Source organism: Pholis gunnellus, assembly GCF_910591455.1.
Source record: "Pholis gunnellus genome assembly, chromosome: 7".
NCBI lineage: Eukaryota > Metazoa > Chordata > Actinopteri > Perciformes > Pholidae > Pholis > Pholis gunnellus.
The window spans coordinates 22,781,750-22,903,645 of NC_136533.1; the positions used below are offsets into that span (position 1 = coordinate 22,781,750).

The following is a 121,896-nucleotide window of genomic DNA, read 5'->3' on the forward strand; positions in this document are numbered from 1 at the left end:
ATCACGGATGTATGAATAAAACTGGATACTGTGTTCCCAGACGCCACCTCATTAGTTCCAATGTAAGTTGCTAACTGGGTACAAAGGTTTTTCTGGGTCCCAAAGGCATTGGGCCAATAGAGCAGGCCCTCCTGACTGCATGCATTCATTTAACTATGTTCTTCACTGCTGTCAGAACATATTTTTGGGTTTACTTGCCTCCTTTTTGAGTTTTGTGTTGTGATGTTCAGATCTTAGCGTGGGCAGAAAAGAAAAGCCAGACGATACAAATGTTACTAAAATGATTTAAGAATCAACTCCCCGTCTGTCCCCTCCTACCTCTCCTGTCCTCTCATCCTTCCCCTCTTAAACCTCTTCCCCTGTCCTCCTTTTTACGTTCAGCTCCTCCCTGCAGCCGCCCCTGTTGCTGTTGTTGTCCTTGTCCTTCTGTCTGCCAGTGTGTGGGAGAGCTAAACCAATTCCAGCCCAGATTACAGTAATAAAATCACTGCGAGGCTGGGGATTAAGGTTTAGGCCTCTAAACACACTGATAGTAGAGAGAGGGGGGTGGAGGAGGGTGAGGGAGGGATGAGAGAGAGAGAGAGAAAGAGAGAGAGAGAGAAAGAGAGAGAGAGAGAGAGAAAGAAGGTGAGCAGGTGACCCAGAGGACAGGAGAGGCAATGTACAGTTAGTGGGATTTCCTGACCACAACAGAGTGATTAGGATTTAGAGAAGTTAGTAACGCACATAAATCCATGACATCCTCTGAACAGAGTGAACAAGAGCTAAAAGGCGCTGACACAAACGTGGATAACGGTTACTGGGTTCACATAATTATCACATAATAATCTAAAAAATTAGAGTATTGTTGAAATTATGTACAAGTATGAGGTATATAGGTCTTATAGGTCTTATAGGTCTTAATTCAACATTTAACTCGTTTAATTTACGTTACGTTTTTTGATGCATCACTCACTCTTCTGGTCCATGTGTACTGTGTTTTGTTTTTTTAATAAACATAACCAAGTCATTTTGGTGGGGGGTTTTTCAATTCACGTTAATCACGTTTAAAACTGGGAATGTAATTCAGGAGAAATGATGTTTCCCTCTGCACTTCAATTAAATGCATTATTGTATGAGAAGGTAATATTGTAGGAGATGGGATTGAATATTCAAATGGAGAACACACTTGGGTCAGTCTCTCATTCTGAGGCATTAACAATGTTGCACTTATCAATACACACAAATAGTGACGGATTGTTGTGTGAAGGATTACAAAAATGAGAGCTCAAACCCTGCTTAATTACTCACCTCCACACACCTGGCCAATCACTGCGTGAAATGGGCGAGCTTGTTGAATTTTCGTTTCACAAAGTTACAAAAAATAGTTTGTCACAGTAGCCCCTTCCTTCTGATTTCGTAAAAGAAAGGGAGGGTGGGGGGGTGATGGAGAACTCGTCTACAGCAGAAAATCAAAAGGTACATTTGCAGTTTTTAAAACTGCATTAACTCATTTTTTAAGCCGCTTTGGGGCAACAGCAACAAGTTAACATTTTAATTTGTTCAGCTTTTAAGTTAATATAATAACACCGTAAATAGCACAATTAGTAAAAAATATGCATTTGGCAAAACATGCTAGCAAACTGTTACTAATTTATACACGATAGACAAAGTTATCATTCATTTGAAGTCTTCAGTTGGTGGAACCCAAAACAGAGAATCCTTGGAGCTCTGTTTTTGGTCTCCACCAACTCCTGAGGGAAATATCTAGCTCTGAAGCAGCTAAATGCTAAGCTAGCAAGCTAGCAACCAACTCTGTTCCTCTGCCATGTGGTGCTGATCGGGTACTGGACAGTAGGTTTACCAGGTGTCTCTGCTGGAAAAGCTGCCTGTTGCTGATGGCAGCGATGAGAGCGAACCAAATCAGTACAGCTGTGGGTCGTAAAAACCAAAATGAGAAGAAAGAAACTCTGTATCGCTCTGTAACGCTGAAGACTGATCAGATAATGACCGGCCAGTGCTAAATGTTAGTTCAAATGTTCTTTTTCCATTTAGGAAGTCTTGTCCAGCAGCGCGTTGTATTTGCTGACCGTCTGGTCTGTCTGAACAATGAGTGACATCTCCAAGCAACCAATCAGGAAGCTCCTCTGGGTGGTCAATAATTGTGCCTTGGAATTGTGCACCTGAGGATCAGAATGACTGAATCACCAACCTTTGTGTTATTACTTTCATTCTTTTTTTGCACAAACTGTGGTTTCCATCCACTGGTCAAAGGGGAACCTCGTTGGGTTACCATAGTTTAGTTCCCTTTGACATCATCATCCATGATCCGAGAGTGACTCAGTTCTTCTCCATACAGACTTTATTAATAACAAGCCTGACAACAGCTTCAGAAATAGCTAGAAACGTCCTCCTTTCTTGACATAACGTACCAGTAAGTTTCTCTCACACACACACTCACGACTGACGTGTCTCTGACAATTACGCACTATAGGTGCCCCCCCCCCCACGTCAGAAGCGCACCCAAAAAACCTTCTCCTTAGTTATTTATAAAATCTTTTCTTGTCCCGGAGTTAAAATAAAAAAGGGGGTCGCAGAAATAAAAAAAAAAGGGGTGGGGGGGTAGTGAACGAGAGGAAGGCAGCCTAATTCTCATCCATCTCTCCCTCTCCTCTATTATTCATCAGCCTCCTCTCATCCCTCGCTCAACATGCTGATGGAGGATAAAATAGGTCAGAGGGAGAGGATGGTGCTGGCAACAGTGACTGATGTCTTCCCTGACACGACGCGCACTCGTCCCCTCCTTTTCCCAGCCTTCCCTCTCTTCCCCTCTCCCCTTTTCCCTCCCCTGCCGTCAGCCCATCTTCTTCACTCTCTCTCTCTCTCTCTCTCTCTACCTCCTCCCCTCACCTCCCCCTCTCATCGCTCGAAGATCCCTGAACGCTGTCGTTCAGGGGCACATCGAACCATGATATCATCACTATGAATCAGTTATAGGCAACTTGACCCGAATGATGGAACAGAGGACCAGTTTAAAGCGTCACAGTTAAATCAGAGGGAACTACAGAAATGCCAGTTCATGGTTTTATTTTCAGCTTTACTGCTTTGGGCTACTTTTCCATATACTTTCTGCTCAAACCTCCAATAAAACTTCCAATTTCAGGTGGGGCTTTATTCACAACCCACTTCAGGTGTACAAGTAGAATGACATCGCCTCTCTGTGTTGATTTGTTTAGCTCTAACACACTTGGTGTTGCTTGCACATCCCCTCAATATTTGCAAGTTGCTGAAGCAGTTGTTCATAAGCGCTCGACCTGCTGTGACTGGCTGCACTGACAAAGATGTCCACCAGATGGAGGCAAACCCAATCTAGAAATACATATGCACATGGTACATTATACATATTGGATTATTTTCAAACATATTTGGGAAATGTATCATTGTTGGATATCAGATTTTCAGTTGCGTCTTCACTTTGAATGACCTCACCCCGGTAGGCCTCTTGTAGAAGGAAACAACGTTTGGATGCATGAGAACAAAGTTACTACCACTGGGCCTTGAAGCTGCACTAGTCAATATCATCATACCCACGATGGTCAAATGACTGGTGTGTAACTGTAAACAAACCTAAAGAGAGTTAAAACCCAACCGTGCAGTTCATCAATTGCAGCCAAAGTTAGCAGCTAGCTGGTGGACATACAGACCGAGCTAACAGCAGAGTGAATACTGGACTTACATGAGTCCAAATGAATGTGTGAACAGGCAGCTGTTACACCATAATAATATGACAACGTTGTGTTTGCAGCCTGTTGTGCTGCCACCAAGCGGACAAAAGAAAGAAGAAAAAGCAGGTTTGCGTCTCGACAACCTGCAGCTTGTAGCTGGTTTGTTACACGGCTCTCTGCACTTCTGAGGACATCTGAGAAAGCTCGCAGGGCAAAACCACCGCTGTGACATCACCGATTGGATCGTAAACAGCAAGAGAAGGAAGCTGCAGACAACACTCGACAGATTCTATATGTAAGAACCGTGTCATTGAGAAGCTGTGCGACTTAGCGGTGTGTTCAAACTCCAACTCCTCACAAAACCAAAAACCAATTTGATTTCAATACTTAATAATAATAATACAATACCTGCACTAAGATGTGGTTCCAAGTATCTGAAGACTAATGTTTGCTTTACATTTGCTTCACCACAGAGAGCAGCGCTATAGTTCAAAAATGTCAAAGGGATATTTCTCATCGTAGTTGAAGTGGGGTTGATTGGGGTGTGTGGATGGAGGAAGCAGCAAAACCTATTTTAGACAACAACAAAAAAAAATCTATATCAATTTAAGTGTGCGCTAGGGAATTGAAGCCATTGTATCAATCTGTGTTCCCTTCAAAACCACAAGACTCCATTAAGAAAAACAGTATTTTTACCTCCCAAGACACCTGCTGGTCTACGGCTGTGTTCTGTGAGGTAAGAATTACTGGTTACTAAAGGACTGTCTGACGGCAAGGTAAAGCAGTTACAAAACTCTATATATAGTGTACATAGCTATATATATATATATATATATATATATATATATAGCTGATACTGCTTTCTGTAGGTGGTGCACAGCAGTGCATGCTTTGCTCCTGACCGTGTGCTGACTACCATCTTCTGTATGTAAAACACAGACTATGGATAAGTAACACATAAAACCCAACTTTAAAAAAGAATCTGAACTATCCCTTTAATGTTACCATCTAATATAAGTTATGAGTTATTTTATTCAACATGAATGAAACCACAATCTTCAATGTAATGTAGCGATAAATTCACAAACAGGAAACAGTCCATGTATTAACATTTTATTTGATCAGTGGGAGAAAACTAAATGTTTTCGTTTTCAGTTTTTAACCTGATTAAAAAAAATCAATTTGCATTACTGAATATTTGCAGCACAGTTCAAAAGGACATGTTTTAAAAAAGGTAACTTTAAGACACTATTTTACACACACACACACACACTTTGGCGTATCCCACTATTGGTCTTCAAAGAAGACTTTGGCCATGGCGAGGGCAACCTTGGCGACCTTCTTGTCCTTGGCGTCGGGGCCCATGTTGGTCCGTGCCAGTCCGATCCAGTACTGCTCTGAGCGGGTCTGGTAGTCCGTCACCGTCTCTCCCTCCTGCACTGCGGGGTGCTCCTCTTCATCTGGAAACACACACGTTTAGAGAGGTTAAATACGTTGGTAACATGTTGTTTTTTAATCCTGGTTAAATTTACTTGAGCTTGTAGCTGGTTTCTTGCCAAATCAAACATCTTTAAAAAAGGAGCCAATCTGCTCCAAATCTCCCAATATACAACTCTCATTAAGACATAACGGTCAGTTTTCTGGTCACTACAAGTACTACTGTGTGTAGTACTGTGTTTTTCTGGCTCGGGAGGAGCTTTGTCAAATCTGAGAAAAATAACCCATTAATGAGGAATATTTCACCCACAAGATGACCATTTGTTTAAATATTGGACAATAACTCCCCGTGTGTTACCTTGTGTTCTTAGAGGAAACGTTGCCTCCAGAACGGAAAAATGAAAATAAAGAAAACAGAAAAAAAAACTCTTGATGAATTGAAGTAAATGGGGGACATCTGTGCACTTGCACATAATCAGTGTCACGCTTGTGTAGCCGCGTCACTCGAACGTGCAAATGCACGTGTTTTAAACGGTCGGCTGTATTAACGGATGTTCTGATGCAGTTAAACTTCGATTCATCGAGACTTTTCACCGTTTTTTGGGGATTCTCCGTTCACCGTGCAGGCATGCAAGAAAAACAAAGTTTTCTTTAAGGCGACACCGGTGAGCAAGCGATGAACAAATAGTAGTTTTGTGGGTGAAGTATTCCTTTGAGGTTATCACAGATTTGGTTTTACAGAAAATCTACGTTGCAAACCGGACCTGGGGCGTGGAGGAATGAAGAAGTGGACTTTCACTGGGCAAAAAAGAACCACTTTGATTCAGACTGAAACGTCTCAATAACTTTTGGATGGACTGCACTGCAGAGTTGTACTGACATTCATGGTCCCCAGAGGATTAATTCTACTTTGGTCATCACAGCTTTTCATCTACCGTCGTCGTCGTCAGGTCAGAATAACCCAGTACTTGATGACATTAGCATCAGCCTCAGCTGTTGACCGCTCATAACTAAAAGTTAGCACGCTAACACGGTACACTAAGATGGTTTACGTTATACGCACATCAGCATGTTGGTGTTGTCACTGTGATTGTGTCGGTATTGTATATTGGCATTTGGCTTTGAGCATCACTGTATTTGTATTTGCAATGAGCTGATAACAGACAATATACCGATGTGGACAATTAAGACTGAAGATGTTGGTTTCTATTGAAATCTACATTTAGCATCTAGAGTCACCCATTGACACCATATCAGCTTTCATAGAGGAGATGCTTCCTCATGTGTTTGTGAGGTTAGTTTACCTTATATAAAAGGTATTTTATTATTATATTATACCTTAATTATCAAGCATCCTGATCTGCATACTGTACTTGTTGCTCGTTATAAATAGCAAGAAGGGAAAAATAAAGACAAAGATAATTATAAGACAGCGAAAGAGAGGAATAATCCCTTGCCATCCTCATCCTCCTCTTCGGACTCCTCCTCCTCCTCCTCCCCTTCTGCTCCTTCTGCTCCTTCTGCTCCTTCTGCTCCTTTTGCCTCCTCCTTCTCCTTCTCCTCCTCCTCCTCATCATCTTCCTCATCTTCCTCTGACTCAGACTCCTCCAGCCACTCCTGTGTCTCTGTGGAGAAAATGAAAAAACATCATAAATCTAAATGAAAGCTCACAGAGTTCCCTGCCGTCGTATCATCCTCCAGCTCTATATATTCAAACAAGACCAATCAGCACACTGGCTGCTTTAGAGCTGACGGCGAATACATTTTCATATCATATGTTTTAATCTACGTGTGTTATTTCACTCTTGACATGTCTTTTTTTTTTTTCACTCACTTGGGTCCATTTCCACCAGAACCTCCCACTGGTCCATCTTGTTGAGGTCCAGAGAGTAGAAGTCGTTCAGGGTGAACTGGCGGTCACCGACCTCGAACATCCCTCCGTACAGGAAAAGCTTTCCCTGACGCACCGTTGCCATGGCGCTGGACCTCGCGCAGGGCTCCACCAGGGGGGCCGAGGCTGAACCTGAAGAGGTACAAACAAAACAAAGCGTTTGATTCTCCAACCTATCGATATTTTCTCACATCTTAAATGTGTTTAGTGTGCAAGTGTAATCTTGCCATCGTCCTCCTCCTCCTCTTCTTCCTCCTCATCCTCCTCCTCCTCCTGAGCTCCAGGGATCACTTCCTTGATGGTCATCACTGTGCCGTCCTCAGTGACAATCTCCTTGATGACCTCAGTGGGTCCTTGCGGTGCCCCCTCCTCCTCCTCCTTCCCGTCTGCTCCCTCCCCCTCTGCTCCACCCTTCTTCCCCCGTCTCCGTTTCTTCTTCTCCGACTTGTTTCCCTGGAAACAAAAGGATAAGTAAGTGGAAGCATCGACACCCTGCAGTTGACCCGCAGCTCCGTTAAGAGGGGATGGTTCCAATCAGTAGTGAGGATTAATCCATTAATCCATTATCAAGAAATGGTTGGCTATTCATATTTATGTGGATCCAGGCCGCAGCTCTCATTCATTTGAACGAGGCCGGTCTGGTGGGGATGCCACCGGAGGAGGCTCCATCATCCGGCAAAAATGAGTTCCACCGGGCTCAAATTTTGCTGCAACGCGACATCATACGGTGACGCCCCGCGTTGGCCGATCACGTACATGCACGAGCACATTCCTAGTAGATTACTCTGTACCATTTCTACTGTTAACCTTGTAATCGGTGCAACGTAAGGTCACCGGTTTGAAGCTTCATTTTGTTTATTTGCATGTCTATTTGTTCAGTTTGAAGCCAGTATTTCTGTCCTGTTGCAGATAAAGAGCAGGCTACATGTTAGACATGGGTTACGTACTATATTATTTGTAGAATTAGACTCCAGTGGTGGTTGCATGTTTCAGACTTGTGTGGTACAAACATTCCCAATAACTCCAGAGCGTTTTAAAGTCCAAAAGTAGATATTTTTTTAAGTTGATGTGATCATTTGAATTTGTATCTAACGAAATATAGATGAAATATTGTATATCACATCCTTTCATCCACACACTGATCCAGCTGCTCCTTGTGTCTTACCCTGAGCAGGCCGGGGAACCAGCGGCTCTTCACCATGTCATACAGGTAGAGGTCGTTGTAGAAGTCGCCCTCCAGCGTCTCCTCCTCTTCCTCGTCGCAAACCCCACCGAACAGCACCGCCCGCCCCGCCGGGCCCGCCGCCCCCGAGAAACCAGAGCGGGGAGTGGGCTTGTTCCCAGAGGGGCTCACCCTGGACCACGACCACTTCTCTGCAGGACGGGGGGGGGGGGGTGGGGGGGGGGGGGAATCAGTGAAAGATCAGCGAACAAGCAAAGAAGCTGAATGATTTAGATTGTTTCGGTACCTTAAGTGTTTGTGTACCTTGGCCTTCTTTACCCTCTCGCTTGAGAAGGAACATGTCGGAGTGGATGGTCCCCTTCTCTACGTCCTTCTTGACTCGCTAAATAGAAACGCACACAATCAGGCAGACCACATCACGAAACGTAATGTCTTATCAATACGGGGCAGAGCCACACGCGCGCACACACACACACACACACACACACACACACACACACACACACACACACACACACACACACACACACACACACACACACACACACACACACACACACCACTTTGGAGTATCCCCCGTAGATGACGACGCCCATGCCGTCGGGCGTGGAGGTCATCTGAGAGGCGGAGCGCGGGGAGGGGGCGGAGCCTGATGGAGCGAGGCGGGACCAGGAGAAGGTGTCCAGGGAGAAGGAGTAGACGTCATTGTAGTAGATAAAATCCCTGCAGGCGGAGGAGAGGAACGGGCTGAAACTAAATCACAACTTTGATACATTTAAGAGCTTGAGGACTGTCGACTTTATCGCATATTGTGAAGAGATTGCCGATTAGATGTCAGTCTCAAAATAAAAAATGTAAACTCAACCAAAACAAAAAATCAAATGGATTCTCTGGCTCTGTTAACATAAATTGCACTTAAATAAATAAGAGTCTTTTGGCAGAAGGGGATAAAGAGTGAATAATTCATTCCTTCACAGAGAACTTCCTGCCAATCACTTTGTTTGTTTACAAAAACACATTCGATTAGATATAAGCACTATATATAACATATATATAACATATATATATATATGTTATATATATATATATATGTTATATATATATATATAACATATATATAACATATATATAACATATATATATATATATGTTATATATATATATATGTTATATATATAACATATATATAACATATATATATATATGTTATATATATATATATAACATATATATAACATATATATATATATATGTTATATATATAACATATATATAACATATATATATATATATGTTATATATATATATATATAACATATATATAACATATATATATATATGTTATATATATATATATGTTATATATATAACATATATATAACATATATATATATATATATATAACATATATATAGAACATGCCGCTCTCATTCAGCTCAAACCCAAAATATCCCAACAGCAGAGCTGTGAGAGACGAGCCGAAAATATAAAAATATTGAGCTCATGTCCAGATATTGTACGATAAGTACAGTAGATGAGAATTCTATGCTCATTCACAGAATCACAACTTATTACATGTTGATGTGTTTACCAGAAGAGATGAAACTGATCTCTATGAGTCTGTTTGTGGAATGAACGGGGTTTACAATAAGCCGTCTCCACTCACCCATCAACGGGCATGAAGGAAGTGGTGATGTAATGGAACACGTTACCTGTCCTCCGCCCACTCCGTTACAGACACACTGTCCTCGTTTGATCACTCGGTAACGTTCCGCCTACCTGTTGCTCTCGTGGAAACCTCCAAACACCAGCAGCTGTTTCTTGCTGAGGACCATGCGGTGGCCGCTGCGACCCGCTGGACCACCAGTCGCCCTGGGGAGAAAAAAAACAACCTGAAATCACTTCGGATCGCTGATGCCTGCAAAGTGAAACATCCACAACACAGTGTGGGACTTTTTAAATCGAGCTTCTGATTTCATGAAGCTGTTTTTATTACCTAAGCAATCAACTCATCTATCTACTGATAAGACTTACATTACAGAATAGAATGAACTCATTAAGATGAAATAGAATTGCTGGTCACCCTCAGTTCATTCTGCCGATCATTACTCCCATTTACGCCCCCCCCCCCCGTTCATCCTCACGTCTTGTTTGTACGGCCCTCTGCACTCACTTGATGTTCTCCCACGTGTGCGTGGCCAGGTGCAGCACCCAGAGGTCCTTGTAGTGGTAGAACTGCTCCCCGTTTGGAGAGGCGAACTCTCCCCCAAACACCCAGAGCTGACCCCCACCCTGGGGAACTACCACCGCCTGAGGGGGAGGAAGGCGGGAGGGAGAAAAGGAGGGGAGGGAGAGGGGTGCATGAACAGAGCGAGATAAAGAGGTTTGACGTCCTCAGATTGAATTAGTTGTCTTGCAACATAATGGCCGTGATGATGTTGCCGATAAGTTTCCTCAACTGCCGTCTGCCCTCTTGTGGTTTAATCGGAGAATCGCATCAAATAAAGGACTTCAAATAGTGTTGCGGTGGATAAAGTATATCAGTCAACACGTCTCTGCTCACGTGGAAGTAACTAAAACTGTTGCTGAGAATCAGATAAGACACAATAAAGCTGAGGGACAGGCAGCGAGCACCACGGGAGGATCTGGGATCCTCGTACCTGGTGAGAGCAGCGAGGCGGAGGAGGGTTGGGGATGTCCGATTTCACCCAGCTGTTCTTCTTGATGCTGTAGAAAAACAGATCGTTGTACAGGTACGTCTGCAATAAAAACAAAAAAAGCGGGTTTTAGATGAGGATTTATTAATAATATTGGCAAATTGCAAAGCATGCGAGTTTCCTGCTCATCCAAGAGGATTTTCCGCTACCTTCTTTCCGTTGAAGAATTCTCCTCCAAACACGATGAGTTCATCTTTCTCCGGATGGGCTGAAAGAGACGCACTCGATCTGAAAAAAACACAAAAAGACATCAGAGACCTGAAGGGCTCGGTTTCAAACGGAGTCAGCTCTGTTGGCCCGGCGCCGGTGCGATTAGTTTGTGGGGTGAAAGCGGTCAATGGAACCAACCACAAGATTTTGTGACAGCAGCTTTTAGCCTCTAAACAAAAAAACGAATAATTAAAGGCTACAAGTCAATCAGTGTGCTCCAGTTCCTTCGTCCCTCTGGATGGTAAACATCATAACTGCTAAACATCAGTATTTTAGCATAACAACACCGCCAATGTTCCCAGGGCGTGTGTGTGTGTGTGTGTGTGTGTGTGCGTGTCACTTGATATAAACTAACAGCAAGTGATGGACGATTAAAACGCAGTATGAATGGAAAGAATATGTTCAGCCAATGTGAAAATATAGACGTCAACAGTCGAGACTGTACATGCGAGACAAGTGGTCCCGATGGGGACACCGTGAAGTTGAACTTGAGGGCGAGTGGTGCAGTCCTTCACCTCGCTGATGGAGGTGGACATGTTGTCTCTACTACTTGGGTCTTCTTTGAATCCAGATTCTGAAACTCAGCAATCAGAGCCTCCAAATCCTCCTGGAGACAGAGAAGGATGGAAAGTAATGAGAACAAAACCGGATAGATGTAAAGAAAAAAAAAGATATTAGAGATATGTTGTGGGTCCTAGTAATATTGCTCGTTAATATTAGTTGCTAGTCCTAATAAGAAACAGTTTTGTTACCTGCCACTAATTTAGACTGTAGTTAGCATTTGTGGTAAACTATGCAGTTAGTTAGCAGACCTGAGCTAACGCTAGCTAACATCATTTTCACAATATATTAGCATTATTATTTGTACAAAGCTATTGGCGCAGCGTCTTTGTTTCATATACAGAGTACACATATTAACGTAGTGTTAATAGTTTAGCCCATATTAACGTTACCTCCTCTCGTTTGGACCTCTTTGAAACTTTCTTCTCCATCTTGGCAGCTGTCTTCTCCGCTCCCTTCACCTTCTTTTCTTTCTTGCCTTTTTTGCCCATGACTGACAGATGTTGTTATATTTCGGGGGGTTGTGTCTCTTGTGTACAATGAGCTCGGTGTCACGTGGAAATCCAAACAAACTCGCATGGTGAGTGCCGATGCCTTTCCTCTGGCAAGTGACATTCACTTCCTGCAACAGACTTAAGCTCAGTGTGGACGCGTAACAGCGCCCTCTAGCGTGGCGGAGGACACTGTGTGGCCTCAGCAAAAAACACTCAAAAATATTCTCTGAATGCTCAAAAGGGGTAAAATGTATTCATATTTATGGTGTAAAAAAAAACCTGATAAAGTGACCGCTATGGTGCCCTTCCAGTAGAGAAAATAATTGCCATTGTTGAGCGTCTGAGCCTGCAATATAGTAGCTGGCTAAGTAATTAAATACTCTTCAATGTCAGTGAGTGGCATTAGGTAGCCCAATAAGACAGTTGAATTAAATGATGGGAGAGGTTGCGGTGACAAGATGAACAGCGATGGAGAAATATTTGAAAATGAAAAATGCAGACTCTGAACTGGGCCCTGAACAACAAAACTAAAACCAGAGAGAGACTGAGAGCTGTTGAGGAAGAGCTTCATGTGCCTTTCTTCAGTTTCTGCCAGGATATCAGCGTTCATCTAAACAGGCCCAGGTTTCACACTGAGTAAGAATCAACAAATTGAGAGACAATTTTGGTTGTGAGTGTGACGTGTAAAAATGTACCGCGGCTCAGGAAAGGTTGAAAAACGCTGCTCTAGGGGGCTAAGTATAAAACGTGAAAGAAAACATAGGGCGAAGCAGATCATGTTAAAATGTGTACTAAAGTTGAGGTGAATATTTTACTTAGATAATAGTATTCCCTTGATGTGATCCGTACAAAGTATATGTATGCATATTTTTTTCACATTCATGTGAGTATGAATGTGTATGTTTTTAGGGACAGATTAAAGCAGTAGAGAGGCCCGGGACGAGAAAATGCATTGGTCCCTATTGACCCAAATTACAAAGTAAGGTGATGATAATGATTAGGACGACAACAACAATGATTGGCGGTAGCATTTACACACTCCGTGTTACCTCTGTCTGCATGTTTGAATACACGTGCCCTTTTAACTTCAGTGTGTGTGGAATGTCACAGAGAGAAACCACAAGTGCTATAATAAGCATGGAAAGTATCTTGACACCTTTATATGGCATTTGTTTGTCATAACCCCTCTGGGCAGGCCCTGCAGGCCCACAGCAGCAGTGATCTCTCCTGTAAACTAAAGCTGCAACGTTAAACAATATTAATTCTCTGCTATAATGTGATGCTTCGATGGCTGAAAGTCAGGTAATCTCTTTTTCTCAAAGATGGCTTAAACACCGTGGATGACGGTGCTTATTATAAACAGAAGATACAAGTTGTGTGTTGCTTTGATCATTCAAAACCTTAACAGTTAACTTAAACTGCAGCATTACAATAGCGCATCAAACTTCCGGGGCGCATTGTGTTAATCTCCTTTGATAATGAGAGGTTTAGAAATATTTGAGTGCCTGACACTCAAATAGATAAAATGTCCAATTAAAGCGATGCCTCAGTTATTGGTAGCGATATCTGGAGGGAGGCTCTCTTTACAGATATATATTGCCAACCGCAGAATTTAATTTGGCAGTCAAATGATCAAACAAGATAGCTTGCTTTACTGTATATTGCTTTCACCATATCAGTGCCTCATCTACGCCTCCCGCTCCTTTTGAATGGATCGGCCCTCACTGGTTAAATGGAGGTCTTATCCTTCATCTAATTATTTCATATCTGTTCACGGTTATTAAAAATGGAGGAGACGATGTTTAGAAATGACCTACGAATTCATCAAGGCCAGTTTCTGCTGTCTGCTCTTTTCCAACCATCTGTCAGCATATTGTGATATTCATTTTCCTTCCCAGCATCTACAAACACTCACAAAAGCTCAGACACGCATGTTCAAACACATCAACTGACTACACACACACACACACACACACACACACACACACACACACACACACACACAAACTGCACATGACTGCTATGCCCACAACTCACTCCTGACTGCTAACCTTTGGTGCTTTTCTGAGGCGACCCAGGGTATGTACCACTGTGTGTGTGTGTGTGTGTGTGTGTGTGTGTGTGTGTGTGTGTGTGTGTGTGTGTGTGTGTGTGTGTGTGTGTGTGTGTGTTGGTACAGATTATGTCAAGCAAATGATTGGCATGATGAACAACAAAATCCCATCGTAGCCTATATGTGTGTTCCAAATAAGAAAAGCCCTCTCGTTCCTGGGAGCCAGACACACTAAAACATTTCGTTGGAGTCATGTGGGGATCCATGAGACAGGGGCCCATGAGCAATGTTGGTTCCCAGATGATAGTTCTAGTGACCAGTCTGCAGACTTACTGATATATGAAAGATGCATTTCCATGCCCTACAGGCAAATATGGGGCACAGAAGCCCTTTGATGTATTAAACTGGTGTAGTTATGCAGATCAGCAGACATTGTGAATACAAGCTTCTGATGGCTAAAGATGCCATGCTAGAAACAATTAGCTTATATTGACGTAACATGACAAGACTTGACTTAAATTGACATGACTTGACAACTTGAATCAGTTTGTTGATTTCATTTGTCGTGACTTGAATTGATTTGGCTGGTTTTGTGGTTCTTCGGCTTGACTAGACAGTCGAGTCTCTGAATTGACATGACATGGGTTGACTAGTTTTGATTTGAAATGATTTGGCTTTGCATGGAATTACCTAGTTTGACTTGACTGGATCTGATTCAAGTCGATTGAAGATAATAATTTAACTTGACTTGACAATGCAGGTCAGTGAGCGAAAACATGGACATCTTCTCTGAACAAATGTTGTTTACTCCGGTGAAGACGGAAGAACAGATGGCTGGCTTACACCTGTGCCCCTCTGCATCAATACACACACACGCACAAATGCTTTTGTGACTCAGCATCCTTGCGTCAATACTGCCCTCAGCACCGTGCCGTTTGCCTGTTAGCCTGAACGTCTGGTCGTGACTGACGCTGAGGGGAGAGAATAAAGGACCGAGAAGATGAGATGAGATGAGCAGAGATGTTGACACCGGAAAAGAGAAATTACCGAGGCTGTGATTATCAAGGTTTTGGAAACAGATGCTGTTGCTACACACACACGAACGAGAGAGCAGGAATACACACACAATTTGTGGACCATCGTGGAAAACTGACATCGTGCTTCTGTTGTTCAGAAACAAAGAAACCAGTCTTCATGCTCAATTGAACTTTTTCAAAATTCAAGTAAACAAAGTGTTGCCCCAACATCAATTAAATCCTTGATTAAACATAATTCCGAGCCCCCAGTGTTAACCATCCTTTTCTGTTGTGTCATCACCGTGAGATTTTGTACGGCATGTGTCTTAGATTTGCTTTAAGACTGGAGCAGTCGATGAGCTCTTACGTTGCTAAATGCTCTTATTTGCTTTGTTGTGTAAGAAAGCGATGGGAAACAACTTGGCTCTGTCCAAAGTGATCAAAATGTTCTTATCGACAACTTTAAAGCTCACCAATCTATAGGCTACATCTCATTTGTTGAATCTATACACAAACAGAAATGTAAAAATGGAGTAACTATTTCTAGATGGCCAACCTGGCGCAAAAAACGTACTGAAGCTGAAGTGTTGAGCAGATAGATCAACGGTTAGATTTAGAGGCGTACCTTTTTAACTTTGGAGAGAGCCAAGCTGTTGAGAGCCAAGTTGTTCATCCCTGCTTCCAGGTTTTATGCTAAGCTAGGCTAACCTCCTTCAGGCTCCAGCTACGTACTTAAAGGTGCAATGTGTAGGGTTTTGCAGCATCTAGCGGTGAGGTTGCAGATTGCTACCAATTGGAACTTCTTCCGTGTGCCAAGCGTGTGGGTGAGCTACGGTGGCCGATGGGAAAACACAAAGAGATGCATGTCCCTATGTAGAGCCAGTGTTTGGTTTGTCCATTGTGCGCTACTGCAGGATCATGGTGGCCGGCCCCGTGAGGAGGACCCTCTCCAAATGTACAGATAAACGTCTAATTCTAAGGTAACAAAAACATGAGGTTTCTTCGTCTCAGGTCATTATACTAAGGCTTCTTACCAATATTATATTCCATTTCTGCCAATAGACCTCCCTAAATGCTACAAGTTGGTCCTTTAATGCATGAAACGTGTTGCGATCTCAGACTAAGCGAGAAAGCTATTAATTGTATTGATGTCTGTGTATTGATGGCAGTCTCAGCCATGTCATCTTTACAGTTTCCCTCACAATGTTTGCTTTTTATTCTTTCATTTCACTCGTCTTCTCCTTTACTAATCTAACTTTTTTTTCCTTCTCAAACCTCCTGACCAGATTATTCTATTACTATTCTTCTCATTTTCTACTCTAAGTGCAAAGTGACTTTACACACAGCAATGTAAGAATAGTGCAAATTAGAATAGTAATAGCAAAATAGCTCTGAATGTTTTAATTAAAATTATGAAAGTAGCATGAAATAATAGAATCTATTTGTGTAGAATATGTACTGACCATGAAAACAAATTTGCCTCATAATTTCCACAAATTTTATAAAAATCAAGTCAGCAGCAAGACAAATACAAACAGAATGCAGAGGTGCTGTGTGTGCGCGTGTGTGTGTGTGTGTGTGTGTGTGTGTGTGTGTGTGTGTTTTCACGTCTTCATCCTCTGTGCTCCTTTAAACCTCACAAACAATAGAGAAAGACAAGCACAAGTAAACAGGGGCCGGTTGATCCCAGTGCACCACCCAGTGTGTGTCAGTGTCTTTGTGTGAGCCTCTATGCTCATGTGTACTCGGTATGTCCCAAGGAGCATGTAAATACTGCTACCTGTGTGTGTGTGTGTGTGTGTGTGTGTGTGTGTGTGTGTGTGTGTGTGTGTGTGTGTGTGTGTGTGTGTGTGTGTGTGTGTGTGTGTGTGTTTGTGTGTTAATGTAGGGAAGTGAAAATCAGAGCTCACACCTGTCTCTGTCCCCTGTCGTGAGGATATCGACTGTTTGTTGTTCTGTGGTCAGGTTTCCTCTCACACAGCCTTTATCTGCAGCACCACGGTGGGAAAAAGAAGAAATAGTTGAAGTTACTATGAGAAACTTTGAACTCGTTATGAAACAGTCTTCATGTTATACTGATGCCTCTATATGACCTTCATAAGTAAGAAAGACCATCAGCGAGAAGATTGGATATTTCTATGTAGTTATTCTTCTATTGTCATCGATGCCAACTGGCTGGATTCCAAGCAAAATCAGACCTTCAGACCCAGATCCGGCTTTGCTCCGCTCCCGGCAACAGCGTCTCCTCCTCTGACCAGGAGCAGAGCGTCACCTCGCTGCTCCGTCGGTCCCCGCTGGAAGCCGACACCGACACCCCGCCGTCTTGCTGGGCCATATTGCTGGGCCCACTAGAGAGAAAGGAGGCATGGGAGAACCAGGACTAAGCGGGCCACACTGTCTCGCCCCGCTATTGTAAAATTAGAGGTTTTCTAAGGGGACTCTGGTGCCTGAGAAACACTACCGCTTTTGTCCACAGGGACCGCCAAAATCAACACAATATGAAAGTTATCGACTGAACATGACACGATCAGCAAACTTAAAATAGTTCAAAAACAATAGTAGCATTTTTTTTAAACACTACTTATTATTATTATGTATATTGTGAGAAACATGTGTGGATCTGAAGGTCCGTTCTGTGTTGAGCCAGATAAATAGCCATGTGTGTCCTCTGCAGGTCTCTGAGGAATGACTCAATGTTTACTCATTTCACACAAAAGGTGTCTTACATTTACACAGCTTAATTTACCTGATCTCTCTTACAGCTTGTTAAAGAGCGAGCTTTTACATGAGTTTTAGGCGTTGGCTGTTTTACTCTGATTATAGAGAAGGCTTGTGAGTGAGAGGAAGTTCCATTTGTCAATGTCCTGTCTCCAAGGCCAAATATCCCTGTTTAACAAAAAGTGGATCTTTCTTCATTATTTCTTGTGGATGGATGAAAAAGTATGAAGCAGTGGGTCAACAGTCCTGCAGCATACGTTGGCCTTCGTCTAATTCACAACTAGATCGACTGTTGGGTTGTGCAGCAGAGGTTTCATTAATCTACTCACCCTGAAGAAGAGGCCATTCTTCACAGCATCGGTGACCCCATTGGCAGTTTGTTCTATGTTTATAGTAAGCACATGATGCTCACATGCAACTAAAAAAATGTTCCTAGAAAAGGGCATTGCCCACCACGGCACCAGAAGCCTTTAGACGTCACGGTCTTCTCTAAACCTCTTTGTCTTCTCTGCACTCCTCATATGTCTGAACTAAACCCCTCTGATCCATATTTTATTTCATTTTTTTGCTTCATATCATGATAAATGTGTTTTACTGACCAGAAAAGAAATGTAAACCGTGTGGAATATTGATAAAGAGCGCTCTGATATGTTCTGCATTCATTTCACCGATACAAACAAGAAAATGCTTGTTGTTTACCCTTGTTGTTTATCTGTGTAAACAATCAAAAGATTTTCCATGTACACTAAGGAAAAAAAATAATTCGAATAAAGATGATTTATTATCGTGCACAAGCTGTAAATTGCCAATGCAGCTCAGCCTTGGTCCAACAAACATGTGATTAGCTTGGTGTGGATGATCTGGTCGGCTTTTAAACACACAACGGTCTCAGCATACATACACAGTGAATTACTTCTCTTGGTAAGCTGTGACTCAGTGAGGAATGTCGTAACATCGGTGAGCTGTCAGGATGCCATTCGTTTTTACGCTGCGGCCTGTTGGGTCGCGCCCGCTCACTCTCACCTGCCAGAAACCCACCTTAAAGTTCATTACACAAAAACAGTAGAGCGTGTGGTCGCTGGGGAGATAATCATGATTGTAAGTCCTGGTTTGGAATAGAAAACAAACTGGTTTCCATCAGACGTGCCAAACCAGACAACCGTCAGTCACCCGTGGTCTAGTGCGTATCGCAGTTCAACATCGGCGGCGCTGGAGTTTAAGGGCTCAGATACGTAACAAAGGTATTGAAATCAAACCACCATTCTGTAAGATGTTTTGAACTACTGGACAAAGGATATCACAGGATCAATTGTAAAACATCCCCACAGCTAAGGATGTCCTGGAAACATCTGCAGCACAAGTTCATTGAAGTTCCACAGCTTGTTTTCTTTGTAATGAAAGGGAAGGCATTCCTCTTTGTTACACCCATCAAAGAACCAATACAACTGCAGGCCTGTGTCTACGGATTCAACTCAATCCAAGATTGGTTGAGAAAAACAAAGTGATGAATTTTTATGGCATTCTCTCAGAATGTGTTGATAAAAAAAAAGAGGAATCCAGATGTTGATATCCACGTTTTATCTCCTATCAACAAAGAATATATAACAAACAATGTAAGTTAAATAATCCAATAACCACTCAAGCCTAGATCCATGAAAAAAGAAACCCAGTTAATTCCAAAATAATGAGTGTTGCATTGTTGGCAGTCAAACAAAACACCCACACACACACATGGAGCAGGTGTCAGTCGTGCTCACACGTGCATTTCTTCTGAGGGAAACCCTGTCTGCTGGCTCTCCACCCTGAGAAAAGACAGGAACTTCAGGCCTCTCTGTGAAACATCACAGCAACCTGCAGCAGCCTCCACTACACTGCAATTTCCTAAAACACTCTTTCAGAGTAAGACTGTGGCTGTTATGTAGTCTCAAACGTTTGCGCTCCCAAGTCAAGTGCCAAGTCTCTTACGTTGGGTCATAATGTGCTCCTCACCAAATGTAATGCCACTTTAACATCAGAGTAGCTATATAGTAAATTAGCAAAAATCATGAATGCCTGATAAAATTGGAAGGAGACATACATTTCTACATAAGAACCTGTGGAGCTAACATTAGCAGAGCACCATAGCACGTCATTCACTAGCGCTTCCACTTCTAAGTTGCGCTCGAGGTGAATGTTTACACACGCTGCTATTGCTGTTAATGATTGTTAACAGTGAATAAAGACCTACCCGGCTATACAGGAACAGTGTTGTTCCTTAAGTTTATTGTCTTCTGTCTCGATCGCCAGGTGATGTGGTGGTTCACTTTAGCTTCTACTTTATCTTTTTAACCTGTTGTCTCTGCTGAATACGTTTGACATCCTTCATATATCTTTCAAATGCATATTGTAGTCGACTCTCACTAAAAGAAAACACTAATTCGTTTACCCAGATAATACTTCTTCAGGGAGTGCAGTTAGTGACCGTGTGGGCTCCATGGTAACATAGCTCTGACAGCTTGACTGATTAGCAGAGGGGGTGCAGGGCTTAGCGAAGGGTCACTAGAAATCTCCAGAATCGCTACTAAATAGTCTGGAAATGGCCGAATAGAAAGAACGGATCACAAACAGTGATGCTGAAACTGTGGACTTTGTCCAAGTACAAGTGCAGAAACCGTGTTAGTCTATGATGAAGTTGCGTCTTTGTGTTGTCCGAGGTTCAGCCTTCCTGTCCTCATACCTTAACTTTACCATGAGGCTGTAAAACTGACCTCGGATCAGTCACCCGCTTCCAGCCCATGCTCTGAATACTTGAGAGGATTAGTTTGTTTGCTTCTATGAACATTCATCAGCTGTGTGTAATGTTTACCTCAGCAACCAACCTAACAGGGTCCTGCTGATCAATGCGTTAAAAAAGGACTCGAAATGTGGAGTGGGGATTTGGGAATGTATTTACTTTAAAAAGATGTGAGAGAAAAGCAGTTTGGTTTTATTCTGGTTCTGTCTTGATTTTTATTCTCCGGGATAAAAACACAAAATACAAAGTACATACAAAGACAGAGAGGAAAGAAAGATAAAAACACCATATCAAGCTCTCATCACAGTTTTAGTCCGGTTTGAAAGCGATTGACTTCACAGCATCACTTCAAATGGTAAGTCAACAGTTAATTTGATCTGAAACTACAAAAGCAGCCGTTGCACAAGTTAAAAGTTACTTTTACAAGTTTTTAAAATGATCATGTTGTACTACAAAACTCATGATGGATGTGGAACAAGCAGTGTTTAGGCAGAAACCACAGTGCCATAGGGCTACAGGAAAATGTCCCTGTCACAATCTGCGCAGTACAAGCTCCGAGGCCTTGGCATCACACATCCATTCAGTTACAACCTACAAGTGGGAGCAGTAATGGGATGCAGGAATTTGCGACTGCCTGCGAGTCTTTGATGGATGCTGAAGTACCCGAGAATCAGCACTTTGCTACCAGAAAAGGAGGAGTGTGAGAAGAGCATATGAAGGCAGAGTAAGGCTCTTGAAGAAGAACAGAGAAGCACTTAGCAGACACACAGCATAGTGTGGTGGGGGGTGGGGGGGGGGGACAATCTAACCCCTGGCTTCCTCGCTCTACCACAGTTCAAGCACGCATCCTTCCCGTCTGTGCTGTGGCAGCTACAGAGCTGGATTAGAGGCAGTTCAACACAGGTACAAAGGCAACATAGTAACAGCTGTACACCTGTATACTAGTGTTACGTCTGCACACTGCAAAAAGAGGGGGAAAAACATTGATTTGAAACTTTCACAAGAGCCATAAATTACAACTACATCGTACTGTTTGTGGCTGAAGTCATGTCTGAAACCTCTTCCTTCCTCTTGTTCTCAGCCTACTCCTTTTTTTTTTTTTTACATATTTATTGCAGTAGTCACTCTAGGGCTGGATAGGCGTGGTAACGTTACACCCGCCAACGTCAAATAGAATTAAAAATAAAAGACAAACATTGCAGACATTTAGGGGAAGGACAATGAAGCCGTTTCTCCAGAAGCCAGTCAAAGCAAACCGCTGGAGGCACAAATCAAAGGTTGCAGGACTCAACATGCCGAAATGAGTGAAATTGCACCTCTAATTAACGTTTCAGTACGACGGGTTATCTTTGGCACAGCTGAAGTTCCATTAAATGGAGAGTAAGAGTAGGCCCCCTTATTGCTTCAACTCCCTTTCCCTGTGGCGAAGCTTTTGGCGAAAGCAATTACGCTTTGAACCGTCACAATGTAGGTCATCTCATCTCTATATTGTGCAGCGTGCGTCTAGACTGTCCACTAAAAGTTACACCAGCGGTGACAATAAATCCCACGGCGCTCCCACGACATGTGGAATACCTAATATATAGATTTTTCAAAGTAAAATGTACACTGGAGGTACATTTTATTATACTGGTGAGTCCTTAATGATTTTATTGAATTTGTTAAATCAATAAAGAAGTATTTTTTAATTTTTACACTCAATGTAAGAATCTCGATATTAATATGTCTAACAATTGGTGCCGTCATTGTAATTTCCTACTTAAATAAAGTTCGTAGTATAAAGTATTCACCTTCATCTTCCTCAAACCTGTATTCTCCTTTCTGTACACTTGGGGGCAGCACAACTAGCTGTAAGCAAAACACTGCCATACGGTATGTATAAACAGCTTGTGAAGAATTGCCTATTTCAACATAAAGCGGATACAACACCAGCATTCATTTGGACTCCCATTTCTGGCCACCTGAATACTACTTTCAGTTCCGTTCAAACATCTGGCTTTTGAGCTGAAAAACATTCCACCACGTTCACCAGCTGGTTGCTAACTTTTATCAGTCGTTTTCCCCTCGCTGAAAACAAGGATGAGGTGGACTAAAACGGTAAATTTGCGGGACATGAAGCCAAATTAATGAGCTAAAAGATGACACAACACTCTGTTGAGTTTTCTGTGGGTTGGTCACTGGTCACATTACACATCATTGTTTATATTACAATATTGTCAAGAGCAGCTTTAACTAAAAATAAAAAAGTCAAAACCATCACCAAGTTGTGTATTTTTGTGGGGTGGTTATAATAGTGATTTAGCCCCATTTATTAAAAATAAAAGAGAACAAATGAGACCAAAACAAAAGTGGAAAAAAACCTCAACATTTATTTTTAAAGCACTTTGCATAAAATGCCCAGTAAACAAATTAGAGGGACTAATAACAATAAACAACAACCTAGAAATAAATAAATACACTTTCTACAGTCCTATTCAGGGTTAGTTCACCCATCTGCTTTGTGCGATGGCTGGAGTGTTAGAAAGGCCCTACCTCATACATATACATATTGACCCCTCCCGCATCCACCGCCGCCGTAGAGACGGCAACAACTACAGCCGCCGCGCTGTTAGACAGCGCTGCCATCTCGGCCCGTTGCCAGGAGGAGGGTCGACGTTAATATAACAATACTAACTTTAAAACAAAATGTTTAACTGTCGCTGTGTGTTTGGAAAAGTAAAAAGAAAACATTTGAATGAAAAATAAAAAACTGTTCCTACCGTTATCTGACACTGTGCTCCTATTGTACTTAAAAACGCACACCCACATAGAACTAAATGTGACGGGACATTACAGAGGACGTACATGTTGAAGAGTGAAACGTTTATATGTGAAGAGCATTGAGTCTCTTTCTGCCGCTCTGCTCTGTAACGGCTTTATGACAGTGTGTCGTCCGAAACATTGTCCCACAGTGTGATGACGTATTTAATGACGCTCTGCGAGCCGGGCTCAGCTCGCTGAGAGATATTGATCCCCGACTGAGATCGCTGACCCAGAAAATAAAAACAAACAGGAAAATAGCCCATACATTGAATTTAGACACACTTTTCAATGATGGTCCTCATACAAATTCCCCATGCTAGTGTCTTCAGCTCCGTCACACTACTGATCGCATGATGATTTAAAGAGAAATTTAAACTCTAAAACACAGGAATCCTGTGAAGAGACATCAGTCGACTGGTCTGCAATGCTTTAGAGACGTAATGCAAACAGGCTTTGAAGAAAAACATGGCTGAGCAGAAAGGTTTAAGTCCTATCTGTAGTTTTTCCTCCTTTCTCTGGGGGATTCAGTTAGCTGTAAAAAAAAAAAAAAAGAGAAAACAAAAAAACATCTCTAACACGCCATGGTCTTCAATCAACTTCACTCTCTTCCTTTAGCAGCATCGTCCACTTTAAAACCACGCTGGGCGACAAAAACCAACACAGACTCAACAGACAAGACGCTGAGTATTCTCGGGCATTTAAACCGACCGACCGACCGCACAAGGCTCTCCACTAAAAGCGCTTAAGGATTGTAACGACTGCGGGACCAAAGGTTTCCAGTGCTTCGTGAATATCTGATATCTTTTAACTTCAACTTTTTGCTTAAAAAGGAAGAAATTGGCTACCAGGAGATTAAAAGTGTATTCTTGCAGGATTCAAAAATAAATAAAAACAACTTTTTAGACTTGAGAGACACGGCTGTTTGCAGCCTCTGACTCAGCGACAAATACTGCCACAGCCAACGGTAACGCCTTCATACATTTGCCACCTAAGGCACAACTTGCTAAACACAACATTTTTCAGATGAGGGATGATACTTTACATGAACTTATTCACAACCAACAAAAAAACAACAGTAAAATAAAAAATAAAACATAAAACAGTTCATAGAAATGCATCGCAAAAAAAGAACGCATTACGACCTACAAAGGATAGTTAGTAACTAAAAAGTGTCCATAAGAAAGAAAAGAAAAGCGGTTGAAGAGCTGAAGAGCACTTAGTAGCTTCAGTTGCCTGCATGTTTCTGTCTTCATCAGGTCCTTATCAGCACCCTGCAGACTGGGTGTGTGTGTGTGTGTGTGTGTGTGTGTGTGTGTGTGGTGTGTGTGTGTGTGTGTGTGTGTGTGTGTGTGTGTGTGTGTGTGTGTGTGTGAGAGAGGGGGGGGGGGGGGGGGGGGTCAAGCTTCATCAGCTGTGACATCAGAACACAGAGGTCACCATTTGTGCAGCCCGATATACTGTAAAGGCCTCTTAGGTCGCCTGCGGCACCACCTCCATCACCTTCTGACACAAGGCCGTGGTCGAGACTGTAAAACACACACACACAGAGTGGTGATTAAACACAATGTCACGTGAAGTTCTCCCGAAACTCAAGCGGTGCGAGAGGACGGCGTCGTACTCACAGATTCCGTGCAGCATCCACTTGGGTTTGTTCTGCCAACGCACGCCGATAAAGTAGACGGGAATTCCCGTCGCAATGATGCCGAAGCCGATCGCGCACTCCACTGGGGTCTTCCAGATGGAGACGATGATGAGGAAGAGGCAGGCGAGCACAAAGCTCAAGGGCAGCAGAATATTCACCTGCAGGGAAAAGAGATGGGGGGGGGGGGGACATTAAAACACTTTACCCTGAAGAGCAAACATTGGTAAATTATTGAATATCTTTTGCATCGTGGCTACGAGTCTGAGACTATTTTTTCTTTACGCTTAGGGTTTTTAAACAGAATCTCTAAAAAGGTTCCACCAATCGCCTTTCTTACAGTTATTTTCTTAAAGTTATTTTCCTAAAGTTGGAGCATCTTTAGCTTCTGCACTGTGACGTAAGCGGAAGGGAGTATTTGAGTGGTGTACAGTTACAGGAGGGATGTACAATGATATCTTAGATAATAGCGTGTTCCCAAACAACACCACAACAATAGTGGGAAAAGGACCTTTTCTGTGTCGCCATGACAATGCCCATCGCAAGCACAAAGCCAGGTCCATAAAGACTGTCTTCTGAGTTTGGTGTGGAAGAAGTTGACCTCAGCCACAATAAATCCATCCATTTGGATGAACTGCAGCGCCGACTGTGAGCCAGGCCTCATTGCCCATCAGTGTTGGACTTCACTAATGCTCCTGTAGCCGAATTAGGGGGGGGGGGGGATTCCTACAGTTAGGTCCCTATGGGTTGTTATAGCAGCAGATTAATGGCCGCCAACAACCACTAATGAGCGGTATATTCAAGTGACCACACGCTTTAGGCCATGTAGACTGACCGTGAACTTAAGGTGGCGTGCATCTACCGGGTTGCCGATGAACGGTATCCGTTGACCAAAAGAGGTAGTAAAAGTAACTGCGTGATTCTCTGCTTCAGATGTGTTGAACAGCAGGAATGTGACAAGACAAAGAAAGGAGAAAGAAATAGAGTGGGAGTGAAAGAGAGGGATGGAGGTCAGTGGAGACAGTGCCACCACTGTCTCCTCTCTCTCTCTCTCTCTCTCTCTCTCTCTCTCTCTCTCTCTCTCTCTCTCTCTCTCTCTCTCTCTCTCTCTCTCTCTCTCTCTCTCTCTCTCTCTCTCTCTCTCTCTCTCTCTCTCTCTCTCTCTCTCTCTCTCTCTCTCTCTCTCTCTCTCTCTCTCTCTCTCTCTCTCTCTCTCTCTCTCTCTCACATAGAGGCCAATAGATCTATCTGCCTCTTTTACTTCACTGCCCTGACAGACTGAAACACAACATTGTGCAAGCGGATGGATGAGCAGAGTCATGGCAGCCATCAAGCTCTAGGGATGCCCACACACACATATCCATGTGCTCTTATCTTTGTGAGGACCCCATAACTCCTTCACTAGCCTCTTAGCCTGACCATCACAACTAAATGCCTGCCCACAACCCTTATCTAAACCTTATTCTAACCTGAATCTTAAAACCAAGTCTTAACCCTCGAACAGGCCAAAATGTCCTCACTTTCCTAAACTGTCCTCACTTTGTGGTTAAAAAGTTGTTGGTCCCCACTATGTAGCAAGTACACGCATACACACACACACACACACACACACACACACACACACAGCATCGCACGCTGGCATACAACTTGCATGCAAACAAAGTGCAACAATGGCACAATGGTGCTCTGTGTTTTACAGAGTCCTGCAGCAACTAGACTAGTCAGGAGGCATGGTGCGCTTCCTTTTACACACACAACTACCCAGCAGGCCTCGACACCAGCTGACAAGCATCCAGCGTCTGTTCTGTCCTTTAATCTGCAATCAGTCTCTATTCATCCGAGCTCTGCTGAATGGATCTTTTTCTCATTGCGTGAGACAAAGAAGAAACACTTCCTGCTGCCAAAGCTAACTCAAGCGGGAGTTGATGGCGACAAAAACCAAGTGAGACTCATGTCCACACGTCTCCGACTGTCTTGTCCGTGCCCCTTTTTATCAAGTTTGCTTCACCTTGATCGGCCGCTCCATCTCCGGCTTCTTATAGCGGAGCCACATCATCCCGACGATTGCCAAGGCGATGCAGAGCCAGTTGAAGAAGCTGAAGAAGTTTATGACGGAGAAGATGTCGTTTGAGAAGGCGTAGAGCAGCGTCATCAGGCACTGGAGGGAACGAGAGAGAAGCGATTGGGTGTGAGAACCAACAGTCCTTTGTTTCCGTTAAAACATTGCTGTTGCTTTATATCTAAACAGATCCAACAGCAGCATTATCCTAATACTTCATTACTGTAAATCAGCGCAGTTCCCTTCTGATTTAAAGGCTGAAAAAAAAAAAAGACGTCTGTGTTTTAGCGTACTGTGAATTAGAAAATAGGAGGACATACAGTGAATATAAGTGAGGGCAGCGGGGTCAGCAGGGTGGGGTGGATCATTGACAGCAGACTGGGCAGGTGACCCTCCCGGGAACCCACGAAGAACAACCTGAGAGGGGAGGAAGGACATGGATGCCGAGTATGAACACATACCTTTTTGAGCTCTCACCATTTCTACAAAAATGTATAGATAGTAGGGCTGCACGATTATGGCCAAAATCATAATCACGATTATTTTGATCAATATTGAGATCACCATTATTTATCACCATTATTCATTAATTTTAGGGACAACATCTTTTTATTGCACTTTCACGTTTAAATGAACAAGAACACTGCTTCCACTTCCATTGTTGTGCTACATTCTGGCTAATGTACAAATCTTTGCATCAGACGGTCCTTATCACAGTGCATCTCGTAGAAGGAAAATATAAACTTGTTTTGAGGCTGCCGCGCGGGTGCGCGCATGACACCTCCCACCTCGTTGTCCCCCTGGTGGTCGGCTGACTGTTAGTTGAGGAAGCGCTTGATTTGATATGTAGCAGAGCATTTTAAACGTCAATATCGCTGACGATCATGCTCATTCAATTGTGGCAGCCAAAATCGTGATCGCGATTAAAATTCGATTAATTGTGCAGCCCTAATAGACAGTCTCCATGTACTTATTTGTTTCTGGGTTCTTCTTTTCGTGTGCGTGCGTGCGTGTGCGTGTGCTTTTTTTACCTGGATGATGTGAACAGGGAGCCGTTGACTGATCCGAAGCAGGACAGGCCTACAAACACAGGGATGATCCACGCCATCGGACCCAAGTGGCTGTTACCAAAATCCTGCAGGACAAACACACACACATTATAGATGACCATAATAAGTCACGTTGAGTAGCCAGTCCCACCAGGAAGTGGAGCAGCATCGACAATGGCTTCACACAGTTTCTTCATTTGTGCAATCGACTCCTGTTTAATAAAATAAATTGCTCTTCTGTGTTCATACTCGGACAGAAGAGGGTTAAATAAACGCTATGGTGGCGTTCTGTGTTTTTCCCTCAAAGGGCAGCAGTGTGAAGACGGCTTTCTATTGGTCACCAAAGTTTAACACACACACACACACACACACACACACACACACACACACACACACACACACACACACACACACACACACACACACACACACACACACACACACATATATTATACAACTATAGCATATCCAGAGGGAAGCCAAAGAGCTGCACTGTTGGATTATCAGACAGTATACCCTGCTATGTACATGTTGAGATATATACATATTCTACTACACTTATCCGTATTATATTATTTTTATATTTGACATTCTATTTCATGGTATCCTATGTTTATATTGCTTTACTATACCATAGTGTTTACTATACCATAGTGCAGATTGTTTTGCATTATACTCATATTAGATCTCTATATTAATACAGACAAACACTAGGCACCATTACTTAATCATATCATCAGGCTGGTGTACACTGCTAATATAATATCAGATCAAACAACTAACACTTTACCTTGCTATTTTGTCTCCATATGCTCTTGTATATTATTTCTATCTTCTTATTTTTTAATATATATAAACCTCTTTTTAATTTCTGTCTTTTACTTTCTCTGTTTGTCTTTGTGCTGCTACAACAACCGAATTTCCCCGGTGTGGCTCAATAAACTTATCTAATCCTGTGATTAGATACCACCCCAACAGCAAAAATGTATTGACAATATTTGGCGCCTTTCACACGAAAAATAAAATTGTGTGTGTGTGTGTGTGTGTGTGTGTGTGTGTGTGTGTGTATATGTGTGTGCACTCACCACGGCCACGGCCTCTGAGGCAAGCATCTGCTCGGGGGAGAGGGTGGTGAAGTAGGCCAGGTTGGTCAGAACGTACACGACCGTCACTACAGGCAGAGAGATGATGATGGCGCGGGGAAGGTTTCTGAGGAAGACACACATACACACACACACACACACACACATTTTTATTACAGACGATCGATCGCTCCCCATGTAAACAAGTCCGTATTTTATCATGAAACGAGTACAAGTCGCTCGTCAACACTCACTTGAAAGGCTCAATCATCTCCTCGGTGACCAAATTCAAGTAGTTCCTGTGAGCAGAAGAGACAGAAACATTGTATGTAGCGAAACAGATACAATGCACACTGTATAAAAAAACTGCTCTGTATTAATCTGACTTAACGCAAGAACATTTTACTTTATTAGGACTTTTTTTAAGGTGAAAGGGATGACAGTGACACACTGACTTTATTGATCCCCAGGGGAAGTAAATTCACAATCTAGTTTCATTCTACAATCAACAATACAAGGAAGCAGGCTGGGGGACAATTCAATATTATGAGATCATAAGAACTGTTTTATCTGGATGATAACACGATATCATGGTATTGATTTACAGAATGTCGCAATCCAAAGTAATGATCCATGGTGTTCGTTTCCATCCTTCCACCATGAGGGGTCACGACCTCAGCAGGGCAAACATTTGAATTCGCCTGATCCTAAAGAGCAGAGTGGACAGTGAGTGACACAGGTAGGTCGACGCGTGAACTCACCAGCCACCGTAAGCAAACAGGCCGCTGTAGAGCGCCATTCCCAATCTGCCAAACTCATATTTGGACCCCTCAAAGGAATTTTCTGGAAGGAGACGGTCTACGCCACCTGGAGAAAGAAACGAGGAGAAAGAAGTGGGTTAGGACCAAAAGAAATGTAATCCACCCGTCTGCATTATTGCACTACCGCAGGCGAGTTTACCAGTCAGTCTGGACAACCCCAAAAAGCGGAACAATAAATGAAATAAACCTGCGGGTGCCCAACATGCATCACAAAGCCTCGGCTTAAATCTGTCTCGGTATGTGGATCAGGGAGCGACTCCAGAATGTGACGGAGTGATGGGCTGAGACGGTCAATAAGTGACCCAGGCAGTGGAATCGACCCACGGCATTGCAGGACAGACGGAGGAAAGCTTTGTTGACTTGCTCGAGGGCAGGGCAGCAGTCATCGAGGGATGAGAGGGTATTACTATCCAACTTCAATTTATCAGCGGGTTTTTTTCCGGATTTATGACATTTTGGAAACAGCCCCATCTCCTCTGAACTCCAGATTTGCTGCCGGCCACATTCCGGACAGAGCAGCTCCCCACAACGCGCGCACACACATTCTCAGACACAGCGACGGTTGCTAAACCAACAGCCTGGGGCAGTGTTGGTAAATGGGAGGGTTAGCTCTAAGCCGCCGTGTAGCGTGGGAAGCGCCCGATTACCGCGCACTCCGTTTGACTAACTGCCCGATGTGCGCCCTGAGGTCCCGTTGCCGAGCCTGGTCAGCGCTGCTCTACATACCAGCCTGACAGTGGAGCTGTGCCGGGGGTCTCTGGGTCCTGGTCTGCACCCTTTCTAAGCTCGTGTCAATAACTGAGGTAGTTTCAACTCGTTCAATGAAGCATTAAAAGAGGTTTCAATCAGTTGGGTTGAAGTCATTTAATTGAGGAGTCTTCAAAAGCCAGATTGGTGCGAGGTGCTGGGTGTCCGCTGATAATCCAAGCCAACATCCAACATTTTCATTATACAGCTAGAAAAGTCCACTCAGTAGAGTGCAGTCGAGATGGAGGCGAGGGTAACAAAAGCGTGGATTTATTTATCTCTTATGGCTCCAAACTTTAGTGGATTATAACATATCGGGTATGGAATTAATCTGCAGATGCTCTGGTTAAAAATGATCGATAGATTATTTATGAGCCACGAAAAAGGCCACCATGTGGCCTGCAACAGACATGGTAAGGCTGGGTCAATGATAGTATAAAAACTGTTAAAAAATATATTTTTTGTTGTGAATCACCGCAGCCACTAGAGATCCTTGAGCATACAGTCATAACTGAGTACAACAAATATCCGGCTGATGGGTCAAATAGTGTGCGAGATTAGCTGTGGACAGACGCGCGCACGCACAACCTCTTACACCTCTCTGAGATAGTTATATGAATCAAAGAACTGAAGACAACTGAAAATGTAGAAGCTGGAACCAATGAATGTTTGGCATTATCAAATGAATGAATGAAAAATGTATATTAATTATTATGGTGAGAAAAGAACATTAAATCAACAGTTGACCTAAATACAAACCCAACTAAAATTCATATGATTAAAGAAAATACATAAAAGCTGAGCTGAGCACAGATTACAACTATTAGGGGCACAGCCAGTATACTGCCTACAGCTGACCTCACATCAGCGAGGCTTGAGCTCAGAGGAACGCCTTATTTGTTCCTAACCTTTACAGCTTGATATTGTGCTCATGTCTGAATCATCACGGACTTACTTTTATGAGTGGAAGACTCATTAAGAGTTGCATAGTAAAGAATTTGTGGCAGACAAACAAACATGTCCTCCAACAACCCAATCCAACAACCCTGTGTGTTAATTCTACTCTTGCACTGCAATTTACGGGTTTATTCCTTCTTCTGTTGCTCCCAGATCACGTTCCACAACACTGGTCTGGGAAACACTCAGCCGGTCACATGATACCAGTGCCAGGCAGTGAAAGTGAGACACACACGGAATAAAATATGCATGCAGAACACACACACACACACACGCACACACACGCACGCACGCACGGTGCAGATGTACCAACAAAGACTGAATGAGAGAAAACCTGATTCCTATCACTAGAGAATTTAAATTAGGTCTGGTTTAATAATGGGGACAAGAAGAATTGAATCACTTCGAGTCAATTTACATTCAAAAAGTAAAATGACTGTTTACTTAAATTTAAGCTGGGCTAGCCGTTGCCAAATGCTTCAAGTCTTTATGCTAAGCTAGGCTAATAAGCGCGTGGCTCTCGCGTCCTACTTATCGCAGAGAGTGGTGCCGATCTTCTCATCTAACTCCCTGAAAGAAAACTGGATTCCTGAACTGCTTTTTTTATTTTAACAATCCCTTTTCTTTTTCTAATGATCCCAACGTCATTAGGTCCCCCCCCCCCCCCCCCCCCATCATCCAATCTGATGAACTGAGAGACGGCTTTTGTGTTGACTGAAGTACAACACTTTACCAACTGCAGTCACCATTATCTGCACACAAAAACAACAGGTGCAGCGCTACTTGAGATGTCAGCTAAGCCGATATCGTTAATTTAAACTGTACCATTAACTTTTAGCATTCTGTGGTTGTCTTGCAAGAAAAAAACAGATGAAAAAATGCAAACTGCAAAAATTAAGTGTTTTCAACATAATAAAGCAGTGCGGTGTGTGTTTTCAACATGTTGAACAGCACTGTTGGTAGTTTTTGGGGGCTTTTCCAGCAAATTGGTGCACGAGAGGAGGAACGAAATGAGAAAATAGCTAAGGCACACACAAAACTCTCTTATTTTTTTAATCTTCATGTCATCTGATTGTTCCAACGGCACGGGGCTAAGTGGTGAGCAAGAGTGGCGTGAAAACCCTGCTTTGTTCCATGAACGCATCATAACAACGGCTTGTGCATCCGCAATCCTCGGTCTTCCGGTGTCCTCTTCTTTAATGATGATGCTGGCATGGAGGGTTACGTCCTGCTAGGAGGCCGTTGGCTGTAGTCTTTGTGTGTGCGTGTGTGTTCAAGTACAACTTTTTGGCCAAGGCACACGCTGCTAGATCTTTGATATCTATCGAGTTTGCTTTCGGTTCAAAGAGACCGTGGATCAGGTTAAGGACAACAAGAAGGTGAGAATCAAATCCCCCCCATCACAGAATTTTGCAGGTGGCCTGAAGAAACCATAAAGTAAATCCCATGTAAGTTTACTGGTCAACAATAGATCCGCCTCTGTGAGTGTTTGCCTTGCAGAGGCTTTACTGTCGCTAATCAGATCACACCGTCCTCTAATCCGAGACGCCAGCAGAGTCTGACCTTATGAGCCTCAGAGCTCAACGAACACACACAAACAACATCACCATAACGACAAGACAGCACCCATTAATTAAATTCCCCCACCTCTCCAAATGATGCACTTATTTCAGAAATACAATGCCGAGTAAACAGCCTGTATTATGTGTTGCTTTCTGAATCAGATGGCTTGGTTAAACAATAAACGTGCACTCTTAAAACACCTATAAATCACTCAATAACCTCCCCTTCCAACAGCCAGTGAGGGCCGCAGCGAAGACGCCCCGTCGTAGTGATTCTGTGTATGTAATCGCAGCCACGCGCTCCGTCTTTGTCTGGATCTAGGCAATCCGAGGTGTCTCCGATAAACAGTTATTAGAGGCGCTGTGATGAAAAGGGCTGCTGTTAAAAAGATTTAGGAATTGCGCGGGGGCTAAACACGGGCAACAAAAGGACGAGAGTTACAAGAGTGGAATTACTCTTCACACTGCAGCTGCACACCTGAGCGGCTATTAGACGGGCAGGGTTTGCATTGTGTTCACGTGGATTGAGGGCGACTCAAAGATTGAGTTAATTTCCTGTATTTGGAAAGTGTCCCAAGCACAGGACTTCACTTTTTAAAAACGCGATAAACCTGCCAGTCATGAGAGAACGTCTACAGCTACTGACATGATGTACATTTGTAATGGTGTGTTGTCTTACGAGTATTACATGTACCTCCTTGGCTGAAGACATTGTTCCACTGAGGTGGACAATAAAGTCAATCTATCCAACTTCATAAGTTGCTCTTTTTTCCATGTTTTTTTTTTTAAGCTTACCCAAAGTAGAAGAGAGGACCTGCTGTGATGTCCCAAAACACTTTTACAGAAATCCTTTTTTGTTTTTTTGAACGGCACAATGCTCCATACATGTGTAGCAGCAGGTTTAACTTGTATCTGTGATCCCTGAACCCTCTGCTGCTGATCTCTGCCAGTGAACAACCCACATACTGTACCTCTTCCACTCTCTCCGTATAAAACCTCTCTCTCTCTCTCTCTCTCTCTCCCTCTCTTTCACACCTACCGTTGCCTCTCTCTGGCCTCCTCCCTCAGCTCCATCTCTTTCTGATCCACTTGTGAACAATTCCAGACAGTGTTGAGGGCCTGTTTGCCCACCAGTCAGCTGATCCGAGACCTGTGACCTATGACCTACGCACAAACATCCCACTGTGTGCGTGTGTGTGTTTGCGATGAAGGACTAAACTTTGATCGGACTTTTCAATCATCTACAATCTACAACTATTGTCTGGATTTGTTTGATCCTGGTGACATAATGAGGGCAGCATCACGTTCCAGCAACAAGGTAAAAGTTGGTCATGGCTGTTTCGAAGCCTTTGAGTTTGGCATTTTGGCCGTTGCCGTCTTGTTTGGAGTCAGAAGTGACCATATTTGGACGAGCATGTGGAGCTGGGGAGGGATACGTTGGCTACGCCTCTATCCTGAGTGACAGGTCTCCAAAAGCAAGCCCCGCCCTAAAGCACACTCTTCCTTTTTACTAAATGAACATCATGCTGTTTTGAAGAAGACTTGAAACAATGTTACTGAGGTAATAAATCAAGTGAGAAGTAGGGTCACTTTCTCATAGACTTTTATACAATCAGACTTCTTTTTGCAACCAGAGGCGTCGCCCCCTGATGGCCATTAGAGAGAATGTAAAGTTAAGGCTTCAGGTTTAAGGTTCACTTTTCAGACCCGGAGGCTACGTCCAATTCTTTTTTTCAGTCAAATGACCATATCATGCTAAAAATAATAAGATTCTGTTTCTAAATTGTATTCAGCACTTTTTTGTTATTTTAGCTAATTTCAGCTAATGTTCTAGATGGTTTTAGATGCTTTAACCTCTAACTCCAACTGCAACACCATACCTACAGTTATTTAAAGTGAGAAAACTGCTGATTTTGAAAGCCAGCTAGGGTCAATGGCAGGTGTCAGGCCAAAGGGTGAGGAGGTCAAAGGTGAGCTCAGGGCTCCAGACGGAGGAAACACACAGCTGAGCTCCACAAGCACCCCTCAGTCTCTGAGACCTCCACGTCACTGTAAACTCAGTGACGTTTCACCTTTGTTGCTCAAAGAGAGATGCCTTTTGAGAGAAAAAAAATATATATTTTTGCGACTGAACTACTCTGACAAAACAAACTCCAACTACTAATCTACAACACTATTTGCTTTGTGATTATATTCAATCTCGCGTCTCACGCCGACTCATTCACCTTCAACAAACGGACTTGTTGACTTCCCCTTTACCGGGTTTTCCCCGCACCCCCGTTTTCTATATACGCCTCTGCGGACGGCTTCACCACGGACAGGAAGAGAGCCAGCACAACGGGGCTTGGCAGCAAAAAGACACGCAGCAGGGGGGATGCAAGCCTGCAGGTACCTGGTAAAAAAGTATGTTTTTGGGACTGGATAGGCAGCAGACAGGCATTATGCCATCTTCAATATTCAAGACAACAAGTAATAATAGTCTAGAATCTATGACATGGACCCAATAAACCCCCAAAGTCTTGGTTCTTTCCTCTAGAAGGCAGAGTTTGATTTCCTGAGCTCACTTCCTGTCTGCGATAGTCATAACACTATACCTTCTTGAAAAAAAACCAACCAACCTTCAATGGTCTGTTGACTACAAGCGAATGGGACACAAGTCCCTCCTAGGGTCGCACGGACTGTTTGAGTGTTTGCGTGACTCGGACGTCTTGCAGCCAATAAATAGATTTCCAATGAAAGGAGCCGAGTTCTGCTCGAGAGCCATTGTCCGGTCTCCGTGCCGTCCTCTCGTCTTTGGCTACACTTCACAACATCCTGTGGCCTTAATGAGGCTTCGGGCCCGACTCCGGGGAGCTAAACACCGGCTACTCCGCGTCCACTCCAGATGTACTTTGGTCAGAAGGGTTGGAAATTAGCCACCAGCCAAATGCGGATTGGGTAGATTTTGGAATCCGCCAGCCAAAGTGGCAGGTGGACAAAACAAAGTTCATTTCAAACACACTGCAGGAATTTGATCAGATATAGTCTCAGACGCGGCGCAACACAAATTAAAATATAGGTTTTTGAGCAATTGTGTTTTGCGTATGAGATTACGGTTGTCTCGGTCAAATTACCTTCACAGAAACACATTGCAAACTCAAAAAGAAATCTGACAGATTTTTCTGTAAGCTTGAAATAAATGCCTTCAATTAACTAATGTCAGTTCAGTATTCCCGATCAGAGCATGAGAATGTCTGTCGATGTCAGTGAAGGAAATGAGACTATATAGAATTAGACTTGCGTAAGCCAAATTAACCACTTCCTGTTTCAAGTCGCGAGGCACAGACGGCATAGTTAACCATGGTATGCTCCCTCCCTGGAAGGGGCTTACAAATCTACAAATTGTCACTCAAAGACACATGTAACAACCAGAAAGAGACTCAAAATGACGACAAAGAGACACAAATAGACTACAATGAGACACAAAAACAACAATAAAGTATGTGTGTCTTGCTCCTATGTAGGACAGGTGGTGAGGCCTTTTGTCTCTTAATAGAAACTTCTGCATGAAACTCGCATGCATGCATGCATGCTACTTGCAAGAGGACTTGCTTGGTTTGCTGATTTTATGATAAAATGCTGATTGCTGACTGATTAATAATGTTGCCAGAAAACTAGAACAAATTGTATAAAAAGGTCCCTTGCCAGTAGGACAGAGAAGTATGGATCTTTTTTTATACTAATATCACACTTTTTATTGTTTTTGAATGACAACGTATTTGAAATGATTCAGAAATTCGATAAATGATATTGAACTCAACGTGCTCATTTCATTTCATCGTAGCGCTGATGCACACATCTTATGGGTTGCATATATGGCCATTGAAGACGCTCATGACCCTCAGACGGAACCTTGTGAAGTATGTGCTCATGTGAGGTACCTTGGCCGATCTTGACGAAGCCGATGATGATGATCACCGCAAGAGCCAGGAGCTTGGCCGCGGCAAAGACGTCCTGCACTCTGGTGGCCGCCTTCACACTGTAGCAGTTGACGAAGGTCAACAAGACTGCAAAGACAGAGAGAGAGAGAGACAGAGAAAGACTGTAAGTGGCATCCTTGAGAAGTAGCTCTCTGAATTCCACGTGGTGCTTCCCTCAGTCTATTATGCAACAGGGGATTTTTTCATTGGGCACACAAACAACTAACTTTTCTGCAGCCGTTTTTTGACCGTGTTTCCCCGAAATCCTCTTTCATTTTCTACTCAAATTTGAGGTTGTGTAGGCGCATTCATGCCTGTGCATGTGCGGCTCTAAAAGCATGCTGGGAGCTGGAGAGGAATCAGCAGATTGGTTGAATAAACAGCAGAGTGCGTGTTCCCTCTATACACCCCTCTTTGATTTTGCCCACACTTGTGGCGCGCCCCCCCCCCCCCCAACTGCGCACGCACACTCATAGGGTTGTTGAAGCAGCCCCCTGAACCCTGGACCCCATTAAAAGTGATTAACTAAAGCAGCAGGTTCCCTTCAAAGCTCCTAAATCAGGTCGGGGGACACAAACAGAAAGACGAGACGGAGCACAATGAGGCTCTGTGTTAAAGAGACCAAGACAAAGGGGAGAGGGAGCCCGAGTACAGTAGATGGGTGGACGCACACACATTCACACAGGCATGCACGTACACAACTGGCTGTTACTTGGGCATAATGTGTGTGTGTGTGTGTGTGTGTGTGTGTGTGTGTGTGTGTGTGTGTGTGTGTGTGTGTGTGTGTGTGTGTGTGTGTGTGTGTGTCTGTGTACACGCATGCACAAAACATACGCATGTGCGAAAGTGAACACACAGAAACACCTCGACCTCGGTTACACAATTTCAAATTCCCGCAGAAACAGGTCAAATGGAACGATAACTCTCACCAAAATAGACCGACGGGGCTGTAGATGGATGTGTGTTTGTGTGCATGGAGATTTGGCTCTCAGGCTCACCGTGACCCTGACCACCCCACTGCCTATAAGGCGTGCGCGCACACACACACACACACACAAAACTTAGCCCTCTCAGTCTACGGCTTTGTCATGTGGCCTCAGTCAGGATTTAGCCTTCAGTCAATCTGAAGATTAGGTGCTAGGGTTACTAGCTGGCAGCGCACACACACACACACACACACACACACACACACACACACACACACATATATATACACTATGTCAAGTGGCATCATATATTCAGATACAGGCGCAGTGTGTGACTTGAAAGGGAGGGGGGGGCTTTGAGTGAAATTAAATGTATGACATGTTTCTTCATCGCATTTAGTCTAATTTGCATACTTATTTTACTGTTTCATACATACAAAAACAATGTACAAATTTAAGGCCTATTTATTCTTCAAAGAGAAAGATGCAATAATAATGAAGTAGGCCACAACATGTGGTCTCAATATAGGATGTCAAACTGGTGATAACAAAAGATATATCATTTATGGGATACAGGGCTTTCTTTGTTGAATTTGGAGATTTCACCAACTTTAACTCAACAGATGTGCTGAAGTCTGGCGGCCGAATTCCCTTCAATTAATTTCGTTACGTTTTAATACATTTAAATTTAGAAAACGATGGCCTTTTCTGTTATTCAAATTTTTTTCACAATAATAGCATATTTTAGCGTCGTTGTTTCTTAGTTTTGAAAGTCACAAACGGTAAAATAAAAATGATTATCATTATTCCAAAAATATGGAAAAAGATAACATATCACTACATATAAATTACTAAAAGAGCACGTAAAGGAAAATTACATAACTACTTCTAATGGGTGTAACTTAACGAGACAATTAGCTGGTGATGCGCGCGAGCATCCTTTGTCATCAAGGGACTGATGTAAGAACGCTGCATGTTTACGCCACTCTTCTTTGAGGCTGGATGCGTGGGTGGACAAAGTGCGTCTTTCAACGGCATCACACGTGCGCCGTAAGGTATCGCGCACCGGCGCTTTCTCGTGCAAAACGTATGCGAGTCGAGTCGGTAAATCAATCTCATCCGCCTGTGTCAGAACTAACGCAAACACACTCGCACACAAAGTGTAATTTAAGCCGTTTGTATTCCTACCGCTTGCACAACAAACAAAGCAACAAACAAAGCAACACCTAAAAGTTGCATCATCCGCGGGGTGGGGGGGCAACGTGGCTCGGCTCGCATACTCACGGATGCAGAGGCAGGCCACGAGTTTGGCCCCTTCCTCCGGCACCGGGCACGCGGGGAACAGGGGCTTGAGGAGGTAAGTGGCGAACACGTAGGCGACGATGTACTGCGAGGACGGCCGGATGATGAGCAACTCGATCCAGAGTTTGAGGAAAGCCAGCAGGGGGCCGTACACCTCCAGGATGTAGGCGTAGTCTCCGCCGGACTTGGTGATGGTGGTCCCCAGCTCCGCGTAGCAGAGCGCTCCCACCGTGGAGAACACCCCGCACACCGTCCACACCACCAGGGACAGACCCACCGAGCCGGCCTCCTTCACCACGCCGCTCGGGGTGACGAAGATGCCCGAGCCGATGATTGTGCCCACGATTAGGGCCACGCCGTTTAACAGGGTGATGTTCTTTTTCAGGACGATCCCCTCCTCTCCTCCCTCTCCTGCGGCGTTGTTGGGGTCGCCTCCTCCGCCATGGTCCTCCTTCTCCCGGACGCCGCCCGGCGGGGACAGCATCTTTTCCGTGACTTGCTTGTCCTCTTCCCTGTCCGCCGAGGAGTTAGAGTTTCTCTTTTTTAACCCCGACATCGTTGCCTCTAGTTTCCTCTTCCTTCACACTAGCACGGTGTGGAGACACACAAAGCTTCCCGCTTTGCCGGCTCTCTCCGTCCTCTCTCTGTCCGTCCGGTGCGTGGTCTGATGCCGGCCGGGCTCAACCACGAGGAGTCCGCGGTGAGTCTGTTCGAGTGAGTCAGAGCGGCGTGCCTTCTCGTATCTCTACTCTATCCGCGTGCGAAACTACTATGACAATTGGCATGATGGCCCTCCTCCGTCAAGGCCAGCCCCTGCTTCTGGTTCGGCGTCTCCTCCTCATCAAAACCCTGCATCACTTTCGCCCCTTTACCGCACTCTAGCGGCTGAAGGTGGTTCTACATCTCTCTGTGCTTCACCCCCACCACCTGCCAGTGATCTGAGGTTGATGGACCCCAGTAGACGCTGTCTTTATGGCATCATCTCTGCATAAAACAACAAAGAAGTACTGGCAATACAGCACCGAAGCTAAAAATACTCAACAATATGGAAGCACCCCCCCCCCCCCCAGCCAGGCACCCAAACCAGCTGGACTGGTTTTATAGTGTTGTGTCTGTGAGAGACTCCGACCCCCCCCCCCCCACCCCGAAAGAATGGGAACCCTGAACACTTTGTGTTATTTACAAAACTGGTCCATCCTATAGGGTATCATTTAATGAATGTAATGTTGCTATCTACAGCAGCCACTTAATTTATTGTCATTATGCAACACAGGGATGCACAACGAAATTAAATGCAGGTGCAGTCCATTTTCAACACGTGACAAACAACTACATTCCTGTAGTGCACTTCTATTTAATTGCTTCATAAGGAATGTCAACAACAGCAACAAAAACAGCATTCCTCCTGGGTTGAACATTGCGTTCGAAATGAAAAGTTAATTATTATCGCAATTCTAGCCCACTTTTTGTTTTTAGCACGTTCCCATCAGTTTTGAGAGTTTGTCATCATTGAATCAAACACATCACCTTCAGGGCTACAGGGGACTGAAGCATATTTCTGCATCCACCTGGTTAGAGGTGGGGCACGCCCCGGGGCCGGCTAACACAGATCTGTATGTAGACAGGCAACCATTCTCACACCTGCAGGCAAATTGGAATAACCAGTTTAGCTAAACTGCCCTATACAAACCCATGACCTGTACACCAGATTAAAGCAATACATGCAAGACAAAAGCTCCATCGTTTAAAGGTAAGTTCCCCTCCTAAATCCAGAGATTCTGCAAATATTGGAAAACAATAAAAACGTGCAGTAAGAGAAGAAAACTATGCTTTCATTCTTGAACATATTGATTTTGTACGTCAGCGATTAACTGATTTAAGGAACAAGATAGACAAGCAGTTAAGTTTAACAGTGACACTGACCACATTCAGCCACCCAGCAATGCTGGTAAAGGCTGCTTAACCAGAAGCACCCATTAGATGCCCCAGATTTCTTTCATTAGGGAATTAGATAGGAGTGGCAGATTATAGGGCGAGGTTTTCAGTGTGTGGTTGGAGCGTGGTTGGAGCGTGGCCTCGCCTTTCGTACTGGAATACACATTTTGAGACGTGGCCGTGTTGCAAATCAGTGTCCCGGATGAGTTTAAGGAGACGACAGACACCAGACAGTTGACTCTCAAACCACCTCTGTGCCAGTCTCACAAGCTCACCAACAGATACACACACACACACACACACACACACACACACACACACTAAAACATCAAACGCCATGAGCCAAAATGTTAAAACTGGAAGTCCTGTTGTAGCCTCCCTGTCTCGTATCACGGGGAGACAGAGGGAAAAAAAGTGTTTATATATATGAACACGAATAGTCTCAAAGTGGACTATGAAAGCCCCACTAGAGACAAACACATAATGTTCTTAATACTTCTGATACATACAAACACATCCACTGACAAGAGCCACAGACAGACTATTTCCTTTGTTTAGACGAGGTGAATGAGGTCAACATTTATTGGTTGAATGCAGCCTGAAGGAGCATCCTTCCTGATATTGCCTCTATCCGTCTACGCAAAGCCTGAAGAATGCAGGACCTTCATCTCAGGTCGAGCCACAGATCAAGAGACACAAATATGCCTTAATCCATGTCTGTCTTCCCTGGCTCATCTAACTGTGTCTGTCTGTCTTTGTAAACCTGTACAACAGCCCCCAATAGGCCCCCAAGAGACATGGGAATAAATGAAGGAGCTTTTTTTTTTTGGCCACTGTGGGAGGCTGACTTCTGTGTCTGTCCACGGCTTATCCCTCATTCTGCTGCTGCAAACTGCATAATATTTTGGGTGGCCAGTTATGGCTGCTCACTCAAGGACCTCTCGTGGTTGCAGTGACTTACACTTTCTAAAAATAGCTTTTATTGCCTGTTTTATACTGCCATTGACTGCCTGCTGACCCCCCCCCCCCCCCGTCTGCTACTCTGGGCCCACAGCAAGGGAATAACAGTTTGTGGTACCAGTACACACACTGCTGTACCAGCTCACTATTATTGTTGTGGTGGTGTGTTTGGCTAACCGCAAACAGCTAAATAACTACCATTACACACACACACTGCTGTGCCGGCTCACCTTTATTGCTTTGGGCGGTGTGTTTGGCTAACCGCTAACACTGAGTGCACTTTTCTAGTTTCATATGAAGCTAACAAAACGCTTTTAAAAAAACGTTGATGTTCATGGCACCTTCTACACACCAATTAGCTAAATTGCATGAGTCAAAGTCCAGGTTTGATTTTGAACACAATTTCAGAATGACTGAATCATAAAAAAATAGTTTGCATCCCAAGAAGCAGTTCATCATAAAGGATAAGGCTGGTGGTGTTCTATGTTTTACTGTCAACAAACCCCATTAAAGACCAAAACAGCAATGAATTTATGATGGGAGATTTACACATCAGTGTATTCACACATTTATGTGTGCAAGCATGTGCATACAAAGGCTCTGTGTGTGCAAACATCATTGTGAAATTACTGTAATGTTTGGTATTGCTACTAAACCAACTGAGACTATGCTGCTTATGATTGGTAGCCATGATGCTGCTACACATGTTGCAATGCATGTCACTATAGTGAGTGTAACTTTGTTCAAAATAAGAAATATTCAACACACATGTTGTTGATGGATGTTTCTTCTTCAAGCTTTAGTGTTTGTTTTCTCTGCAGATTTTTTACTCCTAACTACACGTGTGAAAATCTCAGAAAGTTATCACGTCTATAAATAAGGCCACAAAAAAACACAGAGACTCAAAATAACCACAAAGAGACTCAAAAAAACACAACAAAAAGTCCCAAGATGACTACAATGAGACACAAAATAACAACAAAGCAACACAAAATGACTAGAAGCCCAATGAACCTACAAAGTGACTCAAAATAGCAAAGAGATACATAACAATGACAACGATACACAACACAACCACAAAGAGACAGGAAATGACTACAAAGAGTCCCGAAACGACTATAAAGAGATACAAAATGACCAGAAAGAGACACACAACCACAAAGAGATGCGTAACGACTACAAAGAGACACATAGCAACAACAAAAAGTAGCTAAACACCTATAAAGTCTCTGTGTCTTGCTCCTATGTAGGAAAAGTGAAGGAGCTTTTTACATGTCTGTGCCTAGGGGCCCATTTTCTCATAACCCGCCCATGACAAGAGCGTAGTGTTGCTGACATGGGAACCCTGCACCGATGGGAAAAGGTCTGTAAACAAAGCCTCGACTAGGTGATGTGGGTGTGGGAGAGGTCAGGCAGCTGTAGTAACATCCACTGTTTCCAGCTTCTCTCCCATGGAATCTGTAGGTAGGCTGACCATTGACACCATCAAACACACAAACAATCGATCCACCCAACACAACACTTAGCAATGGGCACAAAGACTTTTTAGTACTGCTTATCATTTCTGCTGATGTTTTGGGAAAGCCTGCAGAATTACATATTAATGTTAAATTGTGCAAGATGGCATAGAAGCAAATAACAGTGAAATGAGGTGCACTCCCAAATGCATTCGAGCAAACCCAGTTCAGATGCGGCAGTAAAGTCAAAACATGGATCACGTAGGATGGAAGTCCTTTGTCTGAAATATCCGAAGCACCAAACAAACACATCAGAGAGGCTGAGGAGCGCGGGGATGAGGGAAACAAGCGGAAGAGCAGCTGGCCTGGAGTTCAGAGGCAAAAGGGCCTCTGAACTGTTTATATCTCGGCCTGTATGCAGAACTCGAGGTGTTCTTGGGGTTGTTGATCAAAAACGAGTTCCCTCAAACAGAGAACAGATGGACAGCAGGAAGATGAGTTCTCTAATTAGAACCGGCCTCTCTGCTTCACTGATGTCCGCTGGACCAGGTCACAAGAAATTTCACATACATGTGAAATACTATAAGGCCTGTTAACTGTTTTGATAGTCAGCCAAAGAACCATCTTAGTCCATGAGCTTAGTTAAGCATGAGAGCATGTTAACATTTGCTAATTAGCACAACAATACGAAGTGCAGCTGAGGCTGACGATACCACGTTGAGGAGTCATCCCATGGGGACTACGCATATCAGTATGAAATGTCATGGCAATCTATGAAATATGAAAACAGCTATCCCAATAGTTAGTGATGTGTATTTCACAAAAAAAAAATTACATGGTGGTGCTTGAGGAAAGTAAAAGGGTCACCAATGTTAGCAGGGTTCATCCTCTGTGGACCATCAATGTCAACGTATAAGATTTCATGGCAACCCGACCAATAGTTGTTGAGCTGTGGTATATCAGCCTTGACCAAAGAAGTGTCGCTAACGTGGCTAAAAACATCAAAAGACACATCAATGAGTCACACCGTTGCACTGGGTGACAAGTGCATTAATTACAATGAACACACACACTGAAGTTTATGTTGTCTCCATCACACATGCACCGACCTGCTGCTGTAACTGACCACTAGAGAGGAGATGGACAAAAGTCCCCAACAAATACACAATTCACAAGGTTACATCCGAAATTCAGAGCTTATCTTGTGCCTTCACGCGGCTCTCAGCATGGCGACGGCTGCGGGCGCTAACAGTGCAAACAGCAGCAAAAGAGCTAAAGGTGTTTACCTGAGGGGGAACCGTTGGGTGGGCACTATGCTAACGGCACAACGCAGTCGGTCTGGATGTAACCGCCATATTAGAGCGGTGCAAGCGCGGCCGTTAGCTAGCTAGTGGAGCGGCACTCACATTGACTTAAAGGATAGCGAGGCCGGTCCTGCTAAATAATACAAAGCACTGACAAAACATAGCAGACATTTTCTGCTCAAGTCACTTTATCTTTACATAGCAAATAGTTAAACTTACATTTTATTGTATCATTATATATTACAGTATATATGCATTTAACGCATCCCTGGTATTTCAGGAGCAGTGGTGAGAAGTGCCAAGGGTGCAGTGTCTTGCTCAGGGACACTTCGGCACAAAACACAAGACACTTCGGCACGAGGACCGAACATGTGCAGAGCTAAAAGCGTGCGCCGCCCGGGAATCGAACCCGGGTCGCAAGAATGGGAATCTTGCATGATACCACTACACCAGCGGCGCAGATGCTTCCACTCTTTTAGCATATAAAAAGCATTTAATTAACAAAATTTGGAAAATAATAAAAACCCTTTTATGTTGCAAACAAAATATGTTGCACTTTAGATTGACCTCTTGAGTGCCACAGGTCGGGTAGGGACTTCAGAACGTATTCAGACTAGGGCTTATAAGAAAGAACACATATTGACATTGTATAACGCTTTTTCAACTCGCCTGTCATCTCCTCAAACAGGACAACGGGCAAATGTTAACCTGTCCGGCAACATTCTCTCTCAGAGATCCTACGTGGTAGAAAAATGCTACACTGTATGTGTTAGCATTAGCCACATTTCATTCGGCGGCTATGTTTTTCTTTTCTCATTCCCGTCCTACAGAGACACATGCATGCTTAGAGTCCCACACATTGTCCAGTTCAAGGCATTGGGGGACTCCAGTCAGTCTGTCCATTCATACAATAAAGGGAAGCCCAGTAGAGACTGAGTCCGTGTATACTCAGACAAGCCAAGCACAACAAACACACACACAGAGACAGAGAGGTCAGCTTCAACCACCGTCTCTTTGGTGCGAATCAGGTGGAGATCAAAATCCCCCCCCAGGCCGTGGTAACAGTGTATAAAAGAGTGTAAACAACACACCCTCAGGACCCCAGGAGTCTGGGCGGAGGCCACCAGACATCCCCTTTCAGAGTCAGGGGGCTTCAAAGGTATCGCCGGGGTTAGGGTGGGGGTGTGAGACAAAGAGGCAGTGGTCGACGTTTTATTATTCTTCCAACTCTTCCCCGGCCTGGTTCATGCTCAGAGAGGAGTTGGGTCAGGTGAGCCTGCGGGAGGGGAACAACGGGGATGTATACATTCCTGAGAAAGATGGTTTGTACAGCAGCAGCTTTGAAGGCCTCAGACTTCAGCTTGGTATTTTCCAGCATATCAGGTTTGGTTATAAGTTCAAACAGATGTCATGACAACTAAAACGCATCATTGCAAAGCAGTCTTTATATTTCTGCTCCTGTCATAGGGACGACAAAAAAAAAAGAGGCACAGATATACACGCTTTTGATATCACTCGTTACTTTATTGTTAAATATCTATTAATATATCACTTTTTATCTATAGCATGAAATAGCATCTATAGCATCTATAGCCCCCCCCCCCCCCCCAGGAGCAGGAGTCTCTTGGAGCAAAACACATCCTGGTTGCTCAGCTGGACAGGGGCCTGTAAAAGAGCCATCCAGGTGGCGCAAAGCAAGCTGGGAGGGGAGAAGGGGCCCCTGGTGAAGCCCTGCAGGGCGGGAATGTGAGCTGCCCGCTAAACAAACAGTTAAAATATGCACTGCATACAGTTTACAGCATACACCTGCTAAAACATCACACGGAGCTACAGAAGGCAAGGAAAGCTGCACCACGAGTGTATAACGGCAAGATGACAGCATTCTGTAATACTTGTATGTTTAGAGAGGCAGACGTGATATACGTCAGGAGAGGATGTAAAGAATGTTTAACTCCTGAAGATGTAAAAAAAAAAAAACGTATTCCGAACCATCTATGATCAAAGTCATGTCCAACTGACTCCTGATGATTTTTTTCCAGCTTTTGACAGAAAAGGCCACGCAGACAAACATGTTTCTACAGATTGAACATTTTTACTGGAATATTATGATATACATTGCATTAGAAGTTGTTGGTTTCTTTTCTTAAAAGGGCATTTAAATTTTTTTTTTTAAATGAATAAGAGTAAAATGCTTTGGAACATGAAGGCACATGAAGATCATGGTGCACGTTACAAATACTTCAATACAAATACAGCTGAACAAGATGAAGGCAGTGCCGGGTCCCTTGTCTCCATGTTAGTAAAAAAATACATTGAACATAGATTGTGTATTGCATCAGAACAGAACAAAAGAAAAGAAAAGGCAACAGAAGTTTGCGTCACACTTCCACACTAAGTCCACTCCTTCGGCGTCTATCTGGCGAATCTGCAGCCTTTCGCGACGACGTAACATCACTCGGAGCGCATCGCTAATCTTTTCGACGCATATCCAATTGAGTCTATTCAGAGAGTGTGTGTGTGTGTGTGTGTGTGTGTGTGTGTGTGTGTGTGTGTGTGTGTGTGTGTGTGTGTGTGTGTGTGTGTGGGGGGGGGGGGGGGGGGGGGGGGGGGCTTCCTGCTGGGTGTGTATGCCCTGATGCGAGCGTCCATGCAGGAAGGGAGCAACAGCTATTTCTATAGCGGTGCAGGAACAGTTTGGGCCAGTTGCATTGTTCCTCGAAGGATTATATAGACGGCAGCTCTCAACCCAAACTGTGCGTTCACATGTAGATACGCTTTGAAGAAGCCAGATGCACGTGGCTTTTTTAGTGTAATTATAGTTCCCCGTCCTAAAGCATGTCTGACAAACTGAACATATCATTTCACGTGCCTGTTTCCAAATCAGAACTACCATTCCTCTTCATCCCTCTCCCGGTCCGTCCATCAAACCTCTTCTTCTCTTTTCTAATAGCGCTGCATGGGGAGAGTCGTCGGGCGTGACTGAGCCACAGATGGCAGACTGCCAGACTTCTTTACATGATGCAAGGTTGCATAATAAGTGGGGGGAAAAAAAGAAGGAAGAAAAAAGACACAAGTGTGTTTGATTTACCGTAGGGTAGAGATTCTGTCGCTCTGGATAAGTTACATCAAATAGAGCCGCAGGGAAAGAGGAACTTCCCACTGACACTCGTTACTATGCAAATAACTTAAATCCAGCATCGGCACAGAGCTTTTATCTGTAGTACGGGTCGGGACAGTATTCATGTTAGTTCTTTTTAATATCTCTGGTATAACAAGTCTGGGAGAACAATAAATGCTGTAGAAGATTTCTAGACAGCAGAGATTACAGCTATAAAACAAGTACTTCTGTTGCTGTAGTTCTTTTCCCCCTGTGCTTACAAAGTTGTTTAGCATTACTAAACTCATTCATAAGATGACAATGTGACTGGGGATATGGAAGGACAACCCCAGGAACATGCTGCTTTGTTTCTCAGAAAGACAGGTGGAAGACTCCTGTGAAACACTCCAAACATATTTTTAGACTCCGGCTAACAGGCGAGGTGACACGCGAGGCTGCGGTGTTCAGTTGGTCCCACTCTGGTCAGCCGTCAGTCCAGCCCTACCACAGCTATTCACGGTAGTATCCTTGACATTAAAATTTAAAATACATAAAAGCAGTTTGGACTAGTTCAGATACTCTACGTTACAGTACCGTAATTTGCAACTCTTTCAGCTCGTTCTCATATTGGATTTATCTCATCGCGTTACTTTGATCAACAGGAAAGTAACAGAACCAGACGGACAGGTTCCCTCCAGACACTTAGCGTTGCTGAATCGCAGAGTTTGAGTTGGAGCGACACAGAGAATATTTAAGGCACTGTGGTAAAAAAAAAAGAAAGAAAACCGCTACTTCCAATCAGAATGTTCTTAAAATGCATGTGTGTGTGTGTGTGTGTGTGTGTGTGCTACTGTAACCTGGCATGTTTGAGAGTATTAGTAACTGAGTAGAAGGCCCAATGCTCGGTAGAGTTCCTTTAGAACTCTCCTGTGTGTGAGGGATGTCACAATGTATCGTATAATCTCTTTGTAACAGATTAAAAAAAAAAATACACACATTCTAATCATCTTGTTAATGTATAGATGACAAAAATTAATGATAAACCCAACAACCCATGATATATTATTCTTATTTTTAAAAGCAGCCCTTGATAATATTCAATATATTAGGCATTGTGTAGTCTGTTAAAATCACCTGGTGCTTTCTGCTGTAAACTAGCTGCAGCCTCCTTGTATAGTAGCAGACTCTGCTGTAGTAGTGACTGTGGCCAGCACACGGTGCTGTGGAGATCTTGCCTTAGCCGTTCTCCAGACTGAGCTGCAGCTACAAACCCCACGGACAGTAACATGTAACGTATATTAAACACAATTCCTGTTATCAAAGTTAGTAAAACCACATATTCCCTCACAGCAGCCATTCCTTATTGGTTATTAGTCTGCGGCACTCAAGCCAAAATCACAAAAAAAAACAAAGTATCCCTACACCCTCCATGTAAAACAGGTTTGTAATAAAAAATAAATAAATTTTGATCACTCCTTGAAAGAAAAACGGCAATAAGTAGAACTGAAGATCCTCTGAGGACACTTTGTCATACTTAAAAATGCGTTTTCTGCTTCAAATGAGACGAGAAACCTTCTGTAGTGACAGAGTTAAAAAAGAAAAAGAAAAGATGGAGTGTGGACAGTGGCTCACAGGGTGAAAGGTAGTTCTGGTCCCTGTGAGTACCGGGTCCAGCAGCGTCAGTGGGAGTGCTTGTCGCCTGCAGCCTCCTGTAGGAAAGGAGTGAAGGAGGAGCGGACGGGGCGGCCACAGAGCGACTGCTGCACGCGGAAGTTGTTCACCATGCTCTTCTGTACTTCCTCCTCGGCCGAGGTGAAGAGGAGGCTCCGGAAGACCGCCAGCTAAAGAAAAGAGAGAGAGAGGGGGGCACAAGAGACGGTCAGAAAAAAACAAAGGGCTGGCACAGGCTGATTCGCTTAATACTCTGAGTTACACTAATGTAGGACTTTATGAGTAGAGGGCTGATCCATGGCTGGGACGCATGGTCAAAGGAGCCGTTGTTTCACGGTGGGCGAGGTTTATTTCCTACAAATTCTTCACAGTGAAAGCACCGCCATTTAGGCTGCGTGTGTTGTGTTTTCCATCACACTGACCGGCAGGTAAAAGAAGCTCTTCATCCAACATCTCACTACGGCTGGTTCTGCTTGTACTCCTCCACTCTGCAGTGTAAATAGACTTGTTTTCTTATTGACGAATAGCCGCTAACATAGCCTATAGCCTATTAAACACGTTCATCTGCTGGTGGGACTCGGCATACAAAAGCACATGTGGACAGTGTTATTATGAATAACCCTCACTGCCAGAAGGGTAGACAAAAGAGACAAGAGTTGAAATTTATCAAAATCTGTTATAAACAACCCAACCCGTCCGTCTCCCACATTGGTGGTTCTTGATCGCATGTATTATTATTTTTGGATGCCCCATGCTTAAACATGCAGTGTGGACCTGTGTCTACCCCTCCTGGTACTGACAGTAGCAGCTCCTCGCGGCGGTTGGCGTCTTTCCAAATGGGCTGTATTTGGAAAGACTGATCACATATTTAAAATCAAAATGGTTACAGTAATAAAACGTATTAAAATTAGAGCTGTGAAAAATAACGCGTTAATGCGTTATGATTAAATTACAGGATTAATTCGTTATTTTTTTTTTTAACGCATTTAACGTATGCGCAGAATGAGCTTCCAATATCCCACAATTGACCGTTCACCCCCTTAGTTACTGTTGCTACGTCGACAAAACTCCCAGGACTGTCAACCCTAAAGCACGGCGAGGACGGGGACCAGCGCTATATCTGTCAGTGTCAGTGATACTTTTTGGAGTAATATCTCCGCGATATTCTCCAGATCAAGGCAAAAGGGACTGCAATATGCAGTGGAAGGATATATCCAAAACATTAAGATCACGAAGGGGACACAACAATAATCGAAGCAAAAGCATACAGGTCTCAATCAAAACATCTCTAATGCAGTCAGACGTTAGCTGCTATCCAAACAAACTAATGTAACAGACTGTCTCATGTTTGTCCTTTCTGGTGTTGAAGATATGTCCCATCAGCGTTGCCGTAGAGAGGGGGCAATTCCCGCCTCTAGGAAAAGGGGCGTAAACGTAAATGGGAAGACGTTATCGTTTCACCGTAGCACTCCCAGCCTAAAGTACCATCTCCACGCGACGCATGCGTTGGCCGGTGAGGGGAGTTTAAGTGGAATGCGCCAAACCACCCTCACTGAACAACGTAGTTCCCTCACTAAGTCTGCCTGGGACAAGTTGACTAGCACAGTTGCCAAATGGATTGCAAAAAGCTGTAGACCGATTAATATTGTTGAGGACGAGGGGAAGTTTTGCGAGTGGCAACGGGGGACTCGAGCATCAAAGCACCGCAAAGACGCACAATAATGACAAAAATCGGTAATATGTGATTAATCATGATTAATCCACAGAAACCTGTGATTAATTTGATTAAAATTTGTAATCATTTCACAGCCCTAATTAAAATACTTTTTTAAAGCTTAAAAACAGGCTGTTTGTTTTATTGGCAAGTAAAGGAGGATAAAGCCGGCGAAGCTAAGCAAAGTAATTGAACTTCCACTCTGAAAGGGAAGTATGCAGAACAAGCTGTATAAAGGATTCATGCCTTGAGGCACAAAAAGCTACCGTGCAGGCTGGTTCAGCTCAGTGCAGCTTCCCTCATTGTTGACACACCCTGAGATGATCAGGAACGTTGCGGTGTGGCCGCGCTTCCGAAAACACACGTTAGCTTCTGTATCACCTTGACAGCATAATTGCTGCTGAACAGAAACACTAAAGAATCGGCTCAGTTTGACTCCCAAAGACAACTGGAGCCCTCTAGTGGTCACTGGAGAGTTCAGCTCAGCTTAGAGTTGCTCCAATTGGAGGCAGCAGAACAACATCTGATATAACCCTCAGCATGTGCTATTGGGAATGGCTGAGCAAACAGATACACACAGCACAAAGAAACATTAGCATTCATGGTTCTGGCCACCTGTTGAATGACAGTCCAGTTATCAGTAACCGAGTTGCTCGTATTTATCATGTATACGTGGATATGACCCGGTTTCATCCTATCCCAATTTGATCATAACCGGGATTATCCTCCTGTATCCATGTAAATACAGTCCTAGTCATTTGATCCATTGTTGTTATAAAAACTGTGGATTACTGCAGCTGCAACACACACACACACACACACACACACACCTGGTCGTGGCTGACTTCTATGTGCTGCTTCATAACGATCCAGGAGACAGACTCGGTCAGGGGGGGTGTGGTCAGAGAGCCGTGGTAGGTCCAGTAGTCGTCGGTGTTGGCGGGTAACAGGCAGGCAGGGTCGAACCTGTTGAACTCCACTACGCTGTCCTGCAGACAACACACAGGGGGAAAAAACACATATGATCATGTTAGTCCAATTATTGTAATGTTACAGGCAAGAGACAAGCAAGGTCACAGCTGTTCATACAAAAGGTTATAATTAAATTATATTAACATATTATATATATTAACTATATAATATAATACAATTATTAAAATATTCATATAATTACTATAACAAATGTGCTAAAATCTCAATCTGTTCTTGGGATTACAGCACAGAAGAACTGAAGCTGTCATCTAAATACTACAACCATTGTTATAAAGTCATTATCCAATATTAATCGCACAAGCACAACACAATGAGAGTTACACAACCGCCGCATTTCCTCTTTTTGGACAAACACCCACCGTATTAGACATCATTAGCGATAAGCAGAACGGTAACAGTAATGTGAAACACAGGGGAAGCTATGACCTCCAGTCACCTTAAACATAACAAAGATAGAGCTTTGTTTTATTATTAAAGACTATCTTTATATAACTTATATTAGTAACTAATAGGATGTGCACTGTTTTAGTTTTAAGAAGTTTAAGAAGGAATTTGTTTAAAAGGATTTTTAGCTCCAGATTTAGTTCCTACTTCAGGACTACTTGTCAAAAAAAGGCTCATCAGTGTGTGTGTGTGTGTAGGTCTGACTTGTCCTGTAGTGTCTCTACTGAACCACTAGAGGGCGGCAGTGTTTACCTACCTGTGAAGTGTCTTTACCAATCATTACAGGATTTTAAACAGGCTTTATAAGGGTCACTATAGACGACTGGAACCATTTCAGGGAGCAGCATGTCTACAAAGTGTAGCGTGTGTGTGTGTGCGTACTGACCTTGTGTCTGATAGCAGGCAGAGCGTCTACCAGCTTCTGCAGCCCCTCGTGCCTCTTTCCCACCTACACAAAGGATTAGACATTAATCTGGATTGCAGTCACAGTCTAAACTGCATACACAACACATAGCAGGGAACGTATACAGCATCGCCTCCGCAATGTGCATGAAGCTGTTAACAAGCTAGACTGAAACGTGTCCGCGCACATCAGTCAATGTGTCTTCTTCTCAAAGTGTGTAGTACCTTAAGAAAGACTCCAATGACAGCCAGTCCGTTGTCCTCCATCACCGCCTCCTCAAACAAACTGTACTTGTCAGAGTTCCAGTGGACCAAGTGGAGCTGAAAACACACACATCATGAGCCTGCGTGTGCGTGTGCGTGTGCGTGTGCGTGTGCGTGTGCGTGTGCGTGTGTGTGTGAGAGAGTGACTATAAACCTTGACCTTGATCTTTTTAACGCCTCTGCGCTGATCCCCGGCCCACTCATTCTGTCCTCTGGATGACCCACTAATTCCTTCTTTTCAAAATAAGAGTTTATTCTTTCAACTGACTCTTTTTAGAAGCAAACTCACTCAAAATACCATAAGTGGAGGTACAATTCAGGGCGTGTGTGTGTGTGTGTGTGTGTGTGTGTGAATTAGGAGCAGACGTTATTTTGTGCATATTCAAAACAAATGAAAAACCAACAGAAAACATTCATTGAAGTCATTTTTCTAAGATCAGGTAAGAACAATACACGGAGGTTTATTTATCATTCATCCAGTAGATTTAGCCGCAGCTCTAAATCATTCGCACATTATCACCGACTGCAACCGAGACGGCAGAAGCAGAGCTTCCCCAACATGCTCTATAATAGAGAGTCTATATATTCATACAGAATGCGTATGCGCATGCTCAGCTGAGAGGCTGAGTCCTGACGAGAGGAGAGAGAGCAACAAGTCCTTTCACAAATATTAGAAAAATGGTGGACAACAAAACACATTCAGAATTGCATTGATGGCACCGATCAGTGTGCAGGATGGACTCGTGGCGTTACAATGAGCTGGCTACTCCCTAGCCTCGTGGAAAACCCTGACAAGAGCTGTCAGTCGAGGCTGTAACGTGATCCTCTAGTACACACACGCACGCACACACACGAGTGATGACAACAATGACATTGAGACATTGCTAACAAGGGCAGTGAAACCTGTTGTTACACAAGTTAATGGAACACCATAAAATAGACGATCTGTGTTCACATGTGAGGCCGGACAACAGGACCAGTATGTAATCTCCACCCAGCTGAGAGACAAACACACCGCCCGTGTTTAACTTTATTGCTACAAATACAAATACCGCAAAGAATCCCGGCTTCCTGGCCTGATGCCAGCTATACAACTGGCAGAATGGAGATGGAGATTGTTCTGCTCCAAACTTCACCGACCACTGATTCAACACTCTCAGTACTTTTCCAGAGAGTTCAAGGAGAACCCGTGAAGAGAAAACAAACAGGACCGCAAAAGTAAGTCAACATTTATAATGTTGAAACAGTGCAGTGTTACATTTATTCTCTACCATTTCTCCTTTTAACCCTCAAGAGACCGTTTGGTCATGGAAAAATTCTCTCGCACAACATGCAGGACTTTTTCCACTGAACAGCCTGGTCACATGATCACACACACACACACACACACACACACACACACACACACACACACGAGTCAGGACCGACCGACATGAATACCGAAAGACTCAGACGCATAATGAGAGGCCTACAACACATGAAATATCAACTGGAAAAACCATGCAATGGAGACACAATGGGGTTTCTGGACTTCAAACCTAGTTCTTGTAATTATCGGCCGTCATATATACACTGTATGTATACACCACACAATATATATCTGCAATAAGCTAATATATTGGCTTGGACCATTTATCTCTCTTGTGGATCATCGATCAGAGGAACAGATCCTATAGGACTCCATTATAATGTAAAGTGTTGTTAGTGTGTACACCCCCTGTACATGCTCACAATATTGCAAGATTGATAAACTAATTTCCCAAAAGGATGAATGATATTATTATAATGATATTAATATTATTATCCTGTCTGTTTTTTCTTTTTTGATTTCCTTTTCTACCTCATTTCTGTTCTTGACAATATGACAGCACCTGCAGCATGTCAGTGTTCCTGCAGTACATGACGTGTGGCTGGTTACACACACACACACACACACACACACACACAGTATATATTACCTCTGCAGGGAACAGCCTCCTGTCCACCGTGTGCTCTGACCCCCAGGCGTTGCTCTCACCCCAGTGGAAGTGGAACTGGCACAGCCTGAATTTGTCTCGCAGGGGGCCTCCTCTCAGCGCTGCACCGCAAGGTAGAAAAGGACAAAGAATCAGCTCACCTCGACTTCACAATCCTTTTCTAAAAGAACGAGATGCTCTTCCTCCGAAAACAATAGGATCATAACCACGTCTAGTGTTCGTTTCCTCCTTCCACACTGAGGACCGGTTGTTCAAGCGGTAACAATGAGCTTAAAAACATCCAGGGACTATTGTTTAGCAGCAATGACTTTTTATCACGCCTGTTAACTGTTAATAGACGGCAGTAACACTACACACAGATAAGAAGGTGGAGATACTGCAGCACAACATGTTGTTGTAGTCCTCCACTTGAAGACTGAATCTGTAGTTTAAGTACACGCTTCGTTTACTGGTAAATGACTGTACTTGTATCACGCTTTAACACTACATGTCATCATTCTCACCCATTCACACACTGATGGTAGGAGCTACCATGCAAGGGGCCACCTGCCCATCAGAACTAACTAACAGTGATACAACATTCACACACAGCTACGGGAGCAATGTGGGGTTAAGTGTCTTGGACACATCGACATGGACGAGCGGAGCCGGGGATCGAACCGCTGATCCTCTGATTGAAGGACTCACAGTAAAATACCGTTCTCAACATTTCCTGCTGTTGTCCTCTCAGCAGCAGACTAAGCTCTGAAGGCACGTGAACACCCATAAGGTGGTTCACGTGCCGTGGCTTTAAAGCATCTGCAATTTGTTTCTATGGTTTGGAAGCGATAACAGTGTTGCTGGTGCAGCCCAGTAATTACACCAAAAAATGACCAACACTTCCCAGACTGTGTAGCAGTTGTTGAGGTCAGGACACACACGCCAGTCACATGACAGTCACTGGGCCCACGTGATGGTTGTGGTTTTTATCAGCAGCTTTAAGAGTAGGATTGATTACAGGATTTTCCTACAGACAGAGGGCTCATAAAAAAGGGGGGGGGGGGTATCTGCAAGCCTGTTGTGGAGATCAGAACAAGCATTCCTCTTGCTGAGACTTCCTTTAAATCCATTCAGATTAAAGATTAAAAGAGAAACTACACACTTGCCCCCAATCTAGTGGTTTATTAATGAGTAACTTCTAGGGAACAAAGCATTCTGTTACTTTCGAGATCTCCATGGGGGAACTAATGGCGTAGCTTTTAATACATATTCAGGTTTTTATTTGTATTTTAAAGACTATATAGATACAGAAGACACTTACTGGACTTGTCCGTGGTGTCATCATACTCGACCAGAAAGGAGTAGCCGTTGTTCCAGATCTGTTGGCAGGTGTGCGGGTCGTAATCGGTGACCAGCGGCTTCAGCTCCGAGTCGAAGACGCTCTTTCGCACAACGATGTCGATGGGGGACTGCCGATCGCCTCCTGGTACCGCGAGGGGTCCCTGCCACATGGGATGCACTAGAGGAGGAGGAGGAGGAGGAGGAGAGGAAGTGAGTCAAAGAGAATTTAAGAAACAGAACATCGAACTCCTCATGAAAAGGTAAAAAGGAGAAAAAACTGAAATAAAAAAAGCTGACACCTACTTTTCATGTTGTACTCGGCTGCTTCCTGCATTGTAAGACAGTCCATTTTTAAACTCAATCAATCAGTCGCCACAGTAAACTAAACACAAACTACAGACACACGCAATCCTTCTTCCTTGAGCCGTTTGAAGGAACTGAATAAATAAGGAGCGAGTGAGCAATGTTACTTCCTTGTAGTCTTTTTTTTTTTTCCTAGAAGGATATTACAAAATATAGAGAGAAGTGGGCTGGCTGTACAGAAAGTGACACGTGGAATGTCCTGGCACGCCCCCAGCTCCCCTACACAGCGGGGAAATCTGACCGGGACTTCTGGCCGGTCAAACTACACAAGCTCGGGCCAACGTCTGTCAGCGGACCTGACTTCTAATTACCCCAAACTCCCTACCTCCGTCCTGCTTTTTTACCCTTGATATCCACCCCAACAAAACATCAACTCCACTTATTAAAATGTTCTAAAAAAGAAATAGCTCAGTGTCAGAGGATTGTTTCCCTCCCTCTCTTGACCGAGGGTTGTCTACAGAAAGAAATCTGCTGTTGTCAAAGGGCACAAAAGCAGCGCAGTCTATTGTTTGTTCCGCTCCATTCATCCAGCACGGGGGTTAAGGTTTCCACTGAGAGCCACGCCGAACAGGTCTGACTGGGAGACGACCTTCACCGTCATCAGATTTCAGCAGACTCTTGTCGTTTTGCGATAACTGCTCCCGAAGCCGCTCGTGCTCTTTTCACTGGGCAATTGTGACAGCCGCGAAGTTCTCCTGGCAACGTGCTGCTCCCGAATCAAGCGTCACGTAATCGCCAGATGTCTCGAATTGGAAAAAATGACAAGTGTGTATGTGAGGAGCTCTGAAACGCCAGCTGAGGCTCCTGCATCGACAGCTGGATTCCTGCGATAGCACCATTAACGGAGTTCCTCTGTTTCGGTGGTGGATACATCGATCGTCCATCAGCTGCTTCACAACCAAGACCTTCTGAGGAGGACGATCGTTAGTGCGAAGCAACATTATCAGGAAATGTTGGTTTGGGTTAGCAGTAAATGAACTCAGCTTTGGATGGGCTGAAGGAAAGCGGAGGTAATAACGGAACACACATTCACTCAACGAATGAGAGGACTGCTGTTTTCACCAAGCGGCAACCTCCGTCACTGAGAGATGAAGCCCAACTGAAGTGCCAAAAAAAAAAAAAACTGGAGTTCCTCAAATGGTCACTTGAGGCTGGCTCCAAAACCGAGTAAACCCCCATAGACCCCCCATGTGAACTTTACAGCAGAAATAAAAATGTTCACGGCCCGGTGGAAAAACACGGGTTTGGTCTGTGTCGCTTATATCCCCAGTCGTGACAACGGTACAGGGGGGAATTTTTATATCACTCAGCTGTTTAAATTATATTAAGGCTTAAAGCAATACATAATTAAAGGGAGTGGCCAATTTGAGTGACGGGTGGGTGCCGTCTGACGTCACTAGCTGCCTGCTCTGCTGCGTCACCCTGGCCCGCCTCAGCTCCACCAACGATCCACCGCGCCGAAATTTGGTGTGAATGCAGCCTGAGAGTATGAACTTGAGCACAGGTGTGGAAATGCAGAGATTCAGTCAGAAGACAGAAAAGACAGAGAGATGAACAGCCTTTAAGAAAGAGCTCTTTGTACAGACACAAAAGTGCTGAGCCAGTTAGTTTAGCACAAGACACGGCTTTGGTTTGAAGGAGTCATTTACATTTGTTTTCCAAAGCCTGTGTTTTCTAAATGCCGGGCACGACAATAAGAGTTGCAATTGGAAACCAATTTGACCATTGTGGGCCTTTGGTTGCCACCAGTGGCAACCATTTTTTTTAACATATAAATAAATAGGGGCAACAAACAGCAAAACGTGCACCCCCAAATAAATACATTTCAAATCTTTTTGCATTAGTCATATTTAGGTATCTAAATAGTACACGTATTGTGAGTTGGCGCATTCACTTGCATGCGCGCAGACATCATTAGAGACAACAATTAATTTGTTTGACTGTGGGGAGAAAAGTTTGACAAACCCGTCAACATCAGCAACGTGAGGGAAGGCCAAGTATGCCGTCATATTTGAGCTGGACAGAAAAGTTATACTGCAAAGCGTGTACAACACACACATGACGTGTATACACATTTTCATCATTAGGCTGACTTATAACTGCGTAGTATCTTAAGTAGTCAAAATATAAGGCGACTAAAAAAGGAAACCATATTTTCAGTTTCGGCAACCAAAAGCTGACTCCTGGTTGCCAGCCTGTAAACTCAGCAAATTAATTTACCTGAAAAATGAAGGTGCATCATAACATTGAAGCCAAAATCATAATAAAATCCAATACTACCATAAAGTAGTGGTGCTAATTGATTTGAGACATTGCCCACAATAACACAATACAGCTGTACACAATAAAGATGTTAAAAAGGATCGATACAAAGTTAGAGGAAGTGGAAGTCAGTGTTTCCCCTACCATTGTATTAGGGGGGCGCCCCGAACCCCTAACGGATCCCTCCGCCCCCCCTTGAAGGTCGAGTTAATTTTGTTTCATTTTATTTTCTATATAGCGCCAGACCACAACAGAAGTTATTTAAGGTTCCCTTTGCTATAGAACAGGTCTACACCTTGTTCTTTTATTAAACAAAGTAAACAGCCTTATGTTATTTATCATATTTACACGACGGCATGTCATTTCTGCGGTCGCACGTTTACAATTCTCCTCCACACACACACACACACACACACACACACACACACACACACACACACACACACACACACACACACACACACACACACACACACACACACACACACACACACACACACACACACACACGCGCACGCACGCACGCACGCACACGTCGGAGAATATGTTGCATCAACCAGCTGAAAAGCAGACAACAATATCTGCATTTTTTAAACGCTCCATGTGGTTTAGATGGCAACACTCGCTCTCCTGCGAGTAGCAGCCAGGGTCCAAGTACAGAAAGCAGGAAGCCCCCCCACAAGCAGCTAAAGTTCAGTCACCATCGGATGTCGGTTTGACCCAGCTTGGCTGTCAGAGGGGAAATACTCCCCCTGACTGTATTGCTGATCTTAGTAAGTCAGTAAGTAAATAAACCTAGGGGAAACACTGGAAGTGTTTCAGGGACTTTTGTTCTCCGAGTTATTGGTTCTCTGACACTTCTTGGCATGCGTGTGCCGTCCCTGACGAGTTCTACTCAAGTGTTTTCAGGTCACGGATGAGGTGCTGGGTGTGCTAAACCCGCTGAAGGAGGAACCTTTTTGAGAGAGGCTCGCATTTTAAAGTGACGTCAGTTTAACTACCCACTTCAGGGAACCACAGACACGCTTTCCTGTGAGTCAGATGTTTCTACCCGAGCAACCGGGGAAACGGAGATGTCTCTTAACAAAGAAAGATAGCATGAGGACGGATCAAAGGGGCAGGCCACTGGACGGACAAGAAACCTCATTTCTAGCGGACCACTTCAAAGACAAACCAGAAGTCCTCCTATAAAGTGTTGGACAGGCTGTGCCCATTACAACAAGCTTGTTAAAGTTAAATATGAACTCGGTTTATTATCATGGCTGAACATAAAAGTTCTACTGCACAGGCCTTCTTTTATGTTCAACCGTTTTTTTCTTTTTTTGCATGCTGACTGAGGTTGCTGTCGGCATGAGACGGTGAACGAAACAAGGCCCGCGTTATTGGGTGTGGTGAGGACGTTGCTGGAACCTGCCAGACGGGTTTGGGTGCCTACAATTTTCCGTGGGCACGTTGCCATGAAGACAAATGACTCATACCAGATCTAACGTGTGAAGGAAATAACCGCTCTTCTAGTTGCATGCAACACGTGTATCATGACTTGTCTCGCAGGGGGCCTCCCCTCAGCGCTGCACCGCAAGTTAGAAAGGACACAAAGGATCAGCTCACCTCGACTTCACAATCCTTTTCTAAATGCACCATTTATTTTTGGGAATTTTAAAATGTTATGTTACGTGATCCATCTAGGTCAGGGGTATTCAATTAAATTTCCAAAAGGTCCAGATTGAAAAAATCTCCTTGGGCAAAGGTCCGGAACATTACAATAATATCTAACTTGCACTATGTAGTGCCATATATATATATATATATATATATATATATATATATATATATATATATATATATATATATATTCAAAAAGCCTGTAGTAGTAACGTCTCTGTAGTCAACAACTGTCAAATCAAATAAAGAAAGTACACATCAATTATATTTTAACAATTATTATTCTCAGTTTTCAAATTGAACTGGATGGATTATAAATACTACATAGAAATACATAAATAAATGTTCTTCTCATTTCAAGTAAAGTAATGTCTGGATTAATGAATAACTTACATAACTGAAAGCTTTTGAAAAATGTGCATCTTAAAATAAAGTAATTAATTTGAGAAAAATGTATTTTACTGAATTGTCCTGCAGCTTTAAATTCAGTTCATTCAGGGTGAAGTGATGTCAATCAAAAAAGACACAATATTATATTTTTCTCATCTTCTATTAAGATAAATTAGTGTGCAGGGACTTTATCTGTGATTATTAAACCACTTGTTTCAGCTCTATTCCTCTCTGTTAACATCATTGGACAGTGAATTCATGTGTTAGATTCTGATGATATTGGGCTCTTAGGTTTATTTTCTGTATCTTCATTTCAGATGTGAGTGGGTACGTTTGTACTGTTTTTAAACTGCCCGTTAGAAGAATTCATTTAAACGAGTCTGTCCAATATTGGTCTGATGTCTCTGACCGGAAATCGTCTTGAAAAATAGTTTTTTCAGCCAATGTAAATATACTCCTGATCTTCATTCTCTTTCCTCGTCTCTCCCCCGTGTGTCGCGGTGTGTATACATCTGACTGGATTCAGGAAACTTGTCAGAATACCCGTATTTGATTGGCTGAGCTGCATCACGTGATGTGATTTATCGTGGTACAGGAATAAGTAAAAAAACCTGAAATTAGTCCGTGTTTTTGCACTTCCAGTTCAGTGTGTTTTGGTTAGATGCCTGAAACAAGTTGTGTGGTTAACACAAGCGTAACACATTTTAATGTTTAGTTCCACGACATGAAATACCTCAGTAAATAGCCCACTCGTGTTTTCAAAAACAACAGTTGCCAACAGGTGGCCATCTGTGTTGTAGTTTGCTTATAGTCTAACATTAGATTTTTACTTCTGAACATTATATTCATGCTCCAAAATTCATAAAAGTGGTGTATCTTATTCATTTATTGCAATAATCCCAAATTCTAAGGAAAAATCCCATTATCTTTTTGCTGAGGGAACCAGTGTGATGCTAACTTCCGGGTTGGCCTACAAAAAAAAAAAAGTCAACCCTATGTGTGGTATTATTTACAGATGGCACTTTTTTGGGGCAAAAACAGGCTTTGAATGTTCTGTGTGCATTAGAACACAACATTCCTAACACTAAAATAATGTACTGACTTGACATATGGGCACCAATGTAGGCCAGAGGGCCTCATGTGGCCCCTGCGGGGACGTCAATACTAGTTTGGAGAACCTGGAGCCGGAGGTCCGTCTCAAACGTCATCAGCGCGCATCTGATCCAGATCCAGTGAGGAAAACTGACCCAGCCCGGGCTTTCCAATGCTCTCAATGCACACGTTTTGGCATGACAACAAAAGTGACCATTAACCGATGCTGTGAGCGACCCACAATGACGGGCCTCTCACTGTCAATGAGACCCTAAAAACCCAAACCACTGCCCTGGGGGATACCGATACACGCACCTGGCGGTAGTGTCGGCGGTTAAAATGTCTCCTTTTGAAGCAGCTAAACACGATACACATTGTGCCGCTACAGCGGCGACAGGACACACAAGTACTTACTTTGCGACAGCACATATTTGCTTGAGCACGCCGAGAGGTTGCATCTCCTGGCGGGCGTTATCCGGGGACTCTCGGCGCGTCTGACGAGCTGTCTGCGGAGCTGTGAAGCGAGAGGTCTTAATACGGACGACAAAGTCACCATGTTGATAAAAGCTTCACCAACGAGCGGCGGAAGAAGAAGAAAAAAAGAAGCGCGTTAACGTGTTTCGTGGTGTTGCTTTATTTGCGGCTAGCGGTTAGCTTTAGTCCTCTTCACGCCACCAAAAGTTAGCTCTCTGCACGGAGCCCGTTCAAAACAAAAAAATGTGGTCTGGCAGCTCTCCTCTCTGCCTGCTTCCTACCGTTCGCCTGGAGGCGGGGAAGGGGGCAGGCGTTCGCTTTACACACATTCAAAATGGGACGCAAAAAGAACAACAAGCGTTTGCGTCAGAAGCTATTGCGTCAATTTAACCCGGTTAAACGGTGTTCTCGCCGGACCAGACACAGATGATGAGATGCGGCCGCTGTAGGAAAGCCGTTTGCTGTGCATTACGAAAGGGGGGGGGGGGGGGATACTGTCCTGACCAATCAGCGGCCTCCACTGAGGGGCGTTAGTAGTGGTGATGATGGAGACGGTTTAGAACAGTCTGGAAACAGTTTTTAAATACGAATTAATTATATTTGTATATATATTTCACAATCGTAGTCATCATCACAATCCCGTACTGTAAGTTATAGTAATAACACATTTGAATAATAGCAATGTAAAAAATAATAATACAGAATAACTAGAACTGGGTAACTCATTCAACCCCTTATTATGAACTTTATATAGACTTACTTACTGCAGACATATTTCCTTCATTTTATCCAGACATTTGTTTCATTCTCTTTACTTTTGTTTTCCTGTAAAAAAAAATCATTTTATTAACTCTGCTTTTCAGTCGTGGTGGAATGAGCGTACAAAACACTGTAGTATTTCTGCTTTAAATAAAATTGTCTGTATATTATACGTCATTAGAAGTCGGCATTCAACATTTTACTGCAGTGAAAGTATTATCAGCAATATTTCATTAAAGTATGAAGGGTAATGGTACTCATTATGCAGAATGGCCCCCTTCATTCTGCTTTAATATCATGTATGTCGTAGTTATGTTCCAACTGCTGCTTTAAATATGAAACCAGCATTTAAATGTTGCAAAAGAAGCACATATGATGTACTTCATAGACTGGCAGCTGGTTTGATCTGAAACAATAAATCATATCAGATAAGTATAATGGGTTAAAAAGGTGTTTTTTTGTATAAAGTCGCATAAAAATAGTACCTCAAAATTGTACTTAAGTACAGTAATTGAGTAAATGCACCTTGTTGCTTCCACTTTTTATCAATCATAAGTAACATCTGTGCTCCACCTCGCTCTTAAATATGTACCTGCCCTGTATTTACAGACCTCCATTCTTTTTAATTTCCTTCAAAAAGGTTAATTTCTTTCCTGTTTTTATGCCAGTTTTCTTTTTGAATATATTATTGCATGTACAGCACGTTAAATCGCCTTTGTGTATGAAATATGCTAAAGAAATAAACTTGACCTGCCTAGTCTTTGCACAGAGCTGTGAACATGTTTCTAGTGAGTCTGGACACCACCGTCTAATGTCAGCTGCATTACATTCATCTTTTGTCCCGTACTTTGACTCATCAGTCGGAGCATTGACGTTTCATCAAGAAATCAATTGTCGTTGATAAAGTTCCATCTGTGTGTACGTTTGTGAGCAGTGGGTCGTAGTGTTGCATTATGGGTAGTCTACTCAAAGAATGTCACACTCTGTACGAGCAGACCTCATGACTGTAAGACTTTAACCCCTGAAGCAAACAAACATTCAGCCTGTTATTTTAGTGTGTTTACTTCAGGTCACTTTCTGAACCTGAACAGAGTTGTGATGAACAGGCTCTCAAAATAATTATAAAATAATAGTCTAAAAGTCCAACACTATAGAAACTGGCCACGTAAAGAAACCATGTGTTTGGGTTATTTTCCCTCTCCAGTCCACAATGGGATAGATATATAATGTAATCAAGACATGTATGATTATTGTATATGTATTTTTTATCAATATGGAAGAGACAAATAAAAAAATAAAAATACGAGAAGTCTGTGCCTTTGTTGACTTTATTGTCTTTTCGTCCAAATTGGTCCACAGCCTTTCAACAACAAATCAGATCACAAGGAAACATGAACTTATGGACAGTGTGACACAGGAGAAGACGGCAGGAACTTTGTGCAAGAGGTTCTTATGTCACTTCAGTGCGGGGCTCCACTGCCATCCCATTAACCTCTGCAGTGTGAAAAAGAAGGGCCTCTGCTCAAACACAAACGAGTCTTATTACTAACGTGTTAACATTGAACTACTACCAGCCTGGATCAGGATCAGGTCCACAGCGGTGCTCCATAGCCGGACGCCTCGCTGTGGCGGCGTCATACATGGTCATACGTTGTTATGAATTTGCAGCCAAAAACTTGTTCTAGAAAAGAGGTAGCAAACTAACACCCCAACGGCACAACGTGGCCAAACACGGACATCAACAAGCACCCACAGACAAGACGCACCACGAGCTGCAGACTCCTCGGTCCGTCCGTTAACGTCCCTTCACAAACAACTGAGACAAATATCACAACCCTTGAAAATGTTTTGGTTTTTTTTTTACATCTTTTGTTACCCGACCACAAAGCACAAAAACACCCTGACTTGTGTAGCATGAGAAATACATTACGTTTATAAAAAATACAAAAAAACAAACAAAGAAATAGACTTGTTTTTAAACCATCAAGAGAGGATTGTTTTAGGGACCAGAAATGAATAACAATAACAAAAGATGTACGTGTTTTTCCAAAAAGTTTTAAAATGTAGAATCTATTTACAGCATCATGTCAGAGCGCGGGCGGGGGCGGGGGCACAAACACAGAAGCCGGGGAGGAAGTGACGAGAGGCAAACCAGAGCAGTCAAATGTTCTTCATAAAAGAGTTTTAATTAAACCTACTGTAAGTCCTGACTCACTAACGATAAGCCTTCAAAGAGTTCTCAGTCCTTCGGGGGGACCAGAGAGAGGGGGGTGTGGGGGGTGTTAGTCCAGAGCGATGATGTCGTCGTCGTCGTCGTCATTGTCGGCGGCGGCAGCAGCTGCGCTCGATTGGTCCTTCCGCGGGCGCTTGGTGGAGGTCTCGCCGGTCTCTGCGTCTGAGTGCTTCCTCTTGGTGCCGCTTGTTGGTGCAGTGCTGGACGACGCCCCTTCCTCTTCCTCCTCCTCAGAGTCAACGATCATGACGTCATCGTCCTCCGCTGGAGCTGAAAGGTGGCGGACAACAGCGTTCACAGGTGGAAAAAAAAGAAGCGGCTACAAACTTGTTTGCGCAAAAGAAAACAGAGAAAACGAACAACTTGTTGTTTGAAACGTGAACGCTATATTTCCCCTGTTTGCCTCACGATTGTCAGAATGAAAGATTATATATCAGTATAATAACATGCCGTCTTTGTGTCTGATACACCTACAGATCTGATATCACTACAGATAAAAGAAGGCCATTAAACGCACATGCAGCACACACACACACCTCCCTACTCACTGTAGTTAAAGAGACAGGAGCAAACTAAACACGCAGCACTCTGATGTGGACTCGGTAAAAAAACGGTTTCTCTCCCGCTGACCTTTAGAGGAGGTGGACGGCTGGGCGGAGTCCTTGTTGCCGTTGGTGATGCTGTTCACCTCCTCCTGGTTAGTCTGAGGGGGCGGAGCTTTGTCCGGGGCCTCGCCTACGACCTCGAACTCCACGTCCTTCTCTAGCTCCTCGCTGCCGATGGAGAGGCAAACAATAGAGATTACACATGAGCGCATTCAACAAAGTCAATGTAAAGCAAAGCATTTTTTATTCGCGATGGAATGAACGGAGGGACATACGTGTGCAGGACATTAACGAGGAGCGTGTAGTCTTGGAGGAAGTCGTCGACTTGGAGGCGGCTGCCGTTACGAATCCCGAAATCAGCAAGAAATTTGCTGTTGTTGGCTGTGGAGAGTTAAACACACACACACACACACACACACACACACACACACACACACACACACACACACACACACACACACACACACACACACACACACACACACACACACACACACACACACACACACACACACACACACACACACACACACACAATGCATTTGTAATACTATACATGTGAGGACAATCCATTCATTAATAACTCTTCCCCCAACACCTCCTAAACAAATGTTTTTAAGACCGTAAACCACAATACATTCACACATTTTTAATAACTAAGCATTCAGGTTACATTAATCTAATGAACAACCCCCCCACTCTCGAAATATATATATATCCAATACATTTCCAACTCTATAATTACAAACCCTTCCAAAAGCACTAATGGTGTCAGGGTGCTGTTCACTAAAAGCTTTTTTAATCTCCTCCCGTCTGGCCGGTTTGAGCCGATGGACTAATAGAGCGATGCAGCCACAGCGCCCTCCTCTGTCCGAATGGAGAGTCACAGAGTGGATACATTGCTTCCTATCTCCCCCCCCCCCCCCCCCCCCGCTTACTTTCCGTCTCTCCTTCCTCCGAGGAGATGAGGATGGTCCCTTTTCCGTCCTCTATCTGAACATCTGGAGCCACCATGCCGAACCTCTCCTTCAGGATCTGATCAAAACATACGGAACCGTCAGGTCAACAACTACTAAGTGAGGATCAGTCAACATCTCCATCCCACCGACAACTTTTAAAATCCAACAGCAATAACCGCCTCTCACCAATTACGTGCTGTCCTTTATAGAAATACCAGCTTTTCTCCGGCTGCTTAGGCTACTGACATCCTTTTGGTTTGAACTGAAGCTGTGGCGCTCCATTAGGACTGTTTTAATACCGTTAATAACTCAAAAGAGTTGTCAAAATCACATCACAGCTGTTCGGGCTGTTGGTCGAATGAGTGGACTTGAGGTTGGTGGATGTGCAAAAACAAGCTCGTCGTATTACCCGGTCCTGCAGAGAGAGCACCGTGGTTTTGTGGACGTCGAGCTTGACCGTGACTTCGGGTTTGCTGGCGCAGACGTAGCAGTTGGCGCTGGGCGGATCCAGGATGCACGGGACCAGCAGCTTCTTCCTCAGGCTGGGACACTTGTTCAGGAAGATCTGCAGGCGAGACAAACGGCGAGCGGCATGACACACGGAGAAACGACGAGAGCCGGCAGAAAAGGATTCTACTCTGAGCCCCGGTTCCTCCGCACAAAACAGAAAACTGCTCACTCTGGATGTCAGCAAACAACATGGCAGCCATCAGTGCTTCATTTTGGCCTTCTTTACTACTCAGAGCATTATATAATCAAATATCTGCTATTTTGCAAAAATCCCCAGAGTAGAAACGTGAACATTGGATAAATCCAGGTTCAAAATTCTTGTTTTCATTATGTTGACATATTAAGAGTAAAAAATTAACACTATTTCCTCAATGTTTTAGGAATAAAATGTGCTATAAATCAGGCTATGAATGAGATATGAACAACCCTGTCGCTATAATAAAAGGTGCTGCTGTCCAGTCGTGGACGCCTGGTACTCACCGTACGACAGGACTCCAGTTCCCCGGACAGGATCTTCAAACCCTCCAGCACAATGAGTCCAGCGATGACCGCGTTGGTTGTAGCAATAGCGGGGATGATGTTACCCGCCATGGCTGAAACAAACGGACCAATTTAAACTAAAATGAGTGGCTGTTTTTAATGTGCGCTATAAGTGTATAACAGAACTAATTCACATCATGTACAATATGTTGGGTAATTAAAAACAAATTCTACACGATAGTTTGCAGTGGGACCAAATTCTCCTGTCGAAACGACGCGACTTACACTTCACATCGAAGCGACTCTTCGTGTTCATGCTGAAGATGTGCATGCGCAGGTTGGCTGCAGCGGTGACAAAGTCCATGGCTGGGGGGTCATCCTGGGAACAAAGGGACACGTGAGCAGTAGCAACACAGTGTGTGCATGTGTGTCACTGACGTTTACACTACGGCTGTGTATTCAGTTTAAGAATACAAAGACTTGAAGCTTCTTGAGGTTTTTTACAATCAAACACAAATGTGCCTCTCGGTGTCTTTCTGGAGGAATTTTTGCAAACATTGCCTCGGTCGGTCTGTGCTTGTGCGTTTACCTTGTCCCACACCAGCTCGGCTCCTTCTCCCTTCTCCTTCAGCTGTGAGCGGAGAGTCTCCACGCTGTGCTGGAACAGCTGGCAGAGACCCCAAACACCCAGAACCTGCTGGTCCTTCAGACCCGAACCCACGGACACCTCCTGAGGACGCGCTGGGACGCACAAACACGTACAGATGAACACGACAAACTAACAAACAACTACCACAGCAGTAAAATGATGAATTACAGAGACAATGGTGGAGACAATTTTGCTAGAACAGGGAGGAGACGAGTCCCCAAACTGCATTTAACCTCTTTAAGCTAAAGCGGCATAACGGTTTAAACAGACGTACCACTGTTCTTCAGCTGCTGCCAGTCCAGAGGTGTAGGAGCTTTCCTCGTCTTCCACAGCTTGTCCATGGTCAGCAGGTACTTGATGTCATCTTTGAAAAGCTGGAGAGGAGAGCCAATCGGAACAGAGCTGGTTACTGAATGCCTTTGATAATAATATATGGTACTGATTAAATCACTCAAACTCAAAGTTTAGTTTCCATCCACATGTTACAACCGGCTCCCCGAATGACTAATCTCTGACCCGTGACAGCTGGCGCTCGTGTTCTACTGGCACTACGGCTCGTCTCCAACAAGACGCCAGTGAAAACAGATTTAAACGGCAATATGTAAAAGTTAAAGAAGAAGAAAACACTTTGACTCGATTATTTGACAATGGTAGAGGCTCTGCTGTCGACATTAAACCCTCCCACACTCCGAGCTGCAGGACGTGAGTAAGCCCTTCTTAGTTACTACCTTAAATGCAAACACACTCGATACTAAAACAAACAAATCTGCAAAAAACATAGAACGCCGTGTTATATTTAATAGCTTTACCGCTTTATCTTGCGGTCGCCCTTTAAAACAAGGAACTGAAGAAGTTATCCATGCTCTCTTCAAAGCCAGCGGACTCCACGGAATCCAAATGAACACTTTAAAAACACCAAAGTCACACAATAACACCAGCAAACCAAGTGACTGAAGCAGCAGTAAGCTGCTGAAATGACTGTTTATGTTGAAGACATTGCTTAAACTCCGCTTATACTTGCCACAATGAAGCCGGTGCGCGTGCCAGAAAATTACGACATAGCACCTGAGTCACCGTTTACATGTCTGAGTTGTTTACAAAGACAAATTGTTTTTCAGGAAGTCGTAAAAAATCTATATTTGAGTTCATATTCGGCCAGCCAAATCAAATAGCTTACAGGATATTAAACCGTGGCTTCTTTATGGTGCATGTAATACTGGACTTGTTTATGAATATGAGTTTACAGTAAAGTACAATTCCTCCTCTACATTGAGGAGGTTGGTTTAAGGCTTTTGGCAGCTTACACTCGTCTCCTTGCTTCTGCACAGCACGTTTTCTGGTCGTTTTCGGAGAATAATCCCACGAACAGCGCGAGTGCCTTTGTCCCGCGCTAGTACAAACAACGCTTTAGCTTGCGTGTTGTTTTTTTTATTGTTCTGAAACAGTCCTACAGGTTTAATTTGTCTCTGACCTTGTTGAACAGTTTGACGGCGTCGTATCCCGTGGAGCGGGCCCACTCCTTGGTGGAGACCCGCTTGATGTCCCCGTCCTTTTCCGAGGCCGTGGCGCGAGCTGCCGTGTCTTCGGGATTCCCTGTTTACAGACCACACACACACGTTTTACAGTGTCTGGCGCTTGTGTATTTATCAGCTGTAGCGCCAACAAGCAAATTTCAAAGTCACAAAGTGCTGCCCCCAAAATGGAGCAAATATACAATTTTCTACAAACGCAATGCCACGCTGCCACTCACATGAAGCCTCTGGGTCCGCTGTGTCGGGGGACACCTCTTGATCTGCGTCCTCTTCCCCAAACAGCTGACTATAGTGGCAACAGACAAACGATACAAGGGGATTAGCATAGCATTAGCATACTAGCCTCTATAGTCCGGGGCCGGTCGAGTGAGGGTCTATCGTGAATGATGCTCGTACGCGGCCGTGATGAGAATGAGCCTTACTTGAAGAGGTACTTGGCCCAGACGATGCAGTGAATGGGCTCAGACGGTGTGTTTCGGATGGTGCACCCTGGGAAGGTCTTTTGGGTGGGCTTGGGTTGACACTCGTAGCACTCCGTCATACCCTGGGGGAGCGGGGAGAGAGCGGCGCAGGAGGGAATGAGAGAAGGTAGAGACAGAGACGGGACGATCTATGCAATGGAGGTTATGACGCGTAACACAGCGATGGGCGTGTTTCTACCTTCTTGATGACGGTGACCTGTCCCAGGTATCCGGCGGTGCCGCTCTCTATCAGCGGGATGTCTGCTGCCAGACACATCCTGTTCACGTGGTTACGGGCCGCTACGGAGACAGAGCGTGTTTTCATCATCATCATTTGAATGGGTCAACAAATCTATCAGGACATCAGGTCTTTTCATGTCTCCATAATGAGTAATAATCTCAGTATAGCATGTTTTCTGGTAATTAAAAAAATGAATATGAAATAGCCGCATGGCAAAACCTATTTTTTGTTTACACGTGTGAATTCAACACTTGACAAATGAAAAGTACCGATTCAGATTTTTCTGACAAGTTATTATGCGCTTGTTATTGTCAATTTAGACGATGTATCTCGGGTTTCCTCACAACATGATTCCACTGAAAGACGATAAATGATCATATTGTGTTATCGCCCAGCCCGAGGTGGGAGTAATACAAATCGTTGCCTGTAAAATACCTCTGTTATCCAGAGCATTCATCACCAGCATGAACTTTCTGAAGAACTCCACGTTGTATTCAGGGCTGTTAAAAAAAATAAAAAATAGACACAATCAGTTCCAAATCAAAAGGACAGTCTGATAAAAAAAACCTTAATTTATTCAGTGAATCAAAAGGAGGAATAACCAGGGAAAAAAACTCACTTCATGATGCTGTCATGGTAGGCGGTGATGTTTACAGTGGGACAAAACTGCAAGACGCTCTCCTTGGCCACCTGCAAAAACAACAGGGACGGAGCAGCCGACTCGAGTCAGAAACGTGCAAACAGCACGCCGGCAATGATCTAGTCCACAGTGTGGTACTAACAGGGAATCCAGCGTGCATATTGCAGGGCTGTTCGACATGACAACGTTATAACACATAAAAACAACGCTAAGGCAAAGGGGCTTAACGCTGATGTTTGCATTACCTGTGCTTTGGACTTGCCAACATGCTTCTTCTGAAAGAGGAACTGGCGGTTCAGGTTGCTGACATCAATCGTGTCCAAGTCGATCTGCCGATACAGAAGAGGTGGCAACGTCAGTCACTGTACACGTAATGTAACAAGACAGACACAATCTACCTGTCACAGCAATGTATTTAGATTATAATTTGGATTTTAAAGTAATGTCAGCCTGTGCATATGTTGACACACAATCCACTACATCATTCAGGTATTCTCCATACAAACACAGATAGCAACATTTTAAATTACTGAGCTATAAACTGCCCACTAGCTACTGTATATTCTGTCACTTGAAGAGTTTAAAGTCCTATAATCTGAAGTTTATGAATCTTCATGTTATTAGTTTGCCTGGCTCAGGGTGTGTTGTTTACTCGTGCAGTTTGTTTGACCATGAACGTTGCTTGTTCTCAGCTCTGTCTTGAAAGGACACAAAAGACATCTGATTTAATAAGTCGGGAAAGGAAAGAATACATATTGGTGAAAATTAATCTATTATTCAGTTTACCAGCGACCTTTAATGACACCTAGAGGTCTCTGACCCCTTCACTGGGATCCAGTGATTCTCAGCTTCAAACACCTGACTGCTGAGCCTCGAAAACAAAAAACAGTCACAACTAATAATAAGTGTTGCTCCGACAGACTACATTACACTTTTAAAAAGTATGCAGCATTACATAACCTGATATAATTAAACAAAGGGGCGTCTAAGTGCGTCTGTGCTATTCAGCCGGGCCGCCTCGTTAGCCGTCTCATTTTATAGAAGTTGTTAGGCTAACTTAGCGGTGCAGATGGCGCCAAACGCTCCAGCTACTGTTGCTACAACAGTGTTCATATGTTACAGACTTCAAAGTCGGGCCTGCTAATTTAACCAAGCACTCGGGGGCAGAGGGGGTGCATCAGGAAACCACCACTAACACTCATGTGTTTTACTTCTTCGAACACCCCCTCCCAGGAATTAGCCGGAACCCGCCCCCCAGACGCAGTCTGTGCAGCACAAAGACCTAGCATGCTAGCTAGTTAGCTAACAGACACACACACACAAACATAAGTATACGGACCACTTCGATTTGTTTGAAGCCGGTGAGGACGAGGTTCTTCAGCAGCTCGCAGCCGATCCCCCCCGCTCCCACCACCAGCACCTTGCAAGTGGAGAGGGTGTCAGAGAGCTCTTTTCGGAGGGAACCAACGAGTTGGACCATGTTGATCGGCTAGAGACAGAACCAGAGCCTGCGGTACCGAGATCTTCTTCTTCTTCTTCTACAGAACCAAAGTCCCGCCTACTTCCGGGTTATTCCACTTCTTCTGCGGGCTTCCGAGGCGCTTGTTCATCCGATTAGCGCCCTCTTCTGGGTGATGATTGTGGCAACTAAAAGACTGGGTAGGGATGATCTCCTGAGAGATAAAATAATTGACCACATGCTATTATAATATCTAGAGCCTAATACGACATTTCCTGGTTCTCCAACACACTGCAGGGCCAGGATAATAAGTATCTCCATACACGCTTCGATACATCTGCAGTTATGTCTGATGTGCTGGACCCATCCATTGGTTCACCTTGTTAGGCCTAACAAATACTGCTCCTTGTATTTACTGGGAATAGTAAAGGCTACTTGGATAAGTATTTACCTTTTAAAATAAGTATATTGTTCCAACACATATATGAGGAACATGGCTGAAAAACACAGTTCTGCTCACACATAATGTCCAGTTCTGTCAACCTTCAACCTGTGCAAAAGTCTCATTCACTAACCAGAATAACTGAAAACACTTGTGTGGGTCTGCACGGGCCATTTAATTATGCTATAAGAATGTTATAGGTCTTTTTAATAGCATCATTTAGATGTAAAATCATCATTCCATTTAGAAATAGTTTTTAAATGCAGCGATGAATTGATTATGATAATTTAATCTTCATTATCTTAATTATTGCATATTTTAATGACTTTGTCTACCAGATAGTAAACACGTAGTGAATACCTGTAAAGGAGAACTATAGGCGTCTTGTGTGTTTTAGCTCACATAGTCTGTAAATAGCTATTCATATTTTAGGGTCTCATATTTCCTCTCCCTTTTCTTAACCATTGATGTACTCCACACCTAAATACTCTCTCCTAGTCACATCACCCCTCTCATAGCTTTGAATCAGCTGTGTCCATCACAGTTAAAGTGATAACACACGCTCAGCAAGGAAAGCTTTGTCTCATCTTGATGGTTTAGAGCTGGGGTCTTCAATGTATTTTAGGCCAAGGACCCCCAAACTGATAGAGAGATGGAGCAGGGACCCCCAACTATATATATTGTATACAATTGTGTTTTATATTAAACTGGGCCTAGTGCCAGTATAAACATACCTCTTTATTGTACGTTCAATACTAAGCTTTTCAAATAATACACAGGTTCATATATTCATGTTTTTATTTTAAACATGTGGTACAGTGAGTAGGGTGGCCGTGCCACTGCCTTTTATAAACATACCTTGTCAACTGATACCAATGCTAATATCAACATTGTCTGTTAATTGCATGATAATCATGCCTACAAGCTATTGAAATTGACGTTTTTATTTTAAACATAAATGTGGAAACCAAAATGAGTGACGGCCTATTAGTGCCACTGCCATGCATAAACATACCTGTTATCTTGCATACAATACTGAACTATTAAAATAATGGACAGATTCATGTTGGGAAAAAAAAAAATTATAAAAAAGCAACCAAATATTTCGCGGACCCCCTGTTGAAGACCTCTGGTTTAGAGCAACGACATTAACACACATGAACACAAATCTGCACACAAAGACTTACAGTATTATTTTCCATCGCAACGTTACCAAAAGAAAATTCATTTGATTATACCGGACGAATCTGACCCAATAACGCTAATATATCTCACCTCGTTCATGGTCACATAATGAAGTAATTACAATATGACAGTATTGTAATTGTGGGAATGCTGATTCAGATTGTTGGACTCGTAACTACTCCTGCATACTTTCAGCTACAGACACTGTTCAACTATAAAACAAATATTCACCTCTGAAAGTCTTAATAAAAACAAAAATGTAAAGACTTGTTTCCCTTCAGTCACACAGATGACATGTCTACAGCATTAGAACAGTCTTGGGATGCTCAAAATGAAGATATTTCAGGATTACAACATACGTTTTTTGAGTGTCTCGTTCTGTGTATTAACACCAGTCATGCCCAACAATTGCTCAGCCCGGCATACAGAAACACACAGGTGATCCTCATCAGCTGATTAGACCGTAATCACTTTCTCCAAGTGTCTGTGATTAGCGTACTGTTGTCAGGCTATTTTAGCAGTGAGGACCCCTCCCGTCATCTTAAACTGTCATTTCGGGACGTTCAGGGAACGCTGTATCCCTAACATTATATCTTAACAATGTTTTCGGAAGTTATTTTTTTTAGAATGTTTCCGGAGAGTTGTTCTCCCCTTCTCATAACATTTGTTTTCAGAACATTCTCGGAACGTTCTCGGAAGAGGATAGATTCTCCTAACGTGCTCATAACATCGTATTACTAACGATCCTGTTTTCAGAAAGTTGTTTTTAGAATGTTCTAGGACAATTTCGAAAAGTTGTCGTAAAATAACAATTTAACATTGCAGGACGTGGACTTCCCAAAGTTCGTGGGATGTTGTTTTGCTAATGTTCACAGGATGTTTGTCTGACATTGTTTCCCTAACTCCCAAACAGCTGACAGGTGCTTCTCTTTGTTTCATGGTGCCAAACCAAAGAATGAGATATCAATTAACATTTCGATGTGATCTTTTTATGATTGGTTGAATCCAATATAACATGTTAAGTACATTTTATTTTTTTTAAATTTGGGGTGAAGGGAGGATACTTGGCGTTGGTGGGTGAGGCGGAGCTTTTAAACAACATCTATACATATTGATCCATACCATGAAAACGTGTAGGCTGTGACGCAGGAGGGGTCTATGTGTGTCCAAAAGGTCCATGACCTGTCTAAACATGATAAGGAAAAAAATGCCCTCACGTTATCATGTTTATGATGGAGTGGCTTGTACTCATTTGTGCTACTCTTACAGTGTCCAAACTGTGGTAACCTCACGTGAAGCAGGTTTGCTCTCTGGTGCAAGCGTGGCCGCGTGCACGAGGAAGCACAACAGGTGAACAGAGTGTATTATGGTCAGGATGCTGTCATTAAGGTGATAGCCAACAAGTATCTTCATGGGAGTTACTCGCAGTGTATTTTCTATCAGCAGCCTCGTGAAACAAACAGGACTTTGTGAGGTGAAACAGTTATGAAATGTTCTAATAACGGATTATGATGGAGAGGAGAGTCGGTTTACCTGCTGTGCTGATGACTGCTGTAGCGCTTTCTATAGCTGCCTTCAATTACTTCAATTTTGTAATTAAAAATGTGGAATGAAAATGCCATAGTCAAAGGGCAACGTGTTGTTCGGTTACAATGATGGGATAACTCAAGACTATGTAATTTGTTCCAATTATTATCATTTCCACACACACACACACACACACACACACACACACACACACACACACACACACACACACACACACACACACACACACACACACACACACACACACACACACACACACACACACAAAGTCTAAAAGATCTGGAGTTTACGCGGAGCTTGAACGCCGCACCAGCTGACCGGAAGGTTCTCACAGCTGGACTCTGCTGAGTGTGAAGTGAAGTGGAAGCTTGTTTTCGTCAGTTTAACATCCGTTTTAATGAACATAGGTGCGCCTTTACCGTTAGTAACCATTAGTGAAAGACAAAACATTGCTTCCAGGATGTGCATTGATTTAAGAAAAATGTAGGCCTATAGGCTACTTAAATCGACTTGTTGTAATAGAAACACGTTTTTTCCGGGTGGGGGGGTCTCAGAAAAATGGTGTTCTCTTGTCAATGCCCCTTGCCAATCATTTACATTCTGTTGTGTAAATAAATATGTCATTCGGGAGAATCAATAGGGCAGCGGGTCGTTGTACACGTTTTATTTGCCTGCCCGTGACAAACATGTGATTGTGTGAGTCGTGTACGCGTGGGCCGATGACGGTGGGATTATTATTGTAAACCAGGTGTTTTCAGAGAAGCTTCAAAACATTTTTTGTTTTTTAAAGTCGGTCCGGACAATGTTAACGTTTCCACTGGTCTGAGCAAACTGTTTCTGCCCGACCCACTTCTCCCTCCATCCCCCCTTTCACCTCCAGCAGTACACCCACACCCACACACACACACACACCCACATACACACACCAAGTCAAAGCACTGTCCCACCGCTGCAGCAGTTAGAAAGAAACATGGGACCCGCAGGACGCGTCTGCTCGGCGCTGCTGGTCGTGTGTCTGCTGGGGCTCCACCACTCCTCAGGATTCTGGATCGTCAACGTGGTCTTCCCGCCAAACGCCAAATCCAGATTACCAAGCAACAGCACTCCTCCGCTCATTATCGGTAAGCGTATAGGTAGTGTTATGGATTAAGCATACGTCATCTGTGCGGCTATTTGATTGCATATTCACACACTTTAAAAGCTGTCTTTATGAAACCCGGGTACAGCAGGCAACAGAGGGGTCCCTGAACGCTCCATACTGACAACTGGTTTATGCCAATATAATTGAAAATCGATTTGGGCATGCGCACCACTTAAGTGCAATACCATACTGACAGGGCTTTAACGTTTAAATACCTTCTTCTTTTTGGTTCTGTATTTGGGTTATTTGTTACTGTGCTTTCTTGTTGTTAATCAAATGATTGGTGTGGTGTTCCAGCATACAGAGTAAGTGCATGGCACAGATAGGGAGAGCATCTGTGTCTGTGTATTGATGTCCATGCTATCTGTGGGGTTGTGCACACTGCACTATGTACATTTGACCCTGTGTTTTTACTGTTTGTGTCCTGCTTATCTGCGGCTTTAGGGTTCAAAACGTGATCCGGTGGTCCTGCTCTTCACCGCAGCCCACCTCCTCCCTCCCTTACACTTCATCCGTAGGAGTTTTACTCATGGCCTTGTAGAGAGAACATGAATTTGGCCTTTTACCAATTTCTGGTCAAGACACGTCATATAACGATGTATGTCACAACCTAGACTCATGATTTGGCCTTTATTTAAACATATATATATATATATATATATATATATATATATATATATATATATATATATATATATATATATATATAAACTGTGTATATATACTGTGTGTGTATATATATGATTCTTGGTCAGAAATTTGACTTTAATTATTTCTGAGAATGCAGTCAGAATTCTAAGAATAAAGTGTTTGTTGTACATCAAGACCTTGACTGTGGCTTCCATCAAACGTCAGATAAGACTTCTAAATACACCTTTTGCACAAAGCTGTCTGGTAAAACTAACAAGGTCGAATTAGCTATGAATTCTGGGTAAATTACTTTTGTCAAGCTAAAAAAACATTGGCTGAAGCAACCGCATTGAGCCGCTCACCTTCCTGGAAAGATAGTGTCTGCTTCTGGTATATGGATGGATGTTGCCATAGTGTAACTGGGACTGTAATAAAAAAAAACATCAAGAAGGTGGTACACTTAACTGTGCAAGTATGTGAAAAAAATCTCAAAGTACAAACTAATATACAGTACGTACAGCACTGCGTCTGTGAAATCAAAAGACAGTAAAATAATGTATTATAGCAAGTTGATTGTAACAATCATTCTTCCCCTTTTACTCACATGTACTAGGTTATAAAAAGGTGATAGGTTATAAAAAGGCTTGTGCACTTTCCATTGCAGTCGTCATTTAACTCAGTGTGTTTGACATTGATTGAATGCGCAAAGTGTATTAGTCAGAGATTAAACTCATTTGTCATTCAAGAGAGTCGGTGTTGTGTCACTAGGAATCCGGTTTTGTTGTTCATTTGAACTTTGCACCACAGGACAGTTTCTCTTCCCACTTCTTATAAATTTGCAGCCACAAGGGTTTTTTTTACAGCCACTGTAAACATTTTGCAAGATATTGTGCAAAATCAAATTGGTGAATATTGGCCGGAATCTTCTGATTCAGAGTGTTATGAAGGGACAAAAGATAAGATTATGCATACATTTGCTACTTGCATAGCCGTCCCAAAGACTTTTTGGAATCAAACGTTGAGTTTTTAACCTCAGTCCTTCTCACCGGTTTCCCTCTTATACAGTACAAGGTCAAATAATGATAAGATAAAACAAAAAATAAAATTTCTGTATGATTCCAATCATTTCGATCATTTTTATAATCAAAATCGCTGAATTTCTCTTCTTCTTCTTATATTTTGCTTTCACCGCAAAAATCCGTCGGAGCCGGATCGCGGCTGCAGACGCTCTCGGTGGAATCAAACATGTACCTTACCTATGTGTGTGTAAAGAATGCTGGTATGAAATATGAAAAACAACCAGTAGCCAATGTGCAAGCTGCCAATTGAATGGTGATTTAAGTTACTCTACTGGGTTCAGATATTTGTAAATCTGACTCTGAACCTCACGTAACTCCAGCAGGTGCTGTGGCCTACAGCAGTGGTTACCAACCTTTTCAGCTGGCAACCCTTGTCACAGCTTGCATATGTCTACCAAAGAGGGATTTTCCTCCCTCTAAAGCTTTATTTGTTTCATTTGAATACTTGATAGCGGCCTGAAGAGGAATAATTCTCCATTATTTCACAAATATTTTGAATTCCCTCTTCGATACAGACACAATTTACGAGATAGATTAAAATATGAATACGAAAATGTTGTCTCATGAGGTCCAATGTCTTCTACTTCCTCCCATTCCGTTAAACGTCTTGCGACACCTCATGTACCTTGTGACCCATTCAGGGAGTTGTGACTCTTTCAGTGACCTTTCAGTGACCTTTCAGTGCTTACCTCCCAAGTGTGATTCATTGATGTGTGTGTGTGTGTGTGTGTGTTTGTGTTTTCCAGTGCCTGGGAACTTGGGGAACCGTCTGGAAGCTAAGATAGACAAGCCCACACTGGTCAGCTGGATGTGCTACAAGAAAACCGATCACTGGTTCCCCCTGTGGATTGACCTCAACATGTTCATGCCAATAGGTTTAGACTGCTGGATTGATAACATTAGGTAACGCTGACTGTCCTTTAATTTCTGTATTATGTATCACCTTTAAGCATTGTCTCTATCTCTCTTCTTGTCTGGGTCTAGTCAGTACCAAACATTCCCTAATGTGACTATGATAATGTCTGAAAAAGAATGAAAATCCAGCTTGACCAGCCGGGACAACTATACTGGGAGAAGCACAATATTTTAGTTCTTTTTCAGATTTCACTAGAGTCACATTCGCAAATGTTTTGGCCCAACTGGACTGACATGAATGTCCGTTTGCGTGCCACAGACTTGTTTACAACAGGACGACTCGGCTGTCGTCCAACTCCCCGGGGGTGCAGGTGCGGGTGCCAGGATTCGGGCAGACATATTCCATTGAGTTTCTTGACTCTAATAAACTGGCTGGTGAGAAAAAGAAAAATGCATCTGTGCTGGTGGATTTGGTTGTGGATTCTGCCATCTGTCCGTACATTTCTTTGTTGAATAATGCAGAAATTATGAAAGAATTCATTAAAAAGCAATGTTAACTAGGAATTCGTCCAACATAGCCGCTGTGCTTCATTCCTATACTGGATTTCTTTGAATATCTTACGTGCACTTTGGAGCTCAGCTGCTGATTCAGCTGGAATTATTGACTAAGTCTGCTGCTTGTTTTTTTTGCAGGTTATTTTTACACTATGGTGCAACATTTGGTCAATGTGGGCTACACCCGAAATGAGACAGTCCGAGGAGCTCCGTACGATTGGAGATTAGCTCCGAGTAAGTCGCAAAACCACACATGCACCCTCACATGCACACTCACTTAGTAAGAGATTTTCACAGTATATCTAGCGAGTGTTGACTGGGAAGTATAAAGCGCACAGGGAAAAGGGGTCTGCAGACCAACTCAGCTTGTCATTTTGAAGGAATAATGTCCTGCGTAGTTGCTATTTGAGCTCCCTTTCCTGATGATCTTCATGGGTTAAACAACAGAATGAAATAGAAACAAATATGCATGCGACTCATAAAGGCCCCTTTTATTCAAGAACTGATTTAAAGCTGCAGTGGTGATATTGTTTTCATAAAAGCTGCATCCATTTTTCTGGGCCCTTAGGGGCAGCGAAACAAGCTCTAAACACAACATTGAGATACTGTATTATCGCCAAATGTCAAGTCTCATGGTGCGCATGTTAGCAAACGCAGAGCGACATTAGCATTCATTTGGAATCGCGTTTGGCCTCCGGATATATGACATAAGTCTTATATTCACTCTCTTTAGGCCACCAGTGACTCCTGAGGAACATGTACGACTCTTTATGCTCCATGTGATTACCAGCTATTCGCTAACATTGTGCCTGCCAAACCCACAGATAATTAGCAACCCGACTCAACTATTTAAAAAAAATGTGTTTGCTCATTGTTTTGTTTTGATGGTTGGCAGACAAAGGGCAGACATAATAATAAGAATAATAATTGTTATTATCATGATTATTTCAACTGTTAGGATTATTTTTGGCTCCAATATAGCATTTCTCAAATCATACTCACTGTAAGATTTGATTGTATTTGTATTTTTCTGTGTGTATAAGTCACACATTTAGCAGTAAAATAGGTTTTTCCCTCAGGAGTTGGTGGAGACCAAAACAGAGCAAAAAGGAGAGTGAGAATACATTCAGTGGGCCAGAAAAAACAGGACACAAAAATGTGTTACAAATGCTAGCATATTAGCCACACAGGTGGTAATATGTCATACTGATAGGATGATGATGTATGTTAATTACGCACACTTATGCATGCACTTATGGACGTTCCTGCGACCCTCCTGTCACCCCCCCCCCCCACAGATGAGAATGTGGAGTATTTCACAAAGCTGCAGGACCTGGTTGAGGAGATGTACGAGCAGTACCAGAAGCCGGTCTACCTGCTGGGACACAGCATGGGCTGCCACTACGTCCTCTACTTCCTCAACCACCAGCCTCAGGCCTGGAAGGACAAGTACATCAGGGGCTTCATTTCCCTGGCGGCTCCATGGGGGGGTGCTGTTAAACCACTCAGAGTCCTGTCGTCAGGTACTGGCAATGTACTTACGATAGACTACAGTACAATAGAAGAGGCTCCTAACGTTTTGTATTTTTGGTTATCTACATTACTACCTCTCAGGGCAGGGTCAACTTTGACACAATCAACTACATTTACGTTCTCAAATTTGCACCTGCAACTGTGATTAATTAAGCCCTCCTCTATTTTTTCCTGGACATTGCAGGAGAAAACGACGGCATCCCGATGATTTCCAACATCAAGATCCGCGAGGAGCAGAGGATGGCAACGACTAATCCCTGGATGCTTCCATCTGACACAGTCTGGCCAAAGGACCACGTGTTCATCTCCACACCGACCTTCAACTACACTAACCAGGACTACCAGCGCCTCTTCACGGACATCAACTATGAGGACGGCTGGTAACCTAACAGCTCCCATGTTGCAACACAGCCTTCCCATCAATCACCCACCTCCATTTTAGATGCACTATATTCCTGACAATCCAACTGCTTTGGACATATTTAATGATTTACCGAAAGGTGACTAAATCATAGCAGTATGATCAGTTGTGCCACTTAAGACGCATGAGAACCTGGTCAGTTATGTAATTGACAGCTTTGGGAGCAGATAAGTATGGCGTTTCTACATTACATGTTCCGCCTTCATGATAGACAATATACAGGACACGGCAGTGTTTCACTGAGGTTGCATTTGTGTAGACACACGTTATTGAGAGGAATAACTGGTAATGATAGAAACTATTCAAAGCCCCATATTGTAGAAAGTGATATGGCGACCGGAACACGCTGACCAATCAGAGCTGTTTCAGCGAGGGGAGCTTAAAGAGACAGGCGCTAAAAACGGATCGTTTCAGACAGAGGGTGAATACAGGTATATTCAGGCAGACTAAATGAGGAAAACAAAGTGGCTTTTTGAACATTAAAGCATGGAAACATCTTCAAGGGGAGATGCTAAATACAAGTATGAACTTGGAAATGAGCATGATATGTGACCTTTAAAGCTCCCCATGTGTAGAATTTAGAGCAAGAATTTAAATCTGACATATAAAGTAGTGGCTTAAAACCTGCAATAACAGATTTTTTTTGGGCTCCAGAGGTTGGGAGGTGTTAAATCTGACAGGTTGCCTCAAGCGATGTCACTGGAGTCACTTGGTTGGGGGCGGAGGACTACAGGTTTAAAGATGTAAAAATCGGATGGTCCAGCAGTGTTTTAAGATTGCGGTGATAAATCAGTGGAGTACTCAGAGTCCACCACTAGGAACCAACCCTTTCACAAGTAGCCATGTGACCTGCTATTAACATGAAAACATTGAATATAATTGCTTTAAAGTGTTGGTTCTTGTTCCACTTCATTTCACAAACCCCCATCACCCTCTTGTTGGTTCCAGGCACATGTGGGAGGACACCAAGAACCTGACCGGTGATCTCCACCCACCTGGTGTCGAGGTATGGTGCATGTATGGCGTGGGGCTTCCAACTCCGGTGACATACATTTACGACGAGGAGTTTCCCAACGTGGACCCGGTGGACTTTGTTTACGCCGACGGGGACGACACGGTGGACAGCTTCAGCATGGGCCTCTGCAAGCGTTGGGAGGGTCAGCAGGAGAAGCCCGTCCATGTCACAAAGTACCGAGGGCTGGCCCACCTGGACATAGTGTTCAATGAACAGGTGTACGACCAAATCCAGCATATCATGGAGGGCAAATCAGACACGCCCAACGAGATTGACGTCCGATCTAAATAGAAGGCAACAGCATCTAAGAGTTATAAGATTTAAAAAAAAACACATGGGAGTGCTGGATTAGCTGACTTTTGAAAGTATGTGAAAAAACACATTCCACATACGTCCAACATTTATTAGCACCCGCTCTTAACCCAAGTAAGTGTTCTGAACCAATCTGGACCAGCAACGGATCTAACCTCAACCGCTGATGGCTTGCAGTGTGGGTTTGACCCTGATTTGTTTATTTTAATATCCAAGCACGATAATTACAAATATATCGTTTTTTAGTTGTTTTAGTGATGGTTCACTTAATGTTGTATTTTTCTTGCAGTCCATTCAGGCAACTTCAGATAGTGTTATACAGTACATCTTCTCAAAAATACACAATCCTGCTGTTTACTTTTGATGGATGATCACTTCATAATTATTTCCAAAGTGCCAACTCACCCAATGACACATATTTATCATAATTAGAGCGTGACTGTAACGAAAAGGTTATAGGGACCTCACCAGTAGCCCTTTTTTACTGTATAGGATGTATCTGTAATATTTCTATTAGGATTTATATATTTGTATCTGTATGAAATATTGTTGAACAAAATATAAGACTAATAATACAGCAGTTTATTTATGCGCATTAAACTAGCGATGTGAATGCATACTGTTCTGTGAATGCCAAATGTATTTGAATGTTTCCACTTATAATAAAGCATCTAATTTCACAAAAGCCACGCGTGTGAACTGATTGGCGATAGCGTGTCACACTCTGATCTCCCTCTGTGGCCGTGCGACTACATCTGCGGTCGATGACTTTTGACTTGATTGCGGAAGTTGCGTTTGCCGGGTGGATCGTTCCGTAATCTAGACCTCGTGATCATCCCCTTTTTATTCACCTGAACATCCTCACCAGCGGTTACATTGTGGCAGATCAGACCAGAGGGAAACCATAAAGACTCCTGCAGACCTTCACACGACACCGAGGAGGAGACCATGTCTCCGCTATGAGACAGCTGGAGCCATGGTGGCTTGGCCACGCGTAACCGCACTCTCTTCGCTGCTCCAGGTCGGCTTGTTGTTGTTGTTGTTGTCGGCTCGGAGCAGCGGGAGACCGCAGGACAAATGTCTCGGGGACAAGTCTTGTCAGCCCACGAGACCCCCCGTGGTTCTAAGTAAGTGTTTTCTTCTCTTCAGTGTTCGTAGTCCGCTGTCTATTGCTAAATAATTGCGTAACTAATTGCCGCACATCAACAGCTAGCTCCGGTGGGCGATATTCATGTTGGGCCAAACTCCCTTCAGACTGTAACACATTTAAGATCTCCTTGCCTGTCACACACGGCTTAGAGAGCTCAAAGTGAATCTCAACACCTTTTAAAATTAGGCTAGTGTTTTGACAATTCGGCTACAAAATATTCATCCAGTTTGTGAGTACATAGTTTATATTTCAACTTTTCTAAATGTTTGGTCCTATCGTCGTCTTCCATCAAAACACGCAGCCATTCGTCGCAGAGTGGTGTGCGCCAGGTTCTGTGTCGAATAGTATTTGAAGAAAAGAACGAATTCAAGTAATATGTTTGTGCCGTATCGAAAACGGGCTCCAGTCGTTAACGTAAATCTGTTTGGTCATCGTTTGTTGAGGATTTCATTTCGCTTTCAATGGAGGCATTTTAAATATGCTGTGTTTGTGAACGGAGTTTGGCAGGACGTCGTCAGGAAAAGGGAACTCGGATATCGATGATTTCCCGAAAGAAAGTGCGTGTGCGTGTGCGTGTGCGTGTGTGTCCTGATCATGTGATTATTAGTAACAGAAGATGACTCTCTATTACAGCCACCCAACCTCCCAGGACTTTGACAAAGTCTCGGTCTAGACTTTTCTACAGTAATAATAACAACAACTTTATTTATATAGCACCTTTTTAAAAACAGAGTTTACAAAGTGCTTTGACAGACAAAGCAATAATAACGAAAAGCTTTGTGAGACAGTCAATACCATTAAAAATAAATAAAGTTTAAGATTTAGTTTAAAAGAGTAAAATCAACAAATACAAATCAAACGAAGAATCTCATAAAAGCCAGTCTGTAAAATGTGTTTTAAGAAGTAATTTAAAAGAGAATACTGATTCTGCAAGCCTTATCTTTTCTGTTTAATCCTAAAAACAAAGTTTCGTAAACTTTTATATAAATTTCAATTCAAATTCCCCTTTCTTCTTCACACTCTATTATTAAAGGGTCTTGGGTTTAGAGGATTCTTATCTGTGTTTGGCCGAGTTAGAACCACAGCCTCTGATAGGAGCCCGTGTACAGCTGCTTGACCTACAGTGATCTCTTGCTGTGTGTGTGTGTGTGTGTGTGTGTGTGTGTGTGTGTGTGTGTGTGTGTGTGTGTGTGTGTGTGTGTGTGTGTGTGTGTGTGTGTGTGTGTGTGTGTGTGTGTGTGTGTGTGTGTGTGTGTGTGTGCGTCCGTCCGTCCGTCCGTGTGTGTCCGTGTGTGTGTGTGTGTGTGTGTCCGTCCGTGTGTGTGTGTGTGTCCGTCTGAGAAAAACAAAGCAAATACAACAACATTGGGTAAGATAAAGTGCAATGGCTTGCATGTGCTAAATGTGCTACTGCCATTATGGTATATAGATATCTGCATTAACAGTATGTCATTTTGGACACATTGCCGACGTGCTTCTCATCGTTAATGTGGCTAATCTTGCAGTTCCGGGGGATCTGGGCAACCAGTTGGAGGCGAAGCTGGACAAACCCAGTGTGGTCCATTACATCTGCTATAAGAAGACCGACTCCTTCTTCACTCTATGGCTCAACGTAGAGCTGCTGGTCCCCATAGCCATAGACTGTTGGGTGGACAACATCAGGTATTATAATAATAATAATAATAATAATAATGATAAATTATGACATGGGTTTATGATGCTTTTTTTCAAATGTTATTGCTGTGTGAAGAGATTAACTATTATTTAGAGGCAATTTTGATTTTTTTTTTTTAGTTACATTTTTTGTGGGGGGGCGCTTGATTTTTGTAAAAAACAAGCTGCGGTGCAAAATCCAAAAGTGCAAATTCCTGGAGGTGGTGTCCGTACAGGATAAGGGAGTTGGGAAGATCGGGTCGATGATCAGGTTGACTTTGTGTGAATAGTTATCGACCTTCATTGGAAATACTGACTTTTGGACCCTCCGTGTATCAGTGAGGTCTGGATGGAAATATAGGGTGAGATAGCATCCCTTTAACGTCGCCATCAGCAAATAACTGAAACAGACGTAGAGGTCAGACATTGAGTAAGCCCGTTTTAGCCATTCAGCTTATCACATCGTCGCATGCTTTACTGCAACAAAAATACTGTGATGTTCAGAAATTAAATGATTTGAGAAGAGACATTTTGCAATAATTATTGCTCATCTCTAGAACTCTGAACTTCTTAAACTGCAGCTAGAGAATTGATTTGTTAATCTTGGATCAAGTTATCCTGATTAATGCTAATATTGTGTAGCAAAGGCAACATGATGAGATGACTCGTATAACTGGCCGATCATGTGATGGCCACTCCTGTGACTGGCTCGCATAGCATCGTGGCCACAAACAACACATTTTGTAATGCAGATCCACAATAGTTAATTTAGAGATCAGAAAAGGAACTCTTAATTTAAGGTAGTACAAAATCAGAGATTACATTGTAAATTCCTTTTTCAGCAAAGTTTAGTTTTCAATCTGATTTTAAATCATTTACCTATGATTTATAAAACTGCCTCCAATATAAAATCAGTTGTTTCAGTCCAAGTGTATAGAGCACTCACAATGAAAGTACATTTCCTACGGTTTAGTAGTTTTGGGGTTAAAGTCTCATGAATCAGCTAATTGTGAATAAAGGGCACTTTTGCAACTGGGCGTAAAGCTAGCTTATGTAACTTATGCTAACGTTAAAAAGCTAGTTTAGCCACCATCATTTACCAGTCAAGCCAGACCATTACTCAATCATGTGTTAATGGATTTTGTAACTCCTATCATCATTATTCTTTATTTTTCTTTTTTTTTTTAATTAATTTTTTGGAGAATAATCATACTCTTAAGTTTTAAAATTGCATTTCCAATAATATGTGGGGTTGTGAACAGGTTAAACATTGCCTTGGAGTCACTGAATAATTTGGATACTGGAGGGAACTGAAAAGGCTGATGTGATTCTGTAGTTTGTAAGGGGTGTCTTTTTATTCTACTGTGTGGGAAGTGAATTTATGGAGGTACATTTGCAGTGGTCACTGGAAATAAAACACGGGTGCAATATGACTTGAGTTATGACTCCACAAATGTGTTCAACGCAAATTGCAGGCTCAGGAAGTAATTTCTCCTCCCGCCGCCCTCCCCTTTCAACTCTCCTGCACCCAAATAAAGAAATATACTCGTTACCTAGACCACTACTACTTAAGCTAGACTTCTGGAATGATGGCACGAGTCATGCTACAGGTTTGTTCACGTTTACTGGAGGAGCGCCAGGCTAAATGGGCACGGCACGGCACGGCACAGGTGTTACCGACCGAGTCAGTTTGAGTTCAACTTTCTGGTACATAAGGGCAGAGTTTGAAATAACGTTAACTAATATCATCACTATCTTTTAAAAATAGCCAAGATCCAATTATAGCACATATCCATCAACCATTAATAATAGCTTTGGTAGAATAAAATCTAGATTTCCTTGTAGTTTGAAAGTATTTTCCTGCAAATGTTCACTTCTGCTTGGCAAACCCAGACATCTGCGCCCACATCTGCATTTAAATTTTAGAGTTAAGGAAGTTGTAACTAACAAGGTGGTGAGACGATTTCAAATGGGAAGTGGTCCTGTTGCCACGTAGTAAAATATATTTGTGTGTGTGTGTGGTTCACCTCGGCTGCAGAACTGACACTGATCAAATTCTCCTTGTGACAATTTATGTGTGTGCGTGTGCACGCAGGCTGATCTACAACAGGACCACTCACACCACCTCGTCCCCGCCCGGTGTGGAAATCCGTGTCCCGGGGTTCGGACAGACCTTTTCGGTGGAGTATCTGGACCCCAGCAAACGCAGTGTGGGTGAGTTAAAAAGCCCCCCCGAAACCAAACGGCTCTTTCTGCAAGCTGTCCTCACTATCTCCAGGACTAAATGGGTCCTCACAAAGATAGACAAACAGGAATCAGTCAGCGCTTATGTGTCGTTCTTCTCTTGTGTTTGTGTGTGTCTCCCAGGCATGTATTTCTTCACTATAGTGCAGGCGCTGGTCGAGTGGGGCTACACCAGAAACGATGACGTCAGAGGAGCTCCCTATGATTGGAGGAAAGCCCCCAGTAAGCAACCGCAGACACACACGCACATGCACTCACGTTCACCCCTGAGCCGTCGTCCTCGCCCAAAAATGACGAGCGCTTGCCTGTGCATCCCTAAAATACGCCTTTTCGTTCTTGCGGTTTTCACAAGTCTGGTAAGATGATGTCACTACTAGGTTCGTGTAGCTGCTCCTTTCATCCGGACAGATGTAAGAGTACATTTACAACATGGGACACGCAGACACTGCATTTCTGTTTTTAATTCAGCATTTAAAGGGACAGTTCACCCCCAAAAGATCTAAAATGCACATTGTTCCCCTTACCTGTTGTTGAGGTTGAACCAAGGTGGCTTTTTAAAGGCCCATATAATACTGGTAGTTTTGAACGGGAAAAAGCCAATAGGCGACTAATCGGCTGATCAGAGCGGAGAGTGTTGCATTATGTATTTGAGAGAGAACTTTTGTGGGGAGAAATAAAGTTAGAACGGGTCAGATATGACACAAACACCAATTGTCAGCTGTTAACACTGGACTGCAAAGTTTTAGCTCACATTTTCTAACCCTATAGCCAGACAAATGTGTGAAAGTTAAATTTTTTTTCACGAAGTGGAAAATAACTACAGTTTAAATAATGGCCTAATCCCAATGCCCCCCCCAAGGCCTTAAACCCTGAACCCTTAAGAACTTAACTGACGTCACCTGGTAAATATGGTTAAGTGTGAGAGACTGTAAGGGCACGACATGGTGTAAATACGAATGGGACAGCACTTTGCTGCAACATATCACGTTACCATGACAACATCAAAAAATATGATGTACAATTGTGGGTATTTATTTTATACTTTTTACTTCCTGGTTTGAACGTCCTCCAGACTCCTTCCTCACGAGATGAGAGGTAAATTCAAATCTATTTGCTTGTTTTTGTCAAACAAAATGAAATCCGGATTTACGATAAGGCTTCTTGAAGGGCTCCAAAAGTTCTGCGATAGAACCCTCAAACACTCGACGATTTGACAGTGGGACAGCCCTACACACTCACGGACTTTATGGGAGCGCACCTCAAAGTCTGTCAGTCCGTGAGTGTGGAGATTGGGATTGGGCCAATGAATATCTAAAGCGATTTAATGTCCTCCGTGCATTTATGGCTGGAACACACAAGAGTTCCACCGCTTTTATTTTGAAAGGCGTTGCACCGCTTTTATTTTGAAAGGCGTTCCACCGCTTTTATTTTGAAAGGCGTGTTCTGGGAATTGAAATAGGGATACATAACCAGGGAAAGTTGTTGAAATATTCCCTATCAGACACCCGTGTTTCAACGGGTCCGCTCCTGTTAGAGCCTTCTATCTCAAAACCAGGAGGAATTAAACGTTGAGTCTTGGAAGCGTTCCAATCGAGTAATGGAAGTACAGGGAATTCCACAGCAGAGCCAGAGGGGGAACATTGTTGACTCATTTTCTCTGTTGCTCTCTCGTCCTCTATCAGATGAGAATAAGGAGTACTTCCTGGCGCTGCAGCAGATGATTGAAGAGATGGCGGAGAAGGCTGGCGGGCCCGTGGTGCTCATCGCTCACAGCATGGGCAACTTGTACACCTTGTACTTCCTCAACCAGCAGCCACAGGCCTGGAAAGACAGATACATCAAAGCTTTCATTGCTCTGGGACCGCCGTGGGCAGGCGTGGCCAAGACCATCCGTGTGATCACCTCTGGTAAGAGATGGAGGCGCTATTATGGAGGCATTTTGCGTGCCTATGTAGCGGGTCTAACGCGCTTCATGTTTTGTAGTAGACAAGAACAGTTCTCGCCCCCTGCCTTCCTTGGAAAAGTCCAGAATAAAATGAAGAGAGCATAATGAGCACTCAGAAATTCTCTACACAAATCAGTCTCCATGTAGAGGTTAGTTTTTTCTGCCTCTGCGATTGGGACAGCTTGTGTAATAATGTGCAGCAACTGTTCTCATCTACACTTTGTTCCTCTATTTCTCAATGTTCCTGGCGCGCTTTCAATCGATAAACAGTACTGTGCAATACTTTCCACTGTATATTTGTGCGTCATGTGTTTCAGGTACGTACTTTAGATACCACACAGTGAAACCTCTCCTCGCTGATTTTTGGGTCTGCGGCTGGAAAGTCTCAGCTTGGTTTCAGTTCTCTGTCACCAGTTTCTTTTCTCTACCTACAGGTGATAATAACCGCATCCCAGTGATCAGCTCGCTGAAGATTCGCTCCCAACAGCGTAGTGCTATCTCCACTTCCTGGATGCTCCCTTATGCCCACTCCTGGCCCAAAGATCAGGTGTGTGTGCGTCTGTGTGTGTGTGTGTGTACGTACTTTATTCAGCTATCTTTGTGTGGACCAATGTGAGGTCTTTTTTTTTTTTTGACATCCTGGTCCTCACTTTGGAACAGAACTTCAATGACCAGTTTGAGGTTTTAGACTTGGCTTAAAATCCTCAGCATCCTCACTCTGTAGCTCCCCTAAGCTCTATGAAGCATTTTACCATCTTTTAGCTAATTCTTTGGGGAGTTATCACAGCGAGCACCTAACTGTCATCAGTAGCAGCAGGCAGCCTTTTTTCAGTCAAAGCTCTGATAAACCGACCACACAGCACACTGACACAGTTAACAACCAGCCGGCGAACATCGTGGAGCAATTGGCAGCTTAAGAGCCACATACTTTCCTCAAGAGTTGGTGGAGACCAAAATGGATCTGAAAGGAGAGTGAAGCTTTAAATTGAAGTAAAGGGGGACCTGTTGAACCCACATAATGCACTGCCGGCCAACTGACAGCGGTGTCGATTACCAATATAAATCACAGCATGCTGGATAAATACAGAATTAAAAAATAGCTTTTTTTGTTAGAATGAAACATTTAGCTATCTTTGGAAACTCCAGGATGGGGAAAAAACTTTTGGATGAAAATGTAATCAAGTTAGAGTGAAGATACCGTGTTCTTAAGCATTTGGCAGAAGAGAAACATTTTTTTTTTTTCTCCATCCATCACCAGGTCTTGGTGCAGACACCCACCACCAACTACACTGTGCTGGACTTCAAGCAGCTCTACTCAGACATCGGCTTTGAGGAAGGCTGGCTGATGCGGCAGGACACGGAGCCGCTGGTGGCCAACCTCACGGCCCCCGGCGTGGCCGTCCACTGCCTGTACGGCAGCGGCGTCGCCACGGCGGAGGCCTTCCAGTACTCTGACAAGTTCCCCGACGTGGAGCCCACGGCGGTGCTCGGCGACGGGGACGGGACGGTGAACCTACTGAGCGCCGTCCAGTGCGGGCGGTGGGTGGGACAGCAAAAGCAGCCGGTGACGTTGAAAGAGCTCCCCGGGAACGAACACGTGGACATGTTGTTGAACTACACGACCGTGGCGTACATCAAGACCGCGCTGTTCTCCCCGTGACGCTGCTGGTCACAAACTGAGGCCCATGGCTTTATCCACACACACACACACACACACACACACACACACACACACACACACACACACACACACACACACACACACACACACACACACACAGCCATATAAAGGACAGACAGGGACCGACTAATCTCGCCTGTCTTTCTTAACACCGACTGCCAAAATGTTCCCTGTACGTCCCCATTGCTTAGGAAAAATGATTTGAATTTTGTGGAATTAATTTTAAATACATTTTTATAGTTGTAATTACACAACTGATGTTACTGCCAGGTTGTCTACTGTTGGGTAAGCCTGACTACAAAGACTTTTTTTATATCGGTCTCAGCTTTTTGAATAACCTGTGAATTTACCTACTTAATCCACGATATGATATATGACGTGTGTATGCACAAGTCAAAAAACAGTGATGTACTGTGTGTGTGTGTGCCACTTAATCAAAGTCAGATATTTGTATTAATGTTGTGAAAGAGATTTCTGGACTCTGTTGACTCTTATGTTGCTACGCTAAACAGCACATCCTGTTTGTGTGTCTCTCAGTGCAACAGGTCACATGTCTCGGTAAACTTGCTTAATTATTAGTTTTTGATTTCTAATGATACTTTTTTTTTTATTTTATTTTTTCTGTGCATGCAGTCAAGCTGCACGTTCCTGATGGTCCGAGAGCTTTGTTTTAATTGTGTTGTGTATTTTTCAAGAGTCGTGTGTGTGCTGAAGGACAGGAACCATATCTGGCATATGAAAGTTGATTTTTAGTCAGGTTGAAGCCAAACAAGAATAAAGTTTGCTCTATTCATCGATGGGAGACGAGAGGTACAGTTGGGAGCTCCAGGAAAACAAATGAGCAAGTGGACTCCTAGTTAAGCAGATGTAGCATAAAGCACCACTCCTTCACTTTGTGAAGCAGCTGTTTCAGAGTTCAAGAAAGAGCATTCAAGCTCATTTTCTAAGGCTACAAACAAATTCATTTTAAATTCTGCTTTGTTTTTTTTTTTCTTGGTGTTTCAGCATTTGTAAGTTCTAAAATTAAATGACCTGCTTTAAAAAGCCAGGTGGCTTGAAGCACTGGATGTTCACAGGCACAAATGAGGGGACTTTTTGGGTTGTTTTATGGTATAAATCTGATCTTTTCTTGTTTCTTGTTCCGTTTTGACAGACTTGAAAACTTCACAGTTTAGAGGTTAAAACTTGACTCCTTGTCTTTGTGAACATATCGTCAGAATCTCTGTCCTGAGTGATTGTACTGTGCCATCCAGCCCTCACTGGGCCAGACCAAGGCTTCATATCTGCTGTGAACTATCATAAATGTGTCAAACATGTGCGGCCTTCTATATAGTAAAATGTTACAATTCAGCCCTTGACTTTCATTTTTTTTACAGCACATCCATCATGTAAGCCTTTCACACTTTGTTAAAAACATTTGATTCTCATGGTCTAGAACAATAGAGCCTTGAGATTAAATTAACATAACGGTCATTACTGACACGACTAATCCTGTGTTAATGCCAGCGAGGCAAGTGGCAAGAACAATGAACCACTCGGTGAGGTTTCAATACTGATGAAAATCCACAACTTCCTGTTATTGAAGGCTTTCCTGACTTTCAGGCTTTCCTGAACACATCTCGTAGCATTAATATTGTCCCATGCAAAATGAAGTATAAAACCAGTCACAAATTTATTTATATACGGTATTAAAATACAACTCATTTGTTTTCGCCTTGATTGTCTTTGTTTCTAGCTCTTGTGTGCTGTAACCCTCCACATCAACACGGTGGTAAGGGTTTGAATGTGTCAGATCTTAGGGCTCCAGAGGGAAGCGGAAGGTCTTGTTTCCCGTGCTGCAGCGCAGCTCCACACAGTCCAACCTCAGCAGAAATGGTCCTTCTTCGTGGTCATCAATCAGACTCTTAGCAGTCAAAAAAAAAGAGACATATAAACAGAAATCAGCTGGTAAATTCTGTAAAAGTAATTAGTGCAAAACTCCTGTAACTGAGTCCAATGGTCAGGGGTGTTGAGCAGATGCAAAAAAAACAATAGACTGCAGTATGATTTATTACAGCCACACTGTTGGTTGAGAGCTTTAAAAATGTGTTCACAGTGTATTGGCTAAATTGGAGTGGGGGCATGGACCGAGGAACAACAGTTTTAACAGTCGAGCTGTCCCAGTACCTGCATCTCCTGAATGCACTCCTCCATCTGTCCCGTCGAATCTCCGACGCACCAGGCCAGACTCACGTGGAATGATGGCTCCTAGAAAACACCGCGGAGGGAACATAAACTACGATATGTTCACAGATTTAAGACAAAACATTGCTCGACAATCATTCACTGACTGATAATTATTTCTACAATAAATCAAAGGGAACAATAGAAATCAAAACAGACAGACTAAACACAAACAGGTCCAGCTGTAGACCTCAAAGGGTAAAATCGATTTTTGTGTGTGTGTGTGTGTGTGTGTGTGAAAATGAGTCGATCAGTGACCTTATAGAAAGTTTCCAGGCTAAACTCCTTCATTGTTCTGTCCACTGCTTGGGCCAGGTCCAACAACTGAGCATGCCCAGTGCACACTTCCATCCCCAGAAATGTCCTGGAAGGGACAACAGACCCTTAAACCATTAATACATAAATAAACATATATATATAAACAATGAGAAAGAGTGAATAAAAGACTGACTGTACCTCGTCCTCTCAGCGTTACAATAGACCCTCAGTCTCCCTGCCGAGCACACAAACCTGGCAACAAGAAATACAACTAGAATGATTAACTTTTATATATTTTTCAAATCTATTTTCACTATTCCACCTCCTCCAGTGCAAGTGATCCTGTAGGATGCTGCTGTAAACGCAGTTTCACTCACCTTGCCTTGAGATAGTTGTTACAGAGTTATCATATTCATGTTATATATAATATAATGTATTGATTACATATGAATGACTGTGCTCTCCTCATCGTTAATTCCCCTTTGTCATTCTATCTTGCCTTGTTTTGTGTTTTTTCAATTTATATCCACAGGATAACCCTTTTACTAATATATATATTTTTCCCCACTTGTCCAATTCAGTTTCTTGTCCCAAACTCAATGGCTGGCTAACACTGGTGCTAAGCAAATGTTAACAAAATATCCGTTTTTCCTCCTGTGTACGGGTTTATTTGAGCGAACCTCTTGCAGTGCACCAGGCCTGCCCTGAGGCTCTGGTTGAAGGGCTGGATCCAGTGGTGTCTGAGCACCACCGTCTGAGACAGGCTGAGGTGGAACTCCTCCTGCGGGGTCCAAACCGCACCGTGGGCCCCAGCTGCTGACAGCAGCTCCTCCAACAGCTCCCCGAACTCCTCCTCAGGATGGTCTGATGTGCACAGAGGAGACAGAGAGAGAAATATGGACGCAGTAATCAAAATTGGGTTAAATAATTGGTAATTGATCATTAAACCATCAGCAGGACAGTGTGTTGGTCTCACAGGGCAAATAAACGTAGGTGGCCCAGTTGCCTCTCTCGTGTTTGAAGGAGCGGAAGCGTCCACCGTGAAGAGAGCTTTCCTCGGTCTGTGAGCTCACTTCATCTGGAAACATGGCCAACAGGCAACCAGGAACAGGCAGCCTAATGGAGGCACAACACAAAGACACAACCCTTAAAGGAAACCACTTTCAATAGGCTTAAAAGTACATTTTAGATTTAACATAACGTTTTAATAACTACTCTTGGTCACACGTTGCAATTAGAGAAATGGTGTATTGTGTCTCATCATCTTTCTTCATATAGCTGGTAAATAATGTAGGACTCAGGCTTCAGAACACACACACACGCAGGCACGCACACCTTGTTTTAGCAACCTGTTCCTCAATTTTGGGTTTCTTCCTCACTGGGCTGGCTTTGTTACCACCATCTTCCTCTTGACACTTTCGAGAAAAACTTTTGTTTCGATCAGTCGCCGCCTCACTTTCCTCCTCCGAGCTGCTGCTGTAGCCGACCAACATCCTGCGACGACTATACGTGTGCGGGCATTAAAATGATAACGTTACGTGTACTGTGATGAATCAACGTAGATATTTAACTACAAGAAATAGACATGTTGGCTCGACTTCAAAACGCATTTTTTTCTCCAGCGGCTTCGAACAATCAGCCGGCGTATCATCCACGCAGTCCTTCGCTTCCGATGTAAACAACCTGGTGTAATGATAATATGTGTCCCAGTGAAACACAGACCCGTCTGGAATTAGTTCCCTTTTAATATGTTTGCCACAATGCGTGTACAGTACATAATGTTTGATGAAGAGGTGTTTTTGTGTAGCACTGCGGGGCCCGAAAGATTCTCTGAAATTAGTCAAAAATGCATTTATGCCATGCCATTTAAAAAAAGGTGACAGGTTCAGATGAAACTGGAGGGATGTGTAATTATGTTTAAATTATGGTTTTGATTAATAAACAGTCACTGACACATATATTCTTTAGGACAGCAGGAATAGATGTGGTGAAAAACGTGTGTACGGGTGTTACATTAAAACCGTCATACACGGTTCCGTGTGTGTGTGTGTGTTGTGAGCATGCCAATTAACTATTGGTTTATTCATGTTCCCGTGCGCGGGCAGAGGCTCAGAAGCTAGCCGATAGCTAGCTAGCAAATTATCACAAAATGCATATGTTTTCGCTAGCCCAGAGAATGCCTTAGGATCCAAATAAATGTACAAGTGAAATGACAAGGTTTTGGGGGAATATTAGTAAAACCGCGGGACAATTTTCCATTTTAATGACCCACAAACCCCAATTTTTTTTCCGGCCCCCGGAGCCACAGCGCTCGAACAAGAGAGCATCCGAGCACCGTTTGCGGATGTGAAGAAGGGACCTAATGCTATTTGGGGGAGTAACCGTTAGCTAACCTACGACAGACTGGCGTTTATCGGAAATACTAGCGGGCTTGACTGGACGCTCCAGGTACGTAAATGCGGTGTTTTCTCATCACTGTTTACATGCACCAATCACTGACAAAGGTGTCGCTGCAGCGGCTACTACTAGGTTGTTTTTTCCCCCGTGGCTAGTCCGCTAGCGTTAGCTCTTTTCCTGCGCCCCTATGGCCGCGTTAGCATGTGGCTAGGCTAGCTAGCTAACCTATCCTGATTACAGTGATCTTTGCCTGGAGACGAAAAACGTTATGATGCGCAGACGCTGTCGTCCTCTTTTCTTTTTTTTAACCGCGAATCGTTGAGCATTTTGGATTTCTGCATGGACTAAAATTGGAACTACATAACTAATATAATAAATATTTACATATACGACTCTGCGTTAATGTTTTATGTCCAAGCCTGTATGTTAATGAATGATCACTTGCTTTCACGGGGCACAGCTTCCAAGTTGTTTACGTTTCATTGAATTGGGATGCTTTTTATTAGTGTCGACATGCGGTAACGTTACATACCATTGTCGGGATGTTTTACGTGACTCTTTGCCTTTTTGGGTGGTAAATATGAATGATGTGAACCCGCCGAGTTGCTCATGAGCAGATGTGAGAATACGCTGTGGTGTTTTGCAAGAGAAGCTGACTGTATAGTCTGGCTCCAGCTAATATAATTATAATCCACAAGTTGTAATGTCTCTGTTTAGCGCTGAGTTTATACAGACAGACCACAACTCTGTGCTGGAGCTGGTGTAGCAAAAATTGCAAAAGGAAATGTGCAATCTGTTTACATTTTTTGAAAAAGCATCTTGCTACACAAATATCCTTTTTTTCCCAGCCAGGGTGGTCTGTCCGCTGCATCGGCGGATGTTGTAGATGCAATATAACGCTACACTGTTGTTATTGAGTAACCCCTTTCTGCCTATTGATGTATTGACTTACATTGATTCTCTTTTTTCATACAGATACCACTTGAAGGCCGTAAATGAGGTGAAAGACGTTCTGAATCTGATCTCCACACAGTCGTTCTCATCTGCACTACGTCGAATCCTCCGTCAAAGCCCCTTCACCAAGCACCCTCGCCAGTTCTTCAGAGCCACTTGCTATAATGGAGTGAGTTTTTTTTTTTTTCCTACAACACTCTCTGAAGCCTTCAGCCCGTTACTTAAATATACTCCAATCTCCCTTTCTCACCGCAGTTGGGCCACACCAGCTGCCAAACTGAATCCCTACACCCGAGCCCGCATGTCGGAGGCCTGGCAGCAGCATGCGGTCGCTCCACCTCCAGTTGTCCACACCATCCCTCCGGGGGCTGAGAGCGCGCTGGGCTGCGCAGTCTACGGCATCGTGCTGCAGCCAGACGCCACGTCTTTGCAGCAGCAGCAGGCCCAGCACGGCCAACACAGCCAGCAACACAGCGGGACTCAGCAGCACGGAGGCGGACCGCACGGTCAGCAGCAGCACCCCGCCCAGGCCCAGCAGACCACCCTGCAGGTAGGGACAGAGGGAGGACACAAGTGCGCGGCCTGTGGACACGACATCTCCCACCTGGCCAACCCACACGAGCACCAGTGCATGGTGAATCAGGACCGGTCGTTCCAGTGCACCCAGTGCATGAAGATTTTCCACCAGGCGACGGACCTGCTGGAGCACCAGTGTGTCCAGGTGGAGCAGAAGCCGTTCGTGTGCGGAGTGTGCAAGATGGGCTTCTCCCTGCTCACCTCTTTAGCTCAGCACCACACGTCCCACAACAGCACCAACCCGATGAAGTGTTCGATATGCGAGAAGACCTACCGGCCCGGCTCCTCCGGCAACGTCACACCCAACTCGAATAACGCCCAGCAGCCCAGCAGCGACGGGGCGTCGGCGAGCAGCAGCTCCTCCATCCTGCCCTTCCCCTCGGCGCGGGACCGGCCGTACAAATGCTCCATTTGCCAGAAGGGCTTCAAGCACCTGTCCGAACTCACGCGGCACGAGCGGGTGCACACGGGGGAGAAGCCCTTCAAGTGCGACACGTGCGACAAGGCCTTCAGCCAGTCGTCCCACCTGCAGCACCACCAGCGGACGCACAGCAGCGAGCGCCCGTTCAAGTGTGCCGTCTGCGAGAAGAGCTTCAAGCACCGCTCCCACCTGGTGCGCCACATGTACGTGCACTCCGGCGAGCACCTGTTCAAATGCAACCTGTGCGAGCTGCACTTCAAGGAGTCGTCCGAGCTCCTCCACCACCCCTGCCACCCGCAGGGTTCCCGGCCGTTCCGCTGCGCCGCGTGCGGTAAGGGTTTCAAGCGGCCGTCCGACCTCCGGCAGCACGAGCGCACGCACTCGGAGGAGCGGCCCTTCCACTGCGACGAGTGCCAGATGAGCTTCAAGCAGCAGTACGCGCTGGTGCGCCACCGACGCACGCACAAAGACCCGACCGACCGGCCGTTCAAATGCAATCTGTGCGACAAGGGCTTCATGCAGCCCTCTCACCTCCTCTACCACCAGCACGTCCACGGCATGGACAATCTGTTCAAGTGCGCCTCGTGCCAGAAGGAGTTCAGCCAGTCGGGGGAGCTGCTCAGACACAAGTGCGGCGAGTCGTCCAACTCCTCGCCGGACAAGCCGTACAAGTGCGACGTCTGCGGCAAGGGCTACAAGAAGAGCTCGACGTTGCAGCGCCACCAAAACTCTCACTGCCAAGAGAAGCCCCTCAAGTGCTCGCTGTGCGACCGCCGCTTCCTGTCCTCCTCGGAGTTCGTCCAGCACCGCTGTGACCCGTCGCGGGAAAAGCCGCTGAAGTGCCCAGAATGTGAGAAGCGTTTCAAATACTCGTCGGACCTGAACCGGCACCGGCGCGTGCACACGGGTGAGAAGCCGTACAAGTGCGAGCACTGCAACAAGGACTTCAAGCAGCGCGAGCACCTGATCAAACACCAGAGCACTCACTCCAGAGAGGGCCAGTTCAAGTGCGTTTGGTGCGGCGAGCGTTTCAGTGACTTGGGCTCTTTGCAGGATCACACGGTGCAGCACACAGCCGAGGGAGGGGGTTACCCGGTGCCCCAGTGCTTATAAATCCTTCAAGACTTTTGAACAGACAGTCCCCTAAGCTCCTGTCCTCTGGTCCATCCCTTGTAGGTGCATTATTCAGCCTAACTTTCTCCACGTTCACAGGACAGCCCAGGCTATTATCGTTCACTCCCACCTGGTATATGGCATGATTATGTCGCTTTACCAACCTGCCCAAAGCCCTTTTAGTGCTGTGTCATTCCATAGGATCCTGAGCTGCCCTTTCCTTTTGGTTCCACCTCTTCTGCTTCTCATACCCCCCCCCCCTCACCACACACTTTTTTCTGGCCCACAACCAGACAGATGATGGCAGTGAAGAGGCCACAACCGCTGAAGCGCCATCGGTCATTCTTAATGAGACTTTTGCAGACAGAAACAGGTGCCACGATGCAGGTCGATCCAGCTAATCCCCTCCTTATTTCCTCCCTTCGTTTTTCTGGTATGACACAGTCATAGTTTTTGATTTATTTTTTGTAATAGTAGTGCTAAGTACGTTTTTAAAGGTGTACTGAATGAATCAATAGAGTCGAGCATCCATCTGAACTGACTTGTCTTTACTGCTGGGTTCTACTATCGTTCCCTTGTTTCTCTCTCCTCCTTTGTCCCTCTTTATCTCTGGTGACATCTCTTCCCCTCGCTCGTTGTTTCTCTCGTCTTTGCTTTCTTTTGCGTCTTCCTGTCTCAGCCTGTCACTGTCTGGTATCAGAAGACTGGGACGCTCTGACTAACCCCTCAGACACGCATGTACTCGCATTCATTTGTCTTAAGTCAGGTGAAGGGTGATTTGAAACGCTTTTGGTCTTTCATCTTCCCACAGTAGGCTAGCTTATGGCGGCCGTTCTGCGCTGCGCTTGTACCTGGCCCACAGCGTCGCCGTGGAAGCGTAGCGCTCACCCTCCGGTCCTCGGGGTCAACCCTGTTGGCTCCGTCAGCACCCTTGCTGTTGTCTGCACTGTTAAAGCTGTTAACACCGTTGGCTGCAAGATGCCGGCTTAGCCGTCGCCATGTTGAGAGCCACGTGGCGGCAAAAGATAAGATCTGAGTTTGAAATTTAGCACCTTTTGAACATGTTACTTACAAAGTAGCCAGTAAACTTCTCAACGTATGTGAAGGGAAAGGTGTGTGTGTGTATGTGTGTGTGTGTGTGTGTCTGTGGGGGGGTAATTGTCCTATAGTGAAGTCATTTTAATGATAAAATGTCTGAGTTTGTACCAAAACACCAGTATGAAGCAGCACGCGATCCCAAAAGTGTGTTGACAAACCAGCCAGCTGAAGTTAACCATCAATAATTACCCCGACGATTAATGCCAATCTCACATATATATATATATTTCACACTAATATAATGGTCATATTCCTGCAGATGGCTGTCAGACTTATTTGTACTGAATATGTCCAATTTGGAACATTACACTCCATCTCCACTCTGTACATACTGTGTGTGTGTTTGTGTGTGTACATAGTCCGACGAGTTGGAAATGTCTTTCTTAAAAACAATACGTGAGAACTGTTTTTGTATTCTTGCTACTTTCTACCACGTGAAATGTTTTAACAAATGTCTTTTTTTAGTAGTCCATGTAGTGATTGTATCGGTGTGTTGCAGGGAATCTCAAAGAGCACCCTCTGCGTGTGTGTGTCTGAGTGTGTCTGAGTGTGTCTGAGTGTGTCTGAGTGTGTCTGAGTGTGTGGATGTAAATGGTATTCTGTCAAACAGGGAAATTCAGACTGTAGAGAATTGTATTAGAAATGTTTACGCAGACCTGCGCCTTTTTTTTCTCCATTCATTTATCATTTAGCTGTTTTTTGCAGCTGTGTTCAATATTTCCCACGTTTTTAAAAAGAAATATGAATACGGTTTCTCCCGTTTGTTGTTGCGTTGAGCCTGACGCTGCGCCCGTCACGGCGGGTTTTTCTACCAGAGTGAATGACGCCCTCCTCTCCCTTTGAATGCTATGAGATTGTAGTTGCGCTCGAGAAGCCCGGAGAACAAGTCTGCTGTGATCGTGGTTCCTTTGGGTGCAGTACTGAATACAAACAGGAGGCCAAGGGGACTGAAGTATTCCTTTTTATTCCTTTCTTTTGGTTTTCAGCCTTAAAGCCTCTCTGCCTCTTCCTCCTCTTCTGCTTTCGGTCTCTGTCATCGTCATCATACGTGGGTCAGGTGGTCGGTCTCATCAGCCATCACATTTTAGTTTTTATTTTCTTAATCTGGCATTATATGACTGAGAACAACTTAAAGAAGCACTGTCTGTTTTTTTATGCTTTCACATTTGTTTGTATATTTCTTTTATTATTAATCTATACAGTTATATAAAAATCTGTATTCCTCGTTGGAGAGACCAGGGCCTTGGGGTAAGATTGGTGGTGGGGGGGCAGCTTTCACAATAATTTTTAAAGCCAAATCACTGAAGGAACGGTCTCCACACACAGAATTATGTAGGGTGGTGGTGTAAAAGTTGAATAATACAACACAGACACATCAGGAATCAATGAAGGCGGGTTCATGTTTGCCAAGAACTACAAGTGCTTGAGGACGTTTGACGCGTTAGTCAGTGCTGACACGATAAAAAAAACAACAACAAACAGTGAATAATGCAGTTGGCCTGTGTGTTTACAGAGTGCTGGTCGGGGAGGTGCAACATTAACGGACAGTGAGCAACACTGCAAAGCATCTGGATCACTTCTGGGTTTAAACGCTCAAATCCCACGTCCAGCGCGCAGTCAGGGAAAGGAGAGGAACATCTCCTGTATAAGCACAAATACAATAAATCCACCCCATCTGTATCTTAACTGGGGATTTCAGTGTGTGTGTGTGTGTGTGGGGGGCGGAATACAGTTTAGGCGCCATCCTCTCTGACCTTCCCAGTTCCAATGAATAAACCCATCAGACCCTGGTGTCTCCTGCTCTCTGCATGCTTGCTGTGTTAGTTCCTGTGTTCTGTCCCTGGGAACTGGTGCCCCCCCCCCCCCCCCCCCCCCCCTCCTCACAGCACTGTTCCCTCCTATAGCTTTTATTTTGTTTTTTATTTCTTTTCAAATTGTACTGTAGTTTTTGTGAATGTTGTTTTCGGGGAAAAAAGAAAAGAAAAAAACTTTGTGGCGACGTACAGTACGTGTACATTCATGCTAAGATTATCTGTATGTAAGTAGCATTCGATTACACACAGCACTAACAAATAAAACCTTTTTTCATTTATAAACCCACACGAGTTATGAGGTTATTGATGCAGGATATATTTATATATATATATACATGGTTCTTCTGATTTTTAAGGGAGTTCTTGATATTTTTGGGCTTTTTAAAAATAATACATTATTATTAATAATAGTTCTTTAAACATTCCCAAAACATGCGTCTGAAACAGAATGTTACAAAACGGAACTAAAAGTTCTCATGAAGGAGGATGACCAAGTAATACATCATATTAATAAGACCATGTAATTTGTATCTAATCTAATATAGGCCTACAATGTTTTTTCAATTCGGAGTGGCGCATAATTTGTACAAAGTTTTGGATACATGTTATAGTAAAATACGGATAAAATAGTCAATTATTTACAAAAAAAGTTCATTATTTGCCCCCCTCACATCTTCCCCGCGCGGGGGCGCTGTGTCCCGGCTGCTCGATACTTCCTCATCTTCGCCCCGGCAGCCAGCGGCTTCACATCCGGGCGGCTCCCTCGCTCCTCTTCAACCGCAATCCGCTCTCGACCACCGGGGAGGTCTGTGGCTGCAGAAGAAGCCCCCCCAGAATCCCGGGCCCCTCTGTCGGCGTCTGGTACCGAGCCAGCCCGCGCCCCCCCCCCCTCCCCCCCAGCGAGTCGCCGCTTCCCCGCACAGCCGGTCGCACATGACGCGGGCTCCGCCGATGGTGGTGCACGGCGCCGAGCGCTCCCCGTCGGTGCGACATCTCCGCGCTGAAGTAGCATCGCTGGCTAACGTAAGCTAACAACATCGATCTCTCTGCTGCTCCACATCCTCCCGCCCCCTCCATCCCCTCTCCCTCCGGCCGACCCCCCGCTACCGATCCGTCTCATCAACAGCTGATTTATACTTCACACCGGACCACTGAGGGCAACCCCTCCCCCTTCCACGACCGTCCATCGGCCGGCGCAGGAAGCCCACCGGTTTCCCCCCACTAACGTTTCGGATTTAGGGCCCGAAACGACAGTTGCCTCAGAGATTTTAACCCGTGATATTTAAATCACCGACACCCCTTCATCCTCCTGCTCTGTGGCCTTTTAGGGGTCCGTTTCCTCTCTACCTCATCCCGATGCCTCCCAGCCCCCGTGTGTGACCTCAGCCGCACCATCGGCTCTGCTGCTTCTGACAATCCGACCAACGGGGCGCTGCACAGCGGGCAGTGATTGCGGCTAACCCCGCCGGACATCTCCGGTTCTCTCCGTCCCTTTCTTTCCCCTCTCAGTCCGGCTGCAGAGGGGGAAGGTAGCCGGGCCGGACCGAGTTCCACTCCACACCCACACAGTCAGCAAAAGTCCAGTCACCGGTCTCCTCCCCCCACCACTCCACATCTCCGTGACACAGCACCTGAGCCACGGGTCTCGCCATGCCGGGTCCAGTGGCCGGTAGCAAGTCCCGTGTGTACGCAGACGTCAACACCCTGAAGAGCCGGGAGTACTGGGACTACGAGGCCCACGTACCCAACTGGAAGTGAGGACATTTCTGTTTACCGCTCTCATTGCATGCGTGTGATGTCCGACCCCAGCAGTTAATGGGCCCCTGTTTGCAAGTGTGGCAGATGGGTATCTATTATTATACATCTAGCTGTGAAGGTGTGATAGTCTCCCAGCCCACTACCCTGCTGCTCTGCACCGTCTGACAGCCCCCCCCTTTACCCCGACCTCCATCCCCAGGCTCACCCTGTCTGTTCATTTGAATAACCTCTGTCTTGAGATGACAACCAGGAATTCACCCCCCACCCCACCCCAGGGGCCACGCTTCATCACAGGGACAAGTACACTCAGCACCAGCTCACATCCCTGACTGACTGACTGACTGACTTAACCGCATGCAGATGCTGATAAAATGGTCCTCTCTCTTTCTCACACTGAGCTCGTTTCGCTGTTGTCTCTTGTCCGTCCCGATAGCAACCAGGAGGACTACCAGCTGGTCCGTAAGCTGGGCAGAGGGAAGTACAGCGAGGTGTTCGAGGCCATCAACATCACCAACAACGAGAAGGTGGTGGTCAAGATCCTGAAGGTGAGCAGTTGGATCTGCTTGAGTTGAACTCTTGAACGTATGCGTGTCCCCAGAGGCCTACCGATCGATAAATGGAGTCAAATATTAATTTCACTGTAGTAGAACGAGACTCTTGTGTGATATGGTAAATTGAGTATATTTGGATTGACCACATAAATGACTACATAATCAACCTAAGATTATTTTGGTCTTCAAGAAGTCAGAAAAGTGACTTCATTTGTCCAAAGTGTTGTCATCGGATGTCTGTTTTTTGTCCGACCAACGGTCCAAAATCCAAATATATTCACTTAACTACAATTCCATACATGGAAAAACAGTATATTCCCATTTGGGAACCGATAGCCATCGCAGCTCTACACCAGTCCACGATGACAAGAATTTGCCAGTTGCAGCCCTAATAAGTGCGTTTTGAGCCGTTACACCAGAGATCATAACTCTTTAATTTAAAAGTGAGATGGGTAAGGTTTGGAGCTGGCATCACGGCGATGAGGATGCCTGTAACTATTTAACAAGGGCCAGAGTCGAAGCCGGTGTCGACTTATCATTTAAATGTCAACGCCGGACGCTAAATGTCCTCGTAAAAAGATTGACAGACTGGAATGCAGCAGGTGGCAAGTGAGATCAGCGGGTTTACTATTTTTTTCCATTTTATTTTATTTTGTAGCCGGTCAAGAAGAAGAAGATCAAGCGAGAGATCAAGATCCTGGAGAACTTGCGAGGGGGCACCAACATCATCCGACTGGTGGACACGGTCAAAGACCCAGTGGTAGGCTCGCTAATGGCAACGCCTGTCCTTATTCAACACGAGAGAATGAATGGAGAGTGTCGGACCAAATGTTAAGAATGCCGGTAAAAGGTGAACTCGCATTTCAAAGCACATTAGCCAGGGAGGCGCTTATGAGACAATTAGCTTACAATTGCTGTGTTGGCTTGAATTACTCTTATGAGGACGTGACTATCGGGGAGGCACTGATGTGACCTTTTTCTTTTTCAATACCGATTCCAATCCCCGAACTCAGGTTATCAAAGTTATCAAGTCCCCGTCTTAAAATCTGGCAGTTTTCTTCTTTTCTGGGAGTGAGGTAGCCAGGAGTGACTACATAGTGACATTATGACATTGCAACAAATGAAGAAGACCAGAAAATGGTGGCTACATTTTAACCAAAAAAAAAACAGATTTCACGTCCGGTCGATACCATAGACATATAAGAAGTGGACATAGCCACCATGACCCCACCTATTGGTTTTGTGGACTACAGTTTGGAGCCCAGAGTTTGGCATTTTGCTCGTGAGACCATATTTGGACGAGAGGGTGGAGCTGGTGGAAGAGTGAGGCCCAGGTACTGTTAGCAGCTGATGCTAGCTCCAGCTAGCTTTGTGAGCATTGGCGCATCTGTAATTCGCGTTTACTGTGATATTGATTGGGGTGCTGATTTTAGCTAGCATAAAACAGGCTTGTTTGTAATGTACTCACTGCAAAAAATGAACAGCAGGCTCAATCACAAGGTAGCCACGCCCCAAAACATACCTTGCTCTATGGTCTATTTGACTCTAAATGGACCATCATTTACTAAATGAACATCATGCTGTATTGAAGAAGACTTGAAACTAGAGCTTGAGACCATAAACTCATGTTTACAATGTTTACTGAGGTAATAAATCAAGAGAGAAGTAGAGTCATTTTCTCATAGACTTCTATACAATCAGACTTCTTTTTCCAACTGGAGGAGTCGCCCCCTGCTGGCTATTAGAAAGAAAGCAAGTTTATGGCACTTTGCATTCGCATCACTTTTTAGACCCGGAAGTTGCCCGTTTGGTCGGTTAATAATATCTTTTATAACATTAAAATGTATTTCTCTGCCATGTAGTTTACAACCTTAAATTAACACTGAAGAATAACTCATTTGGTCCAGCGAATATCAGTTTGACAAATGGACCGCTTCCTTTTGTTTTCGGTCTTACGGCCGTGCTGGAAACCAGACTGAATGCCTCACAAACCAGGAAGGAAGGATATTTTTAGGCCATGGAAGCGCACTGACTTTGGCTAGAGCGTCTTCCAGTGCAGTGGTGGAAACCATGCAGGGTCCTTCTGTTTGGGATCAGGTTTCCCGCAGACCACAGGGGGATAGAAAAGTATTACTATATTCACAGTTTTTGGACGGTTCCGCTTTATGTCGAGTTTGTGTGCCGTTCAAGACGACACTGATCCGTGGTCAGTCGGGTGCTGCTCTGTTGTCATTCTTGTTATTGGACTGATGTCGTCTCCCTTCCCTCTCTGTCTCTCTGTGGTGGCTGCACAGTCCAGAACTCCAGCGCTCGTCTTTGAATGCATCAATAACACAGACTTCAAGGTACGATGATCTTTGAGGACACATTGAGTGTTCTCTGCCCTGACTGGATTTTAGTGTCCCATGTTGTAGTGTCTTAATCAGTAAGGGGGTCGCATCATTTTTCTTCCTGACGTAAATGTGTTTCCTTCCGCAGGAGTTGTACCAGAAGTTGACGGATTATGATATCCGTTTCTATATGTTTGAACTACTGAAGGTGAGACTTTTGATTTCTCCTTTTTTCTTTTTTCAAGAAGTTGCATGTCACGAATCAGACATTTTCCCACTCGGTCTCTATTTTTGGCAAGGTCCTGGGAATTCAAAATACTGTGTACAGCGCAAACCTTTACACATTTGTCTGCTGATAATACGTGTGTGGGTGTGTGTGTGTGTGTGTGTGTGTGTGTGTGTGTGTGTGTGTGTGTGTGTGTGTGTGTGTGTGTGTGTGTGTGTGTGTGTGTGTGTGTGTGTGTGTGTGTGTGTGTGTGTGTGTCAGGCTCTGGACTACTGTCACAGTATGGGAATCATGCACCGTGACGTCAAACCCCACAATGTGATGATCGACCACCAGTTGAGAAAGGTAGGCGGTGCCCTATATAGTCCTTTTTTTTTTTGTCTTCACACACCCACACACACTCTAAATATTCTTTCACCCTGCTATTTCAGTATCTCTCTCTCTCTCTCTCTCTCGCTCACACACACACTTTAGTTTTTTTTTTCTCTGTGGCTCCTCATCTTTTCATTCCTCTGTATGTTTTTGGTTTTCTTCCACACTCTCTTTGAAAAGGAGATTATTGTTGCTTTGTAATGATTCTGCATTGGCACTTATGTGGTGTCGCTGTAATGTGTTTGATTACAGTCAAAATAATAATGTCCATCCACGTTAGTATATAACATATGATATATATTAGTGCTATAACTAGTAGGCAGTATTGCTATAGTTCTTTTTGTTGTTTTTTACACTATATTTGGTGCTGTGATGTTACTTCCAGCGGCCAGCAGGGGGCAGCAGGCTAAAACGGATCAACCCCACAGAGCTCTTATCACACACACCTATAACTGCGCTTCTCTAACCATATTTTTTTTTCTTCTAATTTTCTGTCAAGTTGAATGAGGATGAATTGTGTGTTTCCACAGCTACGCCTTATAGACTGGGGTTTGGCAGAGTTCTACCACCCATCCCAGGAGTACAACGTCAGAGTGGCCTCACGATACTTCAAAGGCCCCGAACTCCTGGTGGACTACCAGGTAACACACACACTCACACACACACTCACACCTTGAACCAGCCCCATCTTTAAACACCTTTTTAGAGATACAAAAGACGAAAAACTTTGCCAGTCACACACATTTAAGAAAGCGTTTGTCAGCACACATGGATAATTCTGATGTCTGTGTTTTCATCATCGGCAGTGCTGTTTGATGATCTTGTGTTTCAGATGTATGATTACAGTCTAGACATGTGGAGCTTGGGCTGTATGCTGGCCAGCATGATTTTTCAGAAAGAGCCCTTCTTCCATGGACAAGACAACTACGACCAGGTGCGTCCGGGTCACGTGTGCAGCTCCGACTACTGTTAGTTTGGTCCGCTTTTAAGTTTTTCATATTTAGTCAACCACAGCCAATTTTTTTTTTTTTTGTGAAGTTTTAGTTGACTAAAAATCTTGGCATTTCAGTCTTGCTGTAGTTTAGTCAAAGACAAACTCTTAATTATTGAAGTCAAGTTTTAGTTTGACTTTTTATGGTCGTCTTTTGTTTATATTCACCGTTTCAGTCGATCGAGTCTCGCCAAAATCACACCTTGCATCTTTCTCCCAAGCCCTGTTGATGACATTGCTGACTTTAAATTAAGGATTGCCGGTGTCGTCCCATAATGCCGAGCGCCGCACAGGAAACGGAACTCCTGCACGGAAATGAAAAACCAGCCTATAAGGGGTGGGCGGTGATTCAATCTATCGTCTTAAATCACTCAAGATATAATGAAGCACAACTCTAAATTGAGAAAATTCTTGAGGAAAAGAAGTATGTAATTCACACGAGTATACAAAACCATACGGTTATTTCATATATACAGTATCGTCATGAGACCGGTTTCTATGTTGTATCGTGATATATGTCGTTATCGCGATATGGAATGACCTGATATGATGAGGTAGGAGATTTTCGTCATATCGCTCGGCCCTACCATAATGTTTTCTCTCCTTTTTTTCGTTGTTTTTATTTTTTTAAACTGCACTTTAGTCTTGTCTTTTTTTAACATTGCATGTTAATATAGTAGCAGTTAGTGTTCAACGACGTCGGTCACCGGCTCACCGTAGCCTCGGGCTGTTCATTGGCAAGAATCTGGCGATACGATACGCATCAAGATACAGGGGCCACGATTCAATATGTTGCAAATATACAAAATATAACAATTTCAAAAATCTAAATGTAGGAAAGCTCTCATATTCTACAGATTACGCCACCATATCCATAAAATTACAGTACATTTGTTTGACTTTTTATATGTAATCCAGACAGTGATATCTACATATGCATTCATCACCCTCTACGGTTCGATATCTTAATGTTTAAACACAAAATGAATCACCGTTTGCCACAAATCTAAACTAAAACTTCAAAAATAAGTACAATAAGGATGGCAGCAGCATGTTCACGTGGAAGGAGACGGATGAGCGAGGAGAGTTGATAACTGATTCTTTTACACACACCTACTGGAAAATCGCATAAAATACAATCAAAACATCTGGCTTGCTTCTGAGCTCACGTAAGGGCATCCTGTGTCTCTGTTAAAACAGGATGTCCCGAACATGTAACGGATACGACCAGTATTTGTGTCCCGGGCCCTCAACCGTAGTAGCAGGAGGAGGAGGAGGAGGAGGGTGCTGTCGCTCAGCGCAAACACAACTAGAGCTTTTGAGAGTGGGAGGAAGAAAATGAAAGGGAGGAGGGGGGGAGACGGACAAATCCAGGTTGATCAGAGAGAGAAGGATGTCGAACAACAACGTAGATTTACCATAGAGGCTGACAACCATCTTGACATTTGCGAATGCTTAGTGAGTAAATGTATCAACCATAATGTGACAAAGATCTCATTATATTTCAAAGTGGTACTCGGAGTTTAATTTCTTTTCTTCTCCTCTTTCAGTTGGTGCGAATTGCCAAAGTCCTGGGGACGGACGAGCTGTTCGGCTACCTGCGCAAATACCACATTGAACTGGACCCGCGCTTCAAAGACCTGCTGGGACAGTAAGTCACACTTTTTCCTCTTTTGGATTCCCATCGCACTCTCACACACGGTGGCTGCTCAGTGCCCTCCTCTGACTCCAGAAAATGGCATTTGAAATGATCCTTGATACAGTAAAAGAAAGTAAGTTTTAACAATATGAAATCTGTTGCGGGGTTTAAACTGCATCACAGTGGTAGTTACAAACATTAGGTCGCCTTTTCCACTGCGGCTCTTGTGTAATGTTCTGAACTGAGACTTGGTGGGAAACGTCTTTGGCACCAGCCTGAGTCGCAGACTCTTAAAGGTACCCCGGCAAGTTTCCCTGTAAGCGTTGACGGGCAAATTCACAAAGAATGGATCGCAGCCACTGACAGCACCGAGAATCAGGCATCACTTGCAACAGCTATCTATCGCATTTGCGTAGAACAGGGGATGATTTTGCACCAAATGTCTGCAAATCATCTCATTTAAATGCGCGCAAATAGCACAGGAGCACCAACATCATTTTGATATTGTTTGTCACTCATTTTCTCAATTTGGGGTAGCTAACCTTGACCTATGACCTTTCCATTGAAGGTGGATGAATGGATATTTGATGTGCTAATCAGATCAATAAAGTAAACAAATAAACAGGAGCTCACATCGGTCAGTCAATTAATGTCAGCACCATCAGTAGACGTCTCCTCAGCAGCGGTGGTGGTCGTGTGTGTGTGTGTGTGTGTGTGTGTGTGTGTGTCTGTGTGCGTGTCTGCAGGCAGAGCAGGAAGCGCTGGGAACAGTTTGTGCAGACGGAGAACCAGCACTTGGTGAGTCCTGAAGCTCTGGACCTGCTGGACAAGCTGCTACGCTACGACCACCAACAGAGGCTGACCGCCACAGAGGCCATGGAGCACCCTTACTTCTGTAAGCGAGACACACACACACACACACACACAGCTGACACAGGGATCTTTGGTGAGGGGCTTGTGGCATTTAGATGTAAAGACCTGAAAATACTTGCGGTGTGTAGTGATTGTGGTTCAGAGCGTAAGGTCAAAACACTCGCTGCTACCTTTTCCTGGCAAATTCCTCCTCAATCACAACGCTGTTGGTTTCAAATACTGAGTGTTCACGTGGGAGTCATTAGGCCCGAGCATCCTTCTGTCCGTTCCTCCATTATAAGGGCTGAGCACTGAAGCTTGTTCCTCTCGCCTCCTGCAGACCCAGTAATAAAGGAGCAGTCTCTGTCGAACTCTGACAACAACATGGTATCCAGTAGCAACACTACGGCGCGGTGAAACACAGGTAACATAATTCACTGTTCTATGTAAACTGAATAAACTTGTCTGCCTCAACGGTGCAGTTTACATATTTTTATAACAACTGATGTGTTAAATCGGAGTTCTACTGAGTGAAACATGACGTGGAATTAGGCAGAAGACCTTAGTTTTGGATTTTGGACCACAAAAACACACTACTCAGAAAAAGTCCGATCTGTGTCACATGAGAGCAAACTGTCACCCACCTGTTTGTCTGAGACGAGACGTGCTGTCTGAAAAGTCACGTTAAATGTCCCGATCTCTGTAACGGTGTCCCCTCTTTTCTCCCGCCAGATGTGGAAGAAGAAGAAGAAGAAGATGTTTGTTACCTCAGCTTTGTACCCGGTTGTGACAGTAACTTTGACAAGTGTACAGTGACAATGGATCAAAGTAACTCTGACCAGTTACACACTCTTCACAGATACGTGCATACGGACACACACACACACACACCTTCTACACACACACACACACACGCATCGATATAAGCACACCTCGATTAAAACACACACGCAGACATGTACGCACCCACCCACCCTCCCTCCTCCTCCTCCTCTGTCTCAGTCTGCGATTGGCTTGTCCTGGTTCCCTGTCCAGCAGCCTGACCAATGAGCTTGAAGCTGCTCCCCCCCCCCCCCCCCCAGCTCAGTCTCATGTAGGTCAACAAGGGCAAACTACTTTTAAAGACACTTCAGTCCCTCCTCTCTCTCACTCTCTCTTTCTCTCTGTCATCCCTCCTTTATATTGTCCCCCGTTTGTTTGCATCAGCATGGAGAATGAACAGGAGCCCCCCCCCCCCCCCCCCCCCCCATACTACTACTACTCTCTCCCCATCCTGTACCCAACAGACAGACAGTCAGTCAGTCAGACAGACAGAGGACTTAGCACTACTCCAGTTCTGAAAGTGGCATGGTGGACTTTCTCTAGATAGAATGATGATAATAATATTAATGAAAAATAAATGATTTTTATTTAGATGAAGTCTGCCTGTGTCGAGAGTGAATTATTGTTATTATTATTTTCATAATACGATATATTGATTCTTTGGACAACGACACAACATTTTCTTGATATCAAAAAGTCTGCCTCGATACGATTTTGTTTCGATGTAATTCAGGGGGTCGATATGAAGTATCACTCGGTTATATTTATGTCAACTCACAAAAATAATCTGAAATATGATTTGAGGGTTTTATCACTGGGCTCTGTAGGAAGGAGGTGCGCTTGGACGGAAATTGGGGACACCGACGTGCCATGGGAATTTCAAAATAAATCGTGTTTTTGGAGCTTGACCCATACTATAAATCAGGGGGTGTCAATGTCTGCTGCTTCAGTTACAAGCCCTACAACTTTATGGAAGTACAACACTAAATAGTTTCCTTCTGTGTCTTTTCATCTCATCTCTGCTAAATGCTAATGCTACTTTGCTAAAGGTGACATTTCGCCCCAGTCCGTCCCACCGGGGGTCGGTTTATGTCCGCTGTAGAGACGTTACAAATCGCTTCATACAGTTGAAGGTGTTGTCGTCTCTGTCTACGTAGCCTGTTCACTCTTCCGGGTTGCTGTTTATTATTGTAAGAGAGGCGTTTCTATTAATTTGTCCTCCCCTTTCACATCAATGAGCACAGTTCAACAACACTACAAACTACAGCCTCCATAATAACAAAAGTGTTGCATTACACAGCATTATTTTCAGCATAGTGTACCTAATATACTGGCAACCGAGTGTACATTTTAAGGAGAGCTAAAACCCTACAACAAAATGTTTCCGATTTCATTTTTAGTTTGAATTTCCGTCCTCCGTCAGGATGTGTAATCAGTGAAACCTCAACCTATAACCTCTACTCTGACTCATCCGCACTGTGCCCACTCTGAAAACTACACCTGAAACTAAAATGTTCCAAATGACATGTGAACGTCTGCAAGTACACCGGCACTCTACGTTATGACGAAACGGACACAGACAGACGGACTCCAATCAACTGCTGAGCTGTTTGTGAGTGTGTTTGTGAGGGTCCGTGTGAAAGCTGAGCTTGAGTTGTGTAAAGCTGCTACAACTAGTTGGCTGTCTCTGCTTTTAAAAACTCAGGATAGGTACTTTAACCTAGTAGCACCAAAGAGGAGGTGGTGGAGTTCAGAGAGAGTGGATAAGTCGCAGTATGATAAAATTGTTCAAATAGTTGTTACCCCTCAATCTACTCTCAAAGCCTGATAAAGACAAAGAGAAAACTAAACATTACCGTTTTGTTGCTAAACTATTACATGTTACTAAACGTCTTTGCCTTGTTGCTCTCTTTACATGCGTTTCCCCATCGTTCCCCTGTTAAATAAATATCAGTATAATATTACCCAGATATACCCTCTGTCGGGTTGGACTCTTGTTGGTGCATTGAATTTCGTGTCGGAAGGTGGGAACATGCATTTGCATTAAAGCACGTCAGGGACACTAAATTATTATTAGCACTTGATTGAATCAGTGCCAAAGTCTCTAAACTGTGACAATACATATTATCACATGACTGCCTGTTTATTTTATAATGTGGTACCTGTACTGTGTAGGTTATAATTAACTACAATGTATAACGTAGTTGCCTTTTACAGGTCACCAAACAAGTAGTGTTGTTTTTGTTTGTGTGTGCGTGTGTGTGTGTGTGTGTTAAGTATCAAATTCCTCCCTGTATAGAAACCAGAGCTTCAGCTTCCTCTATTCTACAACCTGACTCCTTGCTGAGGTTCAGGTACACTCACACTCTCTCTCACACACACACACACACACACACACACACACACACACACACACACACACACACACACACACACACACACACACACACACACACACACACGTATATAGAGAGAAGCACATATACAGTATATGGATGCACAGGGACTTTGCATTCGCTTTTCAGCATTTTGGCCATGAAACATTCAGCAGCAGACTTGTCTGATCAGCAGTACCCCCCCCCCCCCCCCCTACGCAGTCAGCGTAGGTGGTCCATCATTCCATCCCCTTCTTTTCTCGTGCTCAATGCACTCTTGGTTTGACAAGCCAAGTTCTGACTGGGTTTTCGACTGCAGTAAGCTCAATTTCTTTCGGAGACTGGCTTTGTGGCAGGTTTTCCAGTTATTGTTTCTGGACTTTACAGAGCCGTCATCTCATTTGGACAAAGTTACCAGCTGACAAGTTACCAGCAAATCATAGCTCGAGGTCCACACACTGTAGCTCCCATAAAGGGGGCAGGGTACGAGATTGGGAGCATGATCTATTGCCTCTCTACGATTCTCAACATGGCAACGGCGGAGCTGGCGGCTCACAAAGGCAACATTTAAAGGACCCTTAAAAGTATATTAGTATAGTACAAGTAATGGTCTCCTACACAAACCTTTTCATTTCAGAACAGTCTTGGTTATTTCAGGAGAGATCATTAGTGTGGCTGTCAGTGCCCTTGTCATGGTTTGAAGGGGGCGGGGCTCAGATTTTAGCAGCATTTGAATCCGAATCTGATGATGTTGGTTTGTTTGGCTACTATTTTTGAGAGTTGTACTCTTTAAGGGATTATACCTACAGATGTTTGTTTTTTTTAACCTTTGTTTTTGCTTTGTTATTCATGAATATTCAATACAAGATTTGAGTACCCAGTCACAATTGTTTTATCAATGATTTCTTTAAAACTTTATTGCACATTTATGAAGGAAATTCACAAAAACAACACTGCATGCAAAGAACAGAAGGAACAGCTGTAATTTCATGAATTTAGACATTCATTTAGTTTGTTAATTTGCTTTTCAGTATGTTAATGTGTGTGACTTTTTCTTCAATAAGCAAACAAATTTATTTATCAAGCAGATGAAAAATGTTCTTGGTTTTATCAATAAATTACATTAAAATACAACAAACACGCAGCATTAAAAAACAAATGATTGTGGAGAGGAGGATAAGAGGAGCAGGCAGCTCAACAACATTTAAATCCTGAAGTCTTTGGAGAGGATCTGAGCAGAAAATAGTATCAGTCCTTGATTTGGAGACAGAAAGGGACCAACAAATGAAATATAACGAATGACAGGAGTAAATCAAAGTTCCACTCTGGTGAACAGCCACACAAAAAACCACCCAGGGCCCAATTTAAAAATGGTAGTTCAAGTCATTTCTGGCTTGAACTACTAAAAAAATCTTGAGAGAGAGAGAGATCATGCCATCCTCTCCTGTTGGGCCGCAAGTCAGGTGAACATCGTCCTCCAACATCCTCGGTCACACGGCTATCTGTCCAAATTGGAATAATATGAGTGAACCTTTCCATTGGAGGGCTGATGAACTCACATGTGATAGTTGTAACATGGGTGGGTAGTGGTCGGCTCGGGCTCGTGGGTCAGCCCACCCGTTTTAAGCTGCGTTTGTGTCTGAGGCAACTGGGGGCGCACTTCTTCTCCGACTTGGTGCCGGGCAACGCAGGGGCCGGAGCTGCAGACCCCTGCTTCCTGTTTAGAGAGAGAGAGAAACCAGACACAGCGGCAGATGAATGAGAGGAGGAAGTGTGATTGAGTGTTTGTTCAGGCAGTGACACAAGAGTATTTAATCATTAACCGCAGACTCCTGTGGCCTCGAAACCACTGGCGTGATCCCAAGTCCAGTTCGTGGTGGCCGAGAACGGCACAAATTATTATCCTCCCTCAATGCATCAATAATGTAATAACAGTAATCAGCTTGATGGATACTTGTCAACTCAGAGCCATTACCCCAGAAGAATCAATGTGTTTTAAAACACCGACTAGAACATAAGTATACTGAACTAAACGTTACAAGGTTTCAGCTTCTACATCTATACTGATCACTTTGGTGTGTGTTCATATAGTGATATAAATAGAAGTTATATTAACATTGTAAATAGTTTGAAGTCTTAATAAGGCACCCTTTATAAAGAATTGAGCAGTAACAATGGATTTATTAATGCTTAAGAAGAACAACTTTAGCGTTGCCAGGTTGTGAAAAATAATATTACTGATAGGATGTACCGTTTGAAAAATGATGTGGCCCAATATTCATTTATTAATTACTTATGAAACATTTATTAATGATTACTGACATTTATAACTATTGTAATTATTATTACAATAAAAAGATAAACATTAGCCATAAATTATTTTTACAACCTGGAAACCCTAAATTTGTTCTTGTTATCAGTGGTTTATAGTCTTTAAAGCATCGGTAAACGATTTATTAACTATTTATAAACAGCAGTTATAAAGGTTGCATACATAGAAAGTGGTTCCCAAATGTTCCCAAAACGTTTAAAGTATAATATACTTTTTTTAAGTAAAGTATATTATAATATGCTTTACCTAATCTTGCATTTCTACTTTTTGACCATCAGAGAGGTACGCTTTATATTTCTGTGCTGATTAATGTGTCTTTGGGCAACAAAACATTATCCACAGATTATACCGTTTTTAGCCACGCTAGCTAGCTACCATCGGTCTGGCAATGTTGGTTGATCGCTTGGTCCACAACTTTGGGCCAAACAGAAATATCTTGACAACTATTTGGTGTATTGCAATGGAATTTGGTACATGTATTCACAGCCCCTAGAGGATGAAGCCCAATGACTTTGGCGATTGCCTGACTTTGCCTATGTCGCTACCAGCAGGTCAAAATGCTCACTTATCCCGCAAAGTATCTCAACATCTACAAAAAGTATTAGCACAAATATTATTGTAAAGCATGTATACTAATGACTTTTCCTATGGCACCACCAGCAGGTTGACAGTTCAATTTGTCCAATTTGTTTGTGACCTGCGAAACTAATGACATTCCCATCGGCCTTGGGTGTGCTTTGTCTTTAGCCCTAACAAGCAAACGTTAGCATGCTAACATGCTATGCTAAGATGGTAAACATGATGACACTAAACACTACGCATCAAAATGTGTATCAACATATAAAAATGCTCACGTCAATTAATGCACCAGTTATTGGCTACAGGTCAGAGGTCCCTGCAGCAGAGATGTTCCTCACCTGGCAGCGGCGGCGGCGGCGGCCTCTCTCTTCCTGACCTGCTTCATCACCTTCAGCATGCCACAGATCTGTCTCAGGCTCATCCTCGGAGCGTGGCATGCCAGGCGGGGCTGCGGGGCGAAGCGAGGGCCCCGGTGTGTGAAGAGTAGCAGATAGTTGTCCCGTCCGGGTCCTCTGCCAAACAGCTGCAGGGGCTGAACTCTGGCATAGCAGGATGCGAACTAGGGACCGTGGAGATCGATTAGACACAGACATACATACATACTGTATGCAGATATACAATACATGCATGTACACACACATACATTCACTCACACAGTACGGCCATACTGTAATTAGCCAATAATAAACGACGGAGCTGTTGCCATGGGCTTTGTCTTACAGACTGAATTCCCACTTTGTGGATACAGAAATAAGGTCAAGCAAAAATAACATTTCAATTTTAAGATTATTTTTTTTTTTAACTTTTCTCATGAGGTTGATCCCCAAATTATATTTTCTCAAAATTCCAACTTTAACCTACGAATGAAACAAACGCCTTAACGTATATTTAAAACGAATAATGTACTTACAGTATATGTGCAGTGTGTAATGCACTGACGTGTGTTACTGCCCAAATGAGCACAGCGGTGAACCCTGAATGTGCACAGTGCTGCCTCTTCACACCACACATTTGTTACCTCACAAATTAATTTGACCACCGGTGCATCATGGGGCGTACTGATTATTATTTAATCACAAATTGCTATTATTAGCATCCCGATATGTTAAATCTACTGGCGCATAATAGATACTGTAGCTGGATACGGTCTCTGCGGCCCAATAGAATGGGGCCATGTGAACAGCTCCAGTCTCAGCCGTGTGCAGCTGTCTTTCACACTTCAAATGTTACACTCCGACACACACACACACACACACACACACACCATTTTAATTAGTGTACGAGTCGCTGTCTTCCTCTCGCAGACTTGATCATCCTCTCAATCAGAAACCCAAGACACACACACACACACACACAAACAAAGGAGCGACTACAAAGAGAATTCAATTGTGCAGATTCATTTACAGCAGCACAGACACTTGATCGTGCAGATTTGCCCACCAACAGTTGACTACTCATGCACGCAAGCACACACACACACCCACCCATTTTCACAGTTGGACACAATAGCGTTGAACACCTGAAGTCACACAGCGATGCATCGCTCTGCGCGAATGACAGCACTTAATAGCAGAGATGAGACACTTTTTAAAAGTTTGCGACACACACACACACAACCCAACTTCTATACTTGAGGACACTTATTGACAATGCATTTGCTAGCCCCTTACCTTTACCTAGTCTAAAGTCTGAACCCTGTCTGAAAATGTCCTCACTTTTCAAGTATGTCCTCTCTCTGAAGGTCTAAAAAACTCAAATCGGTTCTCACAAAGATAAAGGTACAAGTACACACACACACACACACAGCACGTAGATACTTACAGGGACGACAGTAGCCATGGAGGAGGGTTTGTGCTCTGGTAGGGAAATGATCACTACAATGGGAATCGTTGCCTTCTTATACATGTTGACATGACCAGAACGGACGATGGGCCAATCATTCTTTAGAAGACAAAATAACCCTGCCTACTTCTGACATCACCACAGCGAGGACACACACGCAACACACACACACACACACACACACACACACACACACACACACACACACACACACACACACACCATTTTAATTAGTGTACGAGTCGCTGTCTTCCTCTCGCAGACTTGATCATCCTCTCAATCAGAAACCCAAGACACACACACACACAGACAAACAAAGGAGCGACCACAAAGAGAATTCAATTGTGCAGATTCATTTACAGCAGCACAGACACTTGATCGTGCAGATTTGCCCACCAACAGTTGACTACTCATGCACGCAAGCACACACACACACCCACCCATTTTCACAGTTGGACACAATAGCGTTGAACACAAGTCACACAGCGATGCATCGCTCTGCGCGAATGACAGCACTTAATAGCAGAGATGAGACACTTTTTAAAAGTTTGCGACACACACACACAACCCAACTTCTATACTTGAGGACACTTATTGACAATGCATTTGCTAGCCCCTTACCTTTACCTAGTCTAAAGTCTGAACCCTGTCTGAAAATGTCCTCACTTTTCAAGTATGTCCTCTCTCTGAAGGTCTAAAAAACTCAAATCGGTTCTCACAAAGATAAAGGTACAAGTACACACACACACACACACAGCACGTAGATACTTACAGGGACGACAGTAGCCATGGAGGAGGGTTTGTGCTCTGGTAGGGAAATGATCACTACAATGGGAATCGTTGCCTTCTTATACATGTTGACATGACCAGAACGGACGATGGGCCAATCATTCTTTAGAAGACAAAATAACCCTGCCTACTTCTGACATCACCACAGCGAGGACACACACGCACACACACACACACACACACACACACACACACACACACACACACACACACACACACACACAC

The 121,896-nt window shown here is 43.8% G+C and overlaps 9 protein-coding genes across 11 annotated transcripts; 4 read left to right on the top strand and 5 right to left on the bottom strand.

Annotated features, from left to right (window-relative positions):
• Positions 1–4,804: 4,804 nt before the first annotated feature.
• On the bottom strand, positions 4,805–12,297 carry klhdc4 (kelch domain containing 4). The gene is made up of 13 exons (XM_079162191.1): positions 12,096–12,297; positions 11,658–11,749; positions 11,082–11,160; positions 10,876–10,974; positions 10,389–10,525; positions 9,995–10,087; positions 8,776–8,938; positions 8,519–8,597; positions 8,198–8,406; positions 7,260–7,485; positions 6,976–7,164; positions 6,599–6,766; positions 4,805–5,164 (listed from the first exon to the last, which is right to left on the bottom strand). The coding sequence occupies exons 1-13, from the start codon at positions 12,192–12,194 to the stop codon at positions 4,992–4,994; spliced, it is 1,806 nt and encodes a 601-aa protein (XP_079018317.1). The 5' UTR covers positions 12,195–12,297; the 3' UTR covers positions 4,805–4,991.
• Positions 12,298–24,950: 12,653 nt separating this feature from the next.
• Positions 24,951–40,393, bottom strand: slc7a5 (solute carrier family 7 member 5). Its single transcript, XM_079163336.1, has 10 exons — positions 39,645–40,393; positions 37,396–37,521; positions 30,150–30,255; positions 29,643–29,687; positions 29,392–29,515; positions 28,289–28,392; positions 27,578–27,674; positions 27,207–27,356; positions 25,182–25,359; positions 24,951–25,085 (listed from the first exon to the last, which is right to left on the bottom strand). The coding sequence occupies exons 1-10, from the start codon at positions 40,216–40,218 to the stop codon at positions 25,030–25,032; spliced, it is 1,560 nt and encodes a 519-aa protein (XP_079019462.1). The 5' UTR covers positions 40,219–40,393; the 3' UTR covers positions 24,951–25,029.
• A 6,494-nt stretch (positions 40,394–46,887) lies between these two features.
• On the bottom strand, positions 46,888–63,717 carry ca5a (carbonic anhydrase Va). The gene is made up of 7 exons (XM_079162409.1): positions 63,383–63,717; positions 57,180–57,377; positions 55,862–55,980; positions 53,865–53,960; positions 53,623–53,685; positions 52,631–52,789; positions 46,888–50,256 (listed from the first exon to the last, which is right to left on the bottom strand). The coding sequence occupies exons 1-7, from the start codon at positions 63,522–63,524 to the stop codon at positions 50,095–50,097; spliced, it is 939 nt and encodes a 312-aa protein (XP_079018535.1). The 5' UTR covers positions 63,525–63,717; the 3' UTR covers positions 46,888–50,094.
• A 1,802-nt stretch (positions 63,718–65,519) lies between these two features.
• uba2 (ubiquitin-like modifier activating enzyme 2) lies at positions 65,520–74,045 on the bottom strand. The gene is made up of 17 exons (XM_079163330.1): positions 73,851–74,045; positions 72,757–72,840; positions 72,491–72,561; positions 72,307–72,371; positions 71,830–71,930; positions 71,592–71,713; positions 71,388–71,455; positions 71,109–71,230; positions 69,912–70,011; positions 69,578–69,729; positions 69,274–69,367; positions 68,989–69,101; positions 68,408–68,563; positions 67,978–68,074; positions 67,315–67,420; positions 67,065–67,207; positions 65,520–66,704 (listed from the first exon to the last, which is right to left on the bottom strand). Exons 1-17 carry the CDS (start codon positions 73,989–73,991, stop codon positions 66,484–66,486), a joined length of 1,956 nt encoding a protein of 651 aa, XP_079019456.1. The 5' UTR covers positions 73,992–74,045; the 3' UTR covers positions 65,520–66,483.
• Positions 74,046–78,115: 4,070 nt separating this feature from the next.
• lcat (lecithin-cholesterol acyltransferase) lies at positions 78,116–85,361 on the top strand (the record flags this gene model as incomplete). Its single annotated transcript, XM_079163397.1, has 7 exons — positions 78,116–78,266; positions 80,742–80,898; positions 81,170–81,285; positions 81,544–81,639; positions 82,704–82,928; positions 83,123–83,318; positions 84,308–85,361. The coding sequence occupies 7 exons, from the start codon at positions 78,116–78,118 to the stop codon at positions 84,663–84,665; spliced, it is 1,299 nt and encodes a 432-aa protein (XP_079019523.1). The 3' UTR covers positions 84,666–85,361.
• Positions 85,362–85,520: 159 nt separating this feature from the next.
• pla2g15 (phospholipase A2, group XV) lies at positions 85,521–94,710 on the top strand. The gene is made up of 7 exons (XM_079162386.1): positions 85,521–85,813; positions 87,342–87,498; positions 89,585–89,703; positions 89,857–89,955; positions 91,416–91,640; positions 92,113–92,225; positions 92,937–94,710. Exons 1-7 carry the CDS (start codon positions 85,663–85,665, stop codon positions 93,336–93,338), a joined length of 1,266 nt encoding a protein of 421 aa, XP_079018512.1. The 5' UTR covers positions 85,521–85,662; the 3' UTR covers positions 93,339–94,710.
• usb1 (U6 snRNA biogenesis 1) lies at positions 93,879–97,506 on the bottom strand. Its single transcript, XM_079162387.1, has 7 exons — positions 97,176–97,506; positions 96,817–96,956; positions 96,521–96,704; positions 96,039–96,092; positions 95,841–95,946; positions 95,526–95,606; positions 93,879–95,262 (listed from the first exon to the last, which is right to left on the bottom strand). Exons 1-7 carry the CDS (start codon positions 97,331–97,333, stop codon positions 95,155–95,157), a joined length of 831 nt encoding a protein of 276 aa, XP_079018513.1. The 5' UTR covers positions 97,334–97,506; the 3' UTR covers positions 93,879–95,154.
• Positions 97,507–98,025: 519 nt separating this feature from the next.
• Positions 98,026–104,452, top strand: znf319b (zinc finger protein 319b). Of its 2 annotated transcripts, none has more exons than XM_079163621.1 (4): positions 98,026–98,288; positions 99,213–99,360; positions 99,447–101,734; positions 103,913–104,452. In XM_079163621.1, the coding sequence occupies exons 2-3, from the start codon at positions 99,356–99,358 to the stop codon at positions 101,299–101,301; spliced, it is 1,860 nt and encodes a 619-aa protein (XP_079019747.1). In that variant the 5' UTR covers positions 98,026–98,288; positions 99,213–99,355; the 3' UTR covers positions 101,302–101,734; positions 103,913–104,452. The 2 variants fall into 2 exon arrangements, with proteins under 2 accessions (XP_079019747.1, XP_079019748.1); XM_079163622.1 differs by having other exon boundaries at positions 99,447–101,360.
• Positions 104,453–105,064: 612 nt separating this feature from the next.
• Positions 105,065–114,278, top strand: csnk2a2b (casein kinase 2, alpha prime polypeptide b). Of its 2 annotated transcripts, XM_079162238.1 has the most exons (12): positions 105,065–105,967; positions 106,405–106,516; positions 107,181–107,282; positions 108,817–108,867; positions 109,001–109,060; positions 109,340–109,423; positions 109,981–110,091; positions 110,283–110,384; positions 111,992–112,092; positions 112,827–112,975; positions 113,273–113,356; positions 113,665–114,278. In XM_079162238.1, the coding sequence occupies exons 1-11, from the start codon at positions 105,864–105,866 to the stop codon at positions 113,347–113,349; spliced, it is 1,053 nt and encodes a 350-aa protein (XP_079018364.1). In that variant the 5' UTR covers positions 105,065–105,863; the 3' UTR covers positions 113,350–113,356; positions 113,665–114,278. The 2 variants fall into 2 exon arrangements, with proteins under 2 accessions (XP_079018364.1, XP_079018365.1); XM_079162239.1 differs by lacking the exon at positions 108,817–108,867.
• Positions 114,279–121,896: the final 7,618 nt, after the last annotated feature.

Bases quoted from the DNA above. Each gene is read 5' to 3' on its own strand.
- klhdc4 (XM_079162191.1), bottom strand. From the start codon at position 12,194: ATGGGCAAAAAAGGCAAGAAAGAAAAGAAGGTGAAGGGAGCGGAGAAG. The intron at 10,975-11,081 runs GTAGCGGAAAAT...TTTTTATTGCAG, and splicing joins AATTCTTCAACGGAAAGAAG to ACGTACCTGTACAACGATCT. The intron at 7,165-7,259 runs GCAAGATTACAC...GTACCTCTTCAG, and splicing joins AGAGGAGGAGGAGGACGATG to GTTCAGCCTCGGCCCCCCTG.
- slc7a5 (XM_079163336.1), bottom strand. From the start codon at position 40,218: ATGTCGGGGTTAAAAAAGAGAAACTCTAACTCCTCGGCGGACAGGGAA. The intron at 37,522-39,644 runs GTGAGTATGCGA...CTGTCTTTGCAG, and splicing joins CGTGGCCTGCCTCTGCATCC to TCTTGTTGACCTTCGTCAAC. The intron at 25,086-25,181 runs GTGAGTACGACG...TGTGTTTTACAG, and splicing joins GTGGATGCTGCACGGAATCT to TCTCGACCACGGCCTTGTGT.
- usb1 (XM_079162387.1), bottom strand. From the start codon at position 97,333: ATGTTGGTCGGCTACAGCAGCAGCTCGGAGGAGGAAAGTGAGGCGGCG. The intron at 96,093-96,520 runs GTTCGCTCAAAT...TCTTGTTGCCAG, and splicing joins GGCCTGGTGCACTGCAAGAG to GTTTGTGTGCTCGGCAGGGA. The intron at 95,263-95,525 runs GTACTGGGACAG...TTGACTGCTAAG, and splicing joins AGTGCATTCAGGAGATGCAG to AGTCTGATTGATGACCACGA.
- ca5a (XM_079162409.1), bottom strand. From the start codon at position 63,524: ATGGTGACTTTGTCGTCCGTATTAAGACCTCTCGCTTCACAGCTCCGC. The intron at 52,790-53,622 runs GTCAGTACGCAC...TGTTGTCTGCAG, and splicing joins TGCCTGCTATCAGACACAAG to GACAGCGTAGTGGAGTTCAA. The intron at 50,257-52,630 runs GTGTGTGTGTGT...TCTTTTCTTTAG, and splicing joins TAGAAGTCAGCCACGACCAG to CTGGCGGTCTTCCGGAGCCT.
- pla2g15 (XM_079162386.1), top strand. From the start codon at position 85,663: ATGGTGGCTTGGCCACGCGTAACCGCACTCTCTTCGCTGCTCCAGGTC. The intron at 87,499-89,584 runs GTATTATAATAA...GTGTGCACGCAG, and splicing joins TGTTGGGTGGACAACATCAG to GCTGATCTACAACAGGACCA. The intron at 91,641-92,112 runs GTAAGAGATGGA...CTCTACCTACAG, and splicing joins CATCCGTGTGATCACCTCTG to GTGATAATAACCGCATCCCA.
- csnk2a2b (XM_079162238.1), top strand. From the start codon at position 105,864: ATGCCGGGTCCAGTGGCCGGTAGCAAGTCCCGTGTGTACGCAGACGTC. The intron at 107,283-108,816 runs GTAGGCTCGCTA...GTGGCTGCACAG, and splicing joins ACACGGTCAAAGACCCAGTG to TCCAGAACTCCAGCGCTCGT. The intron at 109,424-109,980 runs GTAGGCGGTGCC...GTGTTTCCACAG, and splicing joins TCGACCACCAGTTGAGAAAG to CTACGCCTTATAGACTGGGG.
- uba2 (XM_079163330.1), bottom strand. From the start codon at position 73,991: ATGGTCCAACTCGTTGGTTCCCTCCGAAAAGAGCTCTCTGACACCCTC. The intron at 69,102-69,273 runs GTAAGTCGCGTC...CGTTTGTTTCAG, and splicing joins GAGTCGCTTCGATGTGAAGT to CCATGGCGGGTAACATCATC. The intron at 68,564-68,988 runs GTGAGTACCAGG...TCTCGCCTGCAG, and splicing joins AACTGGAGTCCTGTCGTACG to ATCTTCCTGAACAAGTGTCC.